Here is a 144,179-nt window from a genome sequence, read left to right on the forward strand (position 1 = left end):
TGGACATTATGGAAGGACATCACTTCTGGTCTAGGAATACAATGACCTAGGACTAGATAATTAATTTCTGGTGATTAAAACAATGTGAGAAATGCATGGCTTATTTCAAAAGCAGGGATAATAAATGCACCCAGTCTCCATGTGGAAACACTGTTATTGTCATTAATTTTAAAAAAATTTAACAGGTACCACCTAAACTTTAACTTAGCCATGAGATTTTCTTCCAGATCTAGTCAGGTAAACCACAGCATAACTTTTAATGTGGATATGAGTTGAAGAGTCCTAGTTGGGAGTATCCCAGTTTTGCTTTGTTACCAAAACACTGACTGTGTTCTTAATTTCAAGTTACAACCATTGTGATGTCCTTGTTCCCAGCATTTTGCTCACTAATCTGTCTTTTGTTTCCTTCAACCATCTTTTCCACCTTTTCTTCATCTGTATCTCTAGGTGGTTTGTTATCTCTTCCTCCATTTTCCCCTGATTAATAGTCTCTTCCTCATCCTTCTCTCCTTTATTAGAATCATTCTTTTCTTCAGGTTTGTCTTTCTCCCCATTGCCTTCCCGGCGTCTTTGTTTCCAGCAGAGGGGGTCTGACTATGACGCTGAGGTAGGGCAGGAGGCCTGGGAGAGAGCAGGCGGGAGGCTGGGCGGGAAGAGGAGGAAGTCGGCCTTCAGCTGTTTCTGCAATCAGCCTACAAAAGCTGACCTACAGCCCTGCTCTGTAAATCCCCCCATTCCCACCCCACAGACTCCCAAAGGGTCTCTACTTCCCACCCTCAACTGCACCCCCCCCTGCCCCCATACCTCAGTGACATCATTCTCTACCAGTTGTGACTGTCAGAGACACTGACCTAGTTTTGGCCTATTTATTAGGCACTAAACCCTGATTTTTTCCACTAAACCGAGTTTTCTCCTCAACACTTGTCAGTGGGTTTCATTTTAAACCTCAAAACATTTTGCAGTCTCCCACAACATAGTATTTTTCATATCTGAAGAGAAAAAACATTATGATAGGACTTTAGCAAATCTATTTGTGACTTTATATGTTATTTATATGTTATATGGACTATATGTTATTCTGCAATAAATGGATTTATATGTTATTCTGCAAAATAGACTCTACAAACAGGGTGGGGAAGCACATGTGTTTAATTCCAGTGCCTCAGAGACAAGAAGATCAGAAGTTCAAGACCAGTCTCAGCAATTTGGTGAGACCCTCAGCAATTTACTGAGAACTTGCCTCAAAGTAAAACTATTAAGAAAAAATTTAAAAGGCAGGGAGCTGGGAATGTCGTTCATTGGTAAATACCCTGGGTTCAATCCCTGGTGGAAGAAAAAAAAAAAAAAAAACAGAATCAATACACAGTGGGGCACTGTGGCCCATGCTTGTAATCCCAGCAATTTGGCTGAGGCTGCAAGATCTAAAAAATATAAAGCAAGGGGGATGTAGCTCAGTGGTAGAACACCTCTGGGGTCAATCCCCAGTACTGCAAAAACAAAAACAAAACAAAACAAACCAACAAAAACAAACTCCCAAAACAAGCAACAAAACCCCCACAAAACTATACATATTTGAAGAATCACACATTTATTAGTAATACTTTTTTGTTAAATCCTGTAGATAATGTCTATTTAATGTTTTATTAATTCTAAAAATTCACAGACAAGCCAAAACAGCAAACATTGTTATTTAAATTAAATTTAAGAAGTGGAAAAACTGTCAACCAATTTCATAGACTTTGGTTGGATTACAAGAAGTACTGAAACAAGCTTGGCATGGTGGTACATGCCTACAATCCCAACCACTTTGGGAGGCTGAGGCAGTTTAAGGTCAGCCTGGAAATTTAGTGAGACTGTCTTAAAAAAAACAATCAAAAAGGGCTGAGGATATAACTCAGTGCTTTCCTAGCATGTAGGAGGCCCTTGGTTCAAACAACTTGTACTTTGTTGCTTGGATTCTAATCTTGGCTCTCCCATTTATAACTGTTTGACTTTGGATAAGCTACTTAACCTCTCTGTGCCTCAATTTGCTCATTTTAAAAAAGAAGATATTCAAATCCAGTATTGGTGTTAGGAGCATTAAAGGGCTTGCTATATATAAAAGCTCTTAGAGTCCCAGGTTACAGTGGCATATACCTGTAATCCCAGTGATTTGGGAGGTTCAGGTAGGAGGATTGTAAGTTTGAGGCCATTCTGTAATTTAGCAAGGCCCCAAGCAACTTAATGAGACCCTGTCTCAAAAATAAAATATAAAAAGGACTAGGGATGTAGCTGAGTGTTAAAGCACCAATAGATTCAATACCCAGTACTAGTACTATTATTACTGCTAATAATAATAATGATAATAAAATCTGTAAATGTTTATTGCCCACTCAGGATGCTGCTGGTGACAGAGATAAATGACAAATCCTCACAACCCTTATTTGGTTTGAATATTATCATTTACATGGTTGGATTCCATGAATAAGTTGTCTACCAATTCTGTCATGTTTCTTTGCACCAAATGAGGGAGGGTCCTATTTTTCCCCCGCCTTGATAGAGAACACAATGCCTTTCCAAATTTACTTATTCTACTTTTTTCCTTCACTCATTCTTCCAAAATTTATATATATATATATATATACCTCCCCCACCGCCTTTGTTACTGGGGATTAAACCCAGAGGTGTTTTACCACTGAGCTACATCCCCAGACCTTTTTATTTTTTATTTTTAGACAGGGTCTCACTAAATTGCTGTGGCTGGCTTCAAACTTGCAATCCTCCTGCCTTAGCCTCCTGAGTTGCAGGTATTACAAGCATGAGCGTGAGCCACCATGCCCTGCCCAAAATTGATATACTTTTAAAGATACTCCTGTCAATCATAGGTATCAACTCTTTGAGGAAGTAAGAAATTTTTTTTCTCTGAGTCAAATATGAGTGATAATCACCCAGGAATCTAAATTCTATTTATGGGGAATGGCAGGGTTCCTCCTTAGAAGTTTCAGGAGTTTTACAGTTATAAAAGAAAGTTGGTGTACTATAACAAGGTAGGGAAATCTCTGCTATATGATTCAGATGTTGTTTTTAACAAAGCAGGGAAATCTTTTACAGTATTCAGACATTATTATGTTCTTAGCTTTAAGGTTGGTGGAAGTCAGAGATCCAGGAAGGTTAGTATACATTCCAAGAGTTTTATCTAGTCTCAGGAATGCTAGGTCAGATACAGAGGTTGATAGTACACAGCTGTTAAAAGGGACTACACGTAACCCAAGGTAACTTTGGCTCTTAATCTGCAACATTCCATCTCTCTACAATCACAATACTCTAATCAGAGGCTAGTCTGCAGACTCTTAAACGCAGATGCACCTTCTTTTCTTTTTTTTTTTTTTGATAATGAGGGATTGAAATCAGAGGTGATTTACCACTGGGCCCCATCCTCAGCCATTTATTTATTTATTTATTTATTTATACATACATACATACATACCAGGAGATTGAACCAAAGGGTGCTTAACCATTGAGCCACATCCTCAGCCCATTTTATTTTTTATTTTGAGATAGGGCCTTGCTAAGTTGCTTAGGGCCTCACTAAGTTGCTGAGGCTGACTTTGAAATTCTTGTCCTCAGCCTCCTCGGCCACTGGTATTACTTTTTTTTAACTTTGAAACAGGGTCTCTTGAAGTTGCTTAGGATCTTGCTAAATTGATGAGACCTGCCTCAATCTTGCAATCCCCCTGCCTCAACTTCCTGGTTTGCTGTGATTACACCCATCCAGATGTAGCTTCTTTGGCAAACTTCATTTCATATTCCCATGGACAGGAACTCAGGAGACCAGGAAATTATCACCAACGAGTTAATATCATTGCCTTAACTTTTTCTTCTACCAGAGAAGACTAATAATATTTGCTCAACCTTACAAGTTTGCTTGAGGCTACATTGAGTTTTTAAATGTTGAATGCTTTCAAGAAAACATTTTACAAATGTTCATTTTAGTTTCTTTAAGGCACTATTATCAAACTTTCATGTGTCTAAGAATCACTTGATATGCTTATTTATTAAAACACAGATTTTGGTAGGCTGGGAATACAGCTCAGTGGTAGAGTACTTGCCTAGCAACAAAAAGGCCTAGGTTCAATGCCCAGCAGGACAACAGAAAAAAATGCAGATTTGGAGCTGGCAGCTCAAGGAGTATAGCTACACAGGCTGATTCAGTTCAGAGGTGGGGCCACGGAATCTGCATTTTAAACAGGCATCCCAGGTGATTCTTACCTGTAGACAAAAAGAAATCTTACTGACACCCAGATGCAATTTAAGAAAGGGGGAAATATACATCACCCCTTGACTTTATTCAACTCTTTCTCTTATTCAGTCGCTGTATGACCTTTCATTCCTTTCCCCACCCCAACTCCCTTTGTGTCTGGCATAGGCATTGTCTTAGCATAGTTAGAGAGGCACTGAGTTTAATGTGCAGAAATGGAGTGGAGGAAAAGGAGGAGGGATGTGGGTGGAGAAAGACTAGACCAGTGTTTAGCTATTCTAACAGCGAAGACTGTTGTTGTCGGGCTGGTTCTAGCCGGCTGGCTCCAGGAGAGGAAACAGCAGGGAGAGCTAGATTTACTGCAGCTGCTGCTACTGTTCCTTATTTGCTAGTGAAGATTCTGATATAAGACACCCACCACATTTTCTCTAGCTACATGAAGTTTGCAGTAATCACATTAGATACTCCATAAAGAATACTATTAGATATTGAAATCAGAGATTAAATTCCTGTTTACAATTCTTCTCTTTTCTACTTCTCAGTCCTTTAGTTTTGGTCAAATTCCAGCTTGTTTCCTTGTCTTGAGACCCTGAGGAAAAGATTTGTGACAGATGGTGCCTCTGGGGCACTTAAAAGATTTTTGTTTGACCTGTAATCTAGAAAAAACAATATTGCTCCATATGTGTGTTTTTTTTTTTTTTCCCTCTTTTTTTTTTTTTTTTTTTTGGACTGATGTAGATATACACTTAAGCACACAAGTAGAATCGAAGACTTGGGATTGATTGAACCTGGGTAACTTTGTTAGGGGAGATTTTGTTTTCATTAAACCCTTTCCTGTGCCTTCCTGGTATCATCATGTTCTCTCACCCCCAACTTTAAAAAAATACTTCATGCTGCTATTGTATTCTAACCTTCTAATCTGATTAACTGAAATGGCTAGATAACATGTGCATTTCACAGTCGGACATAATTAATTCTAACATCACTATTGGTTGTGCTTTGGGGGCATGATAGAATCCCCTGCAGTGCTTTAAAAAAATATTGCTCCCAGACCAAAGGATCATTGTGCTTATTAACTCATTTACTCCTTGAGACAGCTCAGTGAGGTAGGTAACTCTTTCTCCTCCCTTTATAGGATAGCATATGAAGATACAGGGAGGTTAAATTACTTCAGAAGATCATATAGGTGATGGAACCAGAAATTCAATCTAGGCAGTGTGACTCCAGAAGTTATCACCCTAGGTTATGTAATAGCTCTTAAAAGACTCTCAGTACCCTGAAGAAAGTCAGCAAAAAAAAAAAAAAAAAAAAAAAAAAAAAAAAAAATCCCAGACAAGTGATGAAATTATATTGGCAACAGATTAAAAGCACTGAATACACTGAATAGAAGTTATTGGCTGAGGTGACTGAGAAGGGGATGTGACCTGAAAGAAGGCAAACAGGTTAGGACAGGTAATGTACTGGGTTCTTAGTTCCAGACATGCGGATTTAAACCATTTTTGGAAGCTTTCTAGTTGATTCTATGGTATCTAGGAATAAGAGCAAAAAATCTGGAAGTGTTTGGTTTAGGCAAAGAATGAACTTTATGTTCATCTCAAAGTCATCACTCGCCCAGAGTTGGTCTCACACTCAGAGACATACAATTAATATTAATTCTTTGTATTATTCCACACATGTAAACTTTGTGTAATTTCTCCTATAATTGTAAGACTGTTTTGGTATCAACTTGGATAATAATAGCCAATATTTATTGAGCAGTTATATTGTATGCTATGTTTGAGTTACTTCCTTAATCTTTATAATTTAATAAAGATTTAATGAAATCTTGATTTTTTTGCTGATGAGAAAACTGAGGTTTATGAAAGTTAGACAACAATCCCATGCTGCTAAGAAGTTAAACCTGGATTTCAAATCCAATTTATCTGACTTGAGGTTTATTATGCGCCTTAAGAAATTCAGCTGACCTTAAAGCCTTCTGAAGAATATTAATTCACTGGTTAAAAATGAGTGGTGCATGATTAAGCTAAGAAAAGCTACTTAAAAGTATTTTTGAGCACATGTTGCTATCCAAAAGACATAAAAACCATATTTCTCTAAATACATCAACCATAAAGCCCTCAAATTGTAATTAAGTAAATGTACAGCCTTTCTTGCCTTTGGTTTCCCAGTATGAAAATGGTGGAAATCCTTTGCTCCCTCATTATTTTATGCAAAAAAGATGAAGTGTAAAATGATCATTATTTATATAATGATAATGACAAACAGTTTAAGTCATATCATTAACCATTTTTTTGGGGGGATACTGGGAATTGAACTCATGAGCACTTGACCACTGAGCCACAACTTCATCCCTATTTTGTATTTTATTTAGAGATAGGGTCTCACTCAAGTTGCTTAGTGCCTGGTTTTTGCTGAGGCTGGCTTTGAACTCGTGATCCTTCTGCCTCAGCCTCGAGCCTCTGGGATTACAGGGCCTCACCACTGTGCCTGGTTTACACACTGCTTTTGACTTATGCTAATGTGGGGCATAAAAAGGACTATTTTAAAGAGTCTTTGGGTTGAATATACTTTATGTCCCAGGAGGCTGAATATCAAAAGTGGAAGTCAATAATGTTGTATTTCTTTAGACCTTATCCTCTTTTGAAGGTGGTATGTCATATACCACATTTGTTCCTTTAAACATGTCCTCTGTGAGGATAGGGCATTATCCTTCTTGGCAATTTTCAGTGGTATCATGCACAGTAACAACAGTTAACACTCATAATAGCCCTTGCTTTGTGTCAGGCATTAGGTATTATACACCACCATCCTTCTGTGTCCATGGATTCAACCAAATGTGAATTGAAATATTTGAAAAAAAATTGTGTCAGTATGGAACACGTACTGGTATTTTCATGTTATCATTTCCTTAAATGATGTTGTGTTTCAACTATTTACATGGCATCTATATTGTTAGGTATTATAAGCAATCTAGAGATAATAAAGTGTATGGGAGATATGTCTACATTGTATGCAAATTGTACCTGCAATTTTGTATACAGGACTTGAACATCCCTTATTTTGATGTCTAAGAAGGGTCCTAGAGCCAATCCCCTATTGGTTGAGAAAGAAGTATGCATTATTAAATGCATTAATTAACTTATTCCTTGTGACAACTCTGTGAAATAGGTAACCATTTTCCTTCACTTTTACAGGTTAACAAATGAAGATACAGGGAGGTTAAGTTACTTTAGAAGATCACATAGGTGGTGCAACCAGAAATCCAATCTAGGCAGTCGGATTCCAGAAGTTATCACTCTGGTTTATGCAGCAGCTCCTAAAGAACTCTTAGTATCCTGAGGGAAATGGGCGAAAAAACCTCTCAAGACAGGTGATGAAATTATATTGGCAACAGATTGGGAAAGTAGTGTGAATAAAAGTTGTTGGCTGAGGTGATTGAAAAGATGTGACCTGCAAAAAAGGCAGATTAGTTAGGACATTACTGTAGTTCACACCTGGGCTGATTATTTGGAAATCAATCTTCCATGTGTAGAAGGGAGATCATCGGCATTATTTATATATATATTTTTGGCTACAGGGATTGAACCCAGGGGTGCTTAACCACTGAGCCACATCTCTAGCCCTTTTTGGTATCTTATTTAGAGACAAGGTCTTGCTGAGTTGCTTAGGGCCTGGCTAAGTTGCTGAGGCTGGGTTTGAACTTGCAATCTTCCTGCCTCAGCCTCCTGAGCCGCTGGGATTACAGGCGTGGGCCACCGTGTCGGGCTCATCCGCCACTTTTGATTTTATTCGCGGTCTAGAAAAATTAGGAATGTAGTCAAACATTCATAATCTTAGCCTCCTTTGGACTAAAATGATCCTCCTTCATTTTCATGCAGTTTTAGAATTTACAAAATGTTCTTAAATATATCATTTCGTTTTATTCTCACTGTAACCCTGAAATACACTTTTATCTTTTTATATCGAAGGCTGAGGGGAAGTTAAGTAACGAACTTGCCCAAGGTTTACGCTGGTTTCTAAGTGGTAGCTCTGTCTATCCTGGTAGATACCTTCTAACCTGCTAAGCAAAAGAGAATTCATGGTGTCGCTTTAAATTTGCCTTCACATACAAAGACTTTGAATGGTTATGGCCCCTCTAGGTGCCCATCATCTTTGTCCCCAAATCCTCGCCTCCTGGAGGGGGAGGCCGCGGGGGAGGGTTCCGGGTGGCGGCCGGGGAGGCGGGGGCGGGGGGGCGAGGCTAGGGTACCGGGACCAGGCACTGCGCGCCAGAGGCTGGTGGGCTCGCGCCGGGGCTCCGGGGCATGGCTGGAGCCTGAGCAGGGAATGCGAGGGCGGGGAGGGCGAACAACGGAAGGGACTCATCTCGCGGTTTCGAGCTGGGAACCAACCTCGCCCCCCACCCGTTTCTCTTCTCAGCGAGAACGGTTTGGGGGCGGGTGGGAAAGCGCGTCCTCGGAGCGCTCTCGTGCTCCCTTCTTGCAGCGCGCGCACTCCCTCGCTCCTTGCCTGCCCAGGAGGACAGCGATGGCTGCGGGCGCCGACGCGGAGCTGAGAGGGCCGGTGGCAACGCAGGTGTCAGGTCCGCTCGGCCCGGCTGGCCCGCAGGCCCGCCCCTCTTGCAAGCCGCCGCCCCCAGCCCGCCGAGCTGCGGCGCCGGGAGGGCGGGGCCGGGCGCGCGCCGGTTCTCTGTTCGCGGGCGGGGGGCGCGCGGCGCCTCGGTCTGGGGGAGCGCGGGGCGGCCTCCGCCGGCGTCGCGCGCGCTGTGTGTGAGCGGGGTCGCGCGCGCGCGAGCGACAAGCGAGTGAGGGAACGAGGAGCGGCCGGGTGTGAGCGTGTGGGAGTGTGTGTGTGGGAGTAGGGGGTGAGGGAGAGGCTGACCGACCGCGAGGCCGTGAGAAAGTGGGCGAGTGTGCGAGGACGCCCGGCCTGGCTGCGGGAGCCGCGGTCGGCGGAGGAGAAAGGAGGCGGCTCCCGGCATCCCTCCCCCTCCCCCTCCTCTCCTCGCACGACTTCCAGCCCGACCCGCGGCCCGCGCTGCCTCAGAGGCCTCAGCCCGGCTCCGCCGGCCGTGAGCGAAGGAGGATCCGCCCAAGCCAGGTGAGCGGCACGGTCGCCTCCCCGCCCGCGGTGGGGGCGTGAGGCGGGGCGCGGCCTCGCGGGCGAGCGGCTGCGGCCGGGAGGACTCAGGGAGCGGGGGCTTGGCCAGGGGAGGGGCGGCGCCACGCGCTCAGGGCCCGGGGTTGTGGGGGCCGGTGGTCGCTGCGGTGTCAGTCGGTGGGGAGCGGGGCTGAACCCGGTGGTCGCCTGCGTGCGGGGAGGGGTCAGCAGTGCGGAGTGCTGGCGACTGGATAACTGTGTCGGAGCGAGGCGGCGACCTCGGCGTGAAAGAAGTATGGTTTCCCCTGTGGGTGAGGGGGTGTGGTGACCCGGGAATGCTTGCAGTAGTAAAACCTGCGGCTTGCTAACCAGTGCTCGGGCGTGTGGTAACCGCCCCTGCCGCCCTGAATTCCGAGGTGTGACCCCTGCAGCAGGATGGCTTGCCACTCTCCCTGCAGTTACTGTGCTCCTCCTAACGTGTGAATCTTAGATTGTTAGTCATTCCGCGTTCGCCTTTGACAGCCCTCTGAATAAGAAGGGGATAACCAAATAATTACTTGTCTTGATTTTTTTTAGAGCATTTGAGTGTGATAGAAATACCCCAAACAAGCCAAATAGGGTTTCACTTTAGTCATTACTAGTTTATATTTATCTCCGATCCCAAATTTGTAATTCCATGTTTTGTGAGTAGAAATGGGGCACTGATTCTGTTGTGAATGGGGTTATACTAATGGTGCTGTATTTAACTTCAATATGAATTTTTTTCAGTGTGCTTATTATTTTCCCATTAATTGCATGTATTTTTGCCCCACGTCTTTGTGGAGTTTGTCTACATTCTAAATCTGTAAGGAAAATACAGAGGTAGCTTATTTAACACAAGATTTTCTGTTGGCTTCATATGTTTTTTGGTGGGCATTATTAACTAACCATTAAAATTTAAATGTTGCTCAGATGTCATTTTTTTCCTTCACAGTATTGAATAGCTTAAATGTGATTTCTTCTATGGCTTTTAAAGTGATTTCTTTCTTTTGTCAATGACTTGACAACGTACTTTTTTTTTTTTGCAAAATACTTTTTAAGGTACTTATTGGTGATAAAACTTTGAAATTCCAGTCCTGAAGGTCCAACGTTGTTTTTTCTCCTTGCACATTTTTTATTGGTGCCTTATAGTTGTACATTAGGATGGAATTTGTTTTTATATACTCAAACGTGCACACAATATGACAGTATAATTTGTCAACGTTTATTTTGTAGGTAATCCCTTTTTTTTTTTTTTTTTTTTTGCGGTGCTGGGGATTGAACCCTTGTGCTTGTGAGGCAAGCACGCTACCTACTGAGCTATCTCCCCAGCCCAATCCTTTACTTTTAAAAGTAAGTTGATTGTGTTATTTGGTTAGTATGGTAAAAGGGAGAACTATTTTTGTTTTGAAGTAATCTTATATTTCTATCTTTGATAATACATTAATTTTCTTTTTTTGGGGGGTGGGGTACCGGAGATTGAACGCAGGAGTACTCAGCCACTGAGCCACATGCTTAGCCCTATTTTGTATTTTATTTAGAGGCAGGGTCTCACTGAGTTGCTTAGCATCTCGCCATTGCTGAAGCTGGCTTTGAACTTGGGATCCTCCTGCCTCAGCCTCCCGAGCCACTGGGATTACAGGCGTGCCCAACCGTGCTGGGCTTAAATTTTTTTTTTTTTTTTTTTAATCTTTTCTCTATCTCCCTTCTGTTTCCTTTTTGTCTTCTCTTACCCTTACCAGGTGTTGGGAGTTGCTTATCAGAGAGGCTGTCAGGGAGGTGGGGGCCGCGGAGTGCAGTTTGATTCTGAGAACAGAGCCAACAAGGGGAACAGCAAATTCAGTCACTTGCAAGCCGCCCCTCATTCAACATCCACTTTTCTCTTCCTGCTTTTCCCCTTGCAGAGACCAAGTTTCTAACCTTTAACTCATTGACTATCAGCTGAGATTCCAGTTGTCTTGGTTTATAGTGCTTTTAAAAAATGCTTCTTGTATTTCCTTTGAGTCCCTCACAGTAGTAGTAACATGTGGTAATGGAAGAAAGAGTGACAAGAAATTGTCCTTATTTTTTCTTTCCCCTCATTCAGTCTCCTTTTACTATTCAGAGGGTATTACCAGCGAAATCTTAGAAGTCTTCTATCTCTTCTCAGCCTTGTTGTAAAGAAACCCACTGAAGTAGGTTTTATTTTCTCTCACCAATGCATATGAATCGTGGCACATGGAAAAACATACCTTTTAAAAATATCCCCCAATTTGTCCTTTCCCCAGTTTGTATCACCTGGTGTTTGTTGCTTGGGCAAGTCATTACATTTATTTCTCAAAGCTCCCTGCCCTGAGATGAATGAATAACTGATGAATTATGAACATTGGTAGAAGCTGAGGGAAAGGAACAGAGCACAACTAGTTGTTCCACACTTTGTGAAGTAGTAGCTTTTACCATCTTCATAGAGACATAGACAGTGAAAATGGATGGAGGAAGAACTTCTGTGCCCACAAACAAGTGAAGAGTGAGAGAAAACCAAACATAAAGTAAGGAAGGTGAGTTTTTTTATGTTGCTTGACAACTGTTTTGGGGGCACTTTTAATGATGTAGATTTGTAGACTTTTATGGAAGATGAGTTTACAAAGAATATTCTGCCAGCATATGAGAAAAAGCCTTTAGGAATTATAATAGTTTCTTTCTTTCTTTCTTTCTCTCTCTTTTTTTTTTTTTTTAAATTTGAGGGAGAAGATTGTATAAGGAACAATAAAATAGGTATTATTTTTCAAATAATATATTGAGATGCAATTGTCTCAAGAGAGGTTGAGTGTGGATGTTGGGGAAATTTTCCTTCATTATTTGGAATTTTACTGGTTGTAGTTAAGGATTGTTAAGGAATGATACAGTACTTCAGTATTTGTACATAATATATTTTAGATTCATGTGCCATAGGTATCTGTGTATGCTTTAGGTTTGCAGAAAAGGTCTGACTTTCTGATATAGTAACTAATGTCATAGTGGTGTACTTAATGTTTTCTAGTGTTCTTTTTCTCTCATTTGGCTTGGAGGAGAAAAGTCACAGAGCTAGTCATTTCTGTTCCCTTAGAGGCTGGGCTGCACAGAACACATCTGCTTATATCTTTTTTTCAATTGATGAAATTTTCTTTTTGGGTTTTTCCCCCTAAATTTAACTGCTAACAAAGCTTAATTATTTCAGGATGAATGTGACGATGATGGAAAGTAGCATTTGGCTTGCCTATTTTTTTTTTTTTTTAAGAGAAACTAAAATTATGAACTTTGACAGCTACATTTAGATCTTATGACAATATACATTTACCTGGTGTTTAACACTGAAAATACCTATTGATTTTTGATGTTCTATGATTTGATACAGCCAACTGTTAAAATAACTCAAAATAACTCTTGTCTTTAGCTTGTCAATCTGTTACATATCATGTTCTTTTTTGTCCATTGGATAACAGCAGAGAATAACACTTGTAGGTTTTGTCTTCCTGGACTTTGCAGTCTGTTTTCATTGATTGCTATACTTTTTAATCTGTCATTCAGTTCTTCCAGCAGTGTCTGGAGGATTCTATTAGATTCTCATGAAGTGTTACCAATTTGTCAATTGAGTTGGCAAAACAAAAATTTGTTTAAATGTTTACATTCCTAATTACTACTCCCCGCCCCAAAACCAGCTATATGTCACTAAATTGTGACCAAAAAATTCAAAACTCCACATTCCTTAAATGTTTTCACTCTGTATTCAACTCCTTACATTCTGTTTCTTTTTCTTTTCCTTCTAATACTATCTTCATTTTTTTTTTTTTTTTTTGTACTGAGGATTGAACCCAGGATGCTTAACCACTGAGCTGCATTCTCAGCCCCTTGTATTTTTTGAGACAAGGTTTTGCGAAGTTGCTGAAGCTGGCTTTGAACTTGGAATCCTCTTACCTCAAACTTCCACACTGAGATTACAGCATGCACCACTTGCCCAGCTAGCTTATGTTCTTAAAAATAAGGTTTCAGATACAACATGGAATTGTGATGTAAGAGCAGATGTCTTCTCTCTTACTACTCTGCTCTCAATTTTGGGTAACAGTAGAGCTTTGGTACTTTATCAGAAATCTTGAAAAATCCTGCAAGCTTCAAGTTCTTCTCTTGATGCTTTGAGTGATCAGTTGTTAGCTTAATCCTTTAACATGTGATTTAGTTAGCCATGCCTTGGGCTAACTAAGTGAGTAGGTTCCTGACTTCTTTGTAGAAGTACGGTAATATCTGGAAAGTTCCATGAAAGACTAATATTTATCATGTTAAATGTGGATGACTTCGATCTGTACTGTGCTTTTTATCTTGGAACTTTTTTCAGATTTTATGCCACTTTTCAGATATACTTTTATGTAATTTTTCCTCTTAAGTGAAGTCATTAGAAATTTTATTTGGATTTAAGATATCCACCCCCCACCCCTGTGGAAACCCCCCCTCCCCCGCAGGTTTAGAATGTTTTGTGTTGTATTGATCATTTAGGGAATTCAGTAACTAAGCTACAGATAATTAAGTAAAAGGTAATATTTTTCTAACTGTGGTTAAAATGTGTAAAATTTAGCAGTTAATTTACATTGGATTTTTTTCTTTCACAATTTTCTTTCTTTCTTTCTTTTTTTTTTTTTTTTTTTTTTGTTGTTGTTGTTGTTTCTTTGTTTTTTTGCAGTGCTGGTGATCGAACCCAGGGCCTTGTGCTTGTAAGGCAAGCATTCTACCAACTGAGCTATATCCCCAGCCCATTTTTGTTCCTTTTTAAAGCTAAATAATATTCCATTTCGTATATGTGAACCCAGCTTGCTTATTCATGTGTCAGTGGACATTTGGGTTGTTTCTGCCTTGTAGCTATTATACACAATGCTGCTGTGAACACAGGTGTACGGATGTAGACAGACTCTGCTTTCAGTTTTTTTGGGTGTACATCCAAAAGTGGAATTGTTATATCATATGGTAATCCTGTTTTTAAATTTTTTCCACATTTTTCATTGGTGCCTTATAGATGTATAAACTGATGGATCTGTTTTTAATTTTTTGAGGAACAGTCATATTTCTACAGTACCTGTACCATTTTATATTCAATGGTACACAATGATTCCTCTTTATCTATATCCTTACCTGTGTCTATATCCCTACCAACACTTGATATTTTGTTTTTTCTTTTTAAATAGTAACTATTCTGGTGGATATAAGGTGGTAGTATCTCATTGTGGCTTATTGGGGATGGGTGTAGTAGGTCTCATTTGCATTTCTCCAATGAAAAATGATATTTAATGTCTTACTCATGACATTTTAGCATCAGGCATTTTTAGCTTTGTGCATGCTTACACTATTTTACTTGCCATGGTGTCTTTAGAGTACATAGGAGACACTTAAATTTTAATTGAATACATTATCTAATTGAATACTTAAGTCTTGTTTACTTAGTAGTATATATTCTGAGCTTATGTGGGATTGTGAATAATTTTTTATTTAGAGCAGTTTTCTAATATTTAGTATTTTTATTGGCGTACAGAAATATTTCTCATAGGGGTGTGTGTGATCTGCACAATAAATGTAATGAACACTTGGTACCACTTTTTTGCAGCTGGTATGCAGCACTTAATGATGTCAAGGGAATGATTTTCTATGACTTTTTTTTTTAATTAGTGCCCGGAATTTAACTCAGGGTCACTTTACATTGAACTACATCATTCTCAGCCCTTTTTCTTTTTTATTTTGAGACAGAGTCTAAATAAGTTGCTTAGGGCCTTAAGTTGCTGAGATTGGCCTCGAACTTACAATTTTCCTGCCTCAGCCTTCCGAGTCACTGGGATTACAGGTGTGTGCCCCTGGACCTGGCTTCCTATGACTTTTGAACAGGTATGATGGGGTATAATTGCTAAGGTAAAATGCAGTGACCTAAACCAGGTGTGGTGGTGCACACCTGTAATCCCAGTGACTCACAAAGTTGGGACAGGCAGATTGCAAGTTTGAGGCCATCCTCATCAATTTAGACTCTTATCTCAAAGAATAAAAAGGACAGTGGCATCTTTTTGACTTGTCTTGTTTGTGTGGATTGAGCAGGGAGTTGCAGCAGGAGTCATTGTACCACCCTTTCTTCCCCCATTTTCTTTTTAATTAACAGGCCGTGGAATATTACTCCTCTTGACATGACCATCCCACCATTGCTTAAGTGTCAAGGTGAACATCTTGGCTGGTGTAACATTACAACAAGGTGGAGAACAGGGAGAGAGCAGATGGAGGATGATGTAGTACTTTTTGTTTCTACCGTTTCGTTATCATGGCTACTGATGGCAGTGCTCTCAAATGGGTCTGGTGGAGAAGAAATATTATTATCTACAATCAAAGCTGTATTATGCTGTTTTATGAAGAATTCTCTTAAACAAAATTTCTTAAGTATTGCTCAATAAATAAATAGGACAGGGGTTGTAGATCAGTGGTAAGGCACCCCTGGGTTTAATTTTTAGTACCAGAAAAAGAAAAGATTCAGTGACCTATAATAAAGAATCCCCCAAATACTGTAAACAATATAGAAATATATTTCTTTCTCCTACAGAGAAGTAGTTGGGAATGCAGAGCCTGACTTTATGAAGTTGTCAGGTTTAAGTTCTTTCCAATACAGCTAAAGGTCTAGGATTGACCTCTGTCCTCATGGTACAGATGTCTGCCACAGATGAAGCCATGACATCCGTATTCTAGACACAGGTTAAAAGAAGGGCCAAGGAAGAGTATACCTCTTGAATATATTTTCTGGAATTTCCAGTGCAATACTTTTGCTTAGATCTCTTTGCCCCAAATTTAATTATATGACCACATCTAATTGTAAGAAAGCATGAGGAACACAGTCTTTTGTGGCATTATGGCCAACTAAATATTAGGTATTACTGGGTGTAGTGGTGCATGCCTGTAATCCCAGGCAAAGGCAGGAGGATTGAAAGTTTGAGACCAGCCTAAGCAATTTAGCAAGACCCTGTTGCAAAATTAAAGATAAAAAGGGCTGGCGGGGTTGTGACTCAGTAGGTGCTCCTGGGTTCAATCTCTAGTAACCCCCCCCCCCCAATCATTACTAAGGAAGTAGTAGAAAATGGATATCTGGAGACAGGACAGCTGGCAATCTCTGTCCTAGAAGGTGTGTGAGCTCTACCACTTTCCAGTTGTGACCTTAGACAAATTGTCTGACCTCTTCTAGAATAGCTTACTGCCAAATGAAGATTATAATATTTCAAAGAGGTAGCTTCGAGGATCGTATAATATAAACTATCCAACATTGTATTTGAATGAATAGTCACTCAAATATGAATTTATTTTCCTTATCCAGATTCCCTTTGGTGTCTATGTATAGTAGAAAAGAATACAACAAAATTAAAAAAACCTAATCCCAGTTCTGGCTTTACTCAGACTGGTCTTTCTTTAGGATGGTGATAACATGTGACCTGAGTTCCTCATGTAATTATTGTATTTATGTACTGCTTAAATGAGAAAAATGTATAGTTAAAGTAGTTTTGTGAAATGTAAACAAAAAAAATTCTTTTAAATGTTGCTAGGCAGGATTGAATCCCAGGATCACTTAATCACTGAGTCACATTCCGCATCCTCCCCCACTTTTCCCTTTTTAAAAGTTGTTTTTATTTTTGAGACAGGGTCTTGCTAAGTCCTTAGGATGTTGCTAGGTCCTTAGGGCCTTGCTAAATTGCTGAGGTTGGTCTTGAACTTGTAATTCTCCTGCCTCAGCCTCCTGAGTTCCTGGAATTACAGGCATGTGCCACTCAGCCTGTCAAATGAAACTGTTTTTAACTTCGCACTTGTGTGCATTGTTTTGCTTTTGTCCTTTATGTGCTTCTTTGAAAAAGTGGAAACTATAGGCACTTATTTACAACTTTCTTTTTTTAATTTTTAGATATATATGACAGAAGAGTATATTTTAACATATTATACATACATAGAGTATAAATTATTTTAATTAGGATCCCATTCTTGTGGTTTGTACACGATGTGGAGTTAACGCTGGTCATATATTCATGTGTGAGCATAGGAAAGTTTTGTCTGATTGATTCTACTGTTTTTCATATTCCCAACCCCCTCCCTTTCCTTCATTCTCCTTAGTCTAGTCCAGTGAATTTCTATTCTTCCCCTCCCCACCCTTCCTTGTTGTATGTTAGCATTCACATATCAGAGAGAATGTTTGGCCTTTGGCTTTTTCACTCAGCATGTTTCCAGTTCATCCATTTACCGGCAAATGCCCTAATTTCATATTTTCTTTATAGCTGAGTAATATTCCATGTGTATGTATATCACATTTTCTTTATCCAGTCATCTGTTGAAGGGCACCTAGGTTGGTTCCATAGCTTAGCTATTGTGAATTGAGCTGCTCTAAACATTGATGTGCCTGCATCATTATGATATGCTGATTTTAAATCCTTTGGGTATAAACCAAGGAGTGGGATAATTGGGTCACTTTTTTTTTTTTGATACTGGAGATAGTTCTTTTTATTTTTTATTTTGGGACAGGGTCTTGCTTAATTGCTGAGCCTGTCCTTCATTTGTAACGCCCTCCTGCCTCAGCCTTCTGAGTTCCTGGGATTAAAGGTGTGAACCACTGTGTTCAGCTTCATCTACATATTTCTAAGTGTTGCCTTTCCTTGCCTTCATTACCTTTTTTGCTTTTGTGTAAACACTCATGTTTTACCAATCTTTTTTGCAGTTTTTTGACAGAGGGATCATATTGAGTTTGGATAGAAAAATCATGTGTATAGCTGGTATTAGGGGAAAGAGGGTATCTTAAGAACTATCGTAAGAAGAAATGAATGTGGAATGAAACTTTTAGAAATTATGTTTGCTCTGTTTTTGAGGTATACTCTTGAATATAAGGAGGGGACCTTTGTGGTCATATATTTATTTTCTACTACTGTTAAAGTTATCTTTGATTAATATCCATCTTCATGCTCCTACTTTTTCAGCATCCCATCTACCTTTTTTTTTGTGGTGGTGGGAGTGTTTGGGGTTGAATTCAGGGGCACTGGACCACAGAGTCACATCCGAAACCCTGTTTTGTATTATTTAGAGACAGGGTCTCACTGAGTTGCTTAGCACCTCGCCTTGCTTTTGCTGAGGCTGGCTTTGAACTTGCGATCTTCATGCCTCAGCCTCCCAAGCTGCTGGGATTACAGGCGTGTGCCACTGCGCCCAGCTCCCATCTACCTTTGAATTAATATGGTGCTGGGCATGGTGGTGCATGCCTGTATTCCCAGCAACATGGGAGGCTGAGGCAGGAGGATCACAAGTTCAAAGTCAGCCTCAGCAGTTTAGTGAAGAGTAAAACAATTTAGTGAGACCCTATCTCAAAATAAAAAATAGGGCTGGGGAGATAGCTCAGTCGGTACAGTGCTTGCCTTTCAAGCACAAGGCCCTGGGTTTGATCCCCAACACTGCAAAAAAAATAAATAAATAAAAATAAAAAATAAAACAGTCTGGGAGTGTGGCTGAGTGGTTGAGCTCCCTTGGAGTCAATCCCTATTACAAAAAATAAAATAATATGGTAAGGAAAATGGTGTTTTATGGACTGAAAATATCTAAATCAAGTGATATTACTTTAAATGATGATAAGATTATATAATAGTATCTAAGTTTCAAAGGGACTTTCTTTTGTGTGGTCATATATTGGTGAACATTTTTAGTGGATGATGGGATAACTGAGCTATCACTTGGTTGTTTCTGAGACTCTTCCCTGAGATTTTCATCTATTATTAATTTTCTGCATCTTTCATTAAATTTTTTATTTTCGATTTTTTATTGGTGCATAATTATTTATAATAGTTTCATTATGCTAGACTAGTGCATACACATAATTTGATCAGTCTCATTCCCTAGGACCTTCCCTTCCCCTCCCATCCTCCTCCAATTGCTTTATTTACTGATTCTCCTTTCTATTATTACTATTATTATTTCAGTTAGTGTATTATAATGATATATATAAGTGGGATTCATTGTGATACATATATGTATGGACATAAGCATAATTTGGTAATTTGGTAGATTTCTTTTTCCTTTTCTTCCTCCTCCTTTGTTAGTCCCCTTTGTCTCTCGGTCTCCCTTCTATTTTTGTGACACCTCTTTTTTTTTTTTTTTTTTTATTCCTTTTTCCCTCCCCTCATATGAGTGAAAAATTTGACCCTTGGCTTTTGAGTCTGGCTTATTTCACTTAGCATGCTGGTCTTCAGTTCCATTCATTTACTAGCAAGTGACATAATTTTTTTTTTGTCAGGGTTACCTTTTTTTTTTTTTTTTTTTTTTAATTGAGACAGGGTCTTGCAAAGAACCTGAGGCTAGTCTCAAATTTATGATCCTCCTGCCTCAGCCTCCCAAGTGGCTGGCATTATAGGTGTGCACCACAATGCCTGGCAATTTCATCCTTTTTTTTCTGGCTGAGTAAAACCCTGTTGTGTCTATATACCATTTTCTTTATCTGTTCATCTATTGACAGACACCTAGGCTGGTTCCATAAAGTGACTATTGTGAATTGTGCTACTGTAATTTCTACACTTTCAGTAAAGAGCTGCTCATGCTTGTTAGGCAAGCACTCTACCACTGAGCTGTACCCCCAGACTACTTCTGATAGACTTTTTGGTAAAGGAACTGGTAGCATTTTATACATTTATGAAATTTTGTTTCATTTTGGGTGTTTCATCTTCAAATCCGAAGGTTAGTTTTGCTGGGTATAAGATTCTTGGTTGGCAACCCTGTTCTTTCAGAGCTTGAAATATGTTGTTCCAGGCTCTTCTAGCTTTTAGAGTCTGTGCTGAGAAATCTGCTGATATCCATATTGGTTTCCCCCAATATGTAATCTGCCTTTCTCTCGAAGCCTTCAAAATCCTATCTTTATTTTGCATGTTAGGCATTTTCATTATAATGTGCCTTGGTGTGGAGCTGTTGTGACTTTGGTGTTCTGTAAGCCTCTTGTGGTTTTTTTTTTTTTGGGTGCTAGGGATTGGACCCAGGGCCTTGTGCTTACAAGGCAAGCACTCTACCTACTGAGCTATCTCCCTAGCCCCAAGCCTCTTGTTTTTGATTTTCCATTTCATTCTTCAGGTTTGGGAAATTTTCTGATATTATTTCATTGAATAGATTGTTCATTCCTTTGGTTTGTATCTCTGTGCCTTCCTCAATCCCAATAATTCTTAAATTTGGTCTTTTCACGATGTCCCATAGTTCTTGGAGATTCTGTTCATGATTTCTTACCATCTTCTCTGTTTGGACAACTTTATTTTCAAGATTAAATATTTTGTCTTCATTGTCTGAGGTTCTGTCTTCCAAGTGGTCTAGTCTGTTGGTGATGCTTTCCATTGAGTTTTTTATTTGGTTTATCGTTTCCTTCATTTAAAGTATTTCCGTTTTTTTGTTTGTTTGTTTGTTTTTGTTTTTTTTTTTGAGAATCTCTCTTTGTTGAAATGATCTTTTGCTTCCTGCAGTTGCTCTTTTAACTGCTTATTGGTATTCTCATTCATTGCCTGCATTTGCTCTCTTATCTCCTCCTTTGCTTCATGAATCATCTTAATCCTGTATAATCTGAACTCATTTTCTGATATTTATTCTACCATACTGTCATTGGATTCTATTAATGTAGAATCTAGATTTGTTTGGATCATTTTCTTCCCTTATTTTTTCATAGTTGTTCATGTATCTTCCCCTCTAGCAGTGCAGATCTGGGGTATTGCAGTTTCCCCCCTACAGGCTTATAGTGTCCCTACAGGTTTCCAAAACCTTTTCTTTAAGGGGGAGATAAATAGTAGCAGTGCCCATTTCAGACAGTATGCAACCCTAAACCAAATAGCCTCTAATGAAGACGTTAACAATATTGTTATAATAAACAGAATAAGTTCATTTATTATCTACAGTATAACAAATAGATTTGCAATAAGGTTTGCAATTTCTTTTTTTTTTTTCTGCCATTCAAGAAATTTATTTCCAGAAAAACTATCATGTAAATAACTTCAGAGGATATTAATGGAAGCAAAATAAAGACATTTTCAGAAACAAGGACTGGCACAATTTACCACATCAGACAATTCTTATGTGAAATACTGATGAAAGTTCTTTAATTGGAAAGAAAGAGACAGTAGACAGTAACTTTAATTCACTTGAAGAAAGTGAATAATGGTAAATTTGTAATTATAGAGGTAGTTATTTAAGACAGTTGCCATATTTTGGACATGACTTGAGTGTTTTCCCCAATTGTTCATGTTCTAGAGACTTGATCCTCAGTAACATGATGTTGCAGTTGATAGAATCTTTAGGAGGTATTACCTGGTGAGAGGTCCTTCAGTCACTGGGGCTGTTGCCCTAAAAAGGGAATGCTGATCTTTTTTTTTTTTAATTTATTTTTATTGTAAACAAATGGGATACATGTTGTTTCTGTTTGTACATGGAGTAACAGCATACCATTTGCGAAATCATACATTTACATAGGGTAATGATGTTTGATTCATTCTGTTATTTTTTCCTTCCCCCCACCCCTCCCACCCCTCTTTTCCCTCTATACAGTCCCTTCTTCCTCCATTCTTGCCCCCCTCCAATCCCCCATTATGTGTCATCATCCGCTTATCAGTGAGATCATTCGTCTTTTGGATTTTTGAGATTGGCTTATCTCACTTAGCATGATATTCTCCAATTTCATCCATTTGCCTGCAAATGCCATAATTTTGTTATTCTTTATAGCTGAGTAATATTCCATTTTATATATATATATATATATATATATATACACCACAGTTTTTTTATCCGTTTATCAATTGAAGGACATCTAGGTTGGTTCCACAATCTGGCTATTGTGAATTGAGCAGCTGTGAACATTGATGTGGCTGTGTCTCTGTAGTGTGCTGATTTTAAGTCCTTTGGTTATAGGCCGAGGAGTGGGATAGTTGGGTCAAATGGTGGTTCCATTCCAAGCTTTCTGAGGAATCTCCACACTGCTTTCCAGAGTGGCTGCACTAATTTGCAACCCCACCAGCAGTGTATGAGTGTACCTTTTTCCCCACATCCTCTCCAACACCTATTGTTGCTTGTATTCTTGATAATCACCATTCTAATTGGGGTGAGATGGAATCTTAGTGTAGTTTTGATTCGCATTTCTCTTATTACTAAAGATGTTGAACATTTTTTCATATGTTTGTTGATTGCTTGTAAATTACAAGCATGTGCCTCCACACCTGGCTCCTATGTTTTAAAATAGTGAATGTCATTTGAAATTTAAGATTCTGGATCATCAGTAAGGTTGTCATTTTATTGGTGAACTTTTGCCTTCTGTTCCATGTAAGTTTACTGCTGCTGTCCTTCAGATTTTTTATTTTTAATGGTACTGGGATTGAATCCAGGGTTGATCTCCCACAGGGCTACATTCCCAGCCCTTTTTATTTTAAAATAGGGTCTCACTAAGTTGCCCAGGCTGGCCTTGAACTTGCAATCCTTCTTCCTCAACCTCGAGTAGCTTGGGTTGCAGGCATGCACCACTGTGCTCTGCATGCCTTCTGACTTCTTATCAGCATTTATTTTTTCTTTTTCCTTGTTATTAGTACATACAAACATCAAGATGTTAATAAGGTAGAAAAGTAGATGTTTTAAAAATTCCATTAAGGGTTGGATATGCTGTGGCCAGTGGAGTGAGGTGTCCACTTGGTGTTGGCAGCCTGAGACTGGGAGGACCCTGGTGGGGAAAAGAGCTTGAGCTACTGTGTTTGGATCAGGACCTTTTGGGGTCTCAAATGTGAATCCTGATGATATAGCCCTAAGGTAAGCACATGTGGTGGCACACACCTGTGATCCCAGCAGCTCTGGAGGCTGAGGCAGGAGGATCACAAGTTCCAGGCCAGCTTTAGCAATTTAAGGAGCCCCCTCAGCTACTTAACAAGACCCTATTTCAAAATAAAGTTCTGGGAATATGACTTAGTGCCCCTGGTTCAATTCCTGGTAGGGGGAAAAAAAAAAAAGGAAGGAAGGAAGGAAGGAAGGAAGGAAGGAAGGAAATAAAATGAAATGAAGTGAAGCTGGGCACAGTGGCACATGCCTGTAATCCCTGCTGCTTGGTTGGTTTAGGCAGGAGGATCACAAGTTCAAGGCCAGCCTGGGAAACTCAGTGAGACCCTGTTTCAAAATAAGATTATAAAAAGGCAGTGAGTGGGGCAGGATGTAACTCAGTGGTAAAGTGCTCCTGAGTTTAATTCCCAATACCACAAAAACTAAACAGAAAATGAAAGGTGATAGGAAGCCAAATCTGAATCTGTGGTTGTTGGTTGCAGTGTAGAAACACCCAGTTGTCCTCAAGGATGTCCAGGATAACCATTAAGCCAAACAAGATGATATTCTTAGATACATAAATCTGCCAGGAGTTGCTGCAATGACTGAGTTTGCAGCTGTGTACATATATATCCTCTTCTGCTTGTTCAGGTAGTATGAAGTTATCATCCCTGTACCCCACCTGCTGTTGTCTGATTGGATTTATAAAAACCACATCACAGAAGTATACCTTATCTAGCATCCTGGCAAGTGTTACAGTGAAGGAGTTCGGATGCAAGGAATAAAATCACTCAACATTCTGCAGTCCAAAGTCAGGAAGTCCTTTTCTGGTAAAGAGGGAAATTGAGAGAGCTGTCATGTTGACAGCAATGTTGGACACTCTTTAAATGTTGGACACACATGTGCTAACAATGTACTCCTTGCTCTGCACAGGACCTAAGAGTGAGCCGAGGGAATGTAGGCCCTTGGGAATGTACCATTGGCCTCTGCTAACTTTATGATCCAGGATTATGTATGGCTTCTGCAAGAAAGCTTGACCTATACAACTGCTGCTTCTAACCCATTGCAGATCAGAGAGCAGAGTATATACGTGAACCCTGTACTGCCCTTCTACAGTGTTTGGTTTGCCTGTAGCCCTTCTGCCACCTGTACTAGGACAGCTCCTTGACTTGATGCCAAGCCCACGTGTTTGAACTTGTCCTGGGTGACAGATTCTGAATTGGATGCCCAACAGTTATTCAGATATCTTTTTTTTTTTTTTTTTTTTAAATGGTCAAGTAATGTCTTTAATGAAGAGAAACTGAAGCTGCAAAAAGTAAAGTGATTTTTACTCAAAAAGAGGGAGCTAAAACTCTTCCATTTAGCATAGGGAATAAAATCAAGTGGACACAACTCAAAGACTCCACCATCCCTATTATTCTCAACATTATTTTGCTAGGAGTTACACACAACTTTAAATACACAGCTTTAACAGAAACAGACCACCTTCAGTAACAACAAAATTGCCTGAACTTGGTTATCTTCCTAGTCTTCTAAGTTGCATGCATTTTTGACATTTCTTTTTTAAAACTGTGATAAGTAAAAATGCTCATAAAACAAAAATAAAATACATACAAAAAACATTATCTAACTAGACGTCAGACTATGCACGTAAGTTCTTTTTCTTCCTCAGAACATAATGGTGTTCCTGAAGATATAAATCCTGTCTTAATCATTGTTGTTTCTTCTATAAACCAAGTACTATTTTAGGCCTTCGTTAAGATTATATGAGTGTGTGTATGATATATGAATACATATGGAGAGAGAGGGAAAAAAAGGAAAAAAAAAATTTAAAGTAAATACTAGTCCAGTGCCTGGACTTCTTGGACCAAAAGGCACCATCTGTAAGGCTTCTGTGAAATGAAATGTGAAAAAACTATGTAGTTCCAGATATAAATGTTAAAATTCAGTCACCAGACACACTAACCCTTAAAAGTTGCCTCCTTGGCCTGAGCTATCCAAATCAGTGCCCTCGTCTTAAGCTGGCTGTTTTCCAAAGCGGTCAGAAGCAGTCTTCAGAGAGGGCGATGGCTAGGCCGTGATTCTGGGTTGTCTATTCAACTTCTTACAGCTCTTCTTACACTTGTTACAGTGTCTTTAATGAAGAGAAAACTGGGTTGTAGCAGGCTTGCTGGAAAGTGCAAAGGTATTGGGGATGGCGAGAACAAGCGGTTCCCAAGTTTCCAGGCAAGGCTAGAAGCCCAGAGCTATTTGTAAAACAAAGCCAAGCAGGCCCATGTTCCTGGCTCTCCCACCCACACGGGGAGTCCTGGCTGGACACCCGGCTGGACCGTTTTCTACCCATTCCTACCACAGGCCCGCTTCAGCGCGTCCACAAAGCCCTCGTACTGAGCCAGGATGGGGCTCTCCCTCTCAATGTAAGGGACCACCCACTCCTCTGCCGGCCCAGTGAGGCGGCTGATTACAAATGCCACCTTTAGGGTGTCACTCGAAAATCTGGCTTCGAAGAAGTTCATGTAAGATGCCGCCTGGATCAAAAAGTCAGGAAGCCGAGCGGGGTCGCCGTTAAACGACTCGGGAAAAACCACTGGACAGGTGGGCGGACGCACCTGGGCCAGCAGATTGGCTTTCTCGCACAGCAGGCGCTGCACTTGATCCATGAGCTCGTAGTTTTCCCTGCGCAGGGCATGGTTCTGGGTCAGGAGGTCCTGCATCATGACTAAGCATCCATCCCAGCTAAGCCTCCTATTCAGATATCTTAAAACAGTTATCTGGCAACTAGACATTTCATGTGAAAAAAACATATTGACTGAAAGTTGTACTTTTCAGGGGGCTTTGTGGGTATTTTTATTGTCTGATTACAGAATTACTGTTAATACCATTTTGGGGCCCATGAAGTTTTTAACAGCTGACATTAGTATCAGCAAAACATTTTTGCTTCCTGGTTGCCAGTGTCTGAAACATTTCATTCTGATTGCTATTGGGGTAGGAACTGCATTCTCAGTTGTAAGACTACCACACAATCAAATTAATCATCAGTGAACAGATGAGGTTTGAGAATCAAGTGTCAGGAGGAGGGACTGACATGGCTGTAGAATATTGGAGGTTAATGGCATTTCAAAAATGGTGTATACAAATATTCTTAAGTGCTTTTTTTTTTTTTTTTTTTGTCTTTTGGTGCTGGGTATTGAACCCAGAGAATCTTCACCACTGAGCTGCATCTTCAGCTCCTTTAATTTTGAGATGGGGTGATCTTAGTAAGTGGCCAAGGCTGGTCTTGAACTTGGTTTATAACATATATTTTATTTCATTTTGTCTGGTGACTGTCATCATTATCATCATTTCCTCCTTCTCCCTCTTTTCCTTCTCCTCATCATCATCAGCAACAACAACACAGGGGTACTTTTATCACCCAGCTACATCCCCAAATCTTTTTTTTACTTTGACACAGGGTCTCACTAGGTTGCCCATGCTGATGTAGGATTCACCATCCTCTTGCCTCAACTTCCTGAGTAGTTGGAATTATGGGTGTGTGCTGCCATGCCCAGCTTGGCAATCATCTTCTAATGAGATTTAAACATCACAAATTATAACATAGAGTCTAATTTATAATTTACAAATTGGGTATAATATGGTATTGTTAGCATGGTTCCTTCCTAGTGTGTAAGTTCCTATCATATTTAGCATAGATATCCTGCTTCTTTAGTGCCAGTGACTTATTTACACCTTTGAGGAAGTGGATTGAGGGATAGATGGCTTAGGGATAAGGTAGGTGGGTGAGTGTGACAGGCATGGTGTGGGTCAAGGTGCTGAGGATGTCTGGTTTTACTATGTTTCTATGGAGTAGGTCCTTCCAGTTGTATATCAGAGAGAGAGGTGAGGTGTGCATGAAAGGCCAGAATAGCTGCTGCTCTTCATGAAGCTGCTGATCTCTATGGATTTTGCTATCCTCTAATCTTTGCCCTTGTTTTTGAGTTAGGTTTACAGTGTCATCTGAAATAATACTCAAATAATCAGCCCTCTGTTCACGGGTTCTGCATTCATAGATTAAGTCAATTTTGAATTGAAAATATTTGGGAGAAAAATTGTGTCTATTTGGAGCATATACAAACTTTTGGTATTCTTGAACAAAACAGTAAAACAACTACTTATATAGTATTTATATTGAATTAGGTATTGTAAGTAATCTAAAGATGATTTAAAGTATACAGGAGGGCTAGGTGTGGCCGTTGGTGCAAGACTGTAATTGCAGCAACTTGAGAGGACTGAGGCAGGATTCTAAGTTTGAGGCCAGCTTGGGCATGTTAGAGACCCCGTCTCAAAATAAAAAAATAAAAAGGACTGGGAATATAGCTCAGTTGTAGAGTCCCCCTGGGTCCAATCCCCAGTGCTGTGGAAAAAGGTATAGAGGAGGTTGTGTGCAGTTATATGAAAATATTATACCATTTTATGTAAGGGTTAAGTGTCTGTGGATTTTGTTATGCCTGGGGGTGAGGTAGGGTGTGTGGGGCAGGGGTGGGGTTCTGGGAATCAAATCTTAACCACCTCTAGGGTACCAACAGCAAGGAACAACCTTAATTGAATTTTTTTTTTTTTAATTTTTAAAAATCTTCCTTCTTATTCTCAAGCTCTTACTTTGTGTATGTGCTTGTGTTCTTTTTTTTTTTTTTAACCTTAGGAAGACAACTTTTGTCTTAAGATAAAAACTGAGTGACTGTATCTCTGTGAAAAAGTCCTCTTTTTTCTATTCTAATAAACTGTGTGTTTCCAAATTTCTATTTAAAGAAAGAATACAAATACTGAGTAAAAGCATACTGTTCTCTGACTAAAATAGACAAAATTTAGTGTGAGGACCTGGGTATTTACTTTGATTATTCAAAGTCCTTTTGCTGCTTCTCTACTTACTTTGATTAAAATAACTGTGTAAGTGAAGCCAGCATTTATTTACCTAGTAGTACTAGTGCTGTTATCTCACTTTGTACATAACTATAACAAAGCATAGGAAGAAAATTGAATGTTAAGCTAATTACAGCTACAAAATGTACATAATCAGACTATCTACTGATGGGAAAGATGGGGTATCTTGTTGATTGGAATTTCGTCTACTTCATGTCAAGAAAGAGATTGATATTGAGGGAAGAAATGGAACTGAAAAGGAAGTGATCAGGTTGAAGTATATTCCTAGATAATATACTGACCTATATTCTTTCTTTATGCCCCACCATTCTTTCAAGTGACCTGCTGTAATTATTAATCTGTTAAGCTGCAGTCAGAGTTTCCTTAGAGGAAAAAAAGAGAAATCTTATTTCTGGAAAGGTTGCCATATTTTTACTGGTATATAATTTTTAATTTGAATGAAAATGAAAAAAGGCATAGTATCTTCACTTTTTTCCTATTTATTATATAATAACCATATTATAGTTATTGCACAGTTTTATATAATCAGCATTTACATGTATAAAATCCAGATTTCAAGTAGATTTCTTGATTTGTATGTATATTTTCTCCATCTAGAGTTTATATTCAAGAAGAAATAATCCGGAAGAGAAAGAGTAAGCAGATCAAGATGTGTAGCTCTGTGGCTGCGAAGTTGTGGTTTTTGACAGATCGTCGCATCAGGGAAGACTATCCCCAAAAAGAGATATTACGTGCTTTGAAGTCAAAATGTGGTGAAGAGGAACTGGACTTCAGGGCTGTGGTGATGGATGAGGTGGTGCTGACAATTGAGCAAGGAAACCTAGGTAAGTCTATACTGAGTGATCTTTTGAATTTTTGCTTAGAATAGTGTGACTTTTTCTGTTTTAGAACAGATGAATCCTTAATAGCCTTAGCATTTTTAAGCATCATTTGATCATAAAATCTGGTATATTTTATAAAAACATTAATAGTTTCCTAAAACAAGAAGGAAATTAAAATGACTTTCTACTTTTCTCCTATTTTTATTGTCTTCTAGTTTACAGTACTGGAGATTGAACCCAAGGGCTCATACAAGCAAAAGCTCTAACTGTGAGCTACATAACCAGCCCTACTTTTTAAAAATTTTATTTTAAGTTGTACAGGTTGGCCTAGAACTTGCCATCTTTCTGCCTCAGCCTTCTGAGTAATGGGGACTGTAGGGTGTGTGCCATCATGCCTAACTATTTCTGTCTTCTAGTTTTAAATACTTGTTCATAAGGAATTCCTAAGGGAATTTGTACCTTTCAAAGGTCCTGTTATCAGTGTACAGTGACTCATTTTCATTTTCTTTATAAAATAATTTGTAGCATAAACTAAAACAGGCTTTATTAAGGGTGTGTGTTAATGATGTGACTCATTGGTGATAAAAATATTTCTGGTATTTGTAATATTTCACATTTGTTGTAGAATTAAAAGGGCAAGAAACCCTGGAAGAGCATAGAAACTCTTGAGGTCTGACTTTCAGGAATCTAAATTTTTGCTTTGGAAAGTTACAGCTTGTTAGCATAAGTGGTTATTTCTGTCTGGGAATTTCACATGGTATCAGAGAAGTGGAATTTCTGATTGGCTTTCAGAACATAACTTATAATTTAGCATATATATATTCTAGATCACTTATAAAACAAACAAGAAAAGTAGATTACTTACTTGCTTTGTGACTAGAATCATAATGAGGCTTCCTGGTTTTAATTTCCTCATTAATACAATGGGGAGAGACAGTTATTGTGTGAATTAATGATATGCAGAGTATATTAAATTCTTACTTTTATTTGCTGTAGATAATTTCATTCAAAGGGTGGTTAATAGATGCAGAATCTTGTCTAATTCCAGATTTAACTAAGCAGACTATCTTAGCAAACAGTCTTTATTCTTAGCTTTCTTTTAACATTTATTTCATCCTTTGTGCAATTATTGTCATGTTTTCATGCTATTTCACTTAAGTGAATAAGTTTTCTTCTTCTCTGAGATGTAATTACTACCTTTTTTTTTTGAGTATACCTCCAGTCCTTTTTTTTGGGTGGGGTACCAGGGATTGAACTCAGAGGCACTTGCCACTGAGCCACATTCCAAGCCTGATTTTGTATTTTATTTAGAGACAGGGTCTCACTGAGTTGCTTAGTGCCTCACTTTTGCTGAGGCTGACTTTGAACTCAGGACCCTCCTGTCTCAGCCTCCCTCACTGCTGGAATTACAGGCCTGCACCATCATGTCTGACCTTTTTTATTTTTATTTTGACAGGGTCTCACTAAGTTGCTGAGGCTGGCCTTGAACTTGTGCTCCTCCTTCTGCCTCCTGAATCACTGGGATTGCAAGTGTGTACCACTGCACCCGGCTAGGAGGATGATGTTCATTATTTTATTATTGAGTCCAATTCTCTCTTCAATTTTTATGCCTAGATTTTCAGATTCAGAAGACATTGAGCAAACTTGCTTTCATTCTTCCATTGCATATTATTGGAGAACTTCCTAGATAGTGATTGATTGGTATGGTGTGCAAAATAAAACATAGTCCCTATTTTCTAAAGGTCAACTTTAATAATCATTCAAATAAATGTAAAATTACTACAGCTCGTTTATAACTTTTAGTATAAGTGTATGTATAGCTGTTGTTGAAACCAAAGTCAGAACCTCAGATGCTTTATTGTTGGGAGCTACGCTCTTGGAAGTCTTCATGAAAAGAGACATGCCAATATGAAACATTAGTTCACTTAATACTACTCCCACAGACTTCTGGTGTTTACTTCTGTGTTTTAAAGGTTAGAAAACCAAAGGCCAGAGCCAGGGTTCTTTAAGAAAGGCCCTGGCCTCAATCCTCAGCACCGCAAAAAAAAAAAAAAAAAAGAAAGAAAGAAAGAAAGAAAGAAAGAAATCTGGTGTCTCAGCTGGGCCTGGTGGCATAGCTTGTAATCCTGGTGGCATAGCTACTTAGGAGGCTGATGCAGGAGTATGGTAAATTTGAGGTCAGTCTAACCAACTTAGCAAGACCCTGTTTCAGAATTTAAAAAGGACTGGGCATGTAGCTCAGTAGTTAAGTACCCCTAGGTTTGATCCCCAGCACCTCAAAAGAAAAAGAAAAGAAATCTAGTGTTGCCAAGTAGACTGGCAAGATTTGGGAGGTAGAAATTAGTTTGAATAGTTGAAAAAGATCTAGGTTGAAAACCATTATTGTTAGGGGCTGGGGAGATAGCTCAGTCAGTAGAGTGCTTGCCTTGCATGCACAAGGCCCTGGGTTCGATCCCCAGCACCAAAAAAAAAAAAAAAGAAAAGAAAAGAAAAGAAAACCATTATTGTTGCATGTTTTTTCTCAGTTGCCTGCTAGACATTTTCACTTAATTGTCAGCTAGTATTTGTATGCCAGTTTGTCAAAGCTGAACTCACTTTTTCTCCTACAACTTCCTTCTTACCTGAGCTTCTTTGTAACATCACATTTCTCACACTGATCTGGACTTATGATATTTAAAAATCTAACTCTTAGAGCCTGTCACAACTTCCTTAGTTTTTTTCATTCTAAATTATAACTATTTTGTCTTCTTATCCTGAGTCAGACAGTCATGGCCTCAAATTTTAAGACTGCAACAGCCCTTTAGCACTTTCTCTTTTCTTTTCTTTTTTTTTTTTTTTAATTTATTTTTATTGTAAACAAATGGGATACATGTTGTTTCTGATTGTACATGGAATAACAGCATACCATTTGCGTAATCATACATTTACATAGGGTAATGATGTTTGATTCATTGTTATTTTTTCCTTTTCCCCCACCCCCCCACCCCTCTTTTCCCTCTATATAGTCCCTCCTTCCTCCATTCTTGCCCCCCTCCTACTCCCCATTATGTGTCATCATCCGCTTATCAGTGAGATCATTTGTCTTTTGGATTTTTGAGATTATCTTATCTCAGCATGATATTCTCCAATTTCATCCATTTGCCTGCAAATGCCATAATTTTGTTATTCTTTATAGCTGAGTAATATTCCATTGTGTGTGTGTGTATATATATATACACACATATATATATCACAGTTTCTTTATCCATTCATCAATTGAAGGGCATCTAGGTTGGTTCCACAATCTGGCTATTGTGAATTGAGCAGCTATGAACATTGATGTGGCTGTGTCTCTGTAGTATGCTGATTTTAAGTCCTTTGGGTATAGGCCGAGGAGTGGGATAGCTGGGTCAAATGGTGGTTCCATTCCAAGTTTTCTAAGGAATCTCCATACTGCTTTCCAGAGTGGCTGCACTAATTTGCAGTCCCACCAGCAATGTATGAGTGTACCTTTTTCCCCACATCCTTGCCAACACCTATTTTTGCTTGTATTCTTGATAATCGCCATTCTAATTGGGGTGAGACGGAATCTTAGTGTAGTTTTGATTTGCATTTCTCTTATTACTAAAGATGGTGAACATTTTTCCATATGTTTGTTGATTGCTTGTAGATCTTCTTCTGTAAAGCATCTGTTCATATCCTTAGCCCTTTGTGCACTTTCTCTTTTCACATCAGTCTTTCCTCTTTAGCTCTTTTGTATCTTCATTGAACACTGCTCTGATTATCTATTTTTTTTTTTTTTTTGAACAAGGGACTGAACCCAGGGGCACTTAGTCACTGAGCCACACCCCTAGCACTTTTTATTATTTACTTTGAGACAGGGTCTCACTAGGTTGCTTACAGCCTTGCTAAATTGCTGAGGCTGGCTTGGAACCTGTGATCCTCCTGCCTCAGGCTTCCAAGCTATTCCTGGCTCTGATTATCTTAACGTCCATTAAAAAGTCTTCAGGAACTTATTATTCCCTATAGCATTAAATTTAATTTTCTTTATGACCTTTCGTTGATATACCTCTTGTGTATCCAGACATTTCTAGGTGTTTTTAAAAACTATTATTTCACATTTAAGTCTCACATCTTTTAGGGAATGTTATATTACCATTTTATAGATAAGAAAACTTTTTCATAGAATTCTTTTTCTACATAGACCTAAAACAATGGTCTCCAAGAGTTTTTCTTTGAATAACTTCATTTCTCAGCTAAAATTTTTGGAACATTTCTCTGCAGTATATGCCTCTTTGGAGAAAAAAATAATAATATTAGAGCAGAGTTGGTTAGACCAAACTTGCCTGTGGTAGAACTGTATCCTTGGGCTATCATAATTATATTTTCCCTGTTCATCTCTTTTATTGACATTGAGGCCTTGGTTTTTTAACTTCTGTGCCTCATCCTAGAATCACCCTCTCTGGCAGCAAGTCTGCTGTTTTTCACAGCTACTTCACCCAGGTCAAACTACTCTGCCAACTAAGTTTTGCAGGTAGAGATAGGAAATGGAGGTAGCCTTAGGCAAAAAAAGGTCATAGACTCTCATTGTTCATACCCAGTGTTCTAGGTTTTTTTTTTTTTTTTTTTCAGTTGTAGATGTACACGGTACCTTTATTTTATTTATTTTTTTATGTGGTACTGAGGATTGAACCCAGTTCCTCACATGTGCACTCTACCACTTAGCTACAACCCAACCCAAGCCCTATTCTATCTTTTTGTTTGGTTGTTATTAAATGTGTCTCTATTAGTTTGTCTTTGGCTAATTTCCTGAGTCCCATAGTAGAATTTAAAACACATACCTAGATAGTTTTATACTTGAATGTTTTGGAATGAGAATTTATTCACTTTTTCATAATGTCATAGTTGGAAGTCTAAGCCCTTTTTAAAAAAACCTTCAATTTTTAGAAGAGTTTTTAAGTTTACAGCAAAATTGAGTAGGAAGTAGTTCTCTCCTATATCCCTTCCCTACACACATGCATAGGTTCCTCCCATCATCTACATACACTACTAGAGGGGTACATTAGTTTAAAATTGGTGAACTTACATTGACATCATTATTACCCAAAATCCTTAGTTTACCTTGTGGTCCACTCTTGTGTTGAACATTCTGCGGGCTTGAACAAATGTATAATTGATATGTATCTATTGTTGTAGTTTTTTACAGAATAGTTTCAGTGTCCTAAAAATCCTGTGTACTCTGCTAATTTATCATTTCTTTCTTCTCCCACCTATTCATTCTCTGTCCCTTTCTTCCCTCTTGACAACCTTGGACTTTCTTCATAGTTTTCCTTGCCTAGAATTCATCGCTGAATAATAAACTATGTAGCTGTTTTAGTCATCTTTTTCGCTGCTTGACTAAATGACCCAACCAGCACAATTGTAGGGGAGGAGAAGTTTATTTGAGGGCTCATGGTTTCAGAAGTCTTATTCCATTTCTTGGGACTCTAGGTGAGCCAGGACATCAAGGTGGAAAAGTACACAGAGGGAAACAGCTCACTTGAAGAGCAGGAAGCAGAGAGAGAGAAACTGCTTGCCAGATACAAATATGTACTCCAAGGTCATGCCCCAATTCCCACTTCCTCCAGCTTTCTTCCATTGTCTCACATGTGAGCTTTTGAGGACACCTCATATCTAAACCATAACAGTAGCCTTTTTTGTGTTGACTTCTTTTAATTAGTAATACCCATTTAAGGTTCTAGCATGTCTTTTTCTGGCTTGATAGTTTTTTATTTCTTTTTAGTGCTGAATAATATTACATTTGTCTGAATGTACCACAGTTTATTTACTTATATACCATTGAAGGATATCTTGGTTGCTTCTAAGTTCTGGCAGTTATAAATAAAGCTGATTTAAATTATTTTGTATGGGCATGGATTTTTTACTCCTTTGGGTTAATAAATGCCAAAAAGCATGATTGCTGGATCATATGGCAAGATGTTTAGCTTAGTAAGAAACTGCCTTAAAAAGTGTTTGTGGGGTTGGGGAGATAGCTCAGTTGGTAAAGTGCTTGCCTTGCAAGCACAGGGCCTGGGTTCTATCCCCAGCACCGCAAAAAAAAAAAAGTGTATCATTTTACATTCTGATCAGCAAAATGAGAGTTCTTGTTGTTCTAATTCTCACCAGTATTTGGCGAATGCATCATTTTGGTGACCTGTTGATGAAAGAAGGAATTGAGGGGAGACCAGGATCTTTACTGGAGCATCTAGGAGAAAGTTAATTAATGTTAGGTATAGGAAGAGGAATATATCTCCTTTAAGAGATGGAGTGGATTAGAAAATCTTCTGGAGTCAGAAAACAAGTCAGGGCTTCCTACTTATAGTTATATACAGCAGAGTTTTTGTTTTGTTTTGGTGTTGAGGATCAGAGCCAAGTTCTTGTGCTTACTAGGCAAGTGCTCTGCCACTGAGCTATACTTCCAACCAGGATGAAAATTTTAGCAAGCATTCAGATATTTAATCTTATTACTGTCAAAAGTTATGGTTTTTCAGGAAAAGCACTTTTCTTCCCTAATTTGTGTGTAATTTGGAGTTGTATGCTGTCAAATTCTTTTTAAAATGAAGACTATTAAAATAAATGTACATGTTTCATCTGACTTAATTTGAGTGAGTATGTGTACGTATATGTAGAGGGGAGTGAGAGCAGCATATTTTTGGTACAGGAACTTTAGGAATTAGGAAATCTATTCATCCTCTAGTAATAATAAATATTACATATATATTATAATTGTTATAATAATTAAATTAATTATTACTAACTTATTTATTTGGGGGAATTGAATCCAGGGTACTCTACCACTAAGCTCCATCTGCAGCCCTTTTTTAAAATTTTTGTTTTATTTTGAGATTGGGTCTTACTAAGTTGCTAGTGCTGTCAATGAACTTGAGGTCTTCCTGCCTCAACCTTGAGTCGCTGGGGTTATAGGCCAATATGTCTGTCTGTCTGTCATCCTCTCATTAAAATTTTTAAGATTAATTTTTTTTTAATACAGGCACTCACACATGCTGGGCAGTATTCTACCACTGAGCCATGATCCTCTAATTTTATTTATTTAAGTACGAGGGATTGAACCCAGGAGCACTTAATCACACAGCCATATCCCCCAGCATCCCCCACTCCCCCCTTTTTTTTTTTTTTTTTGAGACGGGGCTCTCTAAATTGCTTAAGGCCCTCGATAAACTGCTCACACAGCCTTTGGACTTTCAATCCTCCTTCCTCAGCTTCCCGAGCTGCTATTATAGGTACGTGACACAGCACCCAACTCTGATCTTCTAATTTAAAGAGAAGGAAATAGTATGAAAGATTGTTACTTGCCCAGTTTTGTGGAATACAATCCCATTTAAACAAATCCTAGTTCTGTGAATTTTCCACATGCCACCTACCAATTTATGGTGAGTTACTCATTCTTTGTTAGTTTATTTTCTTCTTGGTAAATTAATTGGTCAAAGGTTATTTTCAACCTTTTTCCTCCTGGAATCCTACAGCTCAGTGGTGTTGAAGCAAACCAAGTGTATTTAAATTCTAGTTTTACCAGTTGTGAGACTCAGGACAAATTATTTAACCTTTCATCATATCAGTTTCTTAACCAGGATGATAATATCTATACAAATAATAAAGTCATATATTAAACTTCTTAAAATTGTTTTCCCAACCTTTCCTTCCTAATTGTTGATAATCTGATTGTGGCACTCAGACTTTTGGAGATGATCAAGCTTTGTATGTATAAATTATGACAGGATTTCATAAATATACCAATATGTAGCCTCATTTGTGAAAAGCAGATTTTTTAAAAAAATTGTTTCCTAGCTGGGTGTGGTAGACCATGCCTGTAATCCCAGTGTTTCTGGAGCCTGAAGCAGGAGGATCGAAAGTTCAAAGCCAGCTCAGCAATTTAGCGAGGCCCTAGGTAAACTAGAGAGTCACTGTGTTAAAATATTTTTTAAAAGAAGGGGAATAGGCAATCCTGGTACCTGCCCCCACCAAATTTTCTAACAAAAGTGATAAATGATTTGTTCTAGAAAATTGGAAAAATATAGACAAAAACAAGGAAGGTTAAACAGTTTTTTGTAATTTTGTGCTGGGGGCATAGTTTAGCTCAGTGGTAGAGCATAGCATGCACTATACTCAGGGTTCAATCTCCAGCACTGAAATACGTAATTTTCTTTTTTCATATTTTCTTATTGGTGCATTATAGTTGTACATAATGGTGGAATTTGTGGTTACATATTTGTACATGTACACAATGTAACTATAATTTGTCTAGTATAAAAAAATGTTCACATCTCTAGAAGGTCACTGTTAAACTTATGCTATATGTATCCTTCAAGTCTTTTTATGGATAATATGCATAACATGTAGTTACAAACTGTAATTTTAAATGTGATTATAAAAATACTTTGCATTTTTATTTATAGCCTACCTTTACAATCTAGTTTTGTTTTGGGGCCATTTTTCTCTCTTGGAAGGTATTGATGCATAACACAAATTTTAATAGCTTTGTAGTGTTACATTATATGAACGTAATATAGCAGTATAGGATTAGTGATTAAAGGAATTTGCTCTAGAACCAGGCTGTTTGGGATTAAATCTTGTCTGCACTTACTAACTGTATATCTTAGACAAGAGATTGACAAGAGATTGAACTTCTGAGTGCTTTTCATCATGTGTATAATGGAAGCCATGTTATAGGATTGTTATGAGGATCAAAAAAGGTAATAAAAGTCAAGTCCTTAAAATAGAGCCTGGCCCATACTAAGTTTCAGTGTTGTTTTTCCTCATACTTTAAAGTTGTTTACAGTTTAAAAAGAAACTCTTAGTTTAATCTGATGGAATTTTTATTTATTTCTTTATACTGGTCATTTGTATTTCTGTAATGCAAATTTCTGAAAGGAATCATTGAATCAGTGCATATTTTTATGTTTTTTGGAGGATGGGGGTTGAGGGGTTGGTTTGACAGATGTTGCAAATTGATTACCAGAAAAGTTGTATAATTTCTTTCCCTTTTTTTTGACTGTATTTGGAATTGAGCCCAGGGCTTTGAATGTGCTAGGAGAGCACTCTACTATTATGCTGTATCCCCAGTTGCAGTTTATTTTCTTATGAGCAAGAAATAAGACCTATTACCCTCACCTCAATTAGCTTTTACAGATATGTACATATATCTGTTTAATAAGACATACTATTTCATTAAATTATGTATTACTTACTGATCTCAAAAGGAATCCAGCTATATTTGGAATGAATTTGAGCTTCCTTTATTTTATGTATGTATGTATATCTATATATGTATTGATTTATTTTTTGGTACTGGGCACCTAACCACTGAACCACATCCCCAGCCCTTTTTATTTTTTATTTTGAGACAGGATCTTACTAAATTGTTTAGGGCCTCACTAAGTTAACTAAGTCTGGCCTTGAACTTGGAATCTTCCTGCCTTAACCTCTGGAGTTCCTGGGATTACAGACATGCGCCGCTGTGCCCGGCACTTTGAGTTCCTTTTGATTGTATTAATTGTGGCTTTAAATTAATCAATTTTTAGGTGGCCATGTTGTTTAGATGCTGTCATATTTTACTTGCCCTTGGTATCATTTAGCTTCTCAAAGTTTATTGTATTTTTATTGACTAACTGAACACAGTAATACTAGGAAGGCGTTAACATGTATTTCAAATTGCAGATTTTAATAAAAATAGATGTATTTATTTATGTAAAATAAAAGCATTTTATTTCCCAATGGAGAAGGTAATAAATACACAGAGGCAAACTGAGTCCCACCTTTTCTGTTTTAATTAGCCTTTGGAGTTCTTTGGAGTTCTTTCATGAGACTTCATCTCAGCTAAGCACAGAATACATTAAGGACCAGAAATTCACTTCAGGGGACAAACAGGATGAGGTAGTTTTGCTGCATTTGTCATACTCTGGACTGTATTCCTTAAACTATATTCAAGAGAAAATAAGAAAAAACTATCCTAATTGTTTGTTTTGGTACAGGAAATTTGTGGATCAAATTTTAAAAAATGTTTTCCTTGGTCAGAGTTTCAGAATATCTGGTAATGATACATTTTGGAGTTTATGACCAATTGGAGCTGCTTCTTTCAAACACAGGCTGAAATTTAAAATTTTTAAAAATTGACTTACTAGCACATCTTTATGGAGTACAGTGACATTTTAGTGCACATATAGTATGTAATGACCAACTCAGAATAATTGACAGCCATCACTTCAAACATGTGCCATTTCTTTGAGACTGAAAATTTTAAAAGTATAAATAGCAATAAATATTAAATAAGCATTTAATATTTAAACAAATGTGGAACATTGCTGGGTAGATAAAATACATAATTAACCTTTGGTAAAAATTTTAAAACTTATTGTATTGAGCTGAGGATATAGCTTAGTGGTAGAATGCTTGCCCAACATATGCGAGGCCTTAGGTTCAGTCCCCACCACTGCAAATAATTTTTTAAAAATAATAATTTTTAAAAAAATTTTGAACCTTTTTGCTTGCTTTTGTTTAAAGAGTGTTTTGGGAAGAGTCCTTATTTCAGAATTTTATTATCTATATCATTAATGTCTTCTCTGAAGCTGGTGGGCCAATTTCTTCAGATGGCAGTGTTTGCCTATTTTACAGTTGAAAGATCATTATTTTTTTATTTTATATTTAAGGGTATTCCTAATTTTAAGATACTACAAGATTTGTTTTGCTTAATAAGTGATTTTCTTTTTATAAGGTGCTATTTAGTCTTTAATATTCATTTCTCCTTTCAGTAAGCTAAAATTGGTCTACTGGCCTTGTACTTTTAAAACCTTTTTATTTTGAAATAGTTTCAAATTTATAGAAATGTTGCAAAAATAGTACAAAGAACTCCTGTTTACTGTTTACTCAGTTTTTACCAGTTGTTAACATTTGCTACATTTGCTTCCCCCCATGTGCTTTTTTTTGTACTATTTAGAATGAGGTCCAACAAATTCTTAAGTGTGTATTTCCTAAGATTAAGTATATAAGCTTAGCACTATTCAGGAATTTTATTTACATATATATTTTAATTGTCATTGAACCTTTGTTTTATTTATTTTTATGTGGTGCTGAGAATCTAACCCAGTGCCTCACACATGCTAGGCGAGCACTCTACCACTGAGCCCACAACCCCAGCCCCGAAGGAATTTTATTATAGATTTTTTTTTTTTTTTTTTTTTAAAAGAGAGAGATTCACTATGATGCCCAGGCTGTTTTCAAACTCCTGGACTCAAGCCATTTTTTTTGGGGGGGAAGGGGGACCAGGGATTGAACCCATGTGCACTTCCTCACATCCCCAGCTCTTTTTTGAATATTTTATTTAGAGACAGTGTCTCACTGAGTTGCTTAGGGCCTCTCTTAGTTGCTGAGGCTGGCTTTGAACTCTCAATCCTGCGTCAGCCTCCCGAGCCACTGTAATTATAGGCATGTGCCACCATGCCTGACTTCAAGCCATCCTTCTACCTGTCTGCTAGATGGCTGGAACTACAGGTATGCATCACACCCTGCTTCAGGGTTTTTTCAGGATCACTCATTGCATTTGTCATGTATCATTAGTTTCCTTTAATCTTGAATTGTTTCTTTACCTTTCTTTTTCTTTTGACATTGATACTTGCATAGTATAGGTGAACTTTTCTGTACAATGTGTACCAGTTTAGACATGTCTGATCTGTTCTCAGGAGTAGTCAGGTTGTGGCAGATATTTTCTCTCAATCTGATTTTTCTTTCATTCTCTTAATATTGTCTTAAGAGAACAGAAGTTTTTAATTTTAATGAAGTTCGAGTTCCTTATTTCATAATTTCTTGCCTTTGACATTGTATCTAAAAAGTCACCACCATACTCAGAACTTATCTTTGAAAACTGAATCTCTGTACCCTGGGTACCTCTTAGACCAGCATCTTCACATACCAACCCATGGCAACCACCATTCTATTCTATTTCCATAAGTTTGACATTTTTACATTATACATATATAAGTGAGATGATGCAGTATTTATTTTTGTGCCTGACTTATTTTGTTAAGCTTAGTGTTTTCCAGGTTTCTGAACATAAGTTCTATTTTTAATTTTTTTAGAAACCCCTGTACTGTTTCCATAATGCCTGTGCCAGTTCACATTCCCACCAACAGCATACAAGGATATTTTCTTTGTGTTCTTAATAGGGGCTGTAAAAATTCTTTAAGTTATAATAGTCTATTTTTAAGTGATGCATTCAATTGCTTATAAAAACTATCTCTTCATCCCTCACTTTGTCATAGTTGTCAAAAATTACATGTTTTTATGTTTTGTATCTATCAACATAGTTGTACAGTTACTGTTTATAGTGGTGATGAACTTAACTTTTTGAATCTGGAGTATCTGTATTTTTCCTTCAATTAAAAATATATATTTTTTTGTAGTTGTAGATGGACCGAATGCCTTTATTTTATTTGTTTATTTTTTTGTGGTGCAAAGGATTGAACCCAGTGCCTCACACATGCTAGGCAAGTGCTCTGCCACTGAGCTATAACTCCAGCCCTTTTCCTTCAATTTTGAAAGTCAGTTTTGCTGAATATAGATTTTTTGGTTGGCACTTTGCTTTCAGTAGTTGGAATGTATGTTCACATTTTCTTTTTTCAAGCTTCTCCTTAAAAATTCACTGATAACATGGGAACTCATTTGTACACAATGATGTACTTTTTCTCTTGCATTGACTTTTGGTAGATTGGTTAGAAGATGTCTCAATGTGCGGTTCATTGGTTGAGCTGGAATTTGGATGTCCATTTCCTTCCTTAGATTTTAGAATTTTTTTTGGCCATCATTTCTTCAAATAAACCCTCTGTCCCATTGACTCCACTTCTGAAATTTTCATGATCCCTTTGTTGGTCTGCTTGATGATATCTTATAAGTTTCTCAGACTGACTTTATATCCTTCATTTTTTCCTAAATTGTCTTTTTGAATAATTTCAGATGACCCACCTTCAGATTCATTGAATGTTCTGATTAAGTATGATGCCAAACTGTTCTAGTGAACTTTTACAATTCACTAACTTTATTCCTAGCCTTCCTGAATTTCTATTTAGTCATTTTCATAATTTCTCTTAATTGATAATTCTCATTTTTCATCATTTTCATAATTTTGTTTAGTTGTCTGTGTAGTCTTAGCTTATTGAATTCTTTATTGGATAATTTTCTGCCAGAATTTGGGTATTTTGAAAAGTGACTAACTCCTGGTCTTTTTTTTTTTTTTTTTTTTTCCTGTACTGGGGATTGAACCCAGGGCACATGAGCTACATCCAACAGCCCTTAACTCTCCTAGCCTTTAAAGTGATTTTGTAGGGAAATGCCATCATCAGTCAACCCAGTGAGATATATTGGCTATCTCTAATGTTTTCTGGAGATGTTTCTTCTCAGGACTTGTGTTTGTAATTTACTAATTAGAGAGGTTGGACTGCTGTTTAGGCATTATTAATCTCTTGTTCCCTCTGGTGTTTCTATTTGGCACTTCAGGCTGGTTCTGCAGTTGATCACCCTGCCCTCCTTTTTCTCAGCAGCTCCCAGGCATCTAAAGTATGCCAGTTCCCCATCAGCTCTTAAAGTCAGTCATGACAAGAAAGTAGTCCTTCCAACAATTCTTCGCAGGGAAAACTGAACAGTTTTTCCCGATTGCACTGGGTGCGCTGGCTTTGGAGAAGGCTTTTGGTGGTTTTAATGTGGCTGTTCTTAGCATTGCATTTGTCAAGAACTGGAATACTGCAGTTGCAGTACTGTGATTTCTTAACTAGTTTCTGGAGTTTATAGAAAGACCTTCTGGACCTCATACAGTTAAGCTGGTATCTCTGGGCAGGGAAGAGTTCTGAGTCTTTCTATGCTATTACTGTGCTGAGGATACTCGCCTTCATTGTCTCCTATGAGTGTGATGCATTTAAAACATCCTGGACAGGTATATTTTGTAGTCTGTCCCACAGTTTTGGTGTTTCTCATTGTTAGATTAAAGTTAGTTTTTTTATAGGGACCCAGCAAACAGTCCAACAGACTGGCCATCTGTTTTTATAAAAATTTTTTAGAACATAACAGTACCCTTTTTTCTTCATTGATTGTGGTTGCTTTTATACTATACTGGTAGTGTTAAATAGTTGTAGCCAAGACTATATGGACTGCAGAGCCTAAAATGTTTACCTTAGTTTTTTGTGGAAAAGCTTTGCCATGTCCCAAATTATAGGGACACATACCACAAAAGTGTTACACCTTTCTCAGTACATCCCATCAGGGGGTCCATGATGTTGCTGAGGCCTGTTACTGGTGATGTTAACTTTCATCACCTAGTTAAGCTTGTGTCAGCCAGCTTAACTATTTTTCCCTATGCAATTAAAAAATAATAAGGGGGAAGATATCTTTAGACAATGCAGTTATCCCTTTTCTCCTTAAACTTTATCACTTACCAGTTGGTACTGCTTGAAGTTAGTTTTTTTTTTTTTTTTTTTTTAATTTAAGTGAGTTTCTCTATTTCTCATGTGGGTCTTCAACTTGCAGTCCTACTGCTTTAGTATCCCAGGTAGCTGGAATCACAGGTGTGTGGCATCATACCCTCCTGCTGTAGTATTCTAATGCTATTTTTCTCCTTTCTTTTATATTAATTAAATGGAATTATTCTTCCCCTTTTATTTATATCAGTAAGGACTAATGTTCTATAGGCTTATGCTTATTTTTAAATTATCTTTTATCTTTTTTTGTTTTGTATTATATTCTGGACAAAGTCACAATGGATATACATATTGTAAATACATTTTTCACTCTCTGACTTAAATTTTCACTGTTAATGTCTTTCAGAGTAAAGAAACTTATAATTTGTAGTCTGGTATATATTTTCATGGTCTATTTAAGGAAAGTTTATATTCCTTAAGAGTCCTTTTCTTGAGATACATACTAAAATATCTACTGCTTAAATATGATACTCCTTTTTATTTTTTCATATATTTTTATTTTAATTGACATATAGTAATTTTACATATTTATGGGGTAGAGTGTGATATTTCAATACATGCATATAATGTATAAAGTCAGGGTAACTGGCATATTCGTCATATCAGACATTTATCATTTCTTTGTGTGTTTTATTTTGGTTCTGGGAATTGAATCCAGGGGCACTTTACCACTGAGCTATATTCCCAGCCTTTTTTTTTATTTTTCACTTTGAGACTGGTCTCACTGAGTTGCTGAGGCAGGCCTCTAACTTGTAATCCTCCTGCCTTAGCCTCCTGAATCACTGAGATTACAGGTAGGTATATGCCACTGTACCCGGCAAAATATGATTTTCCTAAGAAAAATTAGTAAATTGGGAAAAACAGTAAGATGCTGCCATTATCTAGGAAGAGGGCAGTGTATAAATATAATTTTTGCAGAAATAAATAATGGAAGTTTAAACTACAATTGAAGAAAAGATTAGTTACCTTTTGGGAAAAGGGGAAAAAATGTTGAAGGAGACAAAGATGAACTAAATTATATCTTATTTTGCAGACCCAGATTATCTGTGGTTGGGGGGAAGGTTTAGGCATATAGGTAAAAAACAAGGTTGACTGTGTTCTGATAATAGTTGGAAGTGATAATAATACATTGGATTTATTACATAGTTTGCAATATTTTGTTTGAAGGATTCCATAATAAATAAAATGAATAGAAAGTTTGAACTGCTGATTTGTTACTTCTCATGTAATTTCCTAATTTAAAGTAAAATTTTCTCTTTACTCAGGTAGCCTACAAAATCCACATTGCTTTCAGAAGTTTATAAAAGGTCATGAAAAAGGCAGACATTACACTTGATTTATAATAGACTTGTTTAATTACTTAAGTCTTAAAGTTTTATGTATATGTTATCACCTATTTATGTAATTTATCTCACATAAAAGTGATTATGTCAATTTACATGTTAGTCTTGTAAAGTGACTGTGGGGTTTTTTGTTTTGTTTTTTTTGGTGCCATAGATTGAACCCAGGGGTGCTTAGCCACTGAGCCACTTCCCCAGTCCTTTCTTTTTTTATTTTGAGACAGGGTCTCCCTAAGTTCCTTGAGGGCCTTGCTAAATTGCTGAGGCTGGCTTTGAACTCATATTCCTCCTGCCTCAGCCTCCTGAGCTTCTGGAATTACAGGTGTGTGCCACCATGTCCAGTGTGACTGTGATTTTATACTTGAGCCTTGAAACTGTGTATTGACTATCAATCTTCTTTGAGGAAAGATGACAACTCAGTTTTGAATTTTCCAAAATTCCTGTCATATCTAAAACAGTTTATAATCTCATCATTTTAAAACTGCAGTGCCATTGTGTCTGGAAATGAGGGTCTGTTATCTTTTTAAAAATGGTTTTGTGAAAAGATTCCATTTCGCTTTTATATATATTCTCTTATTTTAGTGTTTTAGTTTTCATATCTAGTAGATTTTCAAATTATATACTTTTAACATAGGAATATACTATGCTTTCTTTCCTAATTTAATGTTATTAGACTTTTCATGTGATGTTGATTCAGTTACTTATCATCTCTTTGAGATTATTGTCATTGAGAACTCAGCTATCACTAATTAAACATTTTCCTTAAATTCTTTTGGAAGTTTTCTCTCAGTTAATTGAGAAGAAATGGTTTGAGAGCACCTATTATATACAAGATACAGTGTTAGACATGTACATTTTCTCTTTTTCCAAAATGCTAAAAGCATATTCAAAGGAAAAAGTTTTCATATCTTAAATTACCAAGAAGCAGTGTCTTCTTTTTTAGATACTTAGGTCGTTTTTTTTTGTTTGTTTGTTTGTTTTTTTGTTTTTTTTTTAACTCCTCCTGTTAACAGAGCACCAGGGAGATTTGATTATAGTCTGCATACTGAATCAGTCTGCCTTTTAGTTATTAGTTCTTCAGTGAGATACTAGAATGAAACCTTATCTTCTCTAACAGAGCCAAATGACCATGCCTGTCTTAGAGTGATTGCCTGTCCTTTTCCAAAATAGTTCAGGAAAGTGTTGGTATTTGGTATTTGTGACCCTGATGCTTTAAACTCTTTCAGATTGAGGGATCAGATTGCGCTTGAAAATGGTTGCAGTTTTTTTAAATTTTATGTGATATTGAATATTAAAATTGAAATCTAGCTGTATGAATAGAAGTTCTATACAAATTGAAGTAAATGTTATATTCTTGTAAACAAGCAGGTCCTATGCATCATGTCAGAATAATTCCCTCAGTAATGATGTGGGCTGAGATAGTGATGAAATGTGACAAGATATGTAGTATCTCTTATCCCTGTCTACTGAAGGCATTATTATAATAAGAACAATCCTATCAGATGTTACAGAATTGTGAGAATTAGTATAATAATGTAGATGAAATTATTTGTTGTTTTTGGCCTGTGATATACTCTTGTTTCTTGATCATTCCTCCCTCATCACCCCCTTTTTTCCGCTTCTTTGCTTTACTAATAGTAAATGTACTTTCTTTTGAGAAATTCCCTTTTCCATTATTATACAGCTTTGATTGTGTCATTAGACAATGTCCTCTGCTTTTATAACCAAACTGGACCTTCATTTAATTTGTCATTTATGTCTCTCACCCTTTGAAGGACTCAAGGACAGAAAATGGAATTTAATCATTTTGTTATGATACCTTGATGAGACTATAGGTTGTTTCCTAGATCCCCAGAATTGTCCTTTTTCTTCTAAGCCTGGTTTTCCTTTTTTGCGGGGGCATTACTGGGGATTGAACCCAGAGGCACTTTACCACTGGGCTATATCCCTAGCCCTTTTATATTTATTTATTTATTTATTTATTCATATTTGATAGCAACTTTTTTTATTGGTTACAAAACCTAAGCCCATACAAAATCAAGAACATGTTTAGATGCCTCTTTTGAAAGAACGTTTTAGTCTATTTTAACTGAGTTAAAAAAAATTTAAAAACAGTGCAATTTTTAAACACTGTTTTGAAAACTTAAATGTGCAGCAATATACTGAGTTTCCTTTATCTATGAAATGGTGCAATTCCAATTCAAAACTGGTAAGGTCACAATAAACTGAATCAAGCAAATGCACACATTTGTCTGCACTACTTGATGCTAATGTTCACTTAAATGTTAGTTTGCACTTAAAACACAAGAGGAAATAGGAATCATCATAGTAAAGGCCCAATTTTAATCTCAGTGTGTGCAAAATTTGAAAGGTAACTGTCAGTTAAGTATGAGAGAGTCTGGAAGAAACTAAGTTGAAAGGGGGACAAAAAATTCACAATATCCAATTTGTACTTCATGGGTTTCTCCAAAGTTTGTGACCTTAATTTGATTTGATTTTGTTATTCCTATTTTTAGTGAACACCACACAGTTTGAAAAATTTAGACGATAGTGTATATTTATTTTTTGAGACAGGGTCTTGTTAAGTTGCTGAGGCTGGCCTTGAACTTGTAGTCATCCTGTCTCAGCCTCCCAAGTTAGAGAACAGATCGAGGACAGTAGACCCTTAGAGAATTGTTTACCTGATATAGGTAGGGCAGAAAGTAGTAAGGATCACTTTTCTTATTTCAGTATGAGAATTTAAAAACCACATTACTTGTAGTGAAACTGATAATTGGAAAATTACCTTTATTCATTTGGAACAATGGACTTGTTGAGGACAAGGATTAGGAGAACCTGGTAGCTATTGACACAAAATACTTTGAAAGATTTGTGAAGAGTTTGGAGTTAAGAGGCTAGAGTAGCCTTCTAAATGACATTAGATAAAAAGCAGAGCATGAGTGAGGAGTTCTTGATTGTGGGTACCATTAGAAAATATACCTGCTAAAAGGAATCTCCCAGCTATTATATGCTGCTTAGAAAATTAGCACAGCTAGAGATTTTAGGAGGAAGTTGTGTGACATAGAAAAGAGCCTGGTCTTTACAATTACATAGTTAGATCTGATTGTCCTAGCTGTTTAGGAACCTGTTAATAATAAGTAAAAGAGCAGTGGTTGAATAACAGGTGGAGCCATTGTTTACATGCCAGAGATCTTATAATATTCTCTACCTATTTCTTGTTTTTGCCTTTGTTCTCCCCTCATTATTATTCCTGGGTATTGGGAGTTTACATGCAATATGGGAGGAGAAAACCTTGATATTTTATTTTCTATGTAGTTTTCTTCAAAATGTTCAGTGTTCAGTTTTATATTTCCTCTCCTTTATTGTTCATTAGTCTGTATTTTTCTGTTTATAGCTGTATTTGAAAGCTTTAGATAATAAAGTTTAAACTACTCTTGATTGTCAAAAGAACAGATTGATAAAAAAAATTTGACTTGTAGTCACTTTTAAAAAAAGAATTTATTTCTTTTCAAAATGGGGCAGAGGCAGACTTTCCTTGATTGCATTAAAAAACTTTGCTTCCTTTCTCACCTAGAGTAGTCTGTCTAGAAGAATGAAGTAAATTTTTATGTCTGGCTTCATTATCAGTGACTTAGACACTTGTTTACTTATCTTTTTTTTTTTTTTGAAGGGAAAGAATATTTATTTGATCACAGAAAATCCTGTTGCTTTCACCCATGAAAATGGCAACAGCAGACCTCCAGTCTGCCAGCTACCTTCCTCTGCCCCCTTTTTTGGGGGATATAGGAGTTGAACTCAGGAGCACTCAACCACTGAGCCACATCCCTGTCCTATTTTTTTATTTTTTATTTTTTTGTATTTTATTTAGAGAAAGGGTCTCACTGAGTTGCTTAGTGCCTTACCATTGCTGAGGCTGACTTTGAAGTGAAGATCCTCCTGTATCAGCCTTCGGAGCAGCTGGGTTATAGGCATGTGCCACCATGCCCAGCCTCCCTTTTTGTTTATACTGGGGATTGAACTTGGGTGTTCTACCACTGAGCAGTGGCCTCAGCCTTTTAATTTTGAGACAGGTTCTTGCTAAGTTGCTAAGGCTGGCTTCAAACTTGATATTCTTCTGCTTTAGCTTTGTGAGTGGCTTGACTTACAGGGCTGTGCCATCTTGCCTGGTAACTTCACATTTTCTTTGGTTCCTTACAAGTCACCATGTACTTCTGGGCCACATTAAGGAGAGGGAAGAGGGCCATCACCCTCCTGGGTTGGAGCCCTACACAGGAATCCCTGAGCTCTCAGCCTTTTCTGTCCTCGTCTTCCATTCTGGAGTCAAGAGGTCTGGATACTCACCTCAGTCCCTGCTATTCCAAAGCTGGTCCTCAGTAAGGAAAGGGGCTTAGGGCAGGGAACAAACAGCAGGAAGAAGAAGGGAGACTCATTTCCCACAGGGTCAGGCTAGAAAGTGCAAGGGGTCTTGTTCCATTCAGGATCCCACACTCACCTCCAAGTTCCGATGCAGCTCCTCCTAGAGGTAGTCTGCACTGTTTCATCGTAGCAGCAACCGAGAAGAGACAGCTACTTATCTTCTGTGTAGCTTTACTTTATCATTTCTGTAGAGAATGTTATTTTATGGGAGAAGAAAATGCAATAAAATGCAATAATTAGTTTAGATATAGGTTATTTTGTTCGTTTTTTGAGGCTCTTACCTAGGAAGGGTGGATACAGCTCTGGAAAGCGTCAAGCTGGGTCACTGGGGTGGTGTGAGGAACCAGAAACAAACAAAAATGGAGCTAATTTTCTTGTCTAATTGGGGTGAGGGTGGGGGTTTAGGAATATATATTGGCTTCAGGTGCACCTCAAACTGTGAGAGCACCTTAATTTAACTCTCTTTGTCCCAGTGAGTTAAGTGAGGCTTCCCCTGACTCTGATGATGCGCCCAGTACTCTTTATTATTTTAAAACTTTTATTATTTATTTTTTCCATTCTCTTTTTTGTTGACAGTGATAAATTTAAAAAATTTTTTTTCATACATGCATGGTAGGGTATTAATGTCTGTCTCAATCTACCAACCTTCCCATCCCCACCTGCCCCCTGCCACTCCCCTCTGTATAATCCGAAGTGCCTTCATTCTTCCCTACCCGTCTCGCACCCCCACTGTGGATCAGCATACGCTTATTAGAGAAAACATTCAACCTTTGGTTTTTGGGGATTGGCTTATTTCACTAAAGCTTAATATTCTCCAGTTCGATCCATTTACTGGCATACACCCTAATTTCATTCTTCTTTAAGGCTGAGTAATATTTCATTGTGTATAAGTACCACATTTTCTTTATCCATTCATCTGTTGGAGGGTATCTAGGTTGGTTCCATAGTTTTGCTATTGTGAATTGAGCTGCTATAAACATTGGTGTGACTGTATTCACTCTAGTATGCTGATTTTAAGTCCTTTGGTTATAAACCTAGGTGTAGGATGACTGGGTCAAATGTTGGTTCCATTCCAAGTTTTCTTTTTTCTTTTTTTTCCTTTTTCTTTTTTGCAGTGCTGAGGATCAAACTGAGGCCTTGTGCTTGCAAGGCAAGCACCCTAACAACTGAGCTATCTCCCCAGCCCCCATTCCAAGTTTTCTTAGCAATTTCCATTCTACTTTCCAAAGTGGTTGCACCAATTTGCAGCCCCACTAACAATGTGCAAGTGTACCTTTTTCCCTACATCCTCACCAATAAGTATTATTGCTTGTGTTCTTGATAATTGCCATCCTGACTAGAGCGAGATGAAATCTTAAAGAGGTTTGATTTGCATTTCTCAAATTGCAAGAGATGATGAACATTTTTTCATGTTTGTTGATCAGTTGTATTTCTTCTTTTGTGAAGTGTCTATTCAGTTCCTTAGCCCATTTATTGTTTGAGTTATTTGGTTTTTTTTTTTTTTTTTTTTTTTTTAAGTTCTTGATATATCTTGGAGATTAGTATTCTCTCTGAAGTGGGTGTGGTAAAGATTTTTTTTTTTTCTCTATTCTGTCAGCTCTCTCTTCAAATTATTGATTTCTTTGCTGAGAAAAAGATTTTTAGTTTGAATCCATCCCATTTTTTGGTTCTTCATTTTACTTCTTAAACTTTAGTAGGAGTCTTGTTAAGGAAGTCAGGTCCTAAGCCAACATGATGAATTTGGTCCTACTTTTTCTTCTGTTAGGCACAGGGTCTCTGTTTTAGTTCCTAAGTCTTGGATGCACTTTGAGTTGATTTTTGTGCAGGGTGAGAGATGGAGGTTTAATTTAATTTCATTACATATGAATTTCCAGTTTTCCCTGCATCATTTGTTGAAGAGGCTGTTTTTTCTCCAATGTATATTTTTGGCACGTGTGTTGTAGGAGATAACCATATTTATGTGGGTTTGTCTTTGTGTCTTCTATTTTGTACTATTGGTCTATATGTCTGTTTTGGTGCCAATACTATGCCATTTTTATTACTTCTGCTCTGTAGTATAGTTTAAGGTCTGGTATTGTGATGCCTCCTACTTCACTGTTCTTCTAAGGATTGTCTTGGCTATTTTGGGTCTCTTATTTTTCCAAATGATTGCTTTTTCTAGTTCCATGAAGAATGTCATTAGGATTTTAATAGGAATTGCATTGAATCTTTTAGTAGTATGGCCATTTTGACAACATTAATTATGCCTTTCCAAGAGCCTGGGAGATTTTTCCATCTTCTAAGGTCTTCAGTTTCTTTCTTTAGTGTTCTGTACTTTTCATTGTAGAGGTCTTTTCACCTCTTTTGTTAGATTGAATCCCAAGTATTTTATTTTTGTTGAGGCTATTGTAAATGGGGTAGTTTTCCTAATTTCTCTTGCAGATTTGTCAGTTATGTATAGAAATACATTTGATTTATGGGTATTTATTTTATTTTTAATATTGTTTTAGTTGTCAATGGATTTTTTAAAATTTAATTTTATTATTTATTTATATGTGGTGTTGAGGATCAAACCCAGAGCCTCACACATACCAGGCAAGCGCTCTACCACTGAGCCACATCGCTAACCCCTGAGTATTGATTTTATATCCTGCTACTTTGCTGAATTCATTTTTGAGTTTTGGAAGTTTTCTGGTGGAATTTATTGGAACTTCTAAGTATAGAATCATGTCATTGGCAAATAGTGATAGTTTGAGTTCTTTTCCTATTTGTATTCCTTTAATTTCTTTCATGTGTTGGATTGCTCTGGTTAGGGTTTCAAGGAGGATGTTAAATGGAAGTGGTGAATGAGGGCATCCCTGTCCTATTCCAGTTTTTAGGGGGAATGTTTTCAAATTTTCTCCATTTAGAATGATGTTGGCCATGGGCGTAGCATAGATAGCTTTTACAATGTTGAAGTGTGTTTCTACTATCCTTAGTTTTTCTAGTGTTTTGAACATGACGAGGTGCTGTATTTTGTCAAAAGTTTTCTCTGCATCTATTGAGATAATCATGATTCTTGTCTCTAAGTCTATTGATGTGATGTATTACATTTATTGATTTCCACATGTTGAACCATGCATTCTGGGGATGAACCCCACTTGATCATGGTGCACTATCTTTTAAATATATTTTTATATGTGATTTGCCAGAATTTTATTGAGAATTTTTGCATCTATGTTCATTAGGGATATTGGTCTGAAGTTTTCTTTCCTTGATGTGTCTTTGTCTGGTTTTGGTATAAGGTAGATACTAGCTTCATAGAATGAGTTTGGAAGGGTTCCTTCCTTTTCTATTTCATGGAATAATTTGAGGAGTACTAGTGTTAATTCTTCTTTGAAGGTCTTGTAGAACTTGGCTGAGAATCCTTCTGGTCCTGGACTTTTCTTGGTTTGTAGGCTTTTGATGGCATCTTCTATTTCACTGCTTGAAATTGATCTCTTTAAATTGTGTATGTCCTGCATCAGTTTGGGTAGATCATGTCTCTAGAAATTTGTCGATGTCTTCAAGTTTTGCTATTTTATTTGAGTGTAAATTTTCAAATAGTTTCTAATTATCTTCTGTTTTTCAGTAGTGTTTGTTGTGATATTTCCTTTTTCATCACAAATTTTAGTAATTTGAGTTTTCTCTCTTTCTCTTTGTTAGTGTGGCTAAGGGTTTATCAATTCTATTGATTTTTCTTTTTTTCAAAGAACCAACTTTTTGTTTTGTCAATATTTTCAGTTTCTTTTATTTTGATTTCAACTCTGATTTTAATTATTTCCTGTCTTCTGCTGCTTTGGTGTTGATTTGTTCTTCTTTTTCTAGGGCTTTGAGAATGTAATGTTAGGTCAGTTATTGACTTTGTATGTGCTTAAATACAATAACTTTTCCTCTTAGCACTGCCTTTGTAGCATCCCAAAGATTTTGATATGTTGTATTGGTATTCTCATTTACCTGTAAGTATTTTTTAATTTCCTTCTTGATTTCTTCTTTTATCCATTCATCATTCAGTAACATACTGTTTAGTCTCCTGGTGTTGGAGTAGCTTCTATTTTTTATTTTTTATTTTATTATTGATTTCTAGTTTCATTCCATTATGATCTGATAGAAATCAGGGTAGTATTTCTATTTTTTTGTATTTGCTGAGAGTTCCTTTGTGTCATAACATACAGTCTATTTTAGAGAAGGATCCCTGTGCCACTGAGAAGAAAGTGTATTCGATCGATGACGGATGAAATACTCTATATATGTTAAGTCTAAATCATTGATTGTATCATTTAATTCTATAGTTTCTTTGTTTAGTTTTTCTCTGGAAGATCTATCCAGTGGTGAGAGAGGTTTGTTAAAGTCACGCAGTGTTATATATGTTTGGGGCATACATATTTATGATTGTTATGCCTTGTTGGTGTATGGTTCCCTTAAGCAGTATGAAATATCCTTTGTTCCTTCTGACTAACTTTGGTTTGAAGTCCACTTTGTCTGATGTGAGGATGGAAATGCCTGCTTGTTTACACAGTCCATGTGAGTGATATGTTTTTTCCCAACCTTTCACTTTCAGACTGTGGATGTCTTTTTGTAGGAGGTGAATCTCTTAAAGACAGCATAGTTTTGGGTCTTTTTATTAAATCCAATCTGCCAATCTGTTTTGTGATTGATGAGTTTAGGCCTTTAGCATTCAGGGTTATTATTGAGATATAATTTTTATTCCTGGTCATTTTCATTTTTTTGGTTTTTAACTTGACTTAGTTTCTCCTTTGACCTTTCCTTTAGTGTAGTTCCTCCCTTTGCTGGATTTTATTGTTGTATTTTTTTTTTTTTTTTTTAATTTTCTCCTCTTGGAATATTTTGCTGAGAATGTTCTATAGTGCAGGCTTTCTAGATGTGAATTCTTTTTCTTTTTAAATTTGCTTTTTATTTTTACAGATCACATTTTGATTCATTGTACACAAATGGGGTACAACTTTTCATTTCTATGGTTGTGCACAATGTAGACTCATAGCATTCATGTAATCATATAAGTACATAGGGTAATGATGTCTCTCGCATTCTTTCAACTTTTGTTTATCATGGAAGGTTTTTATTTCATCTTCAAATCTAAAGCTTAATTTTGGTGGATATAAAATGCTTGGTTGACATCCGTTTTCTTTCAGAGCTTGATATGTGTTGTTCCAGGACCTCCTGACATTGAGGGTCTGGATTAAGAAATCATCTGAGATCAGAATTGATTTCCCCCTATATGTAATTTGATTTTTTTCTTTCACAGCATTTAAAATTCTATCCTTATTCTGTATGTTAGTCATTCTCATTATAATGTGCATTGGTGTGGTTCTGCTGTAATTTTGTACATTTGGGGTCCTGTAAGCCTCTTGTAGTTGATTTTCCATCTCATTCTTTAGATTTGGAAAGTTTCCTGATATTATGTCACTGAAAAGATTGTGCATTCTTTTGGTTTGTATTTCCACATCTTCATCTATTCTGATAAATCTTTAATTTGGTCTTTTCGTGTTATCCCATATTCATTGGAAGTTCTTTTTCATGGTTTCTTATCGTAAGAGCAAAAAGATGGATGCAGACCTCAACAGATTCAGAGAAGCCTTTTACTCCTTCACAGACTCAGGCACCATTGGGGCTCATTTTCCAGATGTGAAAATGGCCATCAGTTATAGAGGGGATTTTGGTTTTATAGGGTACAAGGAGGATGGTTTAATCATTGGAAGCCATGCACATGCAGTTTGGGCAATTAGGGGCTAGTTGTATAGGTTATGAGGGTAAAAGTTGAAACTTGTTGTCTAGGGAGACAGGATTCTAGATCCCAAGGGACGAGGACTCAAATCTTGCCCATTGTTTTAATTTCTCTTGTGTCCATTGTCTCCCAGAGTTTCAATATTTGCTGTACCTCCAGTTAGGACTAATTTGCTATGAGGGAAGGTCAAAAGTTCAGGGCTCAGCATTCAGTATTCACCCCTTTCCTTTAGGGCCCATTGTTATTAGGAAAGGATTTACTGGGAAGTTAATCCTTGGCTAGTTTCTCCTCCCTCCTCCTGAGCTGCATTGTCCCTCTGTCTTTGGGCACTCTCTTGCAGAAATATTATTTTCATAACCCTTCACTTACCATCTTCTCTGTGTGGTCAACTTTATTTTTGAGAGTATATATGTTGTCTTCATTGTCTGAGGTTCTGTCTTTCAAGTGGTTTAGTCTGTTGGTGATATTTTCGTCACGAGCAGCAAGGAGGAGTCAGTGAGAGTAAATTTGGTCCAAAATCAATTGGCTTTTATTTGATGCTGATCACACAATTATTATAGTTATTCTAACTTTAGTCACACCAATATCACACATTACTTAATCACTAAATTATTATAAGCCCCGAATAAGCAAGACTCACACCTTACTGAGACCCGTTCCTAAGGTCCACTCCTGTGTGACGTGTCTTGAGTCAAAGGGCAGTGACTCCCAGAGGTCAGTCAGGAAGACAGCTCAGGAGATCTCTCTGGGGAACTCTCTCCGGCCAGAGTCATGATCATCGAGGACGGTTGGAAGGCGAAGGAGGGCGGCGAGGTCACGGCAGGCAGGCAGGCAGGCCGGTTGGAGACGTCTCCGGCAGGATGCACACGGGCAGCTCCATGGTCACTTCCACAGGAACATCTTGGTCACAGGCAGGATGATGGATGTTCAGCAAGCAACGAGCAAGTCTGTGAGTCTCCTCCAGGCCTGGTGCAGCACTAGCGTAAACCAGAGACTGGAGCTAGGCTCAAAATGAGTCCTTTTAAATCCTTTTTATCAGACCCTGCCAGCCAGTCTTGGTCAGGGGGAAGTCAGTTGTCTTACTCGGGGTCAGTTGCACATGTCTCCAACTTGGGACAACGTCAGTCTTATCTTGGGGCAACACCACATCATTACCTCATTACAGCACAGAGCACTCAAGTTACTTTTTGCAAGTTACACAGCATACAGAATGTCACACATTTAATTTGCTCCTTACAATTTTCCATTGAATTTTTAATTTGGTTTATTGTTTCCTTCCTTTTGAGGATTTCTGCTTGATTCCTTTTTATAATCTCTGCCTCTTTATTGATCTTTCATTTCCTGTATTTTCTCTTCAATATCATCCTTTATTTTGAAGATAAATCTATGTATTTTCTAAACTCCATCTCTGACATTTCTTCTGTGTTGTTTATGGATTCTATTGTCAGAACATTTTGACTTGAGGCACTTTATTCTCTTGTTTTTTTCATGTCGTTTGTGTGTCTTCTCATCTAGCAGTATGGATCTGAGGCAGTACAAATTCTACCCTGTAGTCTTTTAGTGTCCCTGAATGCTTCGAGTATTTCACCCGCAGGTCCTGGCTGTTATCCAAAAATGGCAGCAGCCACATGTAACCAAACCTGTGGGTACTGTGACAATGGACTTTCAGGAAATAGCAGACAGCAGGCAATTAACCTGTCAGCCAGTGATCTGCAAGCGGTCTGCAGGCTATGGCAGATGATCAGCAGGTGGACATTGGGCAGTAGACGGTGAGTAGGTGAAACGCAGGCAATGGGCAGGCAAGAGGCAGGCAAATGACAGACGATAGGAGGTGGTCAGTGAGCGATATGCACTCAAAAAGTAGGCAATATGCTGGCAGATGGCATGTGATTGCGGTGGACAAATGGGATAAACAGCAGGGGATTGGTGGGCTGCAAGGACTGCCTCACAGAGAAACAGTATTTCCTCTGCTTGAATCCCGAGCTATGGAGTGACAAGGAGTGCAGCCTCCCTCTATTCTGTCATCTTGGATCCCCGCACCCAGTACTCTTTGAGGGTGGAGAATGGAGAGTGAGGCACATTTGGTAATGTTGAATATTTTGGGGGGAGTGATACCCAGGGACCTACTACCAGGGAGCTCTATGCACAATTCCTTTTATTTTTTTGAGACAGAGTCTCACTAAATTGCCCAGGCTGACCTCTAAGGAATTTGTAAATTTGGCCACACTCTCTTCCTGAGTATTGGATATAGTATTTTAAAGGATTTTAAAATTTTCTTTCCAGTACTGGGTGTACTGGGTATTGAACCCAGGGCCTCATTCATGCTATGCAGGAGCTCTGTCACATAGCTACATCCCTACCTCTGGACAGAGCATTTTCATTACAAATCCAGATCATATTAGGAAGATTTCATTCTAAGTGAAATAGAAGTATAGTTTCTTATTTCTAGTATTGTATCTTTTATGCATTAAAAATGAAATAAACCAAGTAAGTTTGAGACTGGAGGGCCAAAGCCATAAAGAAACAAGTTTCCTAGTTATAGTACTAGTGATAGTTAACGAGCCATCAACATACATCAATCTACCATGTGAGCTGAGAGTACTTGATAACCACTAACAATTATAAAGAACTCACTATGTGCTAAGCAGGTATTAAGTACTCTATATGTATTTTCCCTCTCTCGTCTCCCTCAAAACTTCCCAGATAGAGGTAGGACTTTATCCCAAGACTCAGTATCTGAATAAAGTAGGTACTTAGCAAATCTTTTTGAGTGAATAAAAGACTGGTTTAATCCCTAAGGGCATTTTATCCCTTTTGTTTATCGGTTTCATTACATTTTCAGTTTCCTGAGTTGGTTTTTATTTCACTGTCTAGATGTAGAAAAGCTGACGAGAGAATGTACTCAAAATTGTAGAGCTTGAATGTAAGCATTTACAAAATTTAACGATGGATTGAATTATATTATTTTAGCATCATGTTTCTCTCTTTTTGATGTTTTACCCCCTTTGCCAGCTATTAGAATACAGTTGGTTATCTTGACTCCCAGATCCTTTTTCTTTTTAGATATTATTATTATTGTTTGGTACTGGGGTCTGGGGGGATATGTTTTACCACTGAGTACATCCTTTATTTTGAGACAGGGTCTCACTAAGTTACTTAAGTCCCTACTGATTTGCCAAGGTTGGCCTCAAATTTTTGATCCTCCAATTTCAACCTCTTTAGTCACTGGGATTACAGGAGTACACCACTGAGCCCATCTTTTTAAAAAAGTACTCTAAAATGAGCTAGTCAGTCATTACCTTGAATAAAAGATGGTTTTAAAACATCATCCTTAATCTGGTTGCTTCTTTGCCTGCTTTTTGTTTTCCTCTTTCTCGTAGCTCTTCTCTCTTTAAAACATTACTCTCATCTGCAGCGCATCAGTGCTCAGTGATAATGAGGTGTAAGTAGTCTTTCTTTCTTTCTGCAACTCTGACCAGGGATCTAAATAAGGAATTTTATTGGTTTCCCATCATTTCCAAAAGACCATACCTTCAAAGATAAAAATTTTGTCCCTGCCTGGAACATATTAAGATATTAGAGGGGAAAAGTACTGCTGAGAGTGTTAAAGAGGGAAATTATTTTAGGAACCAAAACATACCTGTTAGGAAGCAGCTAAGCAGATATGAAAGTCATATTCTTACATTATAATCATATTCTTATACTTGTTTTTGATGCTTGGTAATTGAATTCTTAGCCAAACTTAAAGACTTCTAAATGTTTTGTGTTACTATTGAGTTACCTAATTCTTGGTACCATTTTCATATTATTAGTGGTCTGTTCTTTTTAAAATTTAGATAATCATGTTTCCTTCATTTTCAGTTAGTTTAGGACCTGATTGAATTGAGGTAGGGCCCAGCCAGTGATTAAAAAAATCTTAAGGATGTCCAAATACATCTACAGTCTTGTATAACTAAAAAGAACAAATTAAAAAATGCAAAAAAAAGGTAAGGGGACATCTCTGATGTTAGATATACATGAAGACAAATTAACATTTATGTTTCATATCAGTCCTATGTGACTATATGACTATATTCACTTGCTGAAATCTTTTAATACTGCATTATAGAGTAATTGGAAAAGAGATTCATAATGCCCTGAATACCGTAAAATGTTTAGAATTATCTGATCTTTTCTCTTTTTTTAATTTAGTGTGGCAAATACCTTTTTTTGTCATGATCCTGATACTTGAAATGTAAATGGCAAGAGAAGTGGAGCAGTGGGGGAACAATAGATAGGGCTTTTGTTGTTGATGAGATAAAGGAAATGACACCATTTTTTAAAAATGTGGAAAAACTGCAGCAAATATGAGAAATTTTAAAATATGAATGAGCCAGCATCAGTTTTCTTGGTAGAATCCTCAGGAATTTAATATGATGTCTTGATTTCTTTTCCCCTTCTCCAGCTTTTTATTAAAACCTTCTTCCATTTCTCTCTCTCTCAATGTGTATACATATCATACACACAACAACTTTTCAAGGAGCTAACATTTCAGATTAAATAGCCATTTCATTTTCATTTTACCTCTTAAATACTTCAATGTATATCTAGAAAATGAGGACACCAACACATATAATCCTATATATTATTAGCATACCTAAGAAAATTGTTTAATATCATCTAATATATATATGCTCTACAGTCAGATTTAGTTGAATCCAAAATATCTTTTTCGGTTAGTCTTTTTAGGCTGGCTCTGGTAATTTTAATATATTCATTTGAATGTAATGTCTACATAGCTTTATTTATTTATTTTTTACTATTTTTTTTTGTAAACAAATGGGATACATGTTGTTTCTCTGTACATGGCGTAAAGGCATACCATTTGTGTAATCATAAATTTACATAGAGTAATGTTGTTTGATTCATTGTTATTTTTTCCCTTCCCCCCACCCCTCTCACCCCTCTTTTCCCTCTATACAGTCCTTCCTTGCTCCATACTTGCCCCCCCTCCCCAACCCTAACTCTAACCCTAACACTAACCCTTCCCGCCCCCCATTATGTGTCATAATCCACTTATTAGTGATATCATTCGTTCTTTGGCTTTTTGAGATTGGCTTATCTCCCTTAGCATGATATTCTCCAATTTCATCCATTTGCCTGAAAATGCCATCATTTTATCATTCCTTACGGCTGAGTAATATTCCATTGTATATATATGCCACAGTTTCTTTATCCATTCATCAATTGAAGGACATCTAGGTTGGTTCCACAGTCTGGCTATTGTGAATTGAGCAGCTATGAACATTGATGTGGCTGTATCTCTGTAGTATACTGATGTTAAGTCCTTTGGGTATACGCCAAGGAGTGGGATAGCTGGGTCAAATGGAGGGTCCATTCCAAGTTTTCTAAGGAATCTCCACACTGCTTTCCAGAGTGGCTGCACTAATTTGCAGCCCCACCAGCAATGTATGAGTGTACCTTTCTCCCCACATCCTCGCCAACACCTGTTGTTGCTCGTATTCTTGATAATCGCCATTCTAATTGGGGTGAGATGGAATCTTAGGGTGGTTTTGATTTGCATTTCTCTTATTACTAGAGATGTTGAACATTTTTCCATATGTTTGTTGATTGTTTGTAGATCTTCTTCTGTGAAGTGTCTATTCATTTCCTTAGCCCATTTGTCGACTGGATTATTTGTATTCTTGGAGTAGAGTTTTTTGAGTTCTTTATAGATTCTGGAGATTAGTGCTCTATCTGAAATATGATTGGCAAAGATATTCTCCCACTCTGTAGGCTCTTTCTTCGCATTGCTGATAGTTTCCTTTGCTGAGAGAAAGCTTTTTAGTTTGAATCTATCCCAGTTCTTGATGCTTGCTTTTATTTCTTGTGCTATGGGAGTCCTGTTGAGGAAGTCTGGTCCTAAGCCGACATGTTGAAGATCTGGACCTACTTTTTCTTCTATAAGATGCAGGGTCTCTGGTCTGATGCCGAGGTCCTTAATCCATTTTGAGTTTAGTTTCGTGCATGATGAGAGATATGGGTTTAGTTTCATTCTGTTGCATACGGATTTCCAATTCTCCCAGCACCATTTGTTGAAGAGGCTATCTTTTCTCCATTGCATATTTTTGGCCCCTTTGTCTAGTATGAGAAAATTGTATTTATTTGGGTTTGTGTCCGTGTCCTCTATTCTGTACCATTGATCTACCTTTCTATTTTGGTACCAATACCATGCCGTTTTTGTTACTATTGCTTTGTAGTAGAGTTGAAGATCTGCTATTGCGATACCCCCTGTTTCACTCTTCCTGCTAAGGATTGCTTTAGCTATTCTTGGTTTCTTATACTTCCAGATGAATTTCATAATTGCTTGCTCTATTTCTGTAAGGTACATCATTGGGATTTTAATTGGAATTGCATTGAATCTATATAGCACTTTTGGTAGTATGGCCATTTTGACAATATTAATTCTGCCTATCCATGAACATGGGAGATCTTTCCATCTTCTAAGTTTTTCTTTAATTTCTTTCTTTAGTGTTGTATAGTTCTCATTGTAGAGGTCTTTCACCTCTTTTGTGAGATTGATTCCCAAGTATTTTATTTTTTTTTGATGCTATTGTGAAAGGGGTAGTTTTCCTAATTTCTCTTTCTGAAGATTCATCACTTATGTATAAAAATGCGTTGGATTTATGAGCATTGATCTTGTAACCTGCTACTTTACTGAATTCACTTATGAGTTCTAAGAGTTTTCTGGTGGAATTTCCAGGTTCCTCTAAATATATAATCATGTCATCAGCCAACAGGGATAGTTTGAGTTCTTCTTTTCCAATTTGTATCCCTTTAATTTCTTTGGTTTGTCTAATTGCTCTGGCTAGAGTCTCAAGAAGAATGTTAACTAGAAGTGGTGAAAGAGGGCATCCCTGCCTTGTTCCAGTTTTTAGGGGGAATGCTTTCAGTTTTTCAGCATTTAGAATGATATTGGTCATGGGCTTAGCGTAGATGGCCTTTACAATGTTAAGGAATGTTCCCACTATCCCTATTTGTTCTAGTGTTTTGAGCATGAAGGGGTGCTGTATTTTATCAAATGCTTTTTCTGCATCTATTGAAATAATCATGTGATTCTTGACTATAAGTCTATTGATATGGTGAATTACATTTATTGATTTCCTGATGTTGAACCAACCTTGCATCCCTGGGATGAAACCCACTTGATCATGGTGCACTATCTTTTTAATATGATTTTGTATGTGATTTGCTAAAATTTTGTTGAGAATTTTTGCGTCGATGTTCATTAAGGATATTGGTCTGAAATTTTCTTTCCTTGATGAGTCTCTGTCTGGTTTAGGTATCAGTGTGATATTGGCTTCATAGAATGAGTTTGGGAGGGTTCCCTCCTCTTCTATTTTATTTGAGAAGTATTGGAATGAGCTCTTCTTTAAAGGTTTTGTAGAACTCGGCTGAGAACCCATCTGGTTCCGGACTTTTCTTTGTTGGTAGGCTTTTGATTACTTCTTCTATTTCAGTACTTGAAATTGGTCTATTTAAATTGTTTATGTCCTCCTTGTTCAGTTTAGGCAATTCATATGTCTCTAGAAACCTGTTGATGTCTTCGAAATTTTCTATTTTGTTGGAGTATAGATTTTCAAAATAGCTTCTAATTATGTTTTGTATTTCAATCCTGTCTATTGTGATATTTCCTTGTTCATTCCGAATTTTAGTGATTTGGGTTTTCTCTCATCTTCTCTTTGTTAGTGTGGCTAAAGGTTTATCAATTTTGTTTATTTTTTCGAAGAACCAACTATTTACTTTGTCAATTTTTTGTATTGTTTCTTTTGTTTCAATTTCATTGATTTCAGCTCTGAGTTTAACTATTTCCTGTCTGCTACTACTTTTGGTGCTGGTCTGTTCTTCTTTTTCTAGGGCTTTGAGCTGTAGTGTTAGGTCGTTTATTTGTTGAGTTTTACTTCTTTTATTAAATGAGCTCCATGAAATAAATTTCCCTCTAAGTACTGCTTTCATAGTGTCCCAGAGATTTTGATATGATGTTTCTTTGTTCTCATTTACCTCTAAGAATTTTTTAATATCCTTCCTAATATCTTCTGTTATCCATTCATCATATAATAGCATATTGTTTAATCTCCAGATGTTGGAATAGTTTCTGTGTTTTACTCTTTCATTTATTTCTAACTTCAATCCATTATGATCTGATAGAATACAAGGTAGTGTCTCTATCTTGTTGTATTTGCTAACATTAGCTTTGTGGCATAATATATGGTCTATTTTAGAGAAGGATCCATGTGCTGCTGAGAAGAAAGTGTATTCGCTCTTGGTTGGATGGTATATTCTATAAATGTCTGTTAAGTCTAAATTATTGATTGTGTTATTGAGATCTATGGTTTCTTTGTTCAATTTTTGTCTGGAAGATCTGTCCTGTGGTGAGAGAGGCGTGTTAAAATCACCTAGTATTATTGTGTTATGGTCTATTTGTTTTCTGAAATTTAGAAGGATTTGTTTGACATACATGGATGAGCCACTGTTTGGGGCATAGATGTTTATGATTGTTATATCTTGCTGTTTTATGCTTCCCTTAAGCAGTATGAAATGACCTTCTTTATCCCTTCTGACTAACTTTGGCTTGAAGTCCACATTATCTGCAATGAGGATAGATACTCCAGCTTTTTTGCTGAGTCCATGTGCATGGTATGTTTTTCCCCATCCTTTCACCTTTAGTCTATGGGTATCTTTTTCTATGAGGTGAGTCTCTTGTAGGCAACATTGTTGGATTTTTCTTTTTAATCCAATCTGCCAGTCTATGTCTTTTGATTGATGAATTCAGGCCATTAACATTCAGGGTTATTACTGAGATATGATTTGGTTTCCCGGTCATATGATTCATTTTTTAAATTTTATTTATTTATTTATTTGAGACTACTTGGTTCCTCCTTTATCTGACAATTCCTTTAGGATAATTCCTCCCTTTGCTGATTTGCTTCTTTGTTTTTTATCTCTTCCTCATGGAATATTTTGCTGAGAATGTTCTGTAATGCTGGCTTTCTTTTTGTAAATTCTTTTAGCTTTTGTTTATCATGGAAGGATTTTATTTCATCGTCAAATTTGAAGGTAAGTTTTGCTGGGTATAAGATTCTTGGGTAGCATCCATTTTCTTTCAGGGCTTGAAAAATGTTGTTGCAGGCCCTTCTAGCTTTTAGGGTCTGGATTGAAAAATCTGCTGATATCCGTATTGGTTTTCCCCTGAATGTAATTTGGTTCTTTTCTCTCACAGCCTTTAAAATTCTGTCTTTATTTTGTATGTTCGGTATTTTCATTATAATGTGCCTTGGTGTGGGTCTGTTGTAATTTTGTGTATTTGGAGTCCTATAAGCCTCTTGAACTTGATTTTCCATTTCATTCTTTAGATTTGTGAAATTTTCTGATATTATTTCATTGAATAGATTGTTCATTCCTTTGGTTTGTTTCTCTAGGCCTTCCTCAATCCCAATAATTCTTAAATTTGGCCTTTTCATGATATCCCATAGTTCTTGGAGATTCTGTTCATGATTTCTTACCATCTTCTCTGTTCAACTTTGTTTTCAAGGTTAAATATTTTGTCTTCATTGTCTGAGGTTCTGTCTTCCAGGTGTTCTGTGTTACTGGATATGCTTTCTATGGAGTTCTTAATTTGGTTTATTGTTTCCTTCATGTCACGGATTTCTGTTTGGTTTTTTTTCAATATCTCTAACTCTTTATTGAAATGATCTTTTGCTTCCTGTATTTGCTCTTTTAACTGTCGATTGGTGCGATCATTCAGTGCATGCATTTGCTCTTTCATCTCATCGTTTGCTTCCCTGATCATTTTAATTATGTACATTCTGAACTCCTTTTCTGTCATTTCTTCTGGCATGCTGTCATTGGGTTTTATCGATGTAACATCTAGATTTGTTTGCGGCATTTTCTTTCCTTGTTTTCTCATATTGTTCAGGTATCAGTGGACCACTGCGATATTGCAGATTTCCTCTATTGACTTACAGTGTCCTTGAAGATTTCTATATATATCCCCTCTTAGCCTTCAGTAGGCTGAAGTCTTGGAGGAAGTTGATAATGCGGTGCTCCACAAGGAAGCTGCCTCTCTAGGAGTGGTGGCCTTCAGGTGGGGTATATTCCCTGCTAGTGTGCAGAGGTGCCTCCACTTGTTGACCAATGGTCATCCAAAGGGGAACTAGGCTGCGGGCTGAGGCAAGGCCTGTTTGGGCTTGTGTCTCTGGTTTTACCGTCGTTTTGGGGAAACCTCACCAGGCAGGGAAGACTCACCCGGTGGTGTGGTCTCGCTGGTCAGTTCCCCTCCTAGAGGTTCCCCTCAATTTACAGCTGCCGCCTGGACTGAGCTGCCTTCCTCTGCAACGTTCCCAGGGGCCCGGCCCTACCTCCTGGGCCTGGGAGCCTCACCCTTCGCAGATGAATCTCCTTAGGCTGCCCCTCCTCAGAGAATCTGCCCGCAGTCCTGGAACCTTTGCTCAGCCCCTAAGTGTGTTTCTGTGCGGCTCTTCCACCAAGAAGCCTCCTAGGTCCTGGGACCCTGCTCTGCACCTAATCGCCTGGCTATGCGGCCCCTCTGAGCAGCCACCTGGGGCCCCGTACAATCGCTCTGAGTCCCAGAGACCTGCCGCATGCCTCTTCCTCCAGACAGCCGCCCCATATTCCGGTGCGGTAACTAGGAGTCCAAGCAACTCACTGCATGCCTCCTCCTCCCACCAACCGCCTGTAGCCCTGGGCAATCACTCAGAGTCCAAGTGACCCACCCCGTTCCTCCTCCTCCTTCAGGTGTTCAGGAGCGGTCGCTCTGAGTGGCTCTGAATCCACGTGACCCGCTGCACGCCTCCTCTGGGCAACTGCCTGGAGCTCTGGTGTGGCCACTCAAGACCTAGCCACCCACCGCGCTCCTCCTCCAGGCCGCCCCGCTGTGTTCAGGAGCGGTTGCTTTAAGTCCAAACAACTCACCAATCGCCTCCTCCTCTGTGCAGCTGCCTGGAGCTCCAATGCAGTCACTTTGAGTCCAAACAACCCTCCGCGCTCCTCCTCCTCCTCCTCCTCCTCCTCCTCCTCCTCCTCCTCCTCCTCCTCCTCCTCAGGGCAGGCCCCGGTGTTCAGAAGCAGTTGCTCTGAGTCCAAACAGCTCGCTGCGCAGCTCCTCCTCTGGCAACCGCCTGTAGCTCTTGTGTAGTCACTCCGAATCCAAGCGGCCGTGCTCCTCCTCCTTCTTCTCAGGGAAGGCCCTGGTGTTCTGAGTCCACATAGCTCTCCTCACCGCTCCTTCCCTGGGCAGCCACCGGAGCCCCAGTGGTTGCTCCGAGTCTCAGCGCTGTGCTGAGCGGCCTCCTCTATGACGTTCCCAGTTGTCCGAGTTTACTGCTCCAGCGGGGGGCGGGGTGTCTCGCCGGCAGCTCTACTTCACAAAGTTCCCTGCGTTCCGGGATTCCCGTCCCATCCAGGACACCTCCCCAACAGGAGAGACTCACCCGGCTGCTTTGAGTTGGTCCCAAGTGTCTCAATATCTCCTCTTTTGAATCCTGAGTCCTGGAGCAACATGAAATGCAGCCACCCTCTAGGCCGCCATCTTGAAAACCTCCCTTACGTAGCTTTAAATGTTGACCTCCCCATCTTTATTTCTGCAATCATATTGTTTAAAAGTGATAGAAGGGTTTTATCACATTCTGGATTTATCTCATCATTTCTTTTTGATATCTGCCTCATGAAGCTTTCTATAAATTTGTGTGATTATATCCAAGTTGCATATTTTGGGCAAAATTTACTTTATAGGTGGATGGCATGTAAGAAAAGAAACACAAAATGAAAGTTTGTGCCACTATTACTGAGTTATTAATTGGCATTTGTATTTAAAGGAAATTTCTGTATTGATAATATTCTTCAAAAATGGTAGAATAATTTTAATCGTAATTTTCTCGCATTACCAGTTCATAGTTATACAAGTTTCCTCAGGTAGTAACAAATGAGATTCTCGGGTTTTTTTACCCTTCCTTCTTAATCATTATAGATTCATGAACTTTTTAACAATTTACTGTTACCAATTTTAATGAAATCAATTAATTAGTTAATTTATTTTGGTACCAGGAATTAAATCCAGGGGTCCTTAACCACTGAACCACATCTGCAGCCTGTTTTATTTTTTATTTTGAGTAAGGGTCTCACTAAATTGCTCAGGACCTTGCTAAGTTGCTGAAGCTGTCCTTGAACTTGGAATCCTCCTGCCTCAGCCTCCTGAGCCACTGGGATTATAGGCATGTGCCACTGTGCCCAATTTAATTATTTTTTTCTGATGGCTGGATCATGTCAAATTTAGATTTTTGGAGCACCTCAGTGCTGTCTTCTGTGTCTTTGAAACACATGATTTTTACACAAAGATTATGTGGATTTTTAGTTGTATCCTAAATAGCACCTTCACTTGACATTTATAGTTAATGTTCTTAGAATTCCATAAACTTTTGAAAGATTCCAGAAATCCTGAAAATCCTTCAGAACACAAGAGGATTGAAGAAGAAAAATGCCAATCAGCAAGAAGCCTATGAGTTGTCTCTTCATCTTTCCTGAGGAAGAAACACTAATATTTATTAATAGTGCAGCCAAACTCTACTTTCAAAGAGCAGAAGTTCAGCATAGGCTGAATGAGGAATTCCCCATTTAATCATGGGGAAGAAGACTGTTAGTAGCCTGAGGAATCTTTCAACTTGAAGATTGACTCATAGCACTCTTACTCTGCCTTGACATTAGCAGCAACATTTTAATATATAATACATTTTTTTATCCTAAAAAACAAAATGAAACAAAGATTGCTCTGTTATCCCATTGCTATTCTAAGGTTAACTCATCATTGACTGTTAATGCTTGCTCACTCAATCTAATATTTACATCCAAAATATTCCTGTTGAAATCTTGATCTGAGTTTTAAGTTTACAAACTAGATGAACAGTTTGACAAGTTAGTGTTTAAGATTTTAAAGACCATATAAGTTTTTGGGAACTAGTTCAGTGGTAGAGCATTTGCCTGGCATGCATGGTTCAATCCCTAGTACCGTAACAAATAAATAAATAAATAAGTGGGAATGTTGTTGAAAACAAAGCTGAGTAATAACATCAATGTGAAATGGTCGGTAAAGCTGTTTACACATTCATGTACATTTATATGGTGAATTAACATGGATCTAAGGAATGGCAGCCATTCTTTTTAGTTCAGTTTGTGAGCTATACATCAAAGACTAGCATTTGGTAGGAGTCACTAAGAGATCAGTAGCTCATGATCCTAGAAGATATATTACTTTGCCTTCTTGGCTCACACTCCATCTCCAGTCTTGGATCACCTTCTGCTTGCCTAGAATAGCAGAGTGTTCAATTCTGTTATAGGCAGCATTGAGTTTCTTCGCATTCTCAATGCCCATAGACTTAGTGTACTATACAGATCTGACTCTGCTTTTGGCAGAATTACCCCCATAATGGTAGCAGATGGGGGCAGTTTGTTCTAGTAATAGGAATTGAGAGTGGAATGGTTCTTTTGCTTTTGGGTTTTTTTTTGTTTTTTTTCTTTTTTGTAGAGTGAATGTTGAGAGTTGAATTCAGGGGCTCTGAACTAAATCTCCAGTCCTTTGTTTTATTTTGAGAAAGGATCTTTCTAAATTTTCCAGACTGGCCTCTAAATTGCAATCTTCCTGTCCCAGCCTCCTGAGTTGCCAGGATTTTAGGTGTGCTTTAATCAAGCTCAACTTTTCCTTTTCTTTCTTTTTATGCAGTGCTGGTGACTGAACCTAGGACTTCATACATGCTAGGCAAGTATTCTACCACCGAGCTAGCTACATCCTTTAGGCCTGTCAGCTTTCCCATTTTCTATATCTTTGTCTCTAAACTTTTAATGCTCAGTCTGGTCAGTGGTGTTATATGTGTGCGTGTTTTCCCAGTTTAAAAAAATACTCTTTAGATTTGCCTATCTAGTCAAGCCCTTGCTAAAGCTTAAGAAATGAGTAAGTATAGGATTCCAGAAATCTGCTGTCCATGATCTCAGGATACGTATAATAGGAGAGTGAATGCTTGAGGAGAATGCTGGGAAGCCACTGGCAAACTTTACATCTGCTGATAACAACATAGATTATAGGGGAGAGTAATTTCTAATTTTCCTTCACCATCAAAATGTTGTGTGACGGAACTGGGGTTGTGGCTCAGTGGTAGAGTGCTTACCTAGCTTGTGTGAGGCACTAGATTACATTCTTAGCACCAAATATAAATAAATAAAAGTTTATTTTTTTATTTTTATTTTTTAATTTTGTCATATAATTCTTTAATAACTCAGAATGAAATGTGAACTCTTGATTGTACACTAGGTGGGAGAAGGGGACAGTTTTTGATTTGTTCAACATTGTATCTTCAGCACCTAACACTGTAGGGTACACGTACATAATTACTTGTACATAGGGTCTGAACCCCCCACCTCCTTTTTTTTGGTCCAGAACTGAGGATTGAACTCAGGTTTCATGCATGCAAAGCAAGCACTTTACCACTGAGTTTTTAATTGTAAACAAATGGGATGCATGTGGTTTCTGTTTGTACATGGAGTAACAGCATACCATTTGCATATTCATACATTTACATAGAGTAATGATGTCTGATTCTGTTATTTTTTTTCTTCCCCCCCACCCCTCCCACCCCTCTTTACCCTCTATACAGTACCTCCTTCCTCCATTCTTGCCCCCCTCCTACCCCCCGTTATGTGTCATCATCTGCTTATCAGTGAGATCATTTGCCTTTTGGATTTTTGAGATTGGCTTATCTCACTTAACATGATATTCTCCAGTTTCATCCATTTGCCTGCAAATGCCATAATTTTATTATTCTTTATAGCTGAGTAATATTCCATTGTGTGTGTGTATATATATATACCACAGTTTCTTTATCCATTCATTAATTGAAGGACATCTAGGTTGGTTCCACAATCTGGCTATTGTGAATTGAGCAGCTATGAACATTGATGTGGCTGATCTCTGTAGTATGCTGATTTTAAGTCCTTTGGGTATAGGCCGAGGAGTGGGATAGCTGGGTAAAATGGTAGGTTCATTCCAAGTTTTCTAAGGAATCTCCACACTGCTTTCCAGAGTGGCTGCACTAATTTGCAGCCCCACCAGCAATGTATGAGTCTACCTTTTTCCCCACATCCTCTCCAACAATTATTGTTGCTTGTATTCTTGATAATCGCCATTCTAATTGGGGTGAGATGGAATTTTAGTGTAGTTTTGATTTGCATTTCTCTTATTACTAAAAATGTTGAACATTTTTTCATATGTTTGTTGATTGCTTGTAGATCTTCTGTAAAGCATCTGTTCATATCCTTAGCTCATTTGTTGATTGGGTTATTTGTATTCTTAGTGTAGAGTTTTTTGAGTTCTTTATATATTCTGGAAATTAGTGCTCTATCTGAAGTATGAGTGGCAAAGATATTCTCCCACTCTGTAGGCTCTCTCTTCACATTACTGATAGTTTCCTTTGCTGAGAGAAAGATATTTAGTTTGAATCTATCCCAGTTATTGATTCTTGCTTTTATTTCTTGTGCTATGGTAGTCCTGTTAAGGAAGTCTGATCCTAAGCCAACAAGATTTGGACCTACTTTTTCTTCTATAAGATGCAGGGTCTCTGGTCTGATTTCAAGGTCCTTGATCCATTATGAGTTGAGTTTTGTGCAGGGTGAGAGATAGGGGTTTAGTTTCATTCTGTTGCATATGGATTTCCAGTTTTCCCAGCACCATTTGTTGAACAGGCTATCTTTTCTCCATTGCATATTTTTGGCACCTTTCTCTAGTATGAGAAAATTGTATTTATTTGGGTTTGTGTCCGTGTCCTCTATTCTGTACCATTGATCTACTTGTCTATTTTGGTGACAATACCATGCTGTTTTTGTTACTATTGCTTTGTAGTATAGTTGAACTTCTGGTATTGCGATACCCCCTGTTTCATTCTTCCTGCTAAGGATTGCTTTAGCTATTCTGGGTTTCTTATTCTTCCAGATGAATTTCATGATTGCTTGCTCTATTTCTGTAAGGTGCGTCATTGGAATTTTAATTGGAATTGCATTGAATCTGTATAGCACTTTTGGTAGTATGGCCATTTTGACAATATTAATTCTGCCTATCCAAGAACATGGGAGATCTTTCCATCTTCTAAGGTCTTCCTTAATTTCTTTCTTCAATGATTTGTAGTTTTCATTGTAGAGATCTTTTACCTCTTTGGTTAGATTGATGCCCAAGTATTTTATTTTTTTTTGAGGGTATTGCAAATGGAGTTGTTTGCCTCATTTCCCTTTTAGCTGTTTCGTCACTTGCATATAAAAATGCTTTAGATTTATGCGTTTTGATTTTATAGCCTGCTATTTTGCTGAATCATTGATGAGGTCTAGAAGTTTTCTGGAGGAGGTTTTTGGATCCTCTAAATATAGAATCATGTCATCCGCAAATAGTGACAGCTTAAGTTCCTCTTTTCCTATTCATATCCCTTTAATTTCTTTAGTCTGCCTAATTGCTCTGGCTAGAGTTTCGAGGACAGTGTTGAATAGAAGTGGTGAAAGAGGACATCCCTGTCTTGTTCCTGTTTTTAAAGGGAATGCTTTCAGTTTTTCTCCATTAAGAATGATGTTGGCCATGGGCTTAGCATAAATAGCCTTTACAATGTTCAGGTATGTTCCTACTATCCCTATTTTTTCTAGTGTTTTGAGCATGAAGAGGTATTGTATTTTGTCAAATGCTTTTTCTGCGTCAATTGAAATAACTGTATGATTCTTATCCTTAAGTCTATTGACATGACGGATTACGTTTATTGATTTACGAATGTTGAACCATCTTTGCATTCCAGGGATGAACCCCACTTGATCGTGGTGCACAATTTTCTTAATATGTTTTTCGATACGGTTTGCCAAAATTTGTTAAGGATCTTTGCATCTATATTCATCAAGGATATTGGTCTAAAATTGTCTTTCCTTGATGTGTCTTTGCCTGGTTTGGGTATGAGGGTGATATTGTAAGACCCCCAAAAAGGAGACCCTAACTCTGTCCCACGGATCGATGGCAACCCCAATGAACTGCAGGAGGCTTTTATTCCAGTGCGCTGGGACCCAACTCGTGACTCACGCGGGAGTCGAGGAGTCGAGTTCCTAGCAGAAAATCTTACAAGTTTATAAAGGCAGAAACCACACATCGGGAGGGGTCGCACATGGAAGGGAAAAGGGGAACAAAGCCGCCGGGAAATTCCAAAGGGGGGCTGGGTTTGCTGATAACATACAACATGTTTCACAATGTTTTACAACAGGGCGTAGATTCTGGTCAACAGTTTCTGGTAATCTTATATCTTATATATCTTAACTGTCTTGAGTGCTATCTTGCTCAATTTACTCTTTTACTCTCTGGTTTGGGGCTGTTTCCTGGAACAGCTTTAGGGTCTTTGTTTTCCATCACTGGGAGGGAGACCTTAGGGAGTTGAGATAAAACAAACAGCTTAAAAAAATGTCCATTCTTTCATTCCCCCATTTTCTTTTTGGTAAGTTCTAATCATGGAACTTCTGTCTCTATATACTCTTCTCCAAAGCTATTTCCTTGGTGGAGGGACTGGTATTGTTGCCTGAGCATTAGTACCTGTACAGCACTTACTCTCTCCCTGATGAAGGTGACTAGGCGATTTAGGATGCAGGGCCCAAAAGTGAGGAGTAAAAGCAGTATAACAAGGGGACCCATCAGGTTGGACATGAGGGTTGGGACTACTTATCGGCGGGAGGTGCGTCAACAGGAGCAGGAACACGGTGGATGCGGAGCTTGAGGGGGTTGTCCAATTTTTCCACTTTCCACATTGGGTCTGGTGCAGGCTTGACATGTGAAGCGTGAATCCAGGCGGCGATGCCATCGACTTTGACTGCAGTTGTAGTGAGCAGCACTATGTATGGTCCTTTCCCCCTTGGTTCCAGACTGGCCACACGGTGGCGCCGGATGTACACTGAGTCTCCGACCTGGAACTGATGAGGTCCTTGCAGGTCTCCAGGCTTGTAGGCCTCGGCCAACCGATTCCACACCTCCCTCTGCACAGTCTCAAAGACTTTTAATCTGGTGTACAGAGATTGAGAGGGTTAAGATTCTGGGGAAGGAAGGTGTTGTATGGTAATGAGTGGGGGGTGAGTCCCATAAAGGATTTCAAAAGGAGTTAGCTTGAGGGAGCCAGGGGTATTGCGCACCCGAAACAAAGCAAAGGGAAGGAGGACTGTCCGGTCTGTTTTGCCAGTCTCTGAGGATAATTTAGTCATGACCTCTTTTAAAGTTCTATTCATTCTTTCTACCTGCCCTGAGCTTTGGGACCTATAAGCACAATGTAATTTCCAATTAAGCCCCAGGATTTTGGCCAGTCCCTGACTTACCTGGGCAACAAACGCAGGGCTGTTGTCTGACCCGATTACCTTGGGCACCCCGAACCTCAGGAAGATGTCTTCTAGTATTGTTTTGGCCACCACCTGAGCAGTCTCCTTTTTGGTAGGAGAGGCTTCAACCCATCCTGAAAATGTATCTATGAATACTAATAAGTATCTGTATCCATACCTGGCTGGTTTTACCTCAGTAAAGTCCACTTCCCAGTAACTCCCAGGACGGTCTCCTTGGAGCCGTTTGCCGTGAGGTAGCTCACTGGGCCGGGCATTCACCATCTGGCAAGACTTGCATTCTTTTATAGTTGTATCTGCAACTCCCCGAGCTTCATGATGTAATACAGTGAAGACTGGACAAAAGTTTTTAAATGTTTTGGGCCCAGATGAGTTAACTTGTGAAGGTGTCTGAGAAAAATGATCGCCTGTTTTTCAGGGAGAATTCTTTTTCCTTCTGAGGTTTCTCGGATCCCCTCTGGAGTCTCCAGGCGAAATCCTAATCTGTCCATTTCCTCAAGGTCTAGTTCTGAATATTCAAAGTTCCTAATAGAGGGGTATACCGCATCCTTAGGTTGGGACCTCGGTTTTTCCCCCAACAAGGATAGGACATTAAGTCCTTGAGCCGCCCGCTTGGCTTCCCTGTCAGCCCTTTGGTTCCCTCCGGCAACTTTTGACCCCCCCTTTTTGGTGTCCGGGGCAGTGAATAATTGCTACTTTCTTAGGAAGGTGAACGGCCTCTAACAGGCTTAGAATTTCTTCTTTATTTTTGATTTCCTTCCCTGCCGAGATCAGCAGCCCCTGCTACTGGTAGATGGCCCCGTGGCCATGGGCAGTAGCGAAGGCATACCTGCTGTCAGTGTAGATGTTAATTTTTTTTCCTTCTGCCAACCGCAGAGCCTGAGTCAGAGCTAGTAACTCGGCCTTCTAAGCCAACGTCCCCTCGGGTAGGCTGCTTGCCCAGATAGTTTGTTCATCATCCACTACTGCCGCTACCCTTTTACCTTCTATTATGTAGCTGCTTCCATCAGTGAACCAGGTCAGCTGAGCGTCTGGTAAGGGCTGGTCTTGGAGGTCCCTTCGGGTCCGCGTTTCTTCTGCTAGTATCTCTTGACAGGTATGCAGCACACTCTCCTGGGTGGACGTGTCAGGTAGTAGGGTAGCTGGGTTGAATATGGCAGGCGGCCTGAACTGGATCTTGTCTCCATTCAGTAGGAGACTCTGGTAATGCGTCATGCGGGTGTTGGACAGCCACCGGTCAGGGGGCTGTCTGATGATGCTCTCCAAGGAGTGAGGGGCAATGACCGTTAGCTTTTGTCCCATAGTTAATTTGTCAGCATCTTTCACCAATACTGCCACTGCTGCCACAGACCTCAGACAGGCAGGCTAGCCACTAGCAACAGGGTCTAGCTTCTTGGAGAGGTAGGCTACCGGCCTCTTCCATGGCCCTAGAGGCTGGGTCAGCACCCCTCGGGCTACGCCCTTCCTCTCATCCACAAATAGGACGAAGGGCTTTGCTACATCCGGCAATGCCAGGGCTGGGGCAGACAGTAATGCCTTCTTGATGTCATCAAAGGCCTGCTGCTGGTCGTTACCCCACTCAAATGAGGCACCCTCTCTAGTCAGAGGATAGAGGGGAGCTGCCAGGGTAGCGAACCCAGGGATCCACAGGCGGCAAAACCCCACAGTCCCTAAAAATTCTCGCACCTGGCGGGGTGAGCGAGGAACGGGAATCTGAGTCACAGTTTGTTTTCTGGCCTCCATCAGCCATCTCTGCCCCCCTTTGAGGGTGTACCCCAGGTATGTTACCTCTTTTTGGCAGATCTGGGCCTTCTTGGCGGAGGCCCGATATCCTAAGCAGGCAAGTTCTTCTAGCAGTAGTCCCGTGCCCGTTGGCATTCCTCCTCTGTGGCCCGAGTCAGTAGTAAGTCATCTACATACTGCAGAAGTGTTACCTGGGGATGGCTGGCATGGAAGTGGGCTAAATCTTGGTGGAGAGCTTCATTGAAGAGGGTCGGGGAATTCTTGAACCCCTGGGGTAATCGGGTCCAAGTCAATTATTGTCCTGTTGTCCCAGCGTCAGGGTCCCTCCACTCGAATGCAAGATGTTTTGGCTGGAAGGGTGTAGTCGCAGGCAGAAGAAAGCGTCCTTTAAGTCCAAGACAGTGTACCAAATATGATCTGGGGGAAGAGAGCTCAGCAAGTTGTGAGGGTTAGGTACAGTGGGATGGATATCCTGTACTCGCTTGTTTACTTCTCTTAAGTCCTGTACCGGGCGATAGTCTCCTGTGCCAGGCTTTTTAACAGGTAACAAGGGAGTGTTCCATGGTGTCTGACACTTCACTAGAATACCTTGCTGAAGAAGGCACTGGATATGGGGCCTAATTCCTTCCCGGGCCTCTTTAGTCATAGGGTATTGACGTACAGCCACAGGAGTAGATGTGGCCTTAAGCTCTATAACTATGGGTGGTCTTTCTGCGGCTAGTCCCTTTCCAGCCGTTTCGGCCCACGCCCCTGGATACCTGTTCAACCAGTTATTGATGTCACATATTTTTGCTCTCTGTCTCTCAAAAAGTCTGTGTTCATCATCCAGGCACATAGGCAGGGCAGTAGTTATTCTCTTGCTTCGGGTAACCTCTGGGCCATCAGGGGTGAAGGTAATCTGAGCTCCCATTTTGGTTAGGAGATCTTTCCCAAGTAGAGGTGCAGGGCACTCGGGGATGACTAGAAACGAGTGGGTTACCCGTCCCGTTCCTAAGTCTACCGTTCTTCGGGTAGTCCATGAGTACTGCTGGTGCCCTGTAGCTCCTATGACCCACAATTTCTTGTGGGAGTTGGTTCAAGTAGGACCGAGTGTTGAGCCCCAGTATCTACTAAGAACTCAACTGGCTTCCCCTCCACCTGTAGTGTTACCCTAGGCTTGGGGAGGGGTTCTGAGCCCTGTTCCTGCTAATCTTCTTCTTCTTCTTCTAGGGCTAATACTTTCTTGGAGGGCCCGGTCTTCTTCTTAGGACACTCTCTAGCCCAGTGACCCCTCTCCTTGCAGTAGGCACACTGATCCTTGTCTAATGGAGTGTGGTTGCCCAGGTTACCTGACCCTTTTTTAGCCCTGCCTTGTGTTTGTTCCTGGCCTTTCTCACCTAGTACTGCGGCCAAAATCCGTGTTAGGTTCTTCTCCTGCTTACGATCCCTTTTGTTTTCTCTTTCCTCTCTCTCCTTTTCATTCCTTTGCTCCTTCTCTTCCTCAGTTTCCCTCTTATGATACACTTTCTCTGCCTCCTTAACTAAATCCTGTAGGGTATAATCTTGTAACCCTTCTATTCTCTGCAACTTTCTCTTAATATCTATACTGACTGCCCTATAAAAGCCATGGCCCCGGAAGCCCTTTGCCCCCTTCAGAGGTAGTGTCAAATGGGGTGTAGCGCCTGAAAGCTTCCATTGAGTGCTCGAGAAATACTGATGGGGGTTCCGTGGCCCCCTGGATAACCTCTCTTACCTTAGCCAAATTAGTGGGGCATCTCGCTGCCCCACGGAGGCCGGCCACTAGAGTCTGGCGATAAACTGTCAGTCGCTCCCTACCTTCTGCCGTGTTGAAATCTCAGTCAGGCCTGGAGAGGGGGAAGGCAGTCTCAATGATGTTGGGGAGCTGGGTGGGTCATGTCCATCTGCTCCTGGTACATTCTTCCTTGCCTCCAATAAAATCCTCTCCCTCTCCTCAGTAGTGAAAAGGGTCTGCAGTAGCTGCTGGCAATCATCCCATGTGGGCTGATGAGAGAACATTAAAGACTCCACCAGCCCGGTTAAGCGCTGGGGTCCTCTGAAAAGGGAGGATGATTATTTTTCCAGTAATACAAGTCTGCGGAGGAAAAAGGGCAGTACTGGAGGAGCTGAAGAGGAGCCGATCCACCATCCATTGCCACCGGCGGGGGCCCATAAGCCCTTAGGGGAAGGACAACGGTGGTGTCGGGAGTTATCCCGCGGCGGCTCCTGGTACCCCGTGCAGGCCACGTGGTGCCCTGTGTGGGCCCCAGCAGAGACTCGTTAGGGGGAGCAGAGGGGGCAACTGCAGGGGCCGGCGGTTCTTCTGGCTCTTCCTGACCCCCTATGGGGACCGAGGCGGGAGGGTATGGGGGAGGTAAGTCAAGGAGAAGGTGGTCAGCCTGGGTTTCTGGATAAATCTTCTTGGGGTCTGAGTGACTGGATTTCCCCCCAGAACTGGGAGATTGGGTGGCTAGGATTTGTGTGGCTGGCCGGGGCTTGGGTTTTGCCACCCAAGGTCGAATCCAGGGGTGTGGATTTTGCACCAGATCCTGCCAGACCATGATGTAGGACTCCTGATTCGGATGGGCTCCAGGTTCCTTCTGAAAAACAATCTCTTTAACAGCAAGAATAACAGATAGATTAAAGGTCCCTTTTGCTGGCCACCCTACATTAAAAGCAGGCCATTCTGAGGAGCAGAAGGTCCGCCATGGGCCTTTCTTGATCTCAACTGATAGGTCGCGACCTCTTCCCTTAACTTCAGCCCAATTGTCTAAAGTCAGACTAAGAGGGGTTGTCACAGTCTGTCCCATTGTCAGTTCATCCGTCGTTAGAAACACAAAAGCAACAAAAATGCTGCAGACACGAGGACCCACCTACTCCAACTTGTCCGCCACAAACATGCAACAGAATCAGACGGGCGTGATCTTGACCATCTCTGATCCAACAATTGAACCCGATCAGCGCCCTTACTGTAGGAGACTACCAGGCATCCCTTGCTCTCCTCCACCCTTGGGGCGTCCCCCAGGGCTGCAACCTGTGGCCCTCCAGGCACATCTACTGACCACTGTTCGGCCACTCTCACGAGTCACCGAATGGCTGTGAAACTGAAAGTGCGCTCACAGGACCAGACTAACTAACAAAACACAAGACAAAGACAGACAACCTCGGATACCCCTTCTTACCTCCAAGGTCGACTCTGCAGATGTGCGGGGGGGGCCGTCAGATCCCGGATGAGCCCCCAAATGTAAGACCCCCAAAAAGGAGACCCTAATTCTGTCCTACGGATCGATGGCAACCCCAGTCAACTGCAGGAGGCGGTTGATGCAAACCGCAAGAGGCTTTTACTCCAGCGCACTGGGACCCAACTCGTGACTCACGCGGGAGTCGAGGAGTCGAGTCCCTAGAAGAAAATCTTACAAGTTTATAAAGGCAGAAACCACACATCGGGAGGGGTCGCACATGGAAGGGAAAAGGGGAACAAAGCCGCCGGGAAATTCCAAAGGGGGGCTGGGTTTGCTGATAACATACAACATGTTTCACAATGTTTTACAACAGGGCGTAGATTCTGGTCAACAGTTTCTGGTAATCTTATATCCTATATATCTTAAGTGTCTGAGCACTATCTTGCTCAATTTACTCTTTTACTCTCTGGTTTGGGGCTGTTTCCTGGAACAGCTTTAGGGGCTTTGTTCCCATCACTGGGAGGGAGACCTTAGGGAGTTGAGATAAAACAAACAGCTTAAAAAAATGTCCATTCTTTCAATATTTGCTTCATAAAATGAGTTCGGTAGGGTACCCTCCTTTTCTATTTCCTGGAATACTTTGAGAAGTATTGGAATGAGTTCTTCTTTGAAGGTCTTCTAGAACTCGGCTGAGAATCCATCTGGTTCTGGGCTTTTCTTGGATGGTAGGCTTTTAATGGCTTCTTGTATTTCATTGCTTGATATTGATCTGTTTAAATTGTGTATGTCCCCCTGGTTCAGTTTAGGAGGAGCATATGTCTCTAGAAATTTGTCAATGTCTTTAGTAGTTTCTATTTTGTTGGAATACAGATTTTCAAAGTAGCTTCTCATTATGTTCTGTATCTCGGTGGTGTCTGTCTTGATATTTCCTTTTGCATCATGTATTTTATTAATTTGAGTTTCCTCTGTCTTTCTTTTTGTTAGTGTTGCTAAGGGATTGTCTATTTTGTTTACTTTTTCAAAGAACCAACTTTTTGTTTTGTCAATTTTTTGAATTGTTTCTTTTGTTTCAATTTCATTGATTTCAGCTCTGATTTTAATTATTTCCTGTCTTCTACTTTTGCTGTTATTCTGTTCTTCTTTTTCTAGGGCTTTGAGCTGTAATGTTAGGTCATTTAGTTGTTGACTTTTCATTCTTTTCTGGAATGCACTCCATGCAATGAATTTTCCTCTTAGTACTGCTTTCATAGTGTCCCAGAGATTTTGATATATTGTATCATTGTTCTCATTGACCTCTAAGAATTTTTTAATCTCCTCCCTGATGTTTTTTGTTATCCATGTTTCATTCAATAGCATATTATTTAGTCTCCAGGTGTTAGAGTAATTTCTCTTTTTTATTTTGTCATTGATTTCTACTCTCAGTTCATTATGATCTGATAGAACACAAGGCAGTAATCTCTATTATTTTGCATTTCCTAAGGGCTGCTTTGTGGCATAACACATGGTCTATTTTCGAGAAGGTTCCTTGTGCTGCTGAGAAGAAAGTGAATTCGCTCGTTGTGTTATTGAGTTCTGTGGTTTCTTTGGTTGGATTTTGTTTGGAAGATCTATCTAGTGGTGACAGCGGTGTATTAAATCACCCAGAATTATTGTGTTGTGGTCTATGTGATTCCTGAAATGGAGAAGGATTTGTGTGATGTAGAGGGATGCACCATTGTTTGGGGCATAAATATTTACTATCATTATGTCTTCCTGATTCATGGTTCCCTTAAGCAGTATGAAATGTCCGTCTTTATCCCTTCTGGCTAACTTTGGCTTGAAGTCCACTTTATCTGATATAAGGATGGAAACCCCGGCTTTTTTACTGAGTATTTGATTTTCCATTTCATTTTTCAGGTTTGGGAAATTTTCTGATGTTATTTCATTGAATAGGTTGTTCATTCCTTTGGTTTGTATCTCTGTGCCTTCCTCAATCCCAATAATTCTTAAATTTGGTCTTTTCATGATGTCCCATAGTTCTTGGAGATTCTGTTCATGATTTCTTACCATCTTCTCTGTTTGGGCAACTTTATTTTCATGATTAAATGTTTTGTCTTCATTGTCTGAGGTTCTGTCTTCCAAGTGGTCTAGTCTGTTGGTGATGCTTTCCATTGAGTTTTTTATTTGGTTTATTGTCTCCTTCATTTCAAGGATTTCCGTTTGTTTTTTTTTTGAGAATCTCTCTTTGTTGAAATGATCCTTTGCTTCCTGCAGGTGCTCTTTCAGCTTATTGGTATTATCATTCATTGCCTGCATTTACTCTCTTATCTCATCCTTTGCTTCACGAATCATCTTAATCATGTATAATCTGCTGGAGGGGAAGATACATGAAGGACATGAAAAAACAAGAGAAGAAAATGATCCAAACAAATCTAGATTCTATATTAATAGAATCCAATGACAGTATGTTAGAAGAAATGTCAGAAAAGGACTTCAGATTGTGCATGATTAAAAGTTTATTGTCAACTAAAAAGATATTTTTTAAAAACTCTGCCAGACTGTCATCTCATTTGTGGATTCTCATAATAGAATTCTGCTGGCAGAAAAGTGTTGTGGGAAATGCTTCTAAGATCTTGCCATAGAGAGGAGGGATGAAACGATTGGAATTATCTTGTCTATGAACAGTCAACGTCCAGATCACTCTCTTAATTATAAGCTCATTAGCTCAGATTGTGTGATTTTGCTTACTTATCTCCTTACCCTACTTAGCAGTATCTTTTACCTTACATCAATAAAATTTTAGTTGAGGCACACAAATTAGAAGATCCTTGAGCTTTTATCTAATATTTCTATTTACGGAGGATCCAAATAATACAGGAACAAGATACTTATGGGTAACTCCTTAAAAGCTACTTTGACTTTAAAGTTATATATATATATGTGTATTTGAATATATTCTAAACTTTTGTATGTGAATGCTTTAAAAATGTATATATATACACATTATATATATAACTTTATATATATAAATACAATTCTCTAAGTACTTAGTGATATGGATATGTGTTTTCCCTACTCTAGTCTTAAGTATATAGAAAAATATGTACTTTTTAGAACAGTGAGATTTTATACTTTTTATACAAATTTAATATTTAACGGAGACATCTTTCTATGTCAATGCATATATAGCTTTCATTTTTTAGGTGAACTGAATTGAATTACATTTTATAGAAGTAACCTATGATTAATCCCTTACTGAAGGACATGTCGTTGAGTAAACATTAAGCAATTATTGCGTATTGAGATTCTTTTGTGAATCCTCAGGATGGATTAATAAATGAGATAAATAAGTTCCTTGTTCTCAAGATTTTTTTCTAGTGGGGAAAAACAGACACATAATTAATTTTTATCATGTTAGCTTTGATTTCTTTTTCCACCTTTTTTATTGGCACTGTTGTACATTATTTTGGTTGTCAATGGATATTTTTATTTTATTTATTTGTATATGGTGCTGAGGATTAAACCCAGGACCTCATACATGCTAGGCAAGCACTCTACCACTAAGCCACAACTCCAGCCCTTAGTTGTACATTATTTTGGGATTTGTTGTTACATAGTCTTACATGTAACATGCAGGGATGGAACAATATAATTTGGCCAATATCACTCTCCAGTATTTCCCTTTTCTCTTCTCTCCTCCCTCCTTCCTTTCCTCTACTCTGCCAATCCCCCTTCAGTTTTCATGAGCTTTCCCTTTACCCTTTTTCCCCCCTTTTCTGACTTCTACATGTGGGAGAAAACATACGACCCTTTACTTTTTGAATTTTACTTATTTCATGAAATAATATTCTCAGGTTTTATCCATTTTTTCCACAAATGATATAATTCCTTTTTTTAAATGGCTGAATAAAACTTGTTGTGTACATGTTCCACATTTCCTTTATCCATTCATCTGTTGATAGGCATCTAGGCTGGTTCCATAGTTTTGCTATTGTGAATTATGCTGCTGTAAACATGGGTATGTATATATCATTATAGTATGCTTACTTTAATTCTTTGTTATTAGCTTTTAGACATAGTAGTTGTCTTGATAGAGATCAGTGAGGTAATATTTATAGTAAAGTTAGGGCAGAAACATAGAGGGGTAGGTGTATGTCTATACTTATGTATGTGTGACATTCTTTTTAATGGCTGTGTAGTAATCATTGTATTGGCATATACAAGATTTAGTTAACCAGTGTAGGATTTTTCTTTTTGTTTACAGAGGAATGTGTTTCTCCCAATCCAATAATAACAACATAGTGCATTTAATTTTGTGATCTAAATTTTTATATATAACTATTCCTCTGTTTTATTTTATATTCCTTTCTAATGATTTTGGTTTCATTCCTGTATATTTTAGGTCTACGGATCAATGGAGAACTAATCTCTGCCTACCCCCAGGTGGTGGTGGTGAGAGTTCCAACCCCTTGGGTGCAAAGTGATAGCGACATCACTGTTTTGCGCCATCTAGAGAAGATGGGATGCCGATTGATGAACCGACCCCAAGCCATCCTGAACTGTGTTAATAAGTTCTGGACATTTCAGGAATTAGCTGGTCATGGTGTTCCTCTGCCAGATACTTTCTCTTATGGTAAGATCTTGAATAAGAGTATACACCCTAAGTGTTAAAAGCACTGATAATTTTGAGATCCATATTAACTTATATAATAGATTTGTGAACATGAAGAAGCTTCTTAGAGAAGTGACTTTCAGTTTTAGCCAACTGGGTAGAAAAAATTTGAGTTATGTCGTAAGATTAGTTTCAGGGTATGGGGTAGATGAGGTTAGCAAAATTTTTTGGTAAAGTTCTTTGTGGTGACCTTCAAAAATGCTGTTTTGAAGAAGCTTCTAGAGGCAGTGTTTAAGTGAGTTTGGCTCTGTTCTAATTAAACTGTCATAAAAGTAAATAGTAGGCTAAATCTGTCTGATATGCCTTAAGTTTGAGGTAAAAGATAACAGAATTTGATATTTGTGTGGTTTCTTATTGTCATTGTAATTTTCATAACTCTTCATAAGTATCTTTGTTTTTTTAAGAAAATGACTTAAATGCTTTAAAGTGGTGTTTCTGAAATTATCTGAGGTAAAGGATCATTTTTGTTTTAAAGATCAACCTGCTAAGGGTAATACTCATGTAAAATACAGTAAAAATATCACCACATTTGTTATAAAGTTTCTAGTTAGTGCTTACTCTTACTATTTGTGTTTAATATATGTCAATAACAAGTCATAAACAGGCACAGGTTCAGGGCCACACTTTGAGTAGCAGTGTTGTGAACTGCATTAGTATCATGCTAATATATTTCTTGCCCTTCCAGTTCTTCAAGTTTGGAAAAGATTGGTACAGTGTTTTCCACAAAGACATTTCTCTGAATAAATCCTTCAGTTGAATGCTTGGATGGTTTTTTTTTTTCCCCCTTTCTTTAATTCAGGGTTAGAAATCAAACCCAGCGCCTAAAGGATGCTAGGCAAGTGTTCTTCTACCTGTAAGCTATACTTCCAACCTTTCTTTTAAAAAGAAATCTGTTTCCTTCCAAACATGGGTGGATGCAATTGCTGCTTTTAGCAATTGCACACACATAAAAGACAGAATTACTGTGAATCAGTGAGAATTCTGTCTTCCTGATACTTTTAGAATACTAGCTTATATTATGGTTCTGGAATTCTGTCTTTTAAGAGAATAGAAAGGAGACAAATGTGAATCAAATCCTTCAGTTCTAATATTGATGGGTTAAAATTTGATGACTGAATCATTTTAATTTCTCTAAACTGAAAATTTCTTATTGTAGTAGTTTAATGAACTTTTTCCTGACTTGATTTTTCTCTATCATCATGCTGAGTTTTTACTAACTACATTCTATTTTTGCTCTAATCTTGCTGTTGTATCATTTGTTCCTGGGCAATAAAGACAAGTAAGAAACAAGACAACCCATGGATGCTGAGTGTCTCAGTGTAGAATGAACTCTTACTAATTGCAGCATAAGAATAAATGATCTGTATATTTGATAATTAAGAGAGGTGTGTATGCCTGCATCTGTAGGTGTACACATGCCTGCAGTGTCTCTTCAACCCTGGATAAATCTTGTTAACCAACTCATTGTTCATTTTCTTTCTTTCTTTTTTTTTTTTCCCTCCTTTGGCAGTACTGGTGATCAAACACAGGGCCTGATACTTGCCTAATATTCTACCACTGAGCTACACCTTACCCAGTCTTCATTGTTCAATTTTTTAATCTGATGAGGGAATTGTATATATTAAGTCTTGCGGCTTCTGTTATTTGTGTGGTGGAGGGTTAAGGGATTAAAAATAATAAGAATTAGGAAATTAGCTTTAACTTAAAGATACTTTCTTTAGGTTGATTATCAAAATATGTATAGTTTAAAGCTATTACCTTGTTTCACAAGGAGTATTTTTTTTTAAATGATAACCCAGTTTTACTTTCAACTTATTTGTGTTCTCCAAGAAAAATATAGCCAACAGACTCTTACTTTCTGCCTCCATATATTGTTTATCTTTGGTGTCCATAAAATTGTTCATAAAATACTTCTGCTGTTCTTAGATTTCTTTTTTTGCCTAAACCAGGTGGCCATGAAAATTTTGCTAAAATGATTGATGAAGCAGAAGTACTGGAGTTCCCAATGGTAGTGAAGAATACACGGGGTCATAGAGGTATTGTATGAGTTCTTGACATGATACAGAATTTTAAAATTATTTTTGAAAATTAATAATGAGTGATTTTGTAACAGGTCTACTGAAGAATAGAGAAAAATCAATAGGTACATGACATCTCAAACTTCTAGGTGGTAAATGCAAGTTAAGTTTGACTAGAAGCTACTTCTGTTTATTCTAGAGGTTTTTACATGCATATTCAGAGTAAGCCTCAAATTAATTACTTTATCTTCCTTCTTAACAATATACGCACCTTAGATCTCTAACTTAAATCATCCCCCTCCCAGTTTATAAGTTTAAATTCTTGAATATTTAAGGCAGAACTATAAATCTTTATAAGAGTATGTGAGAATATGTAATGACTTCAAATTAAGAAAGAATTTTTAAGGCATAAAATGATTTGTAAACATGAGGACAGTATGTGTTCAGTGCTTTGACTGGGATGACTCTATCAGTTTAGCTGAAACTGTTGACTAGATTTATATTTGGCTTCTCCTGTATGATAGTCAGGAATCTTAGGCCTCCATGGTAAATGTTCAGAAAACAAAGACGCTACATAACCTTTTATGACATAGCCTTTAAAGTCACATAGAATTGATTTTGCTATGTTATATAGGTTAGAACAATCATAGTTCTGCCTGGATTCAACCAAAAGGGACATGGGTTTTGTCCCCCAAGAAAGGAATTTATAATTATGTGTTAAAAAGCTGCTACTTCAGGGCTGGGGATATAGCTCAGTTGGTAGAGTGCCTGCCTCGCAAGCACAAGGCCCTGGGTTCAATCCCCAGCACTGCCAAAAAAAAAAAAAAAAAAAAAAAAAGTAAAAAGCTGCTACTTTGGAGTGCAACAAACTAGTGAATTCAGAAATAAATTGAACATAATGCTCTGTTACTACATACATGTAGTATGAATATCATACAATAATATATAGCACTTATACTTTTAACTCAGAGGGAAAAGGTTTGCTAATAAATGATGCTAGCATTATTGACTAATCTCTGATCCCTCCCTTTCAGTGTTTACCAAAGTGAATTCTAATTTACCACACAGTATGGAAGTTGAGAGAATGGAAGATGATGATTATTAGTTTTGTCTTTAAACATTCTTGTATTATCTCACTAATTATAATTAAATTACTTAGGTTAAAACAATTCTAATAAGGAAACTTTAAAAAAGTGTAATTTTTTTCTTTTCTTTTCTTTTTTCACCAAGAATTGAACCCAGGGACACTTTACCACTGAGTTACATCCCTAGCTTTTTAAATTTTTTGAGGCAGGGTCTCACTCAGTTGCTAAGGCTGGCCTCAGACTTGGAATCTGCCTGCTTCAGCCTCCTGAGTCCCTGAGATTACAGGCAAGCACCATTGTGCTCAGCTGTAATTAGTTTTGAAAGAATAGATAATACTCAAGAATGTGCAGGTAATCGATGTCAACTGCCCAGTTTGACTTATGTGTATTGTATATATTATTCTTATTTAATCACAGGTAAAGCTGTTTTCTTAGCTCGAGATAAGCATCATCTGGCTGATCTAAGCCATCTTATTCGTCATGAAGCTCCATACCTGTTCCAGAAGTATGTTAAAGAGTCTCACGGACGGGATGTGCGAGTCATTGTCGTAGGAGGCCGTGTTGTTGGCACCATGTTACGTTGTTCAACAGATGGGAGAATGCAAAGCAACTGTTCACTAGGTACAAGCAATGCAGGTGTCTTTCTGATATATCAAGTAAATATTATAGCTTTTGTCTAGTATTTCTATACAAGTATATACCTTTTTACTTAATAAGTTGGAAAACTTTTTTTCATGTATATATACAATTTATAAACATGCCATCAATTTAATATACTGTTGAGTTGTTTTTCTTATTATGGGATTAGAATTCCCTGAATCATGAAAATTTACTCTTACCCATGCTGAACTTATAACTGAGTTTTATACATTATGAGATGTCTAACCAGAGTTGAGTTTTCATCTTTGGTGATATATTTATTTTGTATATAAATGGAGTTTATTCAGGCTGTGGCCTGACCTGTTTCACTTAGATATCCCAAGCAGATTGCTGATTCTGATTTACCTATATAGGTGTTTTCCTTGATCTGTGACTAAAGTGCATCAAAGCTTAATCTTTGGTTTTTCCTCTTTTCTGTTTAAATCACTTTCTTAGTAATCTTACCTAGCTCATGGCTTTAAATACCATTATATGCTTATCATTTTCAAATTTGTATCTTTGATTTAGGCTTTCTCCCTGAACTTCTTGCTCATACAAGTAACTACCTACTTGCCACGTTCAGACCTGAACACCTAATCTAACTGCTCTCCTCCAAGTTCTACCCACAGTATTTTCTCCTCATTTAATGAATGCTCTATTCTTCCTGTAGAATTTTGTAGACAAAAATTTGTAGTCATCCTGATCCCCCTCTTCTCTTCCACCGCAAACTGTTATGAACTCCTTGAAATCTTTATTCTTTCAAAATATATTCAAATCTGACTTTTTCTCACCATCTCCAGAACTAATACTATTTTCTCTTATTTGGATTACTTTTGGTAGGGCCTTAATTGGGCTTCTGGATTCTGTCCTCATCTTTTCCTCGTTTTTTTTTTTTTTTCGGTACTGGGGATCGAACTCAGGGCCTTGTGCTTACAAGGCAAGCCCTCTACCAGCTGAGCTATCTCCCCAGCCCATCTTTTCCTAACATAGTAATGATATGACAGATCCTTGTACAACTGTAATTCTCTCGTTATTTATGGTTTCACTTTTCATTATTTCATTTATAGCATGAAAAAAACTAGCAAATTTTTAAAAAATAAATAGTCCATAACTTCTAAATTGTGCGTGATTCTAAGTAATATGAAGTCTTATACCTTCTGGTACTGTCCTCCATCTCACCTAGAACATGAATCTCATGCCTTTGTATAGCATATCTGCATTGTACACACTACCCACCTGTAACTTTTTGGTTATCAGATTGACCCAACCACTTGCACTCAAAGTGTAAGAGTAGTGGTATTGGCAATTTCATTACAGTATAACTGTCCAATTTTTTATTGTTATTAATGTCTGTGAATAATTAATAAATTAAACTTTAACATAGCTATGTACTATAGGAGAAAACATAGTAAAGGGTTTGGTATTTACAGTTTTGGGCATCCATGGTAGGCTGGGAGTGTCTTACAACATATTCCCCACAGATGAGGGAGGATTACTGTATATTTCAAGTCAAATCTGCTCATACTTACAGTCGTTTAGTAACTCCCCTTTAATTTAGAGAAAAACAAGTCCATGTAGTAGCTACTAGACCCTACCATGATTTTATCCCTAGTTACTTTTCTGAGATCTCCAACCACACAGATGAATCTCAAAAACATCATGTTGATTAAAAATATAAGTCAGAGGAGACTAGATGTAGTCTGGTTCCATATTACATAAAATTTAAATATACAGCAAAACTTAATAGTGCATAGTTAAGAATGTAAACATGGTAAAACTATAAAGAAAAAAGTGCATTGATAAACATGAAATTCAATATAATGATTTGTTGCTGAAAATATAGGATAAAATAGGAGCACACAGAGGATTTAAAAGCAGTGAGTTGTAAAATTCATTCCACATGCCCCTCTCCACCTTTTTTTCCAGTCCTCGGGATTGAACCCACAGTCTTTGGCATGCTAAGACAAGCACTCATCACTGAGTGCTTTTTTAATATTGAGACAGGGTCACCTAGGCTGGTGGTCCTAAACTCGGAATCCTTCTGCTTCAGCTGAGATTACAGGTTTGCACCACCATGCCTAATTTCTACTCTTAAAATGACTTTTCCCTCCTTGAATTAGTTCCACACACCCCATTTTATATTTTTCCATCATAACCCATGGTGCTTACTAACTGGCATATTTTCCTTCTGGTTCACCTTTACCTTCTTACCACCACAGGAATTAAGTAATAGTTTGTCCTGACCCGCAGGACTTCAACAGAAACCTGGAGGGGGGAGCGGGGATTGGGAGAGACAAGAGACACAGGAAATGGAGACAAGACAAAAGCCTGATCAAGTCTCGTTTATTAGGGGAATAAACACAGTTAATATAAAGTACAAAAACCAATCAGAGGAAAGCGTGCGAAGGCAAGACTAGTCTCGCGCCAGAACTCGAATAAGGAAGTGTAGTTGGCCAATCATGAAGCATCACGCAATCTAGTCCGATGCACCTGGTATATTCTGACAGGTGTGTAAACAGGTAGAGGCAAGCCCCGCCAGCATCTGGCAGGCGCCATCTTAGCTCAACATGAGGCGAGGCAGGGGGCGTGACCATTAGGCAAGGCCTGTGACCTGCTGGCTCCGGACAATAGTTACTCTTTATTTTTAGGCAGAAAGAACTAAAAAGTAGCTTAGTTTTATATTAAGAAGTATTATTTTTTTTCTTTTAGGTTTGTTTTGAGATCACTTAAGGCTTATTAAAAGATTCAAAAATAATTTAAAGGGCTTCTTTATACTCATTAACCAGTTTGAGAAATAGGTTGCAGTATAGTATTGTTTAACTTCTCTTGTCATTTTCTTCTCTCCCAAGTTTAGAACTTCTACTTATCTCGCCAATCTGTGTGTATTTTTTCTGGTACTGAGGCTTGAACCCAAGGACACTTTCGTACTATGACCCTGGCCCTTTGTTTCATTTTGTTTTTGTTCTAATTAGTTATACATGACAGTAGAATGCATTTTGACACATCATATACAAATGGAGTATAACTTGTAATTCATCTGTTTGTACATGATGTACAAGTTAAACACAGGTCATGTAATCATATATGCACATAGGGTAACAATGTCCAATTCATTCTATCATTCTTATCCCCATGTCCCCTCCCTTCTCTTCACTCCCTCTGTCTAGTCCAAATATCTCTATTCTCCACTCCTCCATTGTGAATTAGCATCCACATATCAGAGAAAACATCTGGCCTTTGATTCTGTGAGATTGGCTTATGTCGTTTAGCTTAATATTCTCTAGTTCCATCCATATGGCAAATACCATAATTTCATTCTTTTTTAAAACTGAGTAATATTCTAGTGTGTATATATACCACAGTTTCTTTATCCATTCATCTGTTGAAGGGCATCTAGGTTAGTTCCACAGTTTAGCTATTGTGAATTGAGCTGCTATAAACATTGATGTGACTGTATCACTCTAGTGTGCTGATTTTAAGTCCTTTGGGTGTAAACGGAGGAGTGGGATGACTGGGTCAGATGGTGGTTCCATTCCAGGTTTTCTGGGGAATTTCCATACTGCTTTCCAGAGTGGTTGCACCCATTTGTAGTCCTACCAGCAATGTATGAGTGTACCTTTTTCTCCACATCCTTGCCAACATTTATTATTGTCACTTGTATTCTTGATGATTGCCATTTGGACTGGAGTGAGATGGAATCTCAGTGTAGTTTTGATTTTCATTTCTCTGATTGCTAGAGGTGTTGAAGATTTCTTCATATATTTGCTGATTGATTTTATTCTTCTATGAAGTGTCTGTTCAGTTCCTTTGCCATTTATTGATTGGGTTATTTGGTGTTTGGGTGTTAAGTTTTTTGAATTCTTTATATATTTTGGAGATTAGTGCTCTCTCTGAGGTGAATGTGGTAAAGATTTTCTCCCATTCTGTAGGCTCTCCCTTCGTATTCTTGATTGTTTCCTTTGCTGCGAAGATTTTTAGTTTGATTCCATCCCATTTATTGATTCTTTATTTTACTTCTTGCTCTTTAGGAGTCTTGTTAAGGAAGTCAGTTCCTAAGCCAAAATGGTAGAGATTTGGCCTACCTTTTCTTCTACTAGGTGCAGGGTCTGTGGCCTAATGCCCAGGTATTTGATTCACTTTGAGTTGATTTTTGTACAGGGTGAGAGAGGGGTTTAATTTCATTTTGCTACATATGGATTTCCAGTTTTACCAGCACCATTTGTTGAAAAGGCTATCTTTTCTCCAGTGTATGTTTTTGACACCTTTGTCTTGTATAAGATAACTGTATTTATAAGGGTTTGTCTCTGTGTCTTGTATTCTGTTCCATTGGTCTACATATCTGTGTTGGTCCTGGCCCTTTTTACTTTTTATTTTGAGACAGGATCTTGCCAAGTTTCTTAGGACCTGAATAAGTTTTTGAGGCTGGCCTTGAATTTTCAATCCTTCTGCATCAGCCTCCCAAGTCACTGGGATCATAGGTACTTTTAGTACCTTTGTCTGTGTTTCTACATAAGATATTCTATGCATTATAAAATATTATATAAATGATTTATAACTTTGTACTCACTACATTGCCATGAACATTTTTTGTACTAGGAGTGTTTCTAAGTTAGCTCATTCCTTGAAATGGGGACTAATCTGAAATGGGATTACTGTCATTGTATTACATAATTTCAATTTGGCCAATGGTTCTAGTTCAGTGATAGGGATTGCTTTGATCTGTTTATTGTTTTTGGTAGTGTGGCCATTTCAACAATATTAATTCTCCCTATCCAAGAATATTGGAGGTCTTTCATCTTCTAAGGTCCTCTTCAGTTTCTTTCTTCAGTGTTCTATAATTTTCATTTTAAAGCTCTTTTATCTCCTTGGTTAGATTAATTCCAAAGTTTGTTTGTTGAGGTTGTTGTGAATGAGATGACTTTCCTATTTTCTTTCTTGGCTGAATCTCTTTTGGAGTATAGGAAAGTTGTTGATTTATGGGTGTTGATCTTGTATCCTGCAACTTTGCTAAACTCATTTATAAGAGCTAGAAATCTTCTAGTGAAGTTTTTTTTTTTTTGGTCTTCTAGATATAGGATCGTGTCATCATTGCAAACAGTTTGACTTCTTTTCTTATTTGTATCCCTTTGATATCCTTTTCTTACCTGATCACTGGCTAATGTTTCAATATATTGAATAGGAATGGTGAGATTGAACAACTTTGTCTTATTCCTGATTTTAGAGGAAATGCTTTTAATTTTTCTTCATTCAGTATGATGTTGGCTTTGGGTTGTCATAAATGCCAATGTTGAGGTAAGTTCCTTCAATCTATAGCTTCTTCAGTATTTTTAACGTGAATGGGTGCTGAATTTTATCAAAAGGCCTTTTCTGCATCTTTTTTTTTTTTTTTTTTTTTTTTTTTCATGGTACTGGGGATCGAACTCAGGGCCTTGTGATTGCAAGGCAAGCACTCTACCAGCTGAGCTATCTCCCCAGCCCCTTTTCTGCATCTTTTGAGATGATCATGTCATTCTTTTCCTTACTTCTTTTTAAGTGAATTTTTGTGTATGTTGAACTAAACGTGTATCCTTGGAATGAAACCTGTGTGAAAACCTATCTTTTCAATGTTTTTAAATGTGGTTTGCTAATATTTTGTTAAAGATTTTTGCATCTACGTTCATCAGGGATGTTGGTTTGTAGTTTTCTTTCCTTGAAGCATCTTTGTTTTTGGTATCAGGGTTATTCTGGCTTCACAGAATGTATTTGGGAGTGTTCCCTCCTTTTAATTTCATTGGATAGTTTGAGAAAGATGGGTGTTACTTCTTCTGTAAGTCTGGTAGAACTCAGGTGAGAATCCATCTGGTCCTGGACTTTTCTTTTTTCTAAGACTTTTAATTGCTGTTTCAGTTTCACTCACTTGATATTAATCTATATCTTCTTCCTGATTAAATTTGGGCAGGTTATATGTCTAGAAATTTGTCAGTGTCCTCTGGATTTTCCAGTATATTGGAGTAGAAGTTTTCAAAATAGGTTCTGATATCTTCTGGATTTCAGAAGGTTCTGTGGTGATATCTCCTTTTTCATCTCTAATCTTTGTTGATTTAATCTTCTCTGTCTTACTGTTGATTTTCTAAGTCTCAAAAATGACTGTACTCTCCTTTAATTCCCTTTATCATCATCATTATCATCACCAGTGGTACTGGAGATTAAACCAGGGGTGCTCTACTCTGAGCTACATCCCAAGTCCTTTCCTTTTTTATTTTAAGACACGGACTTGCTAAATTGCTGAGAGTCTCTTCAAGTTGTTGAAGCTGGCCTTGAATTTGCAATCCTTCTACCTCCACCTCATGAGTTGCTAGAATTAACAGCTGTGTACAAATATACCTGACTTCCCTTAAGTTCCTCTACTGTGAATGTTTTTCCCCCTGTACTGGTGCTCTGCCACTGAGCTACATCCCCAGCCTTTTTTTAAATTTTGGGACAGAGTGTCTTTAAATTGCCCAGACTGACCTCAAACTTGAGATCCTCCTACTTCAGTCTCCTGAGTAGCTGGGATTATAGGTGTGCACCACTGTTCTTGGATGTTCTCTACTGAATTGTTTAAGTTGGGTAATCATGTGTTTGTTTTCATTTTAGAAAGTCTTTGCATTGAACTTGAATCTCATTAACTTGAATCCTTTCTTTCATTCAAGTGGTAGATTGAGTATTATTTTGTTGTTGCATCAGGGCCCACTCAGCTCTGGTTATATGAGGCATTTAATACAGCCTCAGTCCTCTTCAGATGCTGAGAAGCCTGATTTCTTGGACTCCCCTGTTCTTCCAACTTCAGTGGTAGGGAGGACTCAGCTCACATGTCCAACTACTCTTTGGCTTCTTTGGGTTCAAAGAGAGCAAGCATGCTCATGTAATGTTGTTGGAAGTACTCCTGTGAAAGCGCAGAGCTGTTTCACTCAAACTCTTCTCAGAGTTCTTTTCCTTCTTGTCTTACTTCAGAATCCTGAAGCTAGTCCTCAAGTGAGAACCTAGTTCTACTTCATTTTTCTCAGATAATAGCAAAGCCCAATATTTCACCTGTGTTCAACTAGATACCTGACAACTCAGAGACTTTTATATTTTAGGAATGGCAAGATAAACTGGAGTTGTAGGGTCAATAGACAAGCAGAGCCATGTTTAGCCATTCCATCCTTTGTCTTTATTTTTCAACTCAGTTGTCTTTACAAATCAAAAATTTATAAATGTTTTATATAACATAAAGTGGCCTAATTGTTTTTGTGCAGAAGTTTGTTATATAATCAGCCCTCCATAACTGCAGGTTCTGCCTCCACAGATTCAACAAACTACAGATTGAAAGTATATTTTTTAATCCCATCAAATTCCAAAAACAAAACTTGAGTTTGCCATGTACTTAATCTGCAAATCAAGTGATGTGTGGACCTGCTGTAGTCTCCTGCCATATCGCAGATCCTCAGTCTCTCCCCAGCACTTGTATGAGCATTGTTCATCTTGAGTCTTCTTTGTGTATCACGCAGTTAGGCCTACAGTGATGATGTATTGAATATGTTCAGACATTTTGGGGTGATTAATCTTAGTATTTGTACAGTGTTTACATTGTATTTAGTATTATAAATAATCTAGAGTTGATTTAGAGCATACAGGAGATAGTATTGTAGATTATATACTAATACTACACCATTTTGTCTAAGAGACTTCAGCATGTGTACATTTTGTATCTGGGTGGTTGTGGAACCACTTCCTGTTGGTTATCAATGAGGAAGTGTATTAGGTCCATATTATTGCAACTAAGATGTGCTTTAGAGAAAGTTTAATGACTTCTTCAGAAAAAGTAACATTGAAAAAGTGCTACAGTCAATTCTGAGACTAAGTAAGGACACAATCCAATATGCAGGAAATCCATACTTCAAAATTTTAGTTTTATAATAGAATAGCACCTTTGTTTTCATTACGGATTTAAAAGAGAGGATTAACCTCATAGGCTAATGTCAGTTTTACGTCAAAACTTTATTATTTTGATAACTTCTTGTCTTGTTCCTCCTTTGCCAGGTGGTGTGGGGATGATGTGTTCGTTGAGTGAACAAGGAAAACAACTAGCTATCCAGGTGTCTAATATCCTGGGGATGGATGTGTGTGGCATTGACCTGTTGATGAAAGATGACGGCTCCTTCTGTGTCTGCGAGGCCAATGCAAATGTAGGTTTCATCGCCTTTGATAAGGCTTGTAATCTAGATGTAGCTGGTATCATAGCGGACTATGCCGCCTCCCTTCTGCCCTCTGGCCGGCTCACCCGGCGTATGTCCCTGCTCTCTGTGGTGTCCACGGCCAGTGAGACTAGTGAGCCGGAGCTGGGTCCCCCTGCCAGCACTGCTGTCGACAACATGAGCGCAAGTTCCAGCTCTGTTGACAGCGACCCTGAAAGCACGGAGCGAGAGCTACTCACCAAGCTCCCAGGGGGCCTATTCAACATGAACCAGCTGCTAGCCAATGAAATCAAACTCCTAGTGGAGTGACTCCACTGGTAAATAATTAACCAACAAAACCCTTGTAAAACCTTTTTCTTTTTTCCCTTTTCTTTTTTAAGCCAACTTGCAATGCTGTTCATGGAGGATGCTCAGGAGAATGAGAGGAAAATCAGTAGGATTAGTTGGAGAGAAAAAGAGGGAAATAGATGAGACCTCTGCTAGTAAGGTTTTACTGACTTTAATTTACAGATCCTATAGAGAGGCAGAAGAGGTGGGATAGAACTATGTCAGGCTCTCTTAGTTACTTTTTAAATTACAAAAGAATTTGTATGCTTTCAGACCATGAGGAACATGAACATTTTGTTCATGATTCCTTTTGTTTTTATACAAAAAATTGATTTGGTTCAAATATCTGACAGCATAACCTTACATAGTATTGGAAAATTTGTAAAAAGTGAGGAAAACATCTGCCTAAATTACAGAAATTTTTTTTTCTATAAATCTGAAAATTCTACCATTTTGATGTTAGATAGCAGTTTTAGTTCATAGTTGTTTATGATCTCTTAAGGGGCTCTTCTATTGTTTTTTTGTTTTTTTTTTTTTTTCATTTTTGTGTTTTGTTTGTTTTTTTTTTTTTTTAATTTGGGTGGGAGGGCAAAGTAAATATAACCCAGTAAAGACGTTTTTTAATGACAAAATTGGCATGTTTGCATGATGAGATAGAAATGAACAGTATTGCAATGTCTGGTATACAAAATAACATTTACTCAATGTAGATAAAGTTACACTAGTTTAAAATATGTGCATTGACTTGTACTTGTTAGTGTTTTAGTCTTTTTTGAAAGATATATGCTCTGTTAATGTTACTTTTTTTTTTTTTTTTAATACATTCTAGTCTAACATTCCCTGCTCTATGCCTGCATCTTTTAATAATGGCCAAAGTGGAAAAAAAAAAAAAATGCTACCTTTTTGTTAACAAGATATTGACTTGAAACATGTACATTTAAAAGCTTTTTTTTCCCCGTTTTTCTTTTTGTGGTTGGACATTTAAAGAATAAGAACAAGGAAAATATTTTTGGGGGCACATCAGGGGCCTTTAAGTTCTTAAGTATAAAGCTGAAGTGCTTTCTAATGCCAGCATTTAATATATTTGCATTTTTCACATTTTACAAGGGAGTATATATGTATGTGCGTGCACGCATGCATGTGTTTGTGTTTTGCTTTTTATTTACACCAACCAAACAAAAAGGATAGACTATAGAGAATGGAGCATGATGGGAAACACAGTTTTTTACTTTAAAGAACAGATGCATTGCTTTCATGACTTAGACTCCATTGGGGTAGAGGTAGTCACCTAAAGACATAAGAATAGGTGCTTCTTAGGCCTTCATGTGTATATGTATGTTGTTTGGTTTTTTTCCTTTGTTTCTAGACTGTTCAGTGTATGATTTTTCAAGGCTACATGCTTTTTGTCAATGCTCATGGCTATGCATTTTCTCTTTTTACACATAGGATTTGGGGTTGGGTGGATTGGATGTTTTTGTTTGGGGATTAAATTAGCAGTATTGAGTCTCATATAGCCCTACTCTTAAGCCTTCAATACTGACCACTCTTTTTATTCCTTTATTTTCTGAATTTACAAAAGCCCCAGAACTGCATATAATATGAGCCTTTAAAACATGGGTAAAACTCTCTTAATGGTGGGTTTGGAAGGTATGTTAAGAAATGGAGGTGCTACAGAGCTCAACATAATTTTTTTAAACAGCAAGTTCCATCTCCCTACAAATCCTCTGAAGCTTTTATCCAAGCCCTTCCTTGCCTCTCCAGTGCTATTTTCCTTCAGATGGACCTTAACATAATTTCTTGGACACTACTAGAGAGACTTCGAGGCAATAATAAAAGATCAGTATTAACCAGCTCTAACAGAGGTTTGATCATGCTTACTTGTACAGTTTTTCCCCGTTTTAAAAAGGAATGTAATAAAACTTGTTTTTTCCATAGAATTAAATACTGTTAAAATTGAGTGAAAGGTTGATTGTTGACAAATAGAATAGTACCTCTAATCTGTGCACTGTCTCATTTCACCTGAGGAAAAAGATAAGAGGAGTTTCTAATTATCTTTAGTATATTCTAATTGCATCTTAAAACATTTGACTTGCACAGGGTTATTGGGGGACTCACATAAGTACCTGTGACTCATTAACAAAAAGAAATACTTGGTACTTTTGCTGAATGACCATATTTTGAAAGGTGCATACTATTTGGTATAGAGAAATAAATGAACTGCTTAATCAAACCATCATTCATACGTTCATGTAGAGACCATCTGGTTGCCACATATATTATGAAACATATACTTCAGTTATATATCATATGTATATAGGTTAATGTATTAAAAACACAAATAGAACAACCTCTTTATTTGATGAAAAACTAATTTTGTGTTGTGGGTAAGGGATAAAGAAAAATGGTAGTTAGCCATTTTTTAACTTAACCAAATTAAGCAACCATTTTCAAGAAATATCTGAAATTATTTCACCTATACTTTTACTCACTATTCATCTTCTGTGCATTCATGCTATATTAAAACATGGCTTTACCAATCCACTTCTGGAATTCACACTAACACCTTAGAATGAGAAGGACAGGAATGGTCATATTAGACTTCAAAACCATGGGTATCTTGAATTTCCTCAAAAATTAAGGTAAAGAATAAGAACAAATCATTCCGGAAGAACTCAAAGGGAATAGTATTAGATATTTAAGTGATAGTTGAATTTATTTTCATAATTGTTTAATAACTTTTGTATGATCTTCACTTTTATGAGATAAAAATGTATTTATCAAATATGTGTAATCATTATCATGCCAAATTCTGAATTATTGTTAAATTTTTGTATATTGTTAAAATTGTAATTCTAAATTGTATTTTTAAAATAATTCTTTCTGATATTGTTTTTATGTCACCCATGATGAAAACTGGACTTTTAATATATTATCTATACATATGAACTATTCCATTTAAAAATTTTTAATAGTCTTTTTTCTTTTTTGGTGCCTATAATTGGTCATTTCTGCTGGCTTTTCTCCAATGAACTTTGAAATCTTTCTGTATATGCTATCAATAAGAAAACTACCCTGGAACATTAGAAAAATCCAACAAAGAGACTTGCTTTCATGGAGTACTTTATCAGACTTTGAGAAAAGGTACCGAAGGCATTGAAAAAAGTCACTGACTTTCAAAATCATCTCCTTTTTTCTCAAGAAGAAAGCAATGGGAAAACAAATTCTCTTCATTCAGTGAACCCCCACTTTGGGGCTTTGGGGGGCTTAGAGACATTGTGAAATCAAACCTTGTGTTATATTTTTCTCCTGGCTCGCTTTTTTTGAGAAGGTTTATGGGCTATTTGGCTGGTGAGACACGATCCCCTCCTAAGAAAATGTAGGTGCTCAGACAGGTAACCTCTGCTGCTACTGTTTTTATTTGTTTGTTCGTTTAATTTTATTTAAAATTTGTTTTTGTTGTACTAGGATTTTTAAAATATGTAATATATTGTAGGATTTATAACCAGGTTCACTGCTCTTTCTTTTTTTCTTTTCTTTTCTTTTTTTTTTCTTAAACAAAACAAAACAAAATTTCATTTAAAATACAGTGTAGGCGCCTTTGAAGCTTGGATTTTGGAATGTTTCGGTAGTGGACAGAAATCTGCTGTTGGAATCTTCTAGTCTTCCAGGTTTAATTTGAAATGTTTTTAGTTTTGTTTTTGATTTTTGTGTGGTATTTTATTTCCTTTATACCAGTGCCCTTTTGCCATGCTGTTTTGGTGGCTGCCTAACTCTAGCGAAAATTTTTCTGTATTAACGAAAGTTTGGCTTTTAAAATTCCTTAATGTTTTGCATTTTTAAAAATTGTTTTTAAAGAAATATTCTAATTGCTTGCACTGTTACTGTTCTTTGCCAGCCTTTTCAGGAGCCAAAAAAACAAATACAAACAAACAAAAAAATACCCAGAGAAAAAACTTTCCTTCTTCCCCCTTCCTGATGATGAGTGAGAAGTATTGAGAACTTTCGGGGTCAGTGCCCTTCTAAACTCCCCTTCCCCCAATAATGCAGCTGTATAATGAATGCTAAATGCAGCGGTTTGGATTCAGGCACAGCCCCAGCCTGCTTGCAGGTAATTTGACTCTCCTTTCTTTCCATCACAAGGCTAACTTTACTTTTCTTTTTAAAATTTTCCTTTCTTTATGCACTTTAAAGGCAACTGTGGGTTTGTCATAACTCTCATTTTAAAAAATAATGCGTAAATATATCTAGCAAATTTGATTAAAGGATATCTTTTGTGGGTAACGTTTGAATTGATTAGATGAACTCAGGACTCTCTTTGGAAATTTTGTTTAGCCATTTAGCTAATCCATTCCTTGCATATATGTCTATAATTAAGTATTTCAGAGTGTGACTTTTGGCTTTGTTTTTGTTTTGGGTTTGTTTGTTTCTTCCATTGTGCTACTCTGGCTTAAGCTTTTTCAGGGGTTGGTGTTCCGAATACACAGTGAGCTCACAGTAAAAGACATCAATTAGGAGTTGACAGGTATGGAAAACTAGTGTTTTGAAAAGGTAAAATTAGGTTGTAGGTTATATATATGGTAAAAATTCACCATAGCATTCAATTACCTTAGTGCTTCTCTTTCAATAATGTAGTTATAAAAGGAAGAAATGATGAAAAATAAAGTATTTTAGTTATTTTAAAAGCACTGTGATAATAGAACTAATTAGCATTACTGAGAAGCTAGTTCTTACAGAAATAAATGTGAACAGTGGGATATTATCACAAAGTCATGGTTTAAACATTCAAAAATTACAGGTTTGAATAGTTAGAAAAACATTACTGAAGTACAACATGGTTAACAGATTAATGAAGATCATAAAGCTAGTGGCAAGAGTAGGAATGCAACTTGTCCATTTCTTCCTGTTAATAAACTATCCCCTCCTCTCTGTCCCCATCCACCCACCTTTTCCTCCTTTCTCCTGTCCTTCCTTAAGTTTTAGTTTTAATATGAGAGCTTAAAACTACCATATTTTTGCATTTGGGGAGATAATTCTCATTTCTAGTAGGTTAGAATGTCAGCAAAAGTTAACTAGGACCTTTTAAACATATGCTTCTGCATAATTTGATCCTGTTGCTTTAAATTTCTTATCCAAAACGGACAATAAGTTTATAGAAATCACTAATGAATAAGAAATCCTGGCTCTAGATCTTTTTCTAAACCTTAAGGAGGGCATGTAATAAAGTCACATGTTCATTTGCCTCATTTAAAAAGATAGTAGTAGTCACTCCCATAAGCATTTTAAAACAAAAATAATCTGTTGAGCTGAAATTTATTAATAAAGGATTCCCAACTTTAGTCTTGCAGGAATTTATGATGTTTTCTGAAAAAGGTTCATTCAGGAGACCCTTGTTCTCTTGCTGCTAAGAATGGCCACCATTAAGATGTATGCAGTATGTGATTACATAGGGCATGGAGAGTTTAACAACCTCCACTCTGCTGCCCCCGCTGAAAACCACTGACTTGTAAAGAATGATCTTGCTTTTAGATTTTACCATATTCAAACTTACTAGGTGGACCTTATATAGCATATATACCTGGCTGCTATTGTGGGATTTGGGAACATGAGGGGTGGGGTGAACTGTTGTTGTTTTAGGTTTCAGTCAGACAGACATCCCTGTGCCCCAGTTCCCAGAAGCACAGCAGGCCTCTAGGAGCATCCGTGGGAACGGCGCAGTCCTGACATCACCAACTTCTCCTGCTCAGGCTCATCCCATATACAGAGGTCAAAAGGGTGGGGATTGAGATGGGGGAAGGAATGAGAAAGCAGATACAATGTCATTGCAGTGCCACTGTTGACTAGCTTTTGGTGCTTATGTCAGTGTTTGTTTTATTTTGACTTTTTTTTTAAGTTGGCAAAATTGTGCATATTTATTTTATGGTGAAAGTAGTGGGAGGGTGGAACAAAAACAAGCCATTACTGTTGCCATCCGTTCATTACTGGATATCGTTCCTTAATAATTGATATAGAACAAATTTGAAATGTAGACCCCAATGACAAACAGAATGGGAATAGAAATGAATCTTAGGTTTTAACAAGCAGAAAACATTTTTGCTGTGTTAATTCCCAGTTCTCCTATGACTGCTATTACATTTATCATTCTGTCTCCCTTTTCCCCCCTAATTTCTATGTATGTATACAATTTGAGGAAATGTGCTTTCATGGTCAATATTTTTTAAAAGACTTAAACTTATTACTCTTTTACCAAAAAAAAAAAAAAATATATATATATATATATATACACACACACACACATATATATATATCTGTATATCCCATGCTTATATGGGCATGCAAATGCTACCCTATTTTAAATATAGGTGGCGTATATGTTCGTGTTTTAATGTATTCAGAGCCATTGGGCAATAAGCAGTCCAGAACATTGAAAACTCAAGAAGGTAAAGCACCTGAACACCCTTAGTTTCTTAGAATCACTTTTTAAAAACTCTTTTCTATTGATGCATCTTCCATAATTCTTTGGGTAGTCTCAGAACCTTAAATTTGTAGGAGTTATAGACTACCTAGTTAAATTTGTAAACTCTGCATTTACATAATTACATTTGTAGGGATAGGTAAAGAAGGAAACTATGACAGAACAGAAAATGACTTCTTGAAATGACAGTTGTTGGGTGTCTGAATCTTTCCACTTTGTTTTTTTAATTTTTACCACTTAGCATGAACATTGATCATACATTATTTGATTTTCTGTGATTGGGATTTTTGTTTCTGATTTTTTGGGGGGAATATCTGGGGGAGACATGCAAAAGTTTGTACATGTAAAAATATGAAATGTTAAAGGTTTTTCTCTTTAATCTGAATAGTAAGCAAGAACTTTTTCTATATACCCTTCTGCTGCAGCAGAGAAATATACTGGTAGGTGGCAGCAGAGGAAGGAATTCTTCAGAGTGATGGCTACTGACAAAATCTGCGTAGGAGGAAAGATAGAGTATGACATACCAAGTGAAGCAAGGGGGGCAAAAATGGAAACAAGACTTAAGATTACTGGATTTTGACTCTAAATGGTAAGTAATTTGCGATCAAGAATATGGTTTTAAACTGATACCAGTGCTGTGTTACATAATTAAAAATGGGAAAAAAATAGGCTGCAAGTACATCTGATGTTTTAAAAATCTGCAAGAGAAATGTGCATTGACAACCATTTTATAAAACTAATACTGCGTCATGTTTAATAGGAATGCTGAAGGGATAACTGGAGAATGAATTTTGAAAAAAAATTATGGGGTAATAAGATATGTTCTGTTGGCTGTTTTCTTTTTTTTTTTATTAGTTGTTGATGGACCTTGCGGTTCTGAGAATCGAACTCAGTGCCTCACACATAAAGGCAAGCACTCTACCCCTGAGCCACAACCTCAAATCGCAGCTGTTTCTTTTTGATCTAGTCCCATTTCCTTGTCACCATGCATGCACATCAGTCCACTCTGCCTATTTATATTTGTCTTGCTTATCTGACTCTACTTTCTCCTCTGCCTCTTTCTCTCCATTTTTTTTTTTTTTTTTTTTTTAATCTCTCTTACCTTAGTCTTTCTGGATGCTTTTCTCTCTGAGAGTCCTTTGAATTTTACTTATCCAGTGTTACCATTTTCATCTCTGCCTGCCTCTTTTCTTAATTGTGTGTGTGTCTTCTTTTTCTCCTTTCCATTGGCATTCTTTGTCTATAACTGCCTGGGCATCTGTACCTGCATTTGGATATGTGAATCAGTGTACCACCATTGTGATTCCTAACATATTAGAATTTGTCTGTGCTAAATAGAAGAAAGCAAGTGATATTTTGAAGTCCCCTAGAATTAAATAATGTGAATATCAATTCTTAAATTTATAATAAGATGTAGCACTGGTTATTCAACTACTTGTTCATTTTAACTATAGTTTATTATTTCCAGCAACCAACCTGTTTATTTGAGCAGAAATGAGAGGCAATATAATTCTTAATCTTAGACTTTTTTGTTTGTTTTGTTTGTTTTGTTTTACATGCTGGGATATGAATCCAGGGTTTCATACTTGTTAAGCAAGTGCTCTACCACTGAAGCTACCCCCAGCCTTATTTAGATTTTTAACTTCTAGGTGACTGACTTTTTTTAAGTTGTAGATGGACATATTACCTTTATTTATTTATTTCTGTGTGGTGCTGAGAATTGAACCCAGTGCCTCACACATGCTAGGTGAGCACTCTGCCACTAAGCTACAACCCCAACCCTAGGTGACTGATTTTTAAAGTCTAATATATTCAAAAAAATGAGCAAAGCAGTCATTGTTTTATAGATATACATATTAGAGAAGATGAATTTTTAATCTTTCAAATAAAAGTTAAAACGAGAACCCATCTAAATCTTATGTACATAAGCATTTCAGAAGCATTTCTATTTGTTCTCTTAAACTAACACACAAATAAATAATTGTTTTCAGGTTTTTGTAGATGGTAAAAATGTTATCCAGACAATTGATTAATTTTTAAAAAATGAGTCCTCGCTGGGTGTGGTGGTACATGCCTGTAATCCCAGTGACTAGGGTAATTTGAGACCAATCTATGCAACAAGGCAAGACCCTGTCTCAAAAAAAAGGGGTGGAGTGGGGCTGAGAGATGTAGTTCAGTAGGTGAGGCTCTTGGTTCAAACCCCACCTCTACTGAGGGGAGGAAGGAGAGAAGAGGAGTTCTGTTGTCATCTGTAATTGAGCTACTAGTCTACAAAGGCCTGCCATAGAAGTTTAGGAAGTTTAAAATGTCAAGTTTGTTATTTTAATTGGTAGATAAGGAAATTAAAGTTCAAAGAAGTTAGTGATTTACTCAAGATTAGAGAGCCAGGGGCTGTAGTTCAGTGGCAGAGCGCTTGCCTAGCATGTGTGAGGCACTGGGTTCGATCCTCAGCACTGCATATAAATAAATGAATAAAATAAATGCATTTTGTCCATTTACAATTGAAAATATTTTTAAAAAGTAAAAAAGATTAGAGAACCAGAACTAAAATCCAAGTCACCTTATTATCAGTATAATAATACTACACTGTCTACCATACATTCTTCAAAATCTAGTTACTAAACACTGCTTTGCAGTGGGAGCTGGGATGCTACCAAAAAATTGTCCCTGTTTATGCTTGTTATCAAATATATTATGGGGAGTCTTTAAAGCAGTAGGTTGCCATTTTATATAATTTGCATGCAGAATTGCTTGCCTGTACACTTATTTGTGTTATATGCAGTAAATACTATTTTGAGTACATCATTTACAGGGTTTGAAATTAAAAAGTTACTCCTTGTTAAAAGAAATTAGAAAAAGGGCTGAGAATGTAGCTCAGTGATAGAATAGCTGCCTAGTATATGCAAGGTCCTGGGTTCAATCTCCAGTACTCAAATTAATAAATAAAGATATAAAAAGACCTTTGTATTCAAGGGAGAAGAAGAATGGATTCTTTAGATCTAATATACCATTGTCTAGCTCTCTTCTTGCGTACCATCCATTGCTAGTCTGTAAAATAAATCATTCTATAATGATAATCTTTTTATTCCGAAATACCTTCTTGTTTAAGATTTTTAGGCTAACAGAGGGGCAAGTGAATAGAGTATTTACTTAGAATGATAGGAAGTAACACGTAACATGACATGGAATAACTGATATATTGTCTATGTAGTAAATTTGAATTTTCATTACTGTGTAAAAAGAAATCATCTTATGTTTAAAAAATTGTACTCAGTGCTGAAAAACATTATATTAGCAGGGAATGTATGAATACACTGCCTTTAACAACTAGGTCTTAAGAATTTTGATTAGTTTATAAAATTGTTAAATTTTGTGTGTATGTGGTACTAGGGATTGAACCCATTGGTAGTAGTACTCTACTACTAAGCTACGTCCCCACCCCTTTTCATCTTTAAAAATTTTCAGACTGGGTGTCTATAAAGTTGCCAGTGGTGACCTTGAACTTGGGACCCTCTTACCTCATCTTCCTTAAAAAAAAAAAAAAAAAGTTACTTTTTTTTGTAGAGCTGAAAAAAGATGACCAACATGAATTGAATCTTAATCTGAATTAAATTATTGCATTCTGTAATTTATTGGGAACTTAGCCTAGAAATTTTGTTTGGACCTTTTAGTATAATATGTATTTTTTAGTTTTTTTGATATAAGAAAATTTTTTATCTTTTCAAATTTTTCCTCTTGGTGTAGTTTTTCTGACTAAAATGGAACACAATTTTCTACTGTAGCATTGTTAAGGAATTATACTATTAAAGCACCTTTGTGACTGATTTTTAAAAAATTATTATGAATATTATCTGTCTTGCATTGGATTAATTTTTATAAAATGTAAGCTATTTCTCTGGGGTAGTTTAATCCCTGGGAAAGTACACCTAAATAAGTATCTGTCTAAAATAAATCTTAATACTTGAGAAAAATAAAAAGTGCAAGCTATCGTGTTGACAGCATCTTAAATGAAGTAGACAACATTATGGACTATAAATTGAACTAACTAATAAGTCTTCACCCACTAGAGAGAACAAATTCTAGAGATTTAGAAGAGTTTCTTCTGGAGAAAAACTCAAATTTGAGAAGTAAGCTTGCTCATATAAAATAATAATAGGTATACCTTTTAATTTTTAATGATAATAACAATAAATATCTTCCAAGTCAGAATTAGAATATACTTTTGCTTGCTGAAAAAATCAAGTTAAAGAATGGTAATGCAAAATTGTAGTTTTTGGTAGTCTAACCAATTTGTAATATTTTATATGTCATGTTAGTTGATTTTGTCTCCCCCTCCCTCAATCCTGTTCATAAAAATTATTTAAATCTGTGATTTGAGTTATATTTGTTTTTCCCCCTAGGTTCTCTTGAAGTCACCAGTGATCCTTTGATTATTTCATTAGCAGAATGGATGAAGATAGATTTTTCACTCTTTTTTCAAGTGAAGAGTAGAAATACACAGAAGAAAAGCAGTAGCTCTAACCTATCTGATTCCATGTGTTTTCTAAAATAAAAACACCATGAACTGAAAATTAAATAACGGAAAGCGTGACTTGTTCTTTTGACAGCTGTTTCTACCTTTTTTATCCTATATGAATTCACCTTAGTCTGGATATCTAGACTTGATATCTAACTCTACATATGTCATTCTTTTTATTCTTTTCTACTCTTCATCTTTTGCAAAATGAAACTCTTGAGTGTTTTGGATCTTAATCTCTGTCTGATCTTTAATAATATCTTCTAAAGTGATTACTACTTTTGCACATAGGGCAAACACTAAAATATGTATTGGTGGATATCTCCCTGTGCCTTTCATTGCACTTTATCTGTCCATGTGGAATAACTGTTACTGTACTGTTTACTTTTTAAATCTCTGAAGAGTATTTTTGACCAAGAATGGACTTTGTAGTCAGATATTGATACAGATTCCAGGTCCATCACTTAATGATTATAATGACCTTTAAGTGAGTCATCCTCTTTAAACCTTAGAGATGTATTTGTTAAAAATGAAAATAATTGGTGGACCAGGGATGTAACTCAGTGGTAGAGTTCTTCCATAGTGTGTATATAAGACCCTAGGTTCAATCTCCAGCATAACAGGGAAAAAAAAAAAAAAAAAGAAAATGATTGTACTTTATTAGCTTAATATGTAAGGATTAACTAATACATGTATAGTGCTTAGTAGGTACTTGAATCTTTAATAAATACTGTCCATTTTGTAAATTTTGATTATTGATACCTTATTCAAAGCCATTGAATCTTTTTTTTTTTTTTTTTTTTTTTTTTTATCCCAAAGTTGAACTTTTAAGATTTTTTTTCTTGGTTTTCTTTTCAGTTTTTCTACTTAAACTTCTTTCACATGATCTTGTAGGGCTGGAACATATGGGGTGGGAAGGTTGGTTGTTGTTGCTGTGGCATTTTTCCTAATATAGGCTGATAAATTATTCTTTCCACATTTCATTGGCTTAGAAATTTTATGTAAGGAAAAAAAGTTATTTTTTTTCCTTTAAACTTTTCTTCCCTTTCAGTTCAATACAAAAAAAAAAAAAAAAAGAAACTCTTGCTCTTAAGCTGGGAAAACTAGATTTAGTTGAATTAAGGAATATACAAACAAATGGGGGAAATTTAGGTGAAGACAAGATAGAAAATAAGGTGAGGGTTAAATTTTGAAAATGCATGCCATCAAGTTTTGTACATTTGCTAGAGGTGTAACAAAATTTGATTAGAGTAAAATATTTAGAAGATTCATGATAATCTTTAGAAACAAATTTATTGCTCAGAAAAAGTAGTATTCCCCAAAATGCAAATCAATATCATAACTCTAAATTAACAGACCAATAAAGGCAGTTCAGTAAGAAGTCCTTTTTGATGAGTTGCTAAGGCTGGCCTCCAACTTGTGATCCTGCCTCAACCTCCTGAGTTGCTGGGATTATAGTAATGCACCATCACACATGGTAAAAATGTGCATTTTGGCACTGTGCAGGTGACATTCATACTGATGTTTGATCACTCTTGCTCTAAATCTCAACATTGGTGCCTTTTAAAAAACACTGCTTGTACTTGCCTAGCATGTACAAGGCTCTGGCTTTGATCCCCAGCACTGCAAAAACCAAAGCAACAAAACTGGTATAGGGGTTGACCAACTTACCTCTGAAAGGACAAATAGTAATACTGTAGCCATTCCTTCCTGCATGTGGTCTCTGGATTTTTAAACACTTTTAAAATGTAAAAAACATTCTTAGCTCATAAGTTATACAAAACAGGCTATATTTTTAAGCAGATCATCTTCCTTAATACACAAGTTATTTGTCTTCCTGGATTAAAAAAAATACATAGTGGTGATACAAAGAGATGTGGAATTGGCACTTGACTCCTTTACTCATTTGTTCCCTTATGATTTAAAGCTGTCTCTTCAGGTGAAATTGTCAAAGGTAACTCCATATATCACATCAGTATGACCTCACAGCAAATTGTAAGCCCCGTGCTTCCCACACCAGGAGGTGCAGGTTTGAAAGCAGGGCTTTATGTCCCATAGATCACGACAGAGCAGAGCTCACCAGGCCTGGGTGAGCCATCTCTGTCGCATGGAGCCTCACTGAAACTGCACATGTACATGAGACTGACACTTGTTCTGGAAGAATGGGTGGATTGAATGTAAATTGACAATGGTCCATGAATTAATACTCCTCTAAATTGAGACTTTGGTGACAATACTTTTTGAGGTTATTTACTGTGGTAGGAAAATGTATATATTGAAATTCTATACAGTGGACAGAATGATACTTTGGTGTAGTACAGGAAGGTGGAAGATACACTTGATTGATACTCTCATGAAAATTAGCTTAACTGGGATTTTGAACAGATGGTCACCCTATGCATTAAGGCAGGATTTGTGTGACCAAAAAGTATTAAGGAACCAAATCCTTCAGAGTTCATATGATTTAAAAGCTCATTAAATGTTGATTTCTATATTACAAACAGATGACCTTTGGCAGATTGTTTAGTTTTGTTTTTGTTTTCCTCTACTCAGCTACCACTCACACAGGAAGAATCCATGTATATGCATGGCTTCTTGAAACAGGCTTTATAGGAGCTACGTCAATACTGAGCTATTAGTATTCGATGATATTTAGAATTTAAATAGTATGGATTTGAGAAACTGGATTACGGCAGTGAAACTTGTTTTCCTGAAAATTGGGTAGAATCAAGAGATGTGGATGATTTGGAAAAATCTTCCCCACTTTTTTTTTTTTTTAAATCACAAGGTTATTGTTTAAGCATACATGCTAGTGGCACCTTGGATACTCCAAATTACAGAGAACAAGATAGAGTCATGTGTGCTGGAAATATATTGAGGGATGTGCCTGTAAAGGATACAGGGAGGAGGGCTAGTAGGTAAGGAATATCTTCATATTGAAATCTTGAAAGTTGTGATAGAGGAGAAAGAAGAAAGGAAAATTGAGAATGAGCTTCAGACCTCAGCTGCTATAAGAATCTTTGCCAATCCAATGAGGTATCTCAGAGCAAATTATCCATTAGAGTAGTTCTGCATTGGGCAGAAGTGGTGTGAATAATATGCTCACAGCAGCTTGGCTTCCATGTGAATACTCCAGTGGTTCAGGAGTGGCAGCTGGGGGTTGTCAACCAGATACGTTAGTTGTATCCAGTTTGTACTGGCGATTGAACCCAGGGCTACTTGACTACCTAGCTACATCCCCAGACCTTTTTAACTTTTATTTTATTTATTTATTTATTTTGGGGGTGCTGGGGATCGAACCCAGGGTCTTGTACTTGCAAGGCAAGCACTCTATCGACTGAGCTATCTCCCCAGCCCCCTTTTAAACTCTGAGAATGGATCTTGCTGAGTTGTTTAGGACCTTGCTAAGTAGGTGCGACTAGCTTCAAACTTGAAATTCTCCTGCCTCAGCCTCCTGAGTTGATGAGATTATAGGCAGATGACACCACACCCAATCCAGTTCTCTTGAGAGACCTGGGTGGCACACTTTGTGACAACCACATCTCATCCCTTAATATCGCACAGGTCTACTTCACACACATTGAACCCTCCACAGTTCAGTGAACCTCTGTCATAAGTTCTACATTGTATGTTTTCTCACCACTGACACCTTCAGTGTATATACCAAGATTTGCTATATACAGCCCAATTTGCAGGGTTACTTGCATCACATAGCTAGAATCCTCCAAGGCCCTACTCTAGGACCCTACTCAAACCTTAGTTTTTCATATCATTTAGTGTATGGACTGGAACAGTGTTTCTAGGTGAGATGTTTGGCCTCCAGAATCTAGAATCCTTCCAGTAGTGCTTGCTTCCTTGTAGCAAGTGATATATAATGTCATTTTATTTTGTAGATGATATTCCAGCATAACCCTGACCACTGTTCTAGAAACAGCATATCCCCAAATCTTTGTAGTGTTTATCTCCTGCTTCTGGAACAGATATTTCAGCAGGACCTCTATTGTGTGGCTACCTTGTGTTCACCTTGCCCAGTTAGGATGATGTCACTATAATGAATTGTAGTGTTTCCCCCTTACCTGAGGCAGGATGTTCCAAGAATCCCTGTGCATGCCTGAAACTGCAGATTACTGAACCCTATATATTGTCATTTTTTAATAGCCCTGCAGCTTTGCCTAAATACCAGAATTAATATGTCCTTCCATATTATGTATGTGCCTGGGTCCTTCCTTTGCATTATTACTCTTTTCTTTGGGACCATTATTAAGTAAAATAAAGATTACTTGAACATAAGTATAATGATACAGCAGTCAATCTGGTAACTAAGAGTAATAGATGGGTAGTATATGCAACATAGATACTCTGGACACTGGGATGATTCACATTTCAGGTAGGAAAGCAGGACAGCACACGATTTTGTCACAGAATGGAGTGCAATTCAAAATTTCAAGAATTGTTGATTTCTGGAATTCTCCACTTAATATTTTTGGACCACAATTGACTGTGGTTAACTGATAACAGGTAATAAAGAGAAAACTAGTATTATGTGGAATGTCCAAATGGCCCATAATTCACATATCAGGTAAAAGATTAGAAGTCAGGTGTGGTAGTGCACACTTGTAATCCCAGCATCTTGGGAGGCTGAGGCAGGAGATTGCAAATTCAAAGCCAGTCTCAGTAACTTAGTGAGACTCTATCAAAAAACAAAGGGCTGAGGATGTGGCTCAGTGGTTAAGAGCCCCTGGCTCAATTCCTGGTAATCACCAAAAGGAAAAAAAAAATAAATAAGTGCAAGAGTTAACATATTCCTGGGGCAAAACAAAATATTGTCCATTCTGCATGGATTCAAACTATTTGACGTCCTCTTTTTTGTGTAAAACGAAAAAATCCCATCTTTACTAAATCAGTGGCTGTACATATGTACCTAAAACCTTGTACCCTGCTATGTACAGTTATTGACTAAGGGTAAGAAAGTAGCCCTGGTAAGGTGGATCCAAAAGTGGCAGTTGGAGGTCGGTTAGCTGACGGCATTTCTCAGTGATTTTTATTTTTTGGGCATGATTTTAAAAATAATTTAATTATAGCATTAACTTGTTCTGTATATTGTGGCATGGAAACAGAACTTAACAGATTTTCACACACATGCTACAGTACCCACAGGCACTGTATTGCACACTGTTGTATGCAGATCTCTAGAACTTACTCATCTTTAGCAATTGAAATTTTATACCTATTGGTTAGCAATTTTTATTTCCTTTCACATCCATAGCAACCATTCTACACTATGATTTTGACTCTTAGATAACACAAGTAGAATCATGCAGTATTTATCCTTTTGTGACTGTCTTATTTCACTTGGCGTAATGTCCTTCAACAACTGAGCCCTTTTTAATTTTTATTTATAGATAGGGTCTCACTGAGTTGTTTTAGAGTTGTTTACACTGAGTTGTAAGTTGCTGAGGCTAGCTTTGAACTCACAATGCTCCTGCCTCAGCTTCCTGAACCACGGGTTTACAGGTGTGGGCCACCCCGCCTGGCTCAGCATTTCTATTTTTAGGACTGAATAATATTACATTGTATGTTTATACCACATTTTTAAAAATTCATATTTCTGACAGCCTTTTTTTCTACATCTTGGCTAAAAATGGTTCTGTAATAAACATGAAAGTGCAGGTATGTCTTCAGGAATCTGATTTCAGTTTCTTTGAATAAATACCCAGAAGTGAGATTGCTGGATCATGTAGAATTTATATTTTCAAGTTTTTGAGGAACCTCCACATTGTCAACCATTGTGGCTGCACCATTTCCAATGGAATTTCTGATCAACACAAATCTGGCTGCCGCAGTGCTCATGGGAGATGAATAATTCTCAAGAAGAGAATAACTGGAACGTAAAATCCATTGACAACCCTCCCCTCTTGCCAACCTTACTTTCTAGACGGAATCAACTGGTGAAAAAATTCTTGTGTATCGTCCAAAAATTTTATATTCTTATAAACATTTCTTAATGGGATCATGATAAAAGCAGTGTTCCATAATTTCATGATATATTTTGAGTATTTTGCCATATAAGCAGGTATATTGCTACATCAATTTTTTAAATAGCTATGTAAAATTCTGTTATTTGCTTTTATCAGATCTTATTTCCTTGGCTTACTTTTATGAAATATCTCAGTATTCTTCCAATGAACTTTCTCCCTTTACTTAAATTTTCTGTTCTGTGCAGCCAGAGAACTCTAATACAGGAAAAGAGACTGGGAATAAGAGGTAAGCTTTATTTGACATACTTCCTTAGTATAGCCAATTGAAAATTATTTTAACACAATTGAGCATTGCTAAAGAGGTAGTCCTTTGTGAGTGGGGGGTAGGGGAGATTTGTATGGTAGTATTAAAAAACGGCACCTGGTAAGGTATGGAGAGGCTCAGGAACCATATAATGGTTATATCCAAAGTGAACCTGAAAATTTCTTCATGTGGTCAAAATCAGGAGAAAAGACATGAGTTAATAAATAATGACTTGCTTCCACAAATTAGTAGAAGTCTTATCCTGAGTGGTACTAGATCTAGTGGAGGATAACTGGACTGTTACAAGAATGTGGTAAGAGTAAAGAATTCCCAAGTCTAATTAAACATCTAGGGATTATACAGTACCAAGAAAAATAATAAAGTCATTTGTACTTTAATAAAGTCTTCAGCTTAATAAAACCATTTGAATAATTGGATACACTCTTGGGGGATATAATTAGAATCCATATTTAGTGTAGCTGGTTATATGAAAGCATAATGGAAGCCTAAAGAAGAAAGTCTGTGAACAATTCAGAATTTCCAAAACAATTTTTATAATCTTCAAATTTATTTTACTGTGTTCTCCATACCTAAATCTACAGGAAAATCCATTTGAGTGAAAACACGTCAAGATTAGCCAGTCAGAAACAATATTTCTTTGACAAAAGTCATGAACAAATTCAGTTTATGTTTAAGCAGAGGAATTAGTACAATTCCAGTCACGTAAACTGCTCTTAGTTTGGGTTGAATATACCTGACTGTAGTATCGTAAGCAAAATCCAGTTTAGAATTGAGTCTAAATTTTAGTTTTGCCACATGCCAGCTCTGTGATTCATGCCAGTGGGAAAATTAACCTCTTCATAACACCAATTTTTCTATCTGCAGAAGGCAATCAACAGACATGGTGGTGCACGTCTGTAATCCCAGCAGCTTGGGAGGCTGAGGCAGGAGGATAGCAAGTTCAAAGCCAGGCTCAGCAACTTAACAAGATGCTAAGCCACTCAGTGAGACAGTATCTCTAAATAAAATAGAAAAAAGGGCTGAGGATGTGGCTCAGTGGTTAAGTGCTCCTGAGTTCAATTTCCAGCATCCCCCCACAAAAAAAAAAAAAAAAAAAAAAAATGGTAATCAGTGACAAATTGTTGTTATTGTTGTTTTAATTTAAGAGAATTAAGTAGTTCAAGCAGTATTTGGAAAAAAATTGACACTGAGCTAATGGCTGTTCTAGAATTGTTCCTCTCCACTGAAAGGCAATAAAAAATATAAGCGACAATATCTACCTTCTGTTAGCCTATAATTCTTGGGATGTGAGAAGGAAAAATTCTTTTTAAATACTCATGAACAATGAAAAAAAATATGCAAGGTAGTCTAAAATTAGGCACAAATCTGAGTGGTAAATTATTATTGGAATTTGGGGAGGAAGGGGAAATTAGTATATCTTTAGTACAGAAAAACGTGTAAAGAATGTGAGAGAGCTGGGGAGCTCAGTGACGTAATGTTTGCCTGGGATGTGCAAGGCACAGGTTTCATCCCCAGTGTACAAAAAAAAAAAAAGTTTGAATTAGACCTATAAAAATAAAATGTTAAAATCATGTTTCACGTATTTTTAAGTAAATTTCACAAAAATGCTACATTATGTGAAGTTGGTATTTTTGATTTTTTTTTTTTTTTTAACCCTTTTCTCATGATGCTGGGGATTGAACTCAGGGCCTTGTGCATGTGAGGCAAGCACTCTACCACACTCTACCAACTGAGCTATATCCCCAGCCCTTGAAGTTTTAGAGAGATCCTAAGAGAAACTGTGTATTTCTAGAAGTACAGGACTGCATGGCAGAACATGTATCCATATAAGCTGATTTCTAAAGAGGAAAAGGAGCATTTTGCTCAAAAAGCCACTGTGATCAAAGTAACACATGTGTATGGGAAAACAGTAAGATCTTCCACTTATCTAGAACAGGATAAGAGCAGAAGTTTAAATAGGCTACCTATGGATAGGAAACTTCTTGTGGGACGATAGGCAATTTATAAAGTAATTCCCCACCTGCTTTTTAGATTGGGTAGATTTTTGTTCTTTATTAATTAACTGTACTGATTAAAGCAGAAATGGTAATAGTAATGAGATTTTGCAGGAAGAATTGACCTGACTACGTGATAGCTACCATATGTATGGTATTTTTAAAATTGAAAAAAAGGAATTTTTCAGATTTTTAACTAAAACTGTCAAAAGGTGATGTGGTATACAGGTTTACTTTGTTAAATGGCTTAAAAAAAATTATTCTCTCATTTTTGGAGTCTAGGAGTCCAAAACAAATTTATCGGTAGAAGCAGGTCCCCTCTGAAACCACCAGGGAAGAATTCTTTTATGCTTCCTCTTAGCTTCTGGCAATCTTTGTCATCACTTGCCTGTCTTCCCTGTGTGTCTGTGTCTTCACATATTCTTCTTATAAAGACACCAACCATTGGATTTAGAGTTGATCCTAATCCAGTATGACCTCATTTTAACTGATTATATGGTAGCTGATTAATGTTATTTCCAAATAAGGCCACATTCTGAAGTTGAATTGACATGAATTTTGAGGAATGCTATCCAAGCCAGTATGGCAAGTAAAGTCTTTTCATAAAATCAGGTGAAAGATAACATACAAAGACTTTAAAAGATTTTTTTCCTTATCACAAAGCAATACGAATTAATTACTTTCCACAATTAATAACAAAAACATGGTTATGAAAATGGACAGGGTTTTTTGGGGTTTTTTTTTGTACTGGGAATTGAACCCAGGAGTACTTAAACACTGAGCTACATCCTCAGCCCTTTTTTGCATTTTATTTAGAGACAGGGTCTCACTGAGTTGCTGAAGGCCTCAGGAAGTTGCTGAGGCTGGCCCTTGAACTTGCGATTCTCCTGAGTCAGCCTCCCAAGCCTCTAGGATTACAGGCATGGGCCACCAAGCCTGGCTATGAAAATGGAGTTTTAAAAAGCATTTGGAAATTTAGATTTGCCAGTTGTAAGCTCTAAAGTAATTATTGCCCAAATATACTTCTGTTGCTTGTATTTTGCTTCTTGTAAACTTTTTTTTGTTGTTGTTGGTAGAAATAGGAACCTTCATCAGAAATTTACAGTTATGTGGATTGCATTAACCAGCACTCTCAGTTAGAAATTATAAACCCAGAGAAAAGAATCAGATTACATTCAGGGGGAGACCAATAAGAATAACAGCAGATTTTTCAATCCAGACCCTAAAAGCTAGAAGGGCCTGGAACAACATTTACCAAGCCCTGAAAGAAAGTGGATGCCAACCAAGAATTTTATACCCAGCAAAACTTACTTTCAGATTTGATGATGATAAGATCCTTCCATGATAAACAAAAGCTAAAGGAATTTACAAAAAGAAAGCCGGCATTACAGAACATTCTCAGCAAAATATTCCATGAGGAAGAGATTAAAAACAATGATGTAAATCAGCAACGAGAGGAACTAGCCTAAAGGAATAGCCAAATAAAGGAGAAACCAAATCATGTCAAAAAACAAAAATGAGTCCAATGACTAGGAATACAAATCATATCACAATAATAACCGTGAATGTTAATGGCCTGAACTCATCAATCAAAAGACATAGACTGGCAGATTGGATTAAAAAGAAAAATCCAACAATATGCTGCCTGCAAGAGACTCATCTCATAGAAAGAGATACCCATAGACTAAAGGTGAAAGGATGGGGAAAAACATACCATGCACACGGACACAGCAAAAAAGCTGGAGTATCTATCCTCATTTCAGATAATGTGGACTTCAAGCCAAAACTAGTCAGAAGGGATAAAGAAAGACATTACATACTGCTTAAGGGAAGCATAAATCAGCAAGACATAACAGTCATAAATATCTATGCCCCGAATATTGCCTCATCCATGTACGTCAAACAAATCCTTGTCGATTCCAGAAATCAAATAGACCACAACACAATAATACTAGGTGATTTTAATACACCTCTCTCACAGCTTCATAGATCGTCCAAACAAAAATTGAATAAAGAAACCATAGATCTCAATAACACAATCAACAATTTAGACTTAACTGACTTATATAGAATATACCATCCAACAAAGAACGAATACACTTTCTTCTCAAAAGCACATGGAGCCTTCTCTAAAATAGACCATATTTTATGCCACAAAGCTACTGTTAGCAAATACAAGAAGATAGAGATACTACCTTGTACTCTATCAGATCATAATGGACTGAAATTATAAATAAATGACAGAATAAAAAACAGAAACTTCTCCAATACTTGGAGATTAAATAATACACTATTATATGATGAATGGATAACAGAAGACATCAGGAGGGAAATTAAAAAATTCTTAGAAGTAAATGAGAACAAAGACACATCATATCAAAATCTCTGGGACACCATGAAAGCAGTACTTAGAGGAAGATTGATTTCATGGGGCGAATTCAACAAAAGAAGTAGAAATCAACAAATAAATGACTTAACACTACAGCTCAAAGCCCTAGAAAAAGAAGAGCAGACGAACACCAAAAGTAGTAGAAGACAGGAAATAGTTAAAATCAGAGCCGAAATCAACAAAATTGAAACAAAAGAAACAATCAGAAAAATTAACAAAATAAATAGTTGATTCTTTGAAAAAATAAACAAAATTGATAAACCCTTAGCCATGCTAACAAAGAGAAAGAGGGAGAAAACTCAAATTACTAAAATTCAGAATGAACAAGGAAATATCACAACAGACACAAGTGAAATACAAAACATAATTAGAAGCTATTTTGAAAATCTATACTCCAACAAAACAGAAAACCTCGAAGACATCAAGTTTCTAGAGACATATGAATTACCTAAACGGAACCAGGAGGACATACACAACTTCAATAAATCAATTTCAAGCAATGAAATAGAAGAGGTCATCAAAAGCCTACCAACAAAGAAAAGTCCGGGACCAGATGGGTTCTCAGCCGAGTTCTACAAAACCTTTAAAGAAGAGATCATTCCAATATTTCTCAAAGTATTCCATAAAATAGAAGAGAGGGAACTCTCCCAAACTCATTCTATGAAGCCAATATCACTCTGATACCTAAACCAGACAGAGACACATCGAGGAAAAAAAATTTCAGACCAATATCCTTAATGAACATCGATGCAAAAATTCTCAACAAAATTTTAGCAAATCGCATACAAAAGTATATTAAAAAGATAGTGTACCACGATCAAGTGGGTTTTATCCCAGGGATGCAAGGTTGGTTCAACATCAGGAAATCAATAAATGTCGTTCACCATATCAACAGACTAAAAGTTAAGAATCACATGATTATTTCAATAGATGCAGAAAAAGCATTCGATAAAATATAGCACCCCTTCATGCTCAAAACACTAGAAAAATTGGGGTAGTGGGATCATTCCTTAACATTGTGAAGGCCATCTATGCTAAGCCCATGGCCAATATCATTCTAAATGCTGAAAAACTGAAAGCATTCCCCCTAAAAACTGGAACAAGGCAGGGATGCCCTCTTTCACCACTTCTAGTCAACATTCTTCTTGAGACTCTAGCCAGAGCAATTAGACAAACCAAAGAAATTAAAGGGATACAAATTGGAAAAGAAAAACTCAAACTATCCCTGTTCGCTGATGACATGATTATATATTAAGAGGAACCTGGAAATTCCACCAGAAAACTCTTAGAACTCATAAGTGAATTCAGTAAAGTAGCAGGTTACAAGATCAATGCTCATAAATCCAACGCATTTTTATACATAAGTGATGAATCTTCAGAAAGAGAAATTAGGAAAACTACCCCATTCACAATAGCATCAAAAAAAATAAAATACTTGGGAATCAATCTCACAAAAGAGGTGAAAGACCTCTACAATGAGAACTACAGAACACTAAAGAAAGAAATTAAAGAAAAACTTAGAAGATGGAAAGATCTCCCATGTTCATGGATAGGCAGAATTAATATTGTCAAAATGGCCATACTACCAAAAGTGCTATATAGATTCAATGCAATTCCAATTAAAATCCCAATGATGTACCTTACAGAAATAGAGCAAGCAATTATGAAATTCATCTCGAAGAATAAGAAACCCAGAATAGCTAAAACAATCCAGTAGAAAGAGCGAAGCAGGGGATATCGCAATACCAGATCTTCAACTCTATTACAAAGCAAACAGTAACAAAAATGGCATGGTATTGGTACCAAAATGGACAGGTAGATCAATGGTACAGAATAGAGGACACGGACACAAACCCAAATAAATACAATTTTCTCATACTAGACAAAGATGCCAAAAATATGCAATGGAGAAAAGATAGCCTCTTCAACAAGTGGTGCTGGGAAAACTGGAAAACCATATGCAACAGAATGAAATTAAACCCCTACCTCTCACCCTGCACAAAACTCAACTCACAATGGATCAAGGACCCCGGAATCAGACCAGAGACCCTGCAGATTATAGAAGAAAAAGTAGGTCCAAACCTTCAACTTGTTGGCTTAGGAGCAGACTTCCTTAACAGGACTCCCATAGCCCAAGAAATAAAAGCAAGAATCAACAACTGGGATAGATTCAAACTAAAAAGCTTTCTCTCAGCAAAGGAAACTATCAGTAATGTGAAGAGAGAGCCTACAGAGTGGGAGAATATCTTTGCCACTCATACTTCAGATAGAGCGCTAATATCCCAAATCTATAAAGAACTCAAAAAACTCTACACCAAGAATACAAATAGTCCAATCAACAAATGGGCTAAGGAAATGAACAGACACTTCACAGAAGAAGATGTACAAGCAATCAACAGATATATGAAAAAATGTTCAACATCTCTAGTAATAAGAGAAATGCAAATCAAAACTACCCTAAGATTTCATCTCACCCCAATTAGAATGGCGATTATCAAGAACATAAGCAACAATAGTTGTTGGCGAGGATGTGGGGAAAAAGGTACACTCATACATTGCTGGTGGGGTTGCAAATTAGTGCAGCCACTCTGGAAAGCAGTGTGGAGATTCCTCAGAAAGCTTGGAATGGAACCACCATTTGACCCAGCTATCCCACTCCTTGGTGTATACCCAAAGGACTTAAAATCAGCATACTACAAAGATACAGCCACATCAATGTTCATAGCTGCTCAATTCACTATAGCCAGATTGTGGAACCAACCTAGATGCCCTTCAGTTGATGAATGGATAAAGAAACTGTGGCATATATACACAATGGAATATTACTCTGCCATGAAGAATGATAAAATTATGGCATTTGCAGGCAAATGGATGAAATTGGAGGATATCATGCTGAGATAATCCAATCTCAAAAAACTAAAGGACGAATGATCTCGCTGATAAGCAGATGAGGACATATGGGGGGGGTAGGAGGGGTTAGCGTTAGGGTTAGGTTTAGGGTTAGGGATAAGGAGGGTGGTAAGAATGGAGGAAGGAAGGACTGTATAGAGGGAAAAGAGGGGTTGGAGGGGTGGGGGGGAAGGGAAAAAAATAACAATGAATCAAACAACATGGCCCTATGTAAATTTATGATTTTTAATTAAAATAAAAAAAAATCACAAACTTCAGAGTTTCAAAAGATGCTAGAGTAAGAAAAAAAATTATAAACCCAAATTAAACTAGTTTAGGAAAGATAAGGGGGAGTGGTTATTTATTGGTTCATATGATCTAGATTTCTAAGATTATAATGGCTTCAGGCAAAACTAGATTAAGATATTCAATTATCTAGTTCTTTTTTGAGTCTCATGTCAACTTGTGTTGCCTTGATTTCACTTCTGTCTGGGATTCAGAGGGCTTCATCTCTCCATTTCCTTCAGCCTTTTTTTTTTTTCAATATTGGGGATTGAGCACAGGGGTGTTCTACCTCTTTATTTATTTATTTATTTAGAGACAGCCTCACTAAATTGCCACAGCTGTCCTTGAACTTGCAATTTTCCTGCCTAAGTCTCCCAAGTCACTGGGATTACACCATGCCAGACTCTTTCCATTTTTTTAGTTTTGCTAGTTTCTGCTTGGTTTCATTCTTCAGATAGGCTTCTTCTAAACCATGGTCTCTATCATTTAAACATAGCTTCTTTCCTTAAAGTGCTTTTTCAGAAAACCTAGGAAGGGGCTGGGAAGGAGACTGTTTGTCCTAGGGTGGGTCCTCACATCCACCCGAACTCATCTCCACTATGGCAGGGAGTGTGAAGTTTAGTGATTAGCTAGGTTTGGATCAGCCCCTCTTGGTACATCTGAATGAGGTTCCCACAAGAAAAAGGGCCAAGGCAGTATTCTCTCAAAAAGGAGAAATGGTGAATGGAAAAATATTAATTTAGAGATAATATTCCCTAAATTAATATAGAGATAATATTCTGATTTTATTGGAGATAATATTTGAAAATCAAGACAGATTTAGAGAAATAACCTCCCAGTGGTCACATAGTAGCAAAGTAAAAAAAAATTTTTGAAGTTTATTGTTTTTTTAGTCACTGCTGTAAAAGTGGGGTTTTCAAACATTTTGGTCTATTTTATGATTTAATAAAGGAAAATCAATTAGAATAACTGGATAATCAGAAAATGAGAGAAATAAAATCTCTACCATTAAATATTATAGTAGAAGAATTCCAAAATAGCTCCCATGATTCCACCCCCTAGTATACATGCCCTGTACAGTTCTCTCTCCTTGAATAGGACCTTTGAATATGATGGATTATCATTTCATAATTAGGTTATGTTATATGATAAAGATGAAAGTCTTTTGCAGTTATAATTAAGACCTCTAATCAATTGACTTTAAATTATTTGAAAGGGAGAGTATCCTGGGTGAACCCCTAAGTGAATATCTGGAAGCCAGAGATAGAAGAAATCAGAAATCTGAAGCATCAGAGACACTCCATATTGGTCTTGAAGATATAAACTGCTACATAAGAGGAGAGGGCCATATGGCAGGAAACAGCAAATGACTTCTAAGAGTTAAAGCCTTCAGTCCTACAGTCCCAGGGAAATGAACTCGACCAATAAAATCATGAACTTGGAGGAGGAACCTGAGCCTCAGATGAAATGGCACCTGGTGGGACCTGTCGAGGCACAGGTCTACCTACACGCTTGATGCATGAGGGCTATGAATTAACAAATTTGTGTTGTTTTAGATGCTGTTGGTGGTTATTATATTGCAATAGAATAAATGAAAGGTTCTTTGCTTTATAGTTAAGAAAAGTTATATAAAAGAAATGAAAATTAATATGTAAATATGAATATTTGCCTATATTTGACATTAAAATATGTAATAAGATAGCATATATATTACATGTTATATATTATACTATAAAGATATCTATGGTATATAGACTTTGTGGCAGAGTTGTGTTTTCTGATGGTGGGATAGCACGTATTTGAGATAACTTGTAGGTTTACAAACACAGCAAATTATTAAAATATTTTAATGATTTAGGGCTGTAATGTTATATAATGGAAAGAGCATGGATTGGGACACAGGAGACAGTATTTTAGTCTTCGTCCACTTGATCCTTTTTAGGTAAAAAAGGTAATAATTTGATGAAGTTCCTCTGGTTTTTTTTTTTTTTTTTTTTCCCCAGCACCTACTGGGGATCAAACCCAGGGCCTCATGCATGCTAGGTCAGTACCCTATCACTGAGCCACATCCCCAGCTCTCTGTCTCTCACTTTCTATGTTAAATGTGTTGTTTATAAGTAGGATGTACTTAAACCTGGAAGGGAAAACAAGGTTCCCAAAGTGACGATACATAAATATTCAGGAATTAAAATGTCTACAACACAGTTAAAGAATAGGTCAGGAAAAAAAGATGCAATAGAAACAAATGAATTTATGAGAGTGATGAAGGGGAGAGAGAAAAACAGAGGGAGGGAAAATGAGAATTCATAGGAACAGAATCTGAAAGTCAAGGAAGAAGTGCATTTCTAAATGCAGCTAGGATGGGAATTAGGGGACATTGAACTTGCCAAGTCATGGCCATGAAAAGGATTACAGGCCATAAATATCCTATGCCATTTATAATCTCTGGCCTAAATAATGCCAAGATCACCACTACCCTGAAAGCAAGAACATATTTTGAATCTTCTATTAGTACTACATACTACTTTACCTTCTGTAGATGGAGAGACCTCTATATCATCATTAAATGTCTTGACAAATTGATGTTAAAAAAGAGAATGAGAGTATTATATAGCAAGTCTTTAGTGAATCCTAGTACAAATGATATTTTCAAGTACACATACAAGCTTCTCTGAAATTCTGTTATTAATCATGATTCTACTTTGAAATCATATTTTTAGAGCATTTCAGGCTGAACTTAATGTCAGATCCTACTTCCATAGTTTTAAGTCTCTAGATCCCCATCTTAGCCCAACCTCTAGATAAGTTTCTGGCAAAACATATTAATTATTTCTTGTTCAACAATAACATTTGGCATCAAATGACCTTTGTTACTGGCAAAATTCTAGTATTACAATTCAATTTTTGGTATTGAATTTCTGTTTTGTCTCCTATAGTTGAGTGCTTGTTTTTGTTACCTTCCTAACATCCTAAATGCTCTATGATTAGGCTCAGACTTTTCATTCAACAAATATTAGAGTGCCTACTTTGTGTGATGCAGAATTTTAGGTGACTGGGTTAAGTTGGTGAAAACAAAACTTGTCCTCTTTTACTTTATGGCTTATCAGCGGAGAGAGATGGTAAATAATAAACATGGTAAATAAAAAGACCTTGAGCTAGATGTTTCTTGGCATGTCTGAGGAACATCAATGAGGCCAGTACAGATGGAGGCAGAGAAAGCAACCATAGATCAGATAGGTCAAGAAGGGCCAGATTAACCACCTCCTTTAGCTCATAGTAGAGACATTGGTTAATTTGGAGAGAAATCAAAAGCCATTGAAGTTTTGAGCTGAGAAATACTACGATGTAACATTTTTAAAAATTATTTTCTGAGATGGGGGTCTTGATTTGTTCCCCAGGTTTGTCTTGAATTTGTGAATCCAACCTTCTGAATAGTTGGGACTATAGGCATGTGCCACCAGGCCTGGCTTAATTTACATTTTAAAGGATCCTTTTAGCTACAATATTGGTCATAGACTCTGTAAAGTCACAGGTAGAAGAAGGAAGACTATTGTAATAATGCATACAGGAGAACTTTTCTGTCTGGCCAAGATAGAGTAACAGAGACTGGATTTACTCTGTTGTCTGAAAAACAGGACATGATGTGTGAAACTACAGTTTTCAAATATTGGACATAAGTTAGCACAAAATAATGATCCCATAAAGAGAGATCAAAGTAATCGCCATAGCTTACCTCTGGAGAGAGTTTCTAGGTCACAGAACAGTGGAGGGCAACCTAACAGAACCTAGGAGTCTCAGAAATAGAATTCAGTGTTGAAGGATCAGGGCAGCTGGAGTCATCAGAACAGAGTACCAGAGAGCAAAAACCTACAGAGAAAATACTGAAATCTGCAGAGGTTCCCTCCCTCAATCCTACCCCTCTATGGACGAGTACTGATTAGCACAGGTATATGAAGAAACTACCCACTGGCAAGGAAGGAGCCATCTGAGATTGCTAGTGGGAACAGTTCCCAGGCTCACAGATTAACCACAGCAGTTTGTATTCTCATCAAACAGGGTGGAAAAACCAAGTATATCATGGGACAGAAAGTAGAGGTAAATATTGACCCAGGAATGGGGTGGGGGAATGCCAGAAAGGTTGCTCAGTCATACTGAATGAAGCTTAAAATCAAATACGAGTACCCACAATGGTTGAAGCAAACAACAGACTAAGTGATAACCTTAAAGAAATAAGATAAAGGATGAGATGACCATAGGAACTTTGAAAACTCCTGTGTATTTCTGGGATCCATATGGCCACGGAGGATCCGAGAGGATTTGTACACATAACTCAGGAAGACCTGAGAAGACCTTAAGCTCTCACCTCTGACTGTTCTCAAAACTGCAAAAGCAAGATGTGAAGGATAAGGAAGATTTATAAACTGCCTGGGCAATTACTGGAGATATGTCCAACATGCACACAGAGCCCTTCAAAAAAGACTGGGAAATTTATTGGTTTGGGGCATTTAAGGAAATCTTTTTTCTGTTAGGAGCTGATCACTAAACTAATAGCAGTTAGAATCAGTTCAGAAAAGTCGCTAAACAAGGAGCCCGGCATGTAATCCCTTACCTGTAATCCCAGCAACTCAGGAGACTGAGGCAGGAGGATTGCAAGTTGGAGGTCAGTCTCAACCAGCTACTCTGTCTCAAAAAAAGAGGGCTGGGAGTGTAGCTCAGTGGTAGAAGGACTCTTGGTTTAGTTCCCAGTACCACAAAATTTTAGAAGAGTTTTTATAAAAGGAAAAATGCACTAAACAAACAGCATCTACAATAAGCAGCAACAACAAACCTGGCAAGGAATGAAACTGATTTTCAGAGTTGTCTCATTGTCCAGTTTCCAAAAAAAGATTAGGAGGCATATAAAAAATAAATAAGGTATGTCCTATAATCAGGGGGATCAGAGCATTCAATAGCAACTATTCCTGGGCAAGAATAGATATTGGACTTCCTAGACAAAGACTTTAAGCTATTTAAAATATGTTTAAAGAACTAAGAAAAAACTGAAGAACTAAAATTTGAGAGCAATGGTCTCATCAAATAGGAGACTGTGAAAGAGTAGAGACCCCCTTATAAAAAGGAAAGGGTAGAGACCCTCTGATATAAAACAAATATATCTAGTTAAGATTGACCAAACCAAAATGGGTGTGAGTAAAATCATTGAGTTGTGCTGATTTTGGTGAATACAAGGATGGTAACCCGAGATAAAATAAAGTAGCCATGAGTTCAGGACATTGTGACCATATCTGTGAAGCAACCCATCCCTTCGGAGGCCCCAGAAGTACCAGTTTCACATATGGATAGTCTGGCTCCCCACGCCTAGCTCATCCTGCTAACCCGCCAGGTGCAGCCTGAAATAGATAAGCTGGAGCTGGCTGCTGCATTCCTTGGGGAAAAAAAGGAAAAAGGTCCCTATTGTAAGCCTGTCAGGATTTTTTTATGGTTTTCACTTTAAAAACGAACTTGCTAAAGTCACTCATTACTACTGCCCCACTTGGAGTAGTGGTCCTGACATGTCAGTCTGTTTTATCTATTTCTTTTTTCTCTCTCCAAAATAAACTCTTTTCCTACTTTAATTTCTGGTGGTCTCACTATGTGTTGATAACTGGACCCCACAACAAGATATCAATAAAGAGTCAAAAATAATTAGAGATCCAAATAGAAATTCCAAAGCTGAAGAGTTCAATATCTGAAATGAAACAAGCAATAGAGTAGCTCAATTGAACATTTGAGATAAATTAAGATTGCACAGCACAATAGCAGGAAAAGGAGCTATATGTGAATGAACTATTTATAAACACTGGAAGTTAAATTTCATTCAAAATGTTATCAATTAGGGTGTTAATCCATATAGCAATCACTTAAAAAATACTTCAAAAATATATTGAGAAGAAAAAAACAAGGAAATTGAAATGGTACATTAGAAATGACTAACAGAAAAGGATTTAGTAACAGAAGAATAAAGGAAAGAAAAGACTTTTAAAAAGCATGTAGAAAACAAATGGTAAAATGACAAATATAAATCCTACTCTCTCCTTTATTACATTAACTCTAAATAGATTAAGTTGTCAAAAAGCAGAGATTAGATGCAGATACATAAAAGAATACACACAAACCAACGATATGCTGAGATGCAAATTGGTTCAAAGAAGGATGAAAAAAAGGGCTGGGGCCATAGCTCAGTGGCAGAGTGCTTGCATGTGTGAGGCATGGGGTTCAGTCCTAGCACCACATAAAAAAATAAACATATGAAAATAAAGGCATGCTATCCATCTACAACTACAAAAAAAAAAAAAAAAAAAAAAAAGAAAAAAAATTTTAAAAAAAAGGATGAAAAAAGATATGCTATGAAACAGAAACCCAAAGAAAACTGACAAAGTTGTACAGATAACTACCAGAATCTTTAAAGAAAAAAAAAATTGTTACTGGAGACAACAAAGAACATTATAAAAATAAAAGGTCAATATATCAAAAAGATACAGCAATTAAAAACACATACACCTAATAATGGAGGCCCAAAAAACATGAAGTCCAAAATGGACAGAACTGAAGGGAAAAAGGAAAATTCAATGAAAAAAAATTTTTAATGGGAAAAAATACAGATTTAAAAAAAAGAAGAAAACATACACAAAATAATAAATAAAAAGAACAAAAAGATTTGTAAACTTTAATACCTCAGTTTCAATAATGCACAGAACAATGAAACACAAGATCAGTAGGAAAATGGAAATCTTGTACAACACTGTAAACCAACTAAACCTGCTAGCTCCTAGCAGACATTTGTGGAACATATTAATATCCAACAGCAAGACATATTTTTCTCTAGTGTATATGTAACATTTTCTCTAGAATGGAACATATGCTGCACTATGAAGCATGTCTCAATAAATTAAAAAAGATTGAAATCATACAAAGTATGCTCTCTAGACACAATGGAAAAAGTTAGAAATCAAAAAGAGAAGGAAATTAAAGAAACGAATAGCTACATAGAAATTAAACACCATATTATTAAGTAACCAGTGAGTCAAAGAACAAATCAAAGGAAACTGGAAAATAATTTGAGAAGCATAAAAATGAAGACACAAAATACCAAAACTTATGGGATACAATGAAAAAGAATTAAGAAATTTATACTGTAAACACATTTAAAAAGAAAAAAAACTCAAATCAATAACTTACCTTTCACATTAACAACAGAAAGAGTAAACTTAACCCAGTGCAAGCATCAGGAAGGAAATAATAAAGATTAGATGGAAATTAATGAAATAGAGAATAGAAAAACAATACAGAAAATCAATGAAACCAATGTTGGTTCTTTAAAACGGACAACAAACTGACAGATCATTAACTACACTCACCAATAGAGGAAAAAGAGGGAGAAAGAGTCAATTCTCAATTTATGAAAATCTTGAGTGCAATGGAGAAAATATTTTATTATTGATTTTACAGAAATAAAAAAGATACAGGGGTTGGGGAGGGTCTAACTTGATAAAGTAAGTACTTGCTCAGCATACATGAGGCCCTGGGTTTGATCCACAGCACTGCAAAATTAAATAAATGCTATGAAAAACTATCTTTAAATAGGAGAGATAATTTAAAGGAAATACACAAATTCCCAAGAGGACACAAACTACCAAAACTGATTCAAGATAAATCCCATAAAGAAAAACTTAGCCCAGATGCTTTCACTGATGAATCCTACTAGGTTTTTTTTGTTTTTGTTTTTGTTTTTTTGTTTTTTGTACCAGGGATTGAACTCAGAGTGCTTTGCCATTGAGCTACATCCCTAGCCTTTAAAAAAAAAAAAAAAAATTTCTTTTTTAAATTTTGAGACAGGGTCTAAGTTGCTTAGGACCTCACTAAGTTGTTGAGGCTGACTTTAAACTTGTAATCCTCCTGCCTCAGCCTCTCAAGTCACTAGGATTACAGGCATGCACCACCACACCTGGCTCCTATCAAATATTTAAAGAAAGAATGAAATTTTTCACAAACTCTCCCAGAAACCAGGAGAGAGCGGTACTCTTCCTAACAGTCTGTGAAACCAGTACTAACTTGATACCAAAGCCAAAGACATCCCAAAAAAAGACTACCTACCAATGTTTCTTATAGATGTAGTTGCAAAAATCAATAAATACTAATCCTTAAAAAGCTGACTACAGAGTTATATATAAAAAAAGATGATACACAATGGGCAAGTGAAATTCATCCTAGTAATTTGAAGTTGGCTTATATCCAAAAGTCAAGTAATATAATATACCATCCCAATAGAACAAAGGGAAAAACCCATATGATCATTTCACTAGATTTAGGAAAATCATCTGACAAATCCAACATTTTTTTTTTCAGGACAAATTAAAGGATTTAATATTATCAACACTTTAAAAAACTGTCATTTGAAATATGCTACTATAATTAGAACAGTGTTTGGTTTAGTACAAGGAATTTCAACAGCAAATTTAGAGCTTCCTTAAAACATAAAAACTTGAGACAGTGAATTGATGCAAACATACTACATCTGAGAAAAATACTCTTCTTGTGAATATTAATAGTCAACTAAATATAATCACTGGCACTGTGACTGGAGGAAGACTTTTAAATTTGGATTAGGCCAACCTAGTGGAAGGCTTCCAATGGAGAAGGAATGGGACTTAAAGTTGGGATAACTCGAAATGCCAGGGACAATGAGGAGACCTATTTGGGGGAAGCAGAGTTACATATCAAAACAACAGGAAAATATTTTAAAAATTAAAATATATGTTTCAAAGCATGTGCATCAGCACCTCATGGTGAGTTGAAACTTCTTTAATAAGGCTCAGTCTGAAAAATGCATATAAATGAGAATTTAGAGAGCCGAGAGACACTTTAGTCTGCTGACTGCAGGGGTATGGCTTTGCATTTTGTTCAGGGTCTCTACTACATTGTAGGGCCTTCAGAAATAATAGTCTCTTTTTAAAAAGATATTGCTTATTTATAATGATTAAATGATCTTAGTTGAAAGATTTGACCACATAAAAGTTCATGAGCATTGTACTGACTTTAAGGTTTTACCTCTCAAATATTCCTGAAAAAGCAGTAAGAAAAAGGCAGCTTTCCTCATTATCTAAAAGCTCCTTTTCAGAGGTTGTTCACAGTGTTCTAAATGAAATAAACAGGCAAAATTGAAGCTAAGGGACAAACTGAGGAACTGCTTCCCACTTAAACCAAACAGGAATAAAACTTAAAACAATCTGCTATAAACTGCAAGGCAAAATACAGCTCAAAACTGAATGGAGCATGGTGTCTTTTGCTAAGTGAAGGATGAAGTGTGATAACCCACTTGAAGTTCCAGTTACACCACGAGTGCAATTCACTTTGGGGAAAATAGTTCAGTGTATCTCTCAGAAAAAAATAATTCATACTTTGCATCACAAACAAAACTGGCTACGATGTCCAGAGTCACTAACCAACCTTCATTCTGTCCCATGCTGCTGAAAGTGCATCCAAGGGGGAGACGTCCAGGGTGGTGAACTGGTGGTCCGTGGTGTTCTATCACATATCTAACTTTTGTGTCACAATGGTTGATGATCCCATCGTGCCTGCCGAAAGAAAACTCATACCCCATCCTCTCCGTCCAAACCTGCCCACTGTTCCGATTGTGAATTCTAATGATGTTTCACATATCTTTCTAATATCATCTTTCCACTTCCACCCTTTCCTTAACACCGCATTCTAGAACATCTGTTCAGAAAGATAAAATCACTTTTTGTCTGAATCTGCTCTTGGAATGGCGGACTCCTCTGACAGTGAAATTTGTTGTCATGAGTTCTTTTTTTTTTTTTTTAATGTATTTTTTAATTAAGTTTTAGATACATCTTTATTTTTAAAATCTGATCTGCCAATTTAGCATTTTCCACCAACTCAGGAAGCAGAAACATTCACAGGCTTCACGATCTTTTGCTTAGATCCTGGCTCTGTGGGAGCCTCGGCAGCAGCCAGTGGCGTCTGTCTAGATGCCTGCTTAGCCTTTCTCGCCTCCCTGGCAGCCCTGAGAGCTGGCTCTAGTTGAGCCTTCTAACTTCCGGCTTCTGATTGCTCTTGGCCTTGATATTCGCAAGAGATGCACCAGTGATGGCTCCTTGAAATCTGACTGGACGTCAGGTTCTCTTCTTTTGAATTTCTTCCGACTGGCCCTTTCTGTGCTTTCTTCTCTAGAGGACAGTCCAGTTTATCTGCCAAGGATTCCTCTTGGTTAGGAACGCCGACTCGCATTTTGCATTAAGGAATTGGAGAACCTTTCCGCAGGTCCTGGTGTAGTGCCTCAGGTGTCTGGTCTGTCCTGTACCCGCTAAAACTGCACAGCTCGACCTTCATGGCAGTGGCTGCTGGGAAAGAGGAAAGATGGCGAAAAGAAAGTCATATTATCTTTTTAATGGCACTAGGATGTTAGTGAAAGTTCTCTTTCATTCTTTGATGACTTTGCCACCCCGGCTGGGATACACTTGATGAGTCATAAGGTACGAATATGTTTAGTTTTGTAAGAAACTACCAAACTGTCTTTCAAAGTGGTGGTAGTATTTTCCATTCCCACCATCAATGAATGAGAATTCTGTTGCTCCAGAGCCTCATCAGCATTTGGTATCAGTGTTTTGGATTTTGGCCATTCTGATAGGTATGCAGTGGTATCTCACTGTTGTTTTAATTTGCATTTCTCTCATGAAATATGATATGGAATACTTTTTCACATATTTATTTGCTATTAGTATGTGTACAAGTATTTGGCTCACTTTAAAATTGGGCTGTTTTCTTATTATTGAGTTTTAAGAATTGTTGGTATATTTTGTATAATAGTCCTTTGTCAGATGTGTTACTTGCAGATATTTTCTCCCAGTCTGTGTCTTGACTTCTCATCCTCTTGACAGTATCTTTCAAAAGAGTAGACATTTTTAATTTAAATGAAGTTCATATTACATACTGTTTCTTTAATTCTTTTATTATTTCTTGCCTTTGATTTGTATCTAAGAAGTCATAACCATACCCAAGGCCATATAAATTTTCTCCTGTATGGTCTTCTAGTTTTATAGTTTGGTATTTTACATTTAGATATGTCATGCATTTTGATTTAATTTCTGTGAAGGGTATACAATCTAAATTTTTTAATGTAAATAAACCACTTGTTGAAAAGATTGTCTTTTCTCCCTTTTCTCCATTGTCAAAAATTGGTTAATTATATGTATGTGGATCTGTTATCTGTTTCTAGGCTTTCTAATCTGCTCCATCTTTCTGTTACTTCATCAATATCATACTGTCCTAATACTTATAGCTTTATAATAAATCTTGAAGTCTTGTACTCACTTCTTCAATTTTATTATTTTCCCTCAATATCTTGCTGGATATTCTGAGTCTTTTGCTTTGCTATATAAATTTGAGAATCAATTTGTTGATATCCACAAAATAACCTGCTAGGATTTGATTGGGATTGCACTGACTATAGATCAAGCTGGGAAGAAGTGACACTGTGACAATACTGAGTGCATCTATGAATGTGAAATAATGCTCCACCTAGGTCTTCTTTGATATCTTAGAGTTTTCCTCTGTTAAATTTAAATCTAAAATTTAAATATTTCTTTTTTCGGTGATAATGTAAGTGGTACTTTCAAATTCCATTTGTTTGTTACTAGTATATAGGAAAGCGATTGATTTTAGTATATTAACTTCAAATCCTGCAAATTTGCTATCATCTCTCATTAGTTCCAGGAGGTTTTTTGGTTTTTTTGAATTCTTTTTCTTATCTACATAGATGATCATGTCATCTATAAACAAAGATTTTATTTCTTTTTTCTCAAAAAATATATTTCTTATCTTACTGTAATAGCTAGGACTTGCAGTATGATATTGAAAAGAAGGAGTGAGAGGGGCCATCTTTGCCTTATTCCTGATCTTAGTGGGGAAGCTTCTAGAGTTTCACTATTAAGTATGATGTTAGCTATAGGATTTTTTTTTTCATATTTTTTAGTTGTCAGTGGATCTTTTATTTTATTTATTTATAGGTGGTGCAGAGGATCAAACCCAGAGCCTCACACAAGCTAGGCAAGCACTCTGCCACTGAGCCACGCCTCAGTCCCACAGCTATAGGATTTTTATAGCTATTACTTATCAAGCCAAGACAGTTTTCCTGTATTCCTACTTAAATAAGAGTTTTTAATCATGAATGAATTTGGATTTTGCCACAATCTTGTCACATTCTTTTTATGCATGTTGATATGACCCATGTGATTTTTCTTCTGTAGCCTTCTGCTGTGATGAATTACATTCATTGATTTTTCAAATGTTAAATCACCATACCTGGGATCAATCAATTTGGTCATGGAGTATGATTTTTTTTATACATTGTTGGATATGATTTGCTAATATTTTGCTGAGGATTTTTTTTTTTTTCTGACAGAGTCTCACTATGTTGCCCAGGCTGGTCTCAAAATTCTGGGCTCAAGTGAACCCACCCTGGAGCCTCTAGAGTAGCCAGGACTACAGGTGCATGCCACCATATCCAGCTTTTATAGAGAATTTTTACATCTGTGTTCATAAGATATTGGTCTCTAGTTTTCTTTTCAAATATGCATCCAATCCTAATATTTTCCCTCTTCTTCCGATGCTATAATTATGTTAGGCTGCCGATATCACCTCATGGGTCTCTTATGATCTATCTCCCCCCACCACCACTCCCACCCCCCAGTGCTGGGGAGTGAATCCCGGGCCTTGTGCTTGCAAGGCAGGCACTCTACCAATGAGCTATATCCCCAGCCCTATGACCTATCTTTTTAAAGTATGTTTCTCTCTGTACTTCATTTTGGACAGTTTCTATTTTTATTTCTTCAGGTTTGCTGATCATTACTTCTATAGCATCTGATCTGTTTTTGTTCTCATTCAGCTTATTTTTAATTTTGCATTTTAAATGCAAAATTTGAATCCTTTTTATCCTTCCATTTTTCTTCTTGTCCTGTTCATATTTTCCTTTACATTTTTAGCATATTGAAAAGATTTATAATGGTTCTCTTCAGGATCTTTTCTAATAACTCCATTATATCTTTAAACTGTTTATTTCTATTGCTGTATTTTTTTCCCTGGTTATCGTACTTGTCTGCTTCTGAATATGTATGAAAATTAGTTGTTACCAGATATTGAATTTTACATTGTTATTAGGCAGGATTTTGTTGTATTCTTTTAAATACTGTTACACTTTTTTCTAGGGTGTAGTTAAGTTACTTGGAATCTATTTGATTCTTTTGAGTCTTGCTTTTATATTATTTGGGGGAAGGGGTTGGGACTTGAACCCAAGGCTTTGCATATGCTAAGCATGCACTCTGCTACTGAGCTACACCCCCAGCCCTCTTTTTGTGATTTATTAGGACAGATTCAATAACTTTTTTCTGAAAATTAATTTATCCACATTACTAATGCAGAAACCTTTTGAGGACCCTACCAAGGGTGTGTATGTTATGATGTCTGTTGACTCAGACTTTTGGAATCATGAAATATTCTCAAAATTGTGATCTCCATAAGTTTTCAGCTAACCACATCCTGACGGATCCTCCCCACCTCAGTTAGTGTTCCTCCCCCTCAGTTAATGTTCTCTCGTGGATATCCAATTCAGGACTAACAGAAAACTCAAAAGGATCCTCCAGAGATTTCTTTCCACTTGGCTCCCTCATCTTTGGTACCCTGTCCTACAAGTTTTAGTTTTTCCAACTCTAAAAATTCAGTCTCTGACTCCTTATTTCAGTAAGACCCTCCGACTGTTTCAAGTCCTCCTTCCTGTCCTGGAGCCTAGATCTTGCCTCCAGGGAGTAGGTGGGGCAGATATAAGGCCCATCTCATTTGTTTCCCTTTTCTCAGTGATTATAGTCCTGAGCTGCCTCTGCTGTGTTGTCCAATGTTGGAAGACCATTATTTCACATATTTTATTTGGCTTTTCAGTTGTTTATAGGGCTTCATACAGCAGTTATTCCCTCATGGGCAGAAGTGAAATTATGGCTTAAAATATTTTTTTCAAACATGTAGGTATTTTATTATATCAATTCCTTCTTAAGTCTGATAATTTTGATTGCCTTCTATCCTTATATGTTCTTAAGTTCCAAAACATCTTTTAAGAAGTTTGTCACTCTCTCTCCTATACTCTGAATCATACCTTATTATCCAAGTTCATATTATGTTGTTCTCTGAACCTACTTCTTCCAAACATTTGGTTTGTTCTTAGTTTATGCTTGTTTCATTACTTAAGTTTGTCCGATCTCATAGCTACCCAGTTTGCAGGGAAGCATCCAAATACATATAAACATATGCAACCAGAATCTATATCTATAGTTTCCCCTGAAGACATTAAAATTTTCTATCTATACCCTCTTCTACTTTTTAAAAAAGTATTTTATTTGTTCTAATTAGTTATACATGACAGTAGAATGCATTTTGACACATCATATACAAATGGAGTATAACTTCTAATTTATCTGGTTGTACATGATGTATAAAGTCACAGGTCATGTAATCATGTGCACATAGGGTAACAATGTCCAATTCATTCTACTATCATTCTTATCCCCATGCCCCCTCCCCTTTTCACTCCCCTCTGTCTAGTCCAAATACCTCTATTCTCCACTCCCCCATTGTGAATTAGCATCCACATATCAGAGAAAACATCTGGCCTTTGATTCTGTGAGATTGGCTTATTTCGCTTAGCTTAATATTCTCTAGTTCCATCCATTATGGCAAATGCCATAATTGCATTCTTCTTTAAGACTGAGTAATATTCTAGTGTGTATATATACCACAGTTTCTTTATCCATTCATCTGTTGAAGGGCATCTAGGTTGGTTCTACAGTTCAGCTATTGTGAATTGAGCGACTATAAACATTGATGACTGTATCACTCTAGTGTGCTGATTTTAAGTCCTTCAGGAATAAACCTAGAAGTGGGTGACTGGGTCAGATGGTGGTTCCATTCCAAGTTTTCTAGGGAATCTCCATACTGCTTTCCAAAGCGGTTGTACCCATTTGTAGTCCCACCAGCAATGTATGAGTGTACATTTTTCCCCACATTCTTGACAACATTTATTGTTGTTGCTTGTATTCTTTTTTTATTTATTTATTTATTTTTATTGTAAACAAATGGGATACATGTTGTTTCTCTGTACATGGCTTAAAGGCATACCATTTGTGTAATCATAAATTTACATAGAGTAATGTTGTTTGATTCATTCTGTTATTTTTTCCCTTCCCCCCACCCCTCCCACCCCTCTTTACCCTCTATACAGTACTTCCTTCCTCCATACTTGCCCCCCTCCCTAACCCTAATTCTAACCCTAACACTAACCCTTCCCTCCCCCCCATTATGTGTCATCCTCCACTTATTAGCGATATCATTCGTCCTTTGGCTTTTTGAGATTGGCTTATCTCACTTAGCATGATATTCTCCAATTTCATCCATTTGCCTGCAAATGCCATAATTTTATCATTCTCTATGGCTGAGTAATATTCCATTGTATATATATACCACAGTTTCTTTATCCACTCATCAATTGAAGGGCATCTAGGTTGGTTCCACAGTCTGGCTATTGTGAATTGAGCAGCTATGAACATTGATGTGGCTGTATCTCTGTAGTATGCTGATTTTAAGTCCTTTGGGTATAGGCCAAGGAGTGGGATAGCTGGGTCAAATGGAGGGTCCATTCCAAGTTTTCTAAGGAATCTCCACACTGCTTTCCAGAGTGGCTGCACTAATTTGCAGCCCCACCAGCAATGTATGAGTGTACCTTTCTCCCCACATCCTCGCCAACACCTGTTGTTGCTCGTATCCTTGATAATCGCCATTCTAATTGGGGTGAGATGGAATCTTAGGGTGGTTTTGATTTGCATTTCTCTTATTACTAGAGATGTTGAACATTTTTCCATATGTTTGTTGATTGCTTGTAGATCTTCTTCTGTGAAGTGTCTATTCATTTCCTTAGCCCATTTGTCGACTGGATTATTTGAATTCTTGGAGTAAAGTTTTTTGAGTTCTTTATAGATTCTGGAGATTAGTGCTCTATCTGAAGTATGATTGGCAAAGATATTCTCCCACTCTGTAGGCTCTTTCTTCGCATTGCTGATAGTTTCCTTTGCTGAGAGAAAGCTTTTTAGTTTGAATCTATCCCAGTGGTTGATTCTAGCTTTTATTTCTTGTGCTATGGGAGTCCTGTTAAGGAAGTCTGATCCTAGACCAACAAGGTGAAGATTTGGACCTACTTTTTCTTCTATAATCTGCAGGGTCTCTGGTCTGATTCCGAGATCCTTAATCCATTTTGAATTTAGTTTCGTGCATGGTGAGAGATATGGGTTTAGTTTCATTCTGTTGCATATGGATTTCCAATTCTCCCAGCACCATTTGTTGAAGAGGCTATCTTTTCTCCATTGCATATTTTTGGCACCTGCCGTTTGGACTGGAGTGAGATGGAATCTCAGTGTAGTGTTGATTTTCATTTCTCTAATTGCTAGAGTTGTTGAAAAATTTTTCATATATTTGTTGATCGATTGTATTTCTTCTTCTGTGAAGTGTCTGTTCAGTTCCTTTGCCCATTTATTGATTGGGTTATTTGGATTTTTGGTGTTTTTTTCTTTTTAATATTAAGTTGTTGATGGACGTATTACTTATTTTTTATATGTGATGTTGAGATTCGAACCCAGTGCCTCACACATGCTAGGCAAGCATTCTACCACTGAGCCACAACCCCAGCCCACTGGTGTTAAGTTTTTTGAGTTCTTTATATATCCTGGAGATTAATGCTCTCTCTGAGGTGCATGTGGTAAAGATCTTCTCCCATTCTGTAGGCTCTCTCTTCATATTCTTATTGTTTCCTTTGCTGTGAAGAAGCTTTCTGGATTGATTCCATCCCATTTATTGATTCTTGACTACCCTCATCTGCTTTTTAGGACACAGTACATTGGAAAGACTGGCATTGTGGGCATAAGGGGATGTATGAAAAGGCTGAATCAAATGAGTGTGACAAAAAAATATTTGGATGAGCCACTTAGGCCATTCTCCTGTCATTTAATTTCATATTTGAACAACTTTGGGCAAATGACATTCTAACTTAATTTGTCAGAACCTGTTTCACAAATATTCCATCACTTCCCCCATTGTCTTTGCCCAGAGACCACAATCTAAGCTTCCTAATGACTATGACCATATGACTTTCTATTTCTGCTCATGTCTCTTAAAATATTTGTTTTATCCTATTTGCAACTTTTCAGCCATTAGAGAAATGAAATAAATTCAAGATAAATTCTGTAACATATGTGATATATGATAATAACTCAATGCCAAAATTATATTTAAGCTTTTTCTTAGTGGTTGTTCTGGGGACTAACATTAATAATTAGATCAATCTAGTTCGGGCTCAAACCAACTTACACAGTGTATAAAAACTTTGCTCCTGTGAAGTTCTGTCCTCTGCCTCCTGTTGTCATCAAAAATTACATCTTTCTACATATAAATCTACAACTTAGATTTATAATCGTTACATTCTACAGTTGTTACATTGTACAGAAAAAAGGCATTACAAAGTGCATGTTTACACTTTTATGTTCATCTATGTCATTACCTTTAATGACGTTCATTTTTCATGTGAATTTGAATTACTTCTAAAATCCTTTCATTTCAGCTTGAAAGACTCCCTTTAATATTTCTTATATGGCAAATCTGCTAGCAGTGAAATATGCCAGTGTTTGTTTATCTGGGAATAATTTCTCTACTTTGGAAAGATATTCTTTCCAGATATGAAATTCTTATATGACAAGCGTTTTCCTTCCAGCACTTGAAATATATTACCTCACTGCCTTTTGATTTCCCTGGTTTCTTTTTTCTTCTTCTTCTTCCTCCTCTCCCTCCTCTCTCTCCCTTCCCCCTCCCCTCTCTCTCCTCCTACTCTCCCTACCCCTCCGCCTTCTTCTTCTCCTTCTTTTTTTCTTCCAGTGATTGAACCCAGAGGTGCTTAACCACTGAGCCACATTCCCAGCCCTTTTATTTTTTATTTTGAGACAGGGTCTCCCTAAGTTGTGTAGGGCCTTGCTAAATTGCTGAGGCTGGCTTTGACCATGCAATCCTCCTGCCCTAGCCTCTGGAGTCGCTGGGATTACATGGATGTTTCTGGTGAGAAATCAGCTAGTAATACAAAGATCCTCTGTGTACAATGAGTTACTCCACGATGTTGCTTCCAAGGTTTTGTCTTTGTATTTTATCCTTAACATTTTAATTATAATGTGTGTAGATATGGATCTCTTTGAGCTATTCCAAACTGGAGTTCATTGAAACTCTTGGATGTATAGATTGTTTTTAAATCAATTTTGGACGTTTTGGGCCATGATTTCTTCAAATATTTTTTATTCCCCTATCTCTATTTCTCTAACTCCCATTATAAGTATGTTGATATGCTTGGTGGTGTCTCACAAGTCTCTAAAGCTTTATTTATTTTTCTTCATTCTTTTTTCTTTCTGCTCTTCATCCTGGATAGTCTCAAGAGACCTGAATTTAAGTTCACAGATTAATTCTTCTACCTACTCAAATTTGCTAATGAGACTTTCTAGTGACTTTTTTATTTCAGCAATTTTACTTTTCAAGTCTAGAATTTCTATTTGACCCTTTTAAAATTTTCTTTCTTTATGTTCTCTGTTGAGACATCATTTTCATTCTTCTTTAGGCATGTTCTCTATTGACTCTTTGAGCATATTTAAAACAGTTGATTTAAAGTCTTTGTGTAGTAAGTCTAACATCTGAGCTTCTTCAGAGACCATTTTCAATAATTGCTTTTTTCTTTTGTGTATGAATTGTGCTTTCTTGTTTCTTTGCATATCTTATAATTTGGGGGTGGTTTGAAAACTAGACAGAGATCTCAAATAATGTGACATCTCTGCAAATCAGATATTCCTGCTTATCCAGCATTTATTCCTGCTAATGCTTTTTAGAGCTATTGTTATATTTTTTTTTAGTTTTTTTTTTTTTTTCAGTTTTGGATGAACATAATACCTTTATTTATTTTTATGTGGTGCTAAGAATCAAACCCAGTGTCCCACACATGCAAGGCAAGTGCTTTACCACTGAGCTACAACCTCAGCCCTTGTTATATGTTTATTTAGTTAATAATCAGTAAATCTTTTGAACTAATTCCTTGATAATTTTTAGATGTCAGAATTTTTCAAAGTTTCTATAAGTATCTCATTTATCAGGTTTTCCTTTTAAGCCTTTTGGTTCCTATATTGTTGTTTGTCACTATTATAAATCATTTCAGGCATCTGTGATGTTAAGACACCAAAATCTCATACCGCTTCCAGAAGTATTTAGCACTGGGCAAGTTTGAGATTAAATAAATTCAAACATTTTCCACTGGATTCTTCCAGTGAACCACTAGCAAATGGGTCAAATGATGACATTTCTTTGGAACGGGGTTCTTTTCAGTCCTGCTTGTTCCAGGAATGTCAGGTGTTTTTATTTTTCCAGGCCACCACTGAACTGAAGAATGATTGCTGGCTTTTACTAAGATTCGATCTTTTTTCTTAATTGTTCTTTGGCTTGTTACAAACCTTCCATTTAATTTCCAGAGTTTTAAAACTAATTTTGAACATTTTTGCTACGTCTCTTTGCTGTTTTGAGGGACAAAATTTTGGAGGTCTTTTTTTTTTTTTTTTTTAAATCACTTCTTTACCTTTTATTTATTTGTATGTTTGTTTTAATGTGGTGCTGAGGATCGAACCCAGGGCCTCACCCATGCTAGGCAAGCGCTCTACCTCTCAGCTACAACCCCAGCCCCAAATTTTGGAGGTCTTTGCTGTATGATTTTTGCTGAAATCACCACAATTAGGCCTGTTTTGGCTTTCAGTTTTTAATTTGCTCATATTTGTTGAAGGCCTACCATAGCCAAACTGTTCTAAATGAACAGGGGGTATAATGTTCTTCTGTGGTCTAACATGTTTTATAAAACTAAGTAATATGTGTCTAGGACCAGGTGTGGTGGTGCACATCCATAATTCCATTGACCTGGGAGGCAAAGGCAGGAGGATCACAAGTTTGAGGCCAACCTCAGCAACACAGCAAGACCGTGTCTCAAAATAAAAAATAAAAAGTGCTGGGGATGTGGGCAATGATAAAGTACCTCTGGATTCAAACCCCAGCACCAACAAAACAAAACAAAACAAAAACCAAACCAAAGAACAAAAAGCAAACAAAAAGATGTTGGTTAGAGGTATAACCGTAATTTTATCTGGACACCTAACTTTGAAGAATTTATTTCATACTTAGCCTCTTAAGGCATTCAACAAAAATGTACTGAACACTTGTATCAGAATGTATTAGGCATTCTGAGTTTTAAGGAAACACTTTGTTCTTCTCCTTTGAATCCTTTGTACAGTCTTCTTTTCCTGAAAAAGTTTATGCCTTACAGGAAACACTTAATCAGTTCCACTACCTCTTTTCCTCCCTCCCAAGATAGTACCAACAAATTCAGAAAGAGTAGCTTATTACAGACAAGCCAGCATCTCATAGAGAAAATGATATAGTTAGTAAGATTGAGGGAGGGGTCCTGCCTTCGGGAAGGGACAGGAATCTTTTTTGCTGTTGTTGTTTGAAAGTATTATAGAGTAAGTAGGATAAAAGTATAATGAAAACCCAGACAGAGAGGTTCCCTGAAACGTTTTTTTAGTATTATGCTGAGTTACATGCCATTAAACTTTTCCTGATGACTCTAACCCACCTCATTGTTTTCTAAGTGAGAAATGTATGTCATCACTAGTGCACTTTAGGTAATAAATCACATGCTGTTCAGTGATATCTCTTTAGTGTTTTACTTGTTATTTCATATATGAATACCTTACATTCTGAAACATTTCCCTTGAAGTTAAGGAAAGCATCATCAAAAACATTCCCTATTATGTTGAAGGTGTCTATATTCATCAGGGTTCGTCAAAGAAACAGAATGTACATATTCTGATTTATAAGTGGCTCATGTGATTGTGGAGGCTGGCTAGTCCAAAAATTGCAGGGTAAGCTATCAGTCTGAGCTGTTTCTCAAAATACAGTCATATTCTGAGATAACTAGGAATTGGAAATTCAATATACGAATTTGGGGAAGGGAAACACTTCAGTCCAAATACTGCTCAATAAATATTTGTTGGAAAAAAGTGTTTCTACCTAAGTATAATCTGAGCATGTAATCTCCATGTTTATCCTTTCCCTCTTCTAACACAAATTTCCGTTTTAATTTCATTTTTAACTTTAGGAAACTACATATTGATTGATGTACTGTCTAAGCTTGGGTGGGGTTGTGTGGCCATCTTATTTGCTTTGATGAACTCATTTGTGAACTTTGACACATTGCATAGTTTACTCAAATGGAGTTGAGAAAGGAAGAGTGAAGCCCATAATTAGTATGAAGGGTAGAGGGGACACAGAGGCAAGCAAGAAATGGCACAAACTTCAGCTGAATCCTCCTTTTCTTTTCATTAGTATTGTGGCTTCGTTTGATCATGTCCCCACTCTCCAGCAGTAGAGCTTCAGATCAGCAGTCCTGGAGTGAGGAAGAAAGAGGCCCCTCTCTTCTGGCCTCCTCTGGGATAAGAACAGAAAACTGGCTTGCTAAGAATACCATTCTGCAACCAACCTATCTCCTATGGGTCCCTGAGGAAAGTGGGTTAATTATTTTTGAAAAGTGCATCATGGAAAAGTAAAATAAAGAAAATCTTAGCAGATATAAGACCAAAGACTATATATGAAAAAGTGGAAATAATCTGCAAACAAGAACATAATATCTGTGAGCAGAATGACATGAGACAAAATATAAAATACACAGAAAAGGGTCAAGAAAGTTAGGATATTATAAAGATGGAAGAATTACAAAAACATCAGAACAAAAACATCTTCCTTAGCTGTATTGGTTGATCTTGGTCAAGCACCTAGCACCACTGGGCTATAGGTGTAGCTTAATGGTGGAGTGCTTGCCTGTTGTACATGAGGTCCTAGGTTCAATCCCTAGCAACATGCATGCATGTGTGTACACACACACACGCACACACACACACACACACACACACAAATAGTACTACTAATCTTTTGGTGAGGATGAATTGGAAATTCATATTAGTACCCCTGAGTAACAATTATAGATTGAATATATATACATATAATATTTATGCCTGATATAATATATATCATGTGTTAGTAACATTCTGTCACTATAGAAAAATATCTGAGATAACTGATTTATAAAGGCAAAAGGTTCATTTTGGCTCACAGTTTGAAGTTTCCAATCCAAAATAGGCAGATTGTTGCTTTGGGCTTCTAGTAGGCCTGACAGATGGGAATGGCAGGAAGTGTGGGAATGGTGGAGCCAAGTGCTCACTTCATAGCCAGGAAGCTAAAGAAGAAGAAGGGGCCAGGTCCTATAGACCCTTTCAGGGGCACACTCACAATGACCTAAAGACCTCCCACTAAGTGCCACTTTCTAAAGGTTTTACCATCTCCCTACGATGCCAATGTAGGGACCAAGTTTTTACACATGAACATTTGGGGGACACTTATCCAAAACATAAGATAATAAACTATTAAGATAATATATAATTGGTATACATCTTACTCCAGAAATACAATTTTTTTTTTTTTTTTTGGTACTGGGGATTGACCTCAGGGGCACTCAACCACTGAGCCACATCCCCTGCCCTCTTTTGTATGTTTTATTTAGAGACAGGATCCCACTGAGTTGCTTAGTGGCTCTCTTTCGCTGAGGCTGGCTTTTGACTCATGATCCTCCTGCCTCGGCCTCCCAAGCCACTGGGATTACCGGTGTGCACCACCACCCCCAGGGTCAGAAGTACTTTTATTGTTTACAATAAATATCAAAATGCAAGAAACCTTCCAGGTAATATATTATGATGTCTATGTAGGCTAAAACTCTCATGTCAGTATTCTGATAACCAAAACAAAATGCAGTGAGCTAACTCCTTTATAGAATAGACCTTAAAATGACAGTTTTTTTAAAAACTTCAAAAATTTTTATCTGATACTTTTATTGTGCATATTAATGGGGTACCATGTAATGTTTTGGTGCATGTATGCATTGTGTAATATCTAAGTCAGGTTATCTGTCTTCCAAAAAATTTATCATTTGTGGTGAAAAGTTAAAAATCCTCTCTTCTAGCTTTTTGAAAATGTACAGAATAGCACTGTTCTCTGTAGTTAACATCCTGTTCAATTGTACACTGGAACTTCTTGCTCCTTTCTAACAGTAACTTTGTACCCATTGATCAACCTTTCTCCCCACCACCTTCCCCAGCCAGTAACTACCATTCTACTCTCAACTTCCATGAGATCAAAATTTTAGATTCCACATATGTGAGATCATGTAATACTTAGCTTTCTGTGCCTGACTCTTTTCACTTATAATGATCTCCAGTTCCATCTATGTTGCTGTGAATTACATTTGTTCATTTGTTATAGCTGAATAGTCTTCCATGGTACATATGTTCACATTTTCTTTTTCCATTCATCAGAAGCTGGATGGATTGTTTCCATTCTTGTCTATTGTGAATAGTGCTGCAATGAACATGGGAGTGTAGATGTCTGTTTAATGTACTGATTTCATTTCCTTGAGACATATCCAGTAGTGGGATTGCCGCATCATATGTTAGTTCTATTTGTAATTTTTTAAAGAAACTCCATACTGTTTTCTATAATGACTGAATTATATTCCCACCAACAGTGTGCAAGGGCAGCACAGTTTTGTCTATATGTGTCACACAGCATGCCAGGAATAGGGACTTTATGCAGCCTACCTCTTGGGGATTGATAAAACCATTGACATTTTCCACCAGCAAATTCCAGGCAGATTATTAGGCTGATAACTGCATTTAAATAGATTTTAAATGAAAAAGAGAGAAAAATATCATTGAGTGAGTTAATTTAACTGACAGAAGTGGTGAACTGAATAAGCAGCTCCCACCGGAGGACCACTTAGCCTCCTATGAGGAATTGATGTTAACGGACCTGGGCAATCCCCCTTATGCAGGAAACCCAGACAGAGTGATGAGGCAAAGAAAAACAAGGTGTCAGAACCAAGCTTCTATCATGTGTTTCACTCAAA

General features: G+C 37.4%; 2 protein-coding genes and 1 pseudogene across 10 annotated transcripts; 1 reads left to right on the forward strand and 2 right to left on the reverse strand.

Annotated features, from left to right (window-relative positions):
* Window positions 1-8,902: 8,902 nt before the first annotated feature.
* On the forward strand, window positions 8,903-106,845 carry RIMKLB (ribosomal modification protein rimK like family member B). 8 transcript variants are annotated; one of them, XM_079143159.1, is made up of 10 exons: window positions 8,903-9,337; window positions 28,676-28,902; window positions 82,632-82,862; window positions 84,851-84,937; window positions 86,422-86,625; window positions 94,684-99,273; window positions 101,525-101,602; window positions 102,063-102,226; window positions 102,493-102,546; window positions 106,038-106,845. In XM_079143159.1, the coding sequence occupies exons 2-6, from the start codon at window positions 28,728-28,730 to the stop codon at window positions 95,145-95,147; spliced, it is 1,161 nt and encodes a 386-aa protein (XP_078999285.1). In that variant the 5' UTR covers window positions 8,903-9,337; window positions 28,676-28,727; the 3' UTR covers window positions 95,148-99,273; window positions 101,525-101,602; window positions 102,063-102,226; window positions 102,493-102,546; window positions 106,038-106,845. The 8 variants fall into 8 exon arrangements, with proteins under 8 accessions (XP_078999285.1, XP_078999280.1, XP_078999279.1 ...); XM_079143154.1 differs by having other exon boundaries at window positions 94,684-101,602; XM_079143153.1 differs by having other exon boundaries at window positions 100,800-102,226.
* On the reverse strand, window positions 25,482-25,876 carry LOC306662060 (protein LDOC1-like). Its single transcript, XM_079141540.1, has one exon. The coding sequence runs from the start codon at window positions 25,873-25,875 to the stop codon at window positions 25,498-25,500; it is 378 nt and encodes a 125-aa protein (XP_078997666.1). The 5' UTR covers window position 25,876; the 3' UTR covers window positions 25,482-25,497.
* Window positions 106,846-129,946: 23,101 nt separating the features above from the next.
* LOC306662222 (large ribosomal subunit protein eL24-like) lies at window positions 129,947-130,399 on the reverse strand (annotated as a pseudogene). The gene has a single exon. The product of its transcript is annotated as a large ribosomal subunit protein eL24-like (transcript).
* Between the last annotated feature and the right edge of the window lie 13,780 nt (window positions 130,400-144,179).

The sequence above is a fragment of the Sciurus vulgaris genome (assembly GCF_902686455.1).
Source record: "Sciurus vulgaris genome assembly, chromosome: 5".
NCBI classification, from domain to species: domain Eukaryota; kingdom Metazoa; phylum Chordata; class Mammalia; order Rodentia; family Sciuridae; genus Sciurus; species Sciurus vulgaris.

Bases quoted from the DNA above. Each gene is read 5' to 3' on its own strand.
- LOC306662060 (XM_079141540.1), bottom strand. From the start codon at position 25,875: ATGCAGGACCTCCTGACCCAGAACCATGCCCTGCGCAGGGAAAACTAC.
- RIMKLB (XM_079143152.1), top strand. From the start codon at position 28,728: ATGTGTAGCTCTGTGGCTGCGAAGTTGTGGTTTTTGACAGATCGTCGC. The intron at 28,903-82,631 runs GTAAGTCTATAC...TGTATATTTTAG, and splicing joins AATTGAGCAAGGAAACCTAG to GTCTACGGATCAATGGAGAA. The intron at 84,938-86,421 runs GTATTGTATGAG...ATTTAATCACAG, and splicing joins GAATACACGGGGTCATAGAG to GTAAAGCTGTTTTCTTAGCT.